The following is a 144,179-nucleotide window of genomic DNA, read 5'->3' as shown; positions in this document are numbered from 1 at the left end:
ACAATAACAAATATAAATAAACAATATTTATTCACCCAACACAAATGAACACAAAAGTTTTGTTATCCAATTTTGGGAAATTCTACTAGTTTAACCCTAATAGCTTGGAATATTGCAAGAAAGAGATTTCGTCCACACAAGTTTTAAAAATGGATATGCATGTTTGAAACATGTTAAAGATGAAAATGAGCTATAGATGCAAAGCTTTTAAAGAGAATAACAAACGCTCATTAAATTCTCAACTGAACTTGCGGTGGGATATTTACCCGAGTCAAACATGCCATTATTTTGCCCATTTGCAAAAAGCTGACATAATTATTCATAGATGATTGTAATATTATTTATCATGCGTAACGGGTTATATTTTTGTATGAAATGACTTATGGATTGCAATTCAACACTCAGTTAAAAATCCTCCGCAATCCATTTTTCCCGACGATTGTAAAACCTGAAATATAAAAACGAAAAGGTGCTTACAATCCCTAAAAATTACAGACACTGTTTGGAATTGTCTCTCTCTACATATGTGCATTGTGCATTTCCGTTTTAGATGTACACATTTTTCTTAAATCAAAACTTCGAGTTTTCGCTCTCCCTTCATCCCATAAACAAAAAAGGCAAATAGATCACAGCAAAATAAAAATTTCATAGTTGATGTACGGAAAAAGTTTAAAACAATAAAAAAATTAAATAAAGAAAATTTATTCACACACCACAAATGAACACAGAAGTTTTGTTATCCAAGTTTGGGAAATTCCACTAGTCCAAAACTAATATCTTCGAATTTTACATGAAGGAGATTTTTCCTACACATGTTTTAAAAAGGGGTATGCATGCCAGAAACAAGTTAAAAATTTAAATGACCTTTGGATCCAAAACTTTTAAAGAGAATAACAATCGCTCATTAAATTCTCAAGTGAATGTGCAGTGGGATATTTGCCTGAGGCAAACAAACCATTATTTTGGCCATATTCAAAAAGTTGAGCTAACAATCATAGATGATTGTAAAGTGATTTGTCATGTGTAATGGGCTATATCTTTTTAAGAAATGACTAATGGATTTGAAGTCAAGACTCAGTTAAAAATCGCCCACCTCCCCCGTTTCCTGACGATTGCAAAACCTTAGATATAAAAATGAAATAGTGCATACGATCCCTAAAATATACAGACACTCTTTGGAAATATCTCTCTCTACATTTGTGCATTGTGCAATTCCATTTTAGATGTACACTTTTTTCTTAAATCGGAACTTTGAGTTTTCGCACCCCCTTCATCCCGTAAACAAAAAAGGCAAAAAGGATCACAACAAAATAAAAATTTTATAGTTGATGTGTGGAAAATATTTAAAATAATAACGAATGTAAATAAAAAATATCTATTCACACACCACAAATGAACACTTTCTTATCCAAGTTGGGAAAATTCCATTAGTCCAACCATATTAAGCTTGGAATTTTACATGAAGGAGATTTTTTCTACACATGTTTTAAAAATGGATATGCATGCTTGAAACATGTTAAATATTCAAATGACCTATGGATCCAAAGCTTTTAAAGAGAATAACAAATGCTCATTAAATTCTCAAGTGAACGTGTGGTGGGATATTTACCCGAGTCTAACAAATCATTATTTTGCCCATTTTCAAAAATTTGATCTAACAATCATAGATGATTGTAAACTGATTTATCATGCGTAGCGGGCTATATTTTTGTATGAAATGACTAATGGATTGCAATTCAACACTCTGTTAAAAATCCTCTGCCACCAATTTTTCCCGACGATTGCAAAACCTGAGATATAAAAACTAAAAAGAGCTTACAATCCCTAAAAATTACAGACACTCTTTAGAATTATCTCTCCTTACAATTGTCCATTGTACTTTTCCATTTTAGATGTACACTTTTTTCTTAAATCAAAACTTTGACTTTTCGCTCTCCTTTCATCCCGAAAACAAACAAGGCAAAAAGCTTACAACAAAATGAAAATTTTATAGTTGATGTATGGAAAAATTTTAAAACAATAACAAATATAAATAAATAAATTTTATTCACCCAACAACTATGAACACAAAAGTTTTGTTATCCAATTTTTGGAAATTCCACTAGTTTAACCCTTATAGCTTGGAATTTTGCAAGAAAGAGATTTCGTCCACACATATTTTAAAAATGGATATGCATGTTTGAAACATGTTAAATATGCAAATGAGCTATGGATGCAAAGCTTTTAAAGAGAATAACAAATGCTCATGAAATTCTCAAGTGAACTTGCGGTGGGATATTACCCGAGTCAAACATGTCATTATTTTGCCCATTTGCAAAAAGCTGACATAATTAATCATAGATGATTGTAAAGTGATTTATCATCCGTAACAAGTTATATTTTGTTATGAAATGACTTATGGATTGCAATTCAACACTCAGTTGAAAATCCTCCGCAACCCATTTTTCCCGACTATTGCAAAACCTGAGATATAAAAACGAAAAGGTGATTGCAATCCCTAAAAATTACAGACACTCTTTGGAATTATCTCTCTCTACATATGTGCATTGTGCATTTCTGTGTTAGATGTACACATATTTCTTAAATCAAAACTTCGAGTTTTTCGCTCTCCCTTCATCCCGTAAACAAAAAAGGCAAATAGATCACAGCAAAATGAAAATTTCATAGTTGATGTATGGAAAAAGTATAAAACAATAAAAAAAGTAAATGAAGAAAATTTATTCACACGCCACAAATGAACACAAAAGTTTTGTTATCCAAGTTTGGGAAATTCCACTAGTCCAAAACTAATATCTTGGAATTTTACATGAAGGAGATTTTTTCTACACATGTTTTAAAAATGGATATGCATGCCAGAAACATGTTAAAGGTTCAAATGACCTATGGATCCAAAGCTTTTAAAGAGAATGACAAACGCTCATTAAATTCTCAAGTGAACGTGCATTGGGATATTTGCCCGAGTCAAACAAGCTATTATTTTGCCCATATTCAAAACGTTGAGCTAACAATCATAGATGATTGTAAAGTGATTTGTCATGCGTAACGGGCTATATTTTTGTAAGAAATCACTTGCCTCCCCCGTTTCCCAATGATTGCAAAACTAATGGATTTGAAGTCAAGACTCAGTTAAAAATCGCTTGCCTCCCCCGTTTCCCAACGATTGCAAAACCTTAGATATAAAAATGAAAAAAGTGCATACGATCCCTAAAACATACAGACACTCTTTGGAAATATCTCATTCTACATTTGTGCATTGTGCATTTCCATTTTAGATGTACACTTTTTTCTTAAATCAGAACTTTGAGTTTTCGCTCCCCCTTCATCCCGTAAACAAAAAAGGCAAAAAAGATCTCAACAAAATAAAAATTTTATAGTTGATGTGTGGAAAATATTTAAAATAATAACTAATGTAAATAAAAAATATCTATTCACACACCACAAATGAACACAAAAGTTTTGTTGACCAAGTTTATGAAATTCCATTAGTCCAACCATATTAAGCTTGGAATTTTACATGAAGGTGATTTTTTCTACACATGTTTTAAAAATGGATATGCATGCTTGAAAGATGTTAAAGATTCAAATGAACTATGGATCCAAAGATTTTAAAGAGCATAACAAACGCTCTTTAAATTCTCAAGTGAACGTGCGGTGGGATATTTACCCGAGTCTATCATGTCATTATTTTGCCCACTTTCAAAAATTTATTCTAACAATCATAGATGATTGTAAAGTGATTTATGAGGTGTAACTGGCTATATTTTTGTATGAAATGACTTATGGATTGCAATTCAACACTCAGTTAAAAATCCTCTGCCACCAATTTTTCCCGACGATTGCAAAACCTGAGATATAAAAACTAAAAAGTGCTTACAATCCCTAAAAAGTACAGGCACTCTTTGGAATTATCTCTCCCTACAATTGTGCATTGTGCTTTTCCATTTTAGATGTACACTTTTTTCTTTAATACGAACTTTGAGTTTTCGCTCCCCCTTCATCCCATAAACAAAAAATGCAGAATGGATCACAACAAAATAAAAATTTTATAGTTGATGTGTGGAAAATATTTAAAATAAGAACTAATGTAAAAAAAAAATATCTATTCACACACCACAAATGAACACAAAAGTTTTGTTATCCAAGTTTGGGAAATTCCATTAGTCCAACCCTATTAAGGTTGGAATTTTATATGAAGGAAATGTTTTCTACACATGTTTTAAAAATGGAAATGCATGCTTGAAACATGTTAAAGATTTAAATGACCTATGGATCCAAAGCTTTTAAAGAGAATAACAAACGTTCATTAAATTCTCAAGTGAACGTGCGGTGGGGATTTACCCGAGTCTAACAAGTCATTATTTTGCCCATTTTCAAAAATTTGATCTAACAATCATAGATGATTGTAAAGTGATTTATCATGCGTAACGGGCTATATTTTTGTATGAAATGACTTATGGATTGCAATTCAACACTCAATTAAAAAACCTCCGCAACCCATTTTTCCCGACGATTGCAAAACCTGAGATATAAAAACGAAAAGGTGCTTACAATCCCTAAAAATACAGACATTCTTTGGAATTATCTCTCTCTACATATGTGCATTGTGCATTTTCCTTTTAGATGTAGACATTTTTCTTAAATCAAAACTTCGAGTTTTTCGCTCTCCCTTCATCACGTAAAATAAAAAGGCAAATTGATCACAGCAAAATGAAAATTTCATAGTTGATGTACGGAAAAAGTTTAAAACAATAAAAAAAGTAAATGAAGAAAATTTATTCACACACCACAAATGAACACAAAAGTTTTGTTATCCAAGTTTGGGAAATTCCACTAGTCCAAAACTAATATCTTGGAATTTTAGATGATGGAGATTTTTTCCACACATGTTTTAAAAATGGATATGCATGCCAGAAACATGTTAAAGATTCAAATGACCTATGGATCCAAAGCTTTTAAGGAGAATAACAAACGCTCATTAAATTCTCAAGTGAACGTGCGGTGGGATATTTGCCCGAGTCAAACAAACCATTATTTTTCCCATATTCAAAACGTTGAGCTAACAATCATAGATGATTGTAAAGTGATTTGTCATGCGTAACGGGCTATATTTTTGTAAGAAATGACTTATGGATTTGAAGTCAACACTCAGTTAAAAATCACCCGACTCCCCCGTTTCCCGACGATTACAAAACCTTAGATACTAAAACGAAAAAGTGCATATCATCTCTAAAACATACAGACACTCTTTGGAAATCTCTCTCTCTACATTTGTGCATTGTGCATTTCCATTTTAAATGTACACTTTTTTCTTAAATCAAAACTTTGAGTTTTTGCTCCCCCTTCATCCCGTAAACAAAAAAGGAAAAAAAAGATCACAAAAAAATAAAAATTTTACAGTTGATGTGTGGAAAATATTTAAATTAATAACTAATGTAAATAAAAAATATCTATTCACACACCACAAAAGAACTCAAAAGTTTTGTTATCCAAGTTTGGGAAATTCCATTCGTCCAACCCTCTTAAGCTTGGAATTTTACATGAAGGAGATTTTTTCTACACATGTTTTAAAAATGGATATGCATGCTTGAAACATGTTAAAGTTTCAAATGACCTATGGATCCAAAGCTATTAAAGTGAATAACAAACACTCATTAAATTCTCAAGTGAACGTGCGGTGGGATATTTGCCCGAGTCAAACAAGCCATTATTTTGCCCATATTCAAAAAGTTGAGCTAACAATCATAGGTGATTTTAAAGTGATGTGTCATGCATAACGGGCTATATTTTTGTAAGAAATGACTTATGCATTTGAAGTCAACACTCAGTTAAAAATCGCCCGGCTCCCCCGTTTCCCGACGATTGCAAAACCTTAGATATAAAAACGAAAAAAGTGCATTCGATCCCTAAAACATACAGACACTCTTTGAAAATATCTCTCTCTACATTTGTGCATTGTGCATTTCCATTATAGATGTACACTTTTTTCTTAAATAAGAACTTTGAGTTTTCGCACCCCCTTCGTCCGGCAAACAAAAAAGGCAAAATAGATCACAACAAAATAAAAATTTTATAGTTGATGTGTGGAAAATATTTAAAATAATAACTAATGTAAATAAAAAATATCTATTCACACACCACAAATGAATACAAAATGTTTGTTATCCAAGTTTAGGAAATTCCATTAGTCCAACCCTATTAGGCTTGGAATTTTACATGAAGGAGGTTTTTTCTACACATGTTTTAAAAATGGATATGCATGCTTGAAACATGTTAAAGATTCAAATGACCTATGGATCCAAAGCTTTTAAAGAGAATAACAAATGCTCATTAAATTCTAAAGTGAACGTGCGGTGGGATATTTACCCGAGCCTAACAAGTCATTATTTTGCCCATTTTCAAAAATTTGATCTAACAATCATAGATGATTTTAAAGTGATTTATCATGCGTAATGGGCTATATTTTTGTATGAAATGACTTATGGATTGAAATTCAACACTCAGTTAAAAATCCTCTGCCACCAATTTTTCCCGACGATTGCAAAACCTGAGATATAAAAAGTAAAAAGAGCTTACAATCCCTAAAAATTACAGACACTCTTTGGAATTATCTCTCCCTAAAATTGTGCATTGTGCTTTTCCATTTTAGTTGTACACTTTTTTATTAAATCAAAACATTGACTTTTCACTCTCCCTTCATCCCGAAAACAAACAAGGCAAAAAACTTACAACAAAATGAAAATTTTATAGTTGATGTATGGATAATTTTTTAAAAAATAACAAATATAAATAAATAAAATTTATTCACCTAACAAAAATGAACACAAAAGTTATGTTATCCAATTTTGGGAAATTCCACTAGTTTAACCCTAATAGCTTGGAATTTTGCAAGAAAGAGATTTCGTCCACACATGTTGTAAAAATGGATATGCATGTTTGAAACATGTTAAAGATGCAAATGAGCTATGGATACAAAGCTTTTAAAGAGAATAACAAACTCTCATTAAATTCTCAAGTGAACTTGCGGTGGGATATTTACCCGAGTCAAACATGCCATTATTTTGCCCATTTGCAAAAAGCTGACATAATTAATCATAGAAGATTGTAATGTGATTTCTCATGCATAATGGACTTTATTTTTGTATGAAATGACTTATGGATTGCAATTCAACACTCAGTTAAAAATCCTACGCAACCCATTTTTCCCGACGATTGCAAAACCTGAGATATAAAAACAAAAAGGTGCTTACAATCCCTAAAAATTATAGACACTTCTTGGAATTATCTCTCTCTACATATGTGCATTGTGCATTTCTATTTTAGATGTACACATTTTTCTTAAATCAAAACTTCGAGTTTTTCCCCCTCTCTTCATCCCGTAAACAAAAAAGGCAAGTAGACCACAGCAAAATGAAAATTTCATAGTTGATGTTCGCAAAAATTTTAAAACAATAAAAAAAGTAAATGAAGAAAATCTATTCACACACCACAAATGAAAACAAAAGTTTTGTGATCCAAGTTTGGGAAATCCCACTAGTCCAAAACTAATATCTTGGAATTTTACATGAAGGAGATTTTTTCTACACATGTTTTAAAAATGGATACGCATGCCAGAAACATGTTAAAGATTCAAATGACCTATGGAACCAAAGCTTTTAAAGAGAATAACAAACGCTCATTAAATTCTTAAGTGAACGTGCGATGGCATATTTGCACGGGTCAAACAAGCCATTATTTTGCCCATATTCAAAAAGTTGAGCTAACAATCATAGGTGATTGTAAAGTGATTTTTCATGCGTAACGGGCTATATTTTTGTAAGAAATGACTTATGGATTTGAAGTCAACACTCAATTAAAAATCGCCCGCCTCCCCCGTTTCCCTACGATTGCAAAACCTTAGATATAAAAACGAAAAAAGTGCATACGATCCCTAAAACATACAAGCACACTTAGGAAATATCTCTCTCTACATTTGTGCATTGTGCTTTTCCATTTTAGATGTACACTTTTTTCTTAAATCAGAACTTTGAGTTTTCGCTCCCCCTTCATCCCGTAAACAAAAAAGGCAAAAAAGATCACAACAAAATAAAAATTTTATGGTTGATGTTTGGAAAATATTTAAAATAATAACTAATGTATATAAAAAAAATCTCTTCACACACCACAAATGAACACAAATTTTTTGTTATCCAAGTTTGGGAAATTCCATTAGTCCAACCCTATTAAGCTTTGAATTTTACATGAAGGAGATTTTTTCTACTCATGTTTTAAAAATAGATATGCATGCTTGAAACATGTTCAAGATTCAAATGACCTATGGATCCAAAGCTTTTAAAGAGAATAACAAACGCTCATTAAATTCTCATTTGAACGTGTGGTGGGATATTTACCCGAGCCTAACAAGTCATTATTTTGCCCATTTTCAAAAATTTGATCTAACAATCATAGATGATTGTAAAGTGATTTAAGATGCGTAACAGACTATATTTTTGTATGAAATGACTTATGGATTGCAATTCAACACTAAGTTAAAAATCCTCTGCCACCAATTTTTCTCGACGATTGAAAAACCTGAGATATAAAAACTAAAAAGAGCTTACAATCCCTAAAAATTAACGACACTCTTTGGAATTATCTCTCCCAACAATTGTGGATTGTGCTTTTCCATTTTAGATGTACACTTTTTTCTTAAATCAAAAATTAGACTTTTCGCTCTCCCTTCATCCCGAAAACAAACAAGGCAAAAAGCTTACAACAAAATGAAAATTTTATAGTTGATGTATGGAAAAAATTTAAAATAATAACAAATATAAATAAAGAAAATTTTTTCACCCAACACAAATGAACACAAAAGTTTTCTTATCCAATTTTGGGAAATTCCTCTTGTTTAACCCTAATTGCTTGGAATTTTGCAAGAAAGAGATTTCGTCCACACATGTTTTAAAAATGGATATGCATGTTTGAAACATGTTAAAGATGCAAATGAGCTTTGGATGCAAAGCTTTTATAGAGAATAACAAATGCTCATTATATTCTCAAGTGAACTTGCGGTGGGATATTTACCCGAGTCAAACATGTTATTATTTTGCCCATTTTCAAAAAGCTAACATAATTAATCATAGATGATTGTAATGTGATTTATCATGCGTAAAATGGGATATATTTTTGTATGAAAAGACTTATGGATTGCAATTCAACACTCAGTTAAAACTACCCCGCAACCCATTTTTCCCGACAATTGCAAAACTTGAGATATAAAAACGAAAAGGTGCTTACAATCCCTAAAAATTACAGACATTCTTTACAATTATCTCTCTCTACATATGTGCATTGTGCATTTCCATTTTAGATGTACACAATTTTACTAAATCAAAACTTTGAGTTTTTCGCTCTCCCTACATGCCGCAAACAAAAAAGGCAAATAGATCACAGCAAAATGAAAATTTCATAGTTGATGTACGGAAAAAGTTTAAAACAATAAAAAAATTAAATAAAGAAAATTTATTCACACACCACAAATGAACACAAAAGTTTTGTTTTCCAAGTTTGGGAAATTCCACTAGTCAAAAACTAATATCTTGGAATTTTACATGAAGGAGATTTTTTCTACACGTTTTAAAAATGGATATGCATGCCAGAAACATGTTAAAGATTCAAATGACCTATGGATTCAAAGCTTTTATAGAGAATAACAAACACTGATTAAATTCTCAAGTGAACGTGCGGTGGGATATTTCCCGAGTCAAACAAGCCATTATTTTGCCCATATTCAAAAAGTTGAGCTAATAATCATAGGTGATTGTAAACTGATGTGTCATGCGTAACGGGCTATATTTTTGTAAGAAATGACTTATGGATTTGAAGTCAACACTCAGATTAAAATCGCCCGCCTCCCCCGTTTCCCGATGATTGCAAAACCTTAGATATAAACACGAAAAAAGTGCATACGATCCCTAAAACATACACACACTCTTTTTAAATATCTCTCTCTACTTTTGTGCATTGTGCATTTCCATTTTAGATGTACATTTTTTTCTTAAATCAGAACTTTGAGTTTTCGCTCCCCCTTCATCCCGTAAAAAAAAAAAAGGCAAAAAAGATCACAACAAAATAAAATTTTTATAGTTGATGTGTGGACAATATTTAAAATAATAACTAATGTAAATAAAAAATATCGACTCACACACCACAAATGAATACAAAAGTTTTGTTATCTAAGTTTGGGAAATTCCATTAGTCCAACCCTATTAAGCTTGGAATTTTACATGAAGGAGATTTTTTCTACACATGTTTTAAAAATGGATACGCAATCTTGAAGCATGTTAAAGATTCAAATGACCTATGGATCCATAGCTTTTAATGAGAATAACAAACGCTAATTAAATTTTCAAGTGAACGTGGGGTGGGATATTTACCCGAGTCTAACAACTCATTATTTTGCCCATTTTCAAAAATTTGATCGAACAATCATAGATGATTGTAAAGTGATTTATCATGCGTAATGGGCTATATTTTTGGATGAAATGACTTATGGATTGCAATTCAACACTGAGTTAAAAATCCTCTGCCACCAATTTTTCCCGACGATTGCAAAACCTGAGAAATAAAAACTAAAAAGAGCTTACAATCCCTAAAAATTACAGACACTCTTTGGAATTATCTCTCCCTACAATTGTGCATTGTGCTTTTCCATTTTAGATGTACACTTTTTTCTTAAATAAAAAATTTGACATTTCGCTCTCCCTTCTTCCCGAAAACAAAAAAGGCAAAAAAGTTACAACAAAATAAAAATTTTATAGTTGATGTATCGAAAAAATTTAAACCAATAAAAAATATATATAAAGAAAATTTATTCACCCAACAAAAATGAACACAAAAGTTTTGTTATCCAATTTTGGGAAATTCCACTAGTTTAACCCTAATAGCTTGGAATTTTGCAAGAAAGAGATTTCGTCCACACATGTTTTAAAAATGGATATCCATGTTTGAAACATGTTAAAGACGCAAATGAGCTATGGATGCAACGCTTTTAAAGAGAACAACAAACGCTCATTAAATTCTCAAGTAAACTTGCGGTAGTATATTTACCCGTGTCAAACATGCCATTATTTTGCCCATTTGCAAAAAGCTGACATAATTAATCATAGATGATTGTAATGTGATTTATCATGCGTAATGGGATATATTTTTGTATGAAAAGACTTATGGATTGCAATTCAACACTCAGTTAAAACTGCCCCACAACCCATTTCTCCCGACAATTGCAAAACTTGAGATATAAAAACGAAAAGGTGCTTACAATCCCTAAAAATTACAGACATTCTTTACAATTATCTCTCTCTACATATGTGCATTGTGCATTTCCATTTTAGATGTACACAATTTTACTAAACCAAAACTTTGAGTTTTTCGCTCTCCCTACATGCCGCAAACAAAAAAGGCAAATAGATCACAGCAAAATGAAAATTTCATAGTTGATTACGGAAAAAGTTTAAAACAATAAAAAAAGTAAATGAAGAAAATTTATTCACACACCACAAATGAACACAAAAGTTTTGTTTTCCAAGTTTGGGAAATTCCACTAGTCAAAAACTAATATCTTGGAATTTTACATGAAGGAGATTTTTCTACACATGTTTTAAAAATGGATATGCATGCCAGAAACATGTTAAAGATTCAAATGACCTACGGATTCAAAGCTTTTATAGAGAATAACAAACACTGATTAAATTCTCAAGTGAACGTGCGGTGGGATATTTCCCGAGTCAAACAAGCCATTATTTTGCCCATATTCAAAAAGTTGAGTTAATAATCATAGGTGATTGTAAACTGATGTGTCATGCGTAACGGGCTATATTTTTGTAAGAAATGACTTATGGATTTGAAGTCAACACTCAGATTAAAATCGCCCGCCTCCCCCGTTTCCCGATGATTGCAAAACCTTAGATATAAAAACGAAAAAAGTGCATACGATCCCTAAAACATACAGACACTCTTTTGAAATATCTCTCTCTACATTTGTCCATTGTGCATTTCCATTTTATATGTACATTTTTTTCTTAAATCAGAACTTTGAGTTTTCGCTCCCCCTTCATCCCGTAAAAAAAAAAGGCAAAAAAGATCACAACAAAATAAAATTTTTATAGTTGATGTGTGGAAAATATTTAAAATAATAACTAATGTAAATAAAAAATATCTACTCACACACCACAAATGAACACAAAAGTTTTGTTGTCCAAGTTTGGGAAATTCCATTAGTCCAACCCTATTAAGCTTGGAATTTTACATGAAGGAGATTTTTTCTACACATGTTTTAAAAATGGATACGCAATCTTGAAGCATGATAAAGATTCAAATGACCTATGGATCCATAGCTTTTAATGAGAATAACAAACGCTCATTAAATTTTCAAGTGAACGTGGGGTGGGATATTTACCCGAGTCTAACAACTCATTATTTTGCCCATTTTCAAAAATTTGATCTAACAATCATAGATGATTGTAAAGTGATTTATCATGCGTAACGGGCTATATTTTTGGATGAAATGACTTATGGATTGCAATTCAACACTGAATTAAAAATCCTCTGCCACCAATTTTTCCCGACGATTGCAAAACCTGAGAAATAAAAACTAAAAAGAGCTTACAATCCCTAAAAATTACAGACACTCTTTGGAATTATCTCTCCCTACAATTGTGCATTGTGCTTTTCCATTTTAGATGTACACTTTTTTCTTAAATCAAAACTTTGACATTTCGCTCTCCCTTCTTCCCGAAAACAAAAAAGGCAAAAAAGTTACAACAAAATGAAAATTTTATAGTTGATGTATCGAAAAAATTTAAACCAATAACAAATATAAATAAAGAAAATTTATTCACCCAACATAAATGAACACAAAAGTTTTGTTATCCAATTTTGGGAAATTCCACTAGTTTAACCCTAATAGCTTGGAATTTTGCAAGAAAGAGATTTCGTCCACACATGTTTTAAAAATGGATATCCATGTTTGAAACATGTTAAAGACGCAAATGAGCTATGGATGCAACGCTTTTAAAGAGAACAACAAATGCTCATTAAATTCTCAAGTGAACTTGCGGTAGGATATTTACCCGTGTCAAACATGCCATTATTTTGCCCATTTGCAAAAAGCTGACATAATTAATAATAGATGATTATAATGGGATTTATCATGCGCAACGGGCTATATTTCTGTATGAAATGACTTATGGATTGCAATTCAACACTCAGTTAAAAATCCTCTGCAACCCATTTTTCTCGACGATTGCAACACCTGAGAGTTAAAAATGAAAAGGTGCTTACAATCCCTAAAAACTACAGACACTCTTTGGAATTATCTCTCTCTACATATGTGCATTGTGCATTTCCGTTTTAGATGTACACATTTTTCTTAAATCAAAACTTCGAGTTTTTCGCACTCCCTTCATTCTGTAAACAAAAAAGGCAAATAGATCACAGCAAAATGAAAATTTCTTAGTTGATGTAGGGAAAAAGTTTAAAACAATAAAAAAAGTAAATGAAGAAAATTTATTCACACACCACAAATGAACACAAAACTTTTTTTATCCAAGTTTGGGAAATTCCACTAGTCCAAAACTAATATCTTGGAAATTTACATGAAGGAGATTTTTACTACACATGTTTTAAAAATGGATTACATGCCAGAAACATGTTAAAGATTCAAATGACCTATGGATCCAACGCTTTTAAAGAGAATAACAAACGCTCATTAAATTCTCAAGTGAACGTGCTGTGGGATATTTGCCCAAGTCAAACAAGCCATTATTTTGCCCAAATTCAAAAAGTTGAGCTAACAATCATAGATGATTGTAAAGTGATTTGTCATGCGTAACGGGCTATATTTTTGTAAGAAATGACTTATGGATTTGAAGTCAACACTCAGTTAAAAATCGCCCGCCTCCCCCGTTTCCCGACGATTGCAAAACCTTAGATATAAAAACGAAACAAGTGCATACGATCCCTAAAACATACAGACAGTCTTTGGAAATATCTCTCTCTACATTTGTACATTGTGCATTTCCATTTTAGACGTACATTTTTTTCTTAAATCAGAACTTTGAGTTTTCGCTCCCCCTTCATCCTGTAAATAAAAAAGGCAAAAAAGATCACAACAATATAAAAATTTTATAGTTGATGTGTGGAAATTATTTAAAATAATAACTAATGCAAATAAAAAATATATATTCACACACCACAAATGAACACAAAAATTTTGTTATCCAAGTTTGGGAAATTCCATTAGTCCAACCCTATTAAGCTTGGAATTTTACATGAAGGAGATTTTTTCTACACATGTTTTAAAAATGGATATGCATGCTTGAAACATGTTAAAGATTCAAATGACCTATGGATCCAAATCTTTTAAAGAGAATAACAAACGCTCATGAAATTTTCAAGTGAACGTGCGATGGGATATTTCCCCGAGTCTAACAAGTCATTATTTTGCCCATTTTCAAAAATTTGATCTAACAATCATAGATGATTGTAAAGTGATTTATCATGCGTAACGGGCGATATTTTTTAATGAAATGACTTATGGATTTCAATTCAACACTCAGTTAAAAATCCTCTGCCACCAATTTTTCCCGACGATTGCAAAACCTGAGATATAAAAACTAAAAAGAGCTTACTATCCCTAAAAATTACAGACACTCTTTGGAATTATCTCTCCCTACAATTGTGCATTGTGCTTTTCCATTTTAGATGTACACAGTTTTCTTAAATCAAAACTTTGACTTTTCGCTCTCCCTTCATCCCGTAAAAAAAAAAGGCAAATAGATGACAACAAAATGAAAATTTCATTGTTGATGTACGGAAGAAGTTTAAAACAATAAAAAAAGTAAATGAAGAAAATTTATTCACACACCACAAATGAACACAAAAGTTTTGTTATCCAATTTTGGGAAATTCCACTAGTTTAACCCTAATAGCATGAAATTTTGCAAGAAAGAGATTTGATCCACACATGTTTTAAAAATGGATATGCATTTTTGAAACATGTTAAAGATGCAAATAAGCTATGGATGCAAAGCTTTTAAAGAGAATAACAAACGCTCATTAAATTCTCAAGTGGACTTGCGGTGGGATATTTACACGAGTCAAACATGCCATTATTTTGCCCATTTGCAAAAAGCTGACATAATTAATCATAGATGATTGTAATGTGATTTATCATGCGTAACGGGCAATATTTTTGTATGAAAAGACTTATGGATTGCAATTAATCACTCAGTTAAAAATCATCCGCAACCCATTTTTCCTGACGATTGCAAAACCTTATATATAAAAACGAAAAGGTGCTTACAATCCCTAAAAATTACAGACACCCTTTGGAATTATGTCTCTCTACATATGTGCATTGTGCATTTCCGTTTTAGCTGTACACATTTTTCTTAAATCAAAACTTCGAGGTTTTCGCTCTCCCTTCATCCCGTAAACAAAAAAGGCAAATAGATCACAACAAAATGAAAATTTCATAGTTGATGTACGGAAAAAGTTTAAAACAATAAAAAAAGTTAATGAAGAAAATTTATTCACACACCACAAATGAACACAAAAGTTTTGTTATCAAAGTTTGGGAAATTCCACTAGTCCAAATCTAATATCTTGGAATTTTACATGAAGGAGATTTTTTCTACACATGTTTTAAAAATAGATATGCGTGGCAGAAACATGTTAAAGATTCAAATGACCTATGGATCCGAAGCTTTTAAAGAGAATAACAAATGCTCATTAAATTCTAAAGTGAACGTGCGGTGGGATATTTGCCTGAGTCAAACAAGCCTTTATTTTGCCCATATTCAAAACGTTGACTTAACAATCATAGATGATTGTAAAGTGATTTGTCATGTGTAACGGGCTATATGTTTGTAAGAAAGGACTTATGGATTTGAAGTCAACACTCAGTTAAAAATCGCCCGGCTCCCCTGTTTCCCGACGATTGCAAAACCTTAGATATAAAAACGAAAAAAGTGCATTCGATCCCTAAAACATACAGACACTCTTTGGAAATATCTCTCTCTACATTTGTGCATTGTGCATGTCAATTTTAGATGTAAACTTTTTTCTTAAATAAGAACTTTGACTTTTCGCTCCCCCTTCATCCCGAAAACAAAAAAGGCAAAAAAGATCACAAAAAAATAAAAATTTTATAGTTGATGTGTGGAAAATATTTAAAATAATAACTAATGCAAATAAAAAATATATATTCACACACCACAAATGAACACAAAAGTTTTGTTATCCAAGTTTGGGTAATTCCATTAGTCCAACCCTATTAAGCTTGGAATTTTACATGAAGGAGATTTTTTCTACACATGTTTTAAAAATGGATATGCATGCTTGAAACATGTTAAAGATTCAAATGACCTATGGATCCAAATATTTTAAAGAGAATAACAAACGCTCATTAAATTTTCAAGTGAACGTGCGATGGGATATTTACCCGAGTCTAACAAGTCATTATTTTGCCCATTTTCAAAAATTTGATCTAACAATCATAGATGATTGTAAAGTGATTTATCATGCGTAACGGGCGATATTTTTTAATGAAATGACTTATGGATTTCAATTCAACACTCAGTTAAAAATCCTCTGCCACCAATTTTTCCCGACGATTGCAAAACCTGAGATATAAAAACTAAAAAGAGCTTACAATCCCTAAAAATTACAGACACTCTTTGGAATTATCTCTCCCTACAATTGTGCATTGTGCTTTTCCATTTTAGATGTACACAGTTTTCTTAAATCAAAACTTTGACTTTTCGCTCTCCCTTCATCCCGTAAAAAAAAAAGGCAAATAGATCACAACAAAATGAAAATTTCATTGTTGATGTACGGAAGAAGTTTAAAACAATAAAAAAAGTAAATGAAGAAAATTTATTCACACACCACAAATGAACACAAAAGTTTTGTTATCCAATTTTGGGAAATTCCACTAGTTTAACCCTAATAGCATGAAATTTTGCAAGAAAGAGATTTGATCCACACATGTTTTAAAAATGGATATGCATTTTTGAAACATGTTAAAGATGCAAATAAGCTATGGATGCAAAGCTTTTAAAGAGAATAACAAACGCTCATTAAATTCTCAAGTGGACTTGCGGTGGGATATTTACACGAGTCAAACATGCCATTATTTTGCCCATTTGCAAAAAGCTGACATAATTAATCATAGATGATTGTAATGTGATTTATCATGCGTAACGGGCAATATTTTTGTATGAAAAGACTTATGGATTGCAATTAATCACTCAGTTAAAAATCATCCGCAACCCATTTTTCCTGACGATTGCAAAACCTGATATATAAAAACGAAAAGGTGCTTACAATCCCTAAAAATTACAGACACTCTTTGGAATTATCTCTCTCTACATATGTGCATTGTGCATTTCCGTTTTAGCTGTACACATTTTTCTTAAATCAAAACTTCGAGGTTTTCGCTCTCCCTTCATCCCATAAACAAAAAAGGCAAATAGATCACAACAAAATGAAAATTTCATAGTTGATGTACGGAAAAAGTTTAAAACAATAAAAAAAGTTAATGAAGAAAATTTATTCACACACCACAAATGAACACAAAAGTTTTGTTATCAAAGTTTGGGAAATTCCACTAGTCCAAATCTAATATCTTGGAATTTTACATGAAGGAGATTTTTTCTACACATGTTTTAAAAATAGATATGCGTGGCAGAAACATGTTAAAGATTCAAATGACCTATGGATCCGAAGCTTTTAAAGAGAATAACAAATGCTCATTAAATTCTAAAGTGAACGTGCGGTGGGATATTTGCCTGAGTCAAACAAGCCTTTATTTTGCCCATATTCAAAACGTTGACTTAACAATCATAGATGATTGTAAAGTGATTTGTCATGTGTAACGGGCTATATTTTTGTAAGAAAGGACTTATGGATTTGAAGTCAACACTCAGTTAAAAATCGCCCGGCTCCCCTGTTTCCCGACGATTGCAAAACCTTAGATATAAAAACGAAAAAAGTGCATTCGATCCCTAAAACATACAGACACTCTTTGGAAATATCTCTCTCTACATTTGTGCATTGTGCATGTCAATTTTAGATGTAAACTTTTTTCTTAAATAAGAACTTTGACTTTTCGCTCCCCCTTCATCCCGAAAACAAAAAAGGCAAAAAAGATCACAAAAAAATAAAAATTTTATAGTTGATGTGTGGAAAATATTTAAAATAATAACTAATGTAAATAAAAAATATCTATTCACACACCACAAATAAACACAAAAGTTTTGTTATCCAAGTTTGGGAAATTCCATTAGTCCAACCCTATTAAGCTTGAAATTTTACATGAAGGAGATTTTTTCTACACATGTTTTAAAAATGGATATGCATGCTTGAAACATGTTAAAGATTCAAATTACCTATGGATCCAAAGCTTTTAAAGAGAATAACAAACGCTCATTAAATTCTCAAGTGAACGTGCGGTGGGATATTTCCCCGAGTCTAACAAGTCATTATTTTGCCCATTTTCAAAAAATTGATCTAACAATCATAGATGATTGTAAAGTGTTTTATCATGCGTAACGGGCTATATTTTTTAATGAAATGACTTATGGAATGCAATTCAACACTCAGTTAAAAATCCTTTGCCACCTATTTTTCCCGATGATTGCAAAACCTAAGATGTAGAAACTAAAAAAAGCTTACAATCCCTAAAAATTACAGACACTCTTTGGAATTATCTCTCCGTACAATTGTGCATTGTGCTTTTCCATTTTAGATGTACACTCTTTTCTTAAATCAAAACTTTGACTTTTCGCTCTCCCTTCATCCCGAAAACAAACAAGGCAAAAAGATTACAACAAAATAAAAATTTTATAGTTGATGTATGGAAAAAACTTAAAGCAATAAAAAATATAAATAAAGAAAATTTATTCACCCAACACAAATGAACACAAAAGTTTTGTTATCCAATTTTGGGAAATTCCACTAGTTTAACCCTAATAGCTTGGAATTTTGCAAGAAAGAGATTTCATCCACACATATTTTAAAAATGGATATGGATCTTTGAAACATGTTAAATATGCAAATGAGCTATGGATGCAAAGCTTTTAATGAGAATAAAAAACGCTCATTAAATTCTCAAGTGAACTTGCGGTGGGATATTTACCCGAGTCAGACATCCCATTATTTTGCCCATTTGGAAAAAAGCTGACATAATTAATCATAGATAATTGTAATGTGATTTATCATGCATAACGGGCAATATTTTTGTATGAAATGACTTATGGATTGCAATTCAACACTCAGTTAAAAATCCTCCGCAACCCATTTTTCCCGATGATTGCAAAACCTGAGATATAAAAATCAATCGGTGCTTACAATCCCTGAAAATTACAGACACACTTTGGAATTATCTCTCTCTATATATGTGCATTGTGCATTTTTGTTTTAGATGTACACATTTTTCTTAAATCAAAACTTCGAGTTTTTCGCTCTCCCTTCATCCCCTAAACAAAAAAGGCAAATAGATCACAACAAAATGAAAATTTCATAATTGATGTACGGAAAAAAGTTTAAAACAATAAAAAAAGTAAATGAAGAAAATTTATTCACACACCACAAATGAACACAAAAGTTTTGTCATCCATGTTTGGGAAATTTCACAAGTCCAAATCTAATATCTTGGAATTTTACATGAAGGAGATTTTTTCAACACATGTTTTAAAAATGGATATGCATGCCAGAAACATGTTAAAGATTCAAATGTCCAATGGATCCGAAGCTTTTAAAGAGAATAGCAAACGCTCGTTAAATTCTAAAGTGAACGTGCGGTGGGATATTTGCCTAAGTCAAACAAGCCTTTATTTTGCCCATTTTCAAAACGTTGAGCTAACAATCATAGATGATTGTAATGTGATTTGTCATGGGTAACGGTCAATATTTTTGTAAGAAATGAATTATGGATTTGAAGTCAACACTCAGTTAAAAATCGCCCGCCTCCCCCGTTAGCCGACGATTGCAACACCTTAGATATAAAAACGAAAAATGTGCATACGATCCCTAAAACATACAGACACTCTTTGGAAATATCTCTCTCTACATTTGTGCATTGTGCATTTCCATTTTAGATGTACAATTTTTTCTTAAATTAGAACTTTGAGTTTTCGTACCCCCTTCATCACGTAAACAAAAAAGATAAAAAAGATCTCAACCAAATAAAACTTTTATAGTTGATGTGTGGAAAATATTTAAAATAATAAATAATGTAAATAAAAAATATCTATTCACACAACACAAATGAACACAAAAGTTTTGTTATCCAAGTTTGGGAAATTCCACTAGTCCAACCCTATTAAGCTTGGAATTTTACACGAAAGAGATTTTTTCTACACATGTTTTAAAAATGGATATGCATGGTTGAAACATGTTAAAGATTCAAATGACCTATGGATCCGAAGCTTTTAAAGAGAATAACAAACGCTCATTAAATTCTCAAGTGAACGTGCGGTGGGATATTTGCCCGAGTCAAACAAGCCTTTATTTTGCTCATCTTCAAAACGTTGAGCTAACAATCATAGATGATTGTAAAGTGATTTATCATGCGTAAAGGGCTATATTTTTGTAGGAAATGACTTATGGATTTGTAGCCAACACTCAGTTAAAAATCCTCTGCCACCAATTTTTCCCGACGATTGCAAAACCTGAGATATAAAAACTAAAAAGAGCTTACTATCCCAAAAAATTACAAACACTCTTTGGAATTATCTCTCCCTACAATTGTGCATTGTGCTTTTCCATTTTAGATGTACACTTTTTTCTTAAATCAAAACTTTGACTTTTCGCTCTCCCTTCATCCCGAAAACAAACTAGGCAAAAAGCTTACAACAAAATGAAAATTTTATAGTTGATGCATGGAAAAATTTTAAAACAATAAAAAATATAAATAAAGAAAATTTATTCACCCAACACAAATGAACACAAATGTTTGTTATCCAATTTTGGGAAATACCACTTGTTTAACCCTAATTACTTGGAATTTTGCAAGAAAGAGATTTCATCCTAACATGTTTTAAAAATGGATATGCATGTTTGAAACATGTTAAAGATGTAAATGAGCTATGGATGCAAAGCTTTTAAAGAGAATAACAAACGCTCATTAAATTCTCAAGTGAACTTGCGGTGGGAAATTTACCCGAGTCAAACATGCCATTATTTTGCCCATTTGCAAAAAAGATGACATAATTAATCATAGATGATTGTAATGTGATTTATCATGAGTAACGGGCTATATTTTTGTATGAAATGACTTATGGATTGCAATTCAACACTCAGTTAAAAATCCTCCGCAACCCATTTTTCCCGACGATTGCAAAACCTGAGATATAAAAATGAAAAGGTGCTTACAATACCTAAAAGTTACAGACACTCTTTGGAATTATCTCTCTCTACATATGTGCATTGTGCATTTCCGATTTAGATGTACACATTTTTCTTTAATCAAAACTTCGAGTTTTTCACACTTCCTTCATCCCGTAAACAAAAAAGGCAAATAGATCACAGCAAAATGAAAATTTCATAGTTGATGTACGAAAAAAGTTTAAAACAATTAAAAAAGTAAATGAAGAAAATTTATTCACACACCACAAATGAACACAAAAGTTTTGTTATCCAAGTTTGGGAAATTCCACTAGTCCAAAACTAATATCATGGATTTTGACATGAAGGAGATTTTTTCTACACATGTTTTCAAAATGGATATGCATGCCAAAAACATGTTAAAGATTCAGATGACCTATGGATCCGAAGCTTTTAAAGAGAATATGAAACGCTCATTAAATTCTCAAGTGAACGTGCGGTGGGATATTTGCCCGAGTCAAACAAGCCATTATTTTGCCCATATTCAAAACGTTGAGCTAACAATCATAGATGATTGTAAAGTGATTTATCATGCGTAACGGGTTATATTTTTTTAAGAAATGACTTATGGATTTGCAGTCAACACTCAGTTAAAAATCCCCTGCCTCCCCCGTTTCCCGACAATTGCAAAACCTTAGATATAAAAGCGAAAGAAGTGCATAAGATCTCTAAATCATACAGACACTCTTTGGAATTATCTCTCTCTACATTTGTGCATTGTGCATTTCCATTTTAGATGTACACTTTTTTCATAAATATGAACTTTGAATTTTCGTTCCCCCTTCATCCCGTAAACAAAAAAGGCAAAAAAGATCACAAAAAAATAAAAATTTTATAGTTAATGTGTGGAAAATGTTTAAAATAATAACTAATGTAAATAAAAAATATCTATTCGCACACCACAAATGAACACAAAAGTTTTTTTATCCAAGTTTGGGAAATTCCATTAGTCCAACCCTATTAAGCGTGGAATTTTACACAAAGGATATCTTTTCTACACATGTTTTAAAAATGGATATGGATGCTTGAAACATGTTAAAGATTCAAATGACTTATGGATCCAAAGCTTTTAAAGAGAATAACAAACGCTCATTAAATTCTCAAGTGAACGTCCGGTGGGATATTTACCCGAGTCTAACAAGTCAATATTTTGCCCATTTTCAAAAATTTGATCTAACAATCATAGATGATTGTAAAGTAATTTATCATACGTAACGGGCTATGTTTTTGAATGAAATGACTTATGGATTGCAATTCAACACTCAGTTAAAAATCCTCTGCCACCAATTTTTCTCGACGATTGCAAAACCTAAGATATACAAACAAAAAAGAGCTTACAATCCCTAAAAGTTACTGACACTCTTTGGAATTATCTCTCCCTACAATTGTGCATTGTGCTTTTCCAATTTAGATGTACACTTTTTTCTTAAATCAAAACTTTGACTTTTCGATCTCCCTTCATCCCGAAAACAAACAAGGCAAAAAGCTTACGACAAAATGAAAATTTTATAGTTGATATAAGGAAAAAATTTAAAATAATAACAAATATAAATAAAGAAAATTTATTCACCCAAAAGAAATGAACACAAAAGTTTTGTTATCCAATTTTGGGAAATTCCACTAGTTTAACCCTAATAGCTTGGAATTTTTCAAGAAAGAGAATTCATCCACACATGTTTTAAAAATGGATATGCATGTTTGAAACATGTTAAAGATGCAAATGAGCTATGGATGCAAAGATTTTAAAGAGAATAACAAACGCTCATTAAATTCTCAAGTGAACTTGCGGTGGGATATTTACCCGAGTCAAACATGCCATTATTTTGCCCATTTGCAAAAAGCCGACATAACTAATCATAGATGATTTTAATGTGATTTATCATGCGTAACGGGCTATGTTTTTGTATGAAATGACTTATGGATTGCAATTCAACACTCAGTTAAAAATCCACCGCAACCCATTTTTCCAGACGATTGCAAAACCTGAGATATAAAAACGAAAAGGTGCTTACAATCCCTAAAAATTACAGACACTCTTTGGAATTATCTCTCTCTACATATGTGCATTGTGCATTTCCGTTTTAGATGTACACATTTTTCTTAAATCAAAAATTCAAGTTTTTTGCTCTCCCTTCATCCCATAAACAAAAAAGGCAAATAGATCATTGCAAAATAAAAATTTCAGAGTTGGTGTACGGAAAAAGTTTAAAACAATTAAAAAAGTAAATGAAGAAAATTTATTCGCACACCACAAATGAACACAAAAGTTTTGTTATCCAAGTTTGGGAAATTCCACTAGTCCAAAACTAATATCATGGAATTTTACTTGAAGGAAATTTTTTCTACACATGTTTTAAAAATGGATATGCATGCCAGAAACATGTTAATGATTCAAATGACCTTTGGATCCGAAGCTTTTAAAGAGAGTAACAAACGTTCATTAAATTCTCGAGTGAACGTGCGGTGGGATATTTGCACGAGTCAAACAAGTCATTATTTTGCCCATATTCAAAACGTTGAGCTAACAATCATAGATGATTGTAGATTGATTTTTCATGCGTAACGGGTTTGTAAGAAATGACTAATGGATTTGAAGTCAACACTCAGTTAAAAATCGCCCGCCTCCCCCGTTTCCCAACGATTGCAAAACCTTAGATATAAAAACGAAAAAAGTGCCTACGATCCCTAAAACATACAGACACTCTTTGGAATTATCTCTCTACATTTGTGCATTGAGCATTTCCATTTTAGATGTACACTTTTTCATAAATCAAAACTTTGAGTTTACGCTCCCCCTTCATCAAAAAAGGCAAAAAGGATCACAACAAATAAAAATTTTATAGTTGATGTGTGGAAAATATTTAAAATAATAACTAATGTAAATAAAAAATATCTATTCACACACCACAAATGAACACAAAAGTTTTTTTATCCAAGTTTGGGAAATTCCATTAGTCCAACCCTATTAAGCTTGGAATTTTACACGAAGGAGATTTTTTCTACACATGTTTTAAAAATGGATATGGATGCTTGAAACATGTTAAAGATTCAAATGACCTATGGATCCAAAGCTTTTACAGAGAATAACAAACGCTCATTAAATTCTCAAGTGAACGTGCGGTGGGATATTTACCCGAGTCTAACAAGTCATTTTTTTGCCCATTTTTAAAAATTGGATCTAACAATCATAGATGACTGTAAAGTGATTTATCATGAGTAACGGGCTATATTTTTGTATGAAATGACTTATGGATTGCAATTCAACACTCTGTTAAAAATCCTCTACCACCAATTTTTCCCGACGATTGTGAAACCTGAGATATAAAAACTAAAAAGAGCATACGATCCCTAAAAATTACAGGCACTCTTTGGAATTATCTCTCCCTACAATTGTGCATTGTGCTTTTCCATTTTAGATGTACACTTTTTTCTTAAATCAAAACATTGACTTTTCGCTCTCCCTTCATCCCAAAAACAAACAAGGCAAAAAGCTTACATCAAAATGAAAATTTTATAGTTGATGTATGGAAAAAGTTTAAAACTATAACAATTATAAATAAAGAAAATTTATTCACCCAACACAAATGAGTACAAAAATTTTGTTATCCAATTTTGGGAAATTCCACTAGTTTAACCATAATAGCTTGGAATTTTGCAAGAGAGAGATTTCATCCACACATGTTTTTAAAATGGATATGCATGTTTAAAACACGTTAAAGATGCAAATGAGCTATGGATGCAAAGCTTTTAAATAGAATAACAAACGGTCATTAAATTCTCAAGTGAACTTGCGGTGGGATATTTACCTGAGTCAAACTTGCCATTATTTTTCCCATTTGCAAAAAGCTAACATAATTAATCATAGATGATTATAATGTGATTTATCATGCATAATGGGCTATATTTTTGTATGAAATGACTTATGGACTGCAATTCAACACTCAGTTAAAAATCCTCCGCAACCCATTTTTCCCGACGATTGCAAAACCTGAGATATAAAAACGAAAAGGTGCTTACAATCCCTAAAAATTACAGAAACTCTTTGGAATTATCTCTCTCTACATATGTGCATTGTGCATTTCCGTTTTAAATGTACACATTGTTCTTAAATCAAAACTTTGAGTTTTTCGCTCTCCCTTCATCCTGTAAACAAAAAAGGCAAATAGATCACAGCAAAATGAAAATTTGATAGTTTATGTACGGGAAAATTTTAAATCAATAAAAAATTAAATGAAGAAAATTTATTCACACACCACAAATGAACACAAAAGTTTTGTTATCCATGTTTGGGAAATTCCACTAGCCCAAAACTAATATCTTGGAATTTTACATGAAGGAGATTTTTTCTACACATGTTTTAAAAATGGATATGCATGCCAGAAACTTGTTAAAGATTCAAATGACGTATGGATCCAAAGCTTTTAAAGAGAATAACAAACGCTCATTAAATTCTCAAGTGAACGTGCGGTGGGATATTTGCCCAAGTCAAACAAGCCATTATTTTACTCATATTCAAAAAGTTGAGCTAACATTCATAGATGATTGCAAAGTGATTTGTCATGCGTAACGGGCTATATTTTAGTAAGAAATGACTAATGGATTTGAAGTCAACACTCAGTTAAAAATCGCCCGCCTCCCCCGTTTCCTGACGATTGCAAAACCTTAGATATAAAAACGAAAGAAGTGCATACGATCCCTAGAACATAAAGACACTCTTTGGAAATATCTCTCTCTACATTTGTGCATTGTGCATTTCTATTTTAGATGTACACTTTTTTCTTAAATCAGAACTTTGAGATTTCGCTCCCCCTTCATCCCATAAACAAAAAAGGTAAAAAAGATCACAACAAAATAAAAAATTTATAGTTGATGTGAGGATAATATTTCAAATATTAACTAATGTAAATAAAAAATATCTATTCACACACCAAAAATGAACACAAAAGTTATGTTATCCAAGTTTGGGAATTCCATTAGTGCAACCCTATTAAGCTTGGAATTTTACATGAAGGAGATTTTTTCTACACATGTTTTAAAAATGGATATGCATGCTTGAAACATGTTAAAGATTCAAATGACCTATGGACCCAAAACTTTTAAAGAGAATAACAAACGCTCATTAAATTCGCAAGTTAACGTGCGGTGGGATATTTACCCGAGTCTAACAAGTCATTATTTTGCCCATTTTAAAAAATTTGATCTAACAATCATAGATGATTGTAAAGTGATTTGTCATGCGAAATGGGCTATATTTTCGTATGAAATGACTTATGGATTGCAATTAACCACTCAGTTAAAAATCCACTTCCACCAATTTTTCCAGACGATTGGAAAACCAGAGATATAAAAACTAAAAAGAGCTTACGATTCCTAACAATTACTGACACTCTTTGAAATTATCTCTCCCTACAATTGTGCATTGTGCTTTTCCATTTTAGATGTACACTTTTTTCTTAAATCAAAACTTTGACTTTCGCTCTCCCTTCATCCCGAAAACAAACAAGGCAAAAAGCTTACAACAAAATGAAAATATATAGTTGATGTAAGGAAAAAATTTAAAACAATAACAAATATAAATAAAGAAAATTTATTCACCCAACACAAATGAACACAAAAGTTTGTTATCCAATTTTGGGAAATTCCACTAGTTTAACCCTAATAGCTTGGAATTTTGTAACAAAGAGATTTCATCGACACATGTTTTAAAAATTGATATGCATGTCTAAAACATGTTAAAGATGCAAATGAGCTATGGATGCAAAGCTTTTAAAAAGAGTAACAAACGCTCATTAAATTCTCAAGCGAACTTGCGGTGGGATATTTACCCGAGTCAAACATGCCATTATTTTGCCCATTTACAAAAAGCTGACATAATTATTCGTAGATAATTGTAATGTGATTTATCATGCATAACGGGCTATATTTTTGTATGAAATGACTTAAGGATTGTAATTCAACACTCAGGTAAAAATCCTCCGCAACCCATTTTTCCCGACGATTGCAAAACCTGAGATATAAAAACGAAAAGGTTCTTACAATCCCTAAAAATTATAAACACTCTTTGGAATTATATCTCTCTACATATGTGGATTGTGCATTTCCGTTTTAGATGTACACATTTTTCTTAAATCAAAACTTCGAGTTTTTCGCTCTCCCTTCATCCCGTAAACAAAAAAGGCAAATAGATCACAGCAAAAAGAAAATTTCATAGTTGATGTACGGAAAAAGTTTAAAACAATAAAACAAGTAAATGAAAAAAATTTATTCACACACCACAAATGAACACAAAATTTTTGTTATCCAATTTTGGGAAATTCCACTAGTCCAAAACTAATATCTTGGAATTTTACATGAAGGAGATTTTTTTTACACATGTTTTAAAAATGGATATGCATGCCAGAAACATGTTAAAGAATAACAAACGCTCATTAGATTCTCAAGTGAACGTGCGGTGGGATATTTGCCCGAGTCAAACAAGCCATTATTTTGCCCATATTCAAAACGTTGAGCTAACAATCATAGATGATTGTAAAGTGATTTGTCTTGCGTAACGGGCTATATTTTTGTAAGAAAGGACTTATGGATTTGAAGTCAACACTCAGTTAAAAATCGCCCGCCTCCCCCATTTCCCGACGATTGCAGAACCTTAGATATAAAAACGAAAAAGTGCATATGATCCCTAAAAAAAATAGACACTCTTTGGAAATATCTCTCTCTACATTTGTGCATTGTGCATTTCTATTTTAGATGTACACTTTTTTCTTAAATCAGAACTTTGAGTTTTCGCTCCCCATTACCCCCGTAAAAAAAAAGGCAAAAAAGATCACAACAAAATAAAAATTTTATAGTTGATGTGTGGAAAATATTTAAATTAATAACTAATGTAAAAAAAATATCTATTCACACACCACAAATGAACACAAAAGTTTTGTTATCCAAGTTTGGGAAATTCCATTAGTCCAACCCTATTAAGCTTGGAATTTTACACGAAGGAGATCTTTTCTACACATGTTTTAAAAATGGATATGCATGCTTGAAACATGTTAAAGATTCAAAGGACCTATAGATCCAAAGCTTTTAAAGAGATTAACAAACGCTCATTAAATTCTCAAGTGAACGTGTGGTGGGATATTTACCCGAGTCTAAAGAGTCATTATTTTGCCCATTTTTAAAAATTTGATCTAACAATCATAAATGATTGTAAAGTGATTTATCATGCGTATTTTTGTATGAAATGACTTATGGATTGCAATTCAACACTCAGTTAAAAATCCTCTGCCACCAATTTTTCCCAATGATTGCAAAACCTGAGAAATAAAAACTAAAAAGAGCTTACGATCCCTAAAAATTACAGACACTCTTTGGAATTATCTCTCCCTAAAATTGTGCATTGTGCTTTTCCATTTAGATGTACACTTTTTTCTTAAATCAAAACTTTGACTTTTCGCTTTTTAGAGTTGATGAATGGAAAATATTTAAAAAAATAACAAATATAAATATAGAAAATTTAATCACCCAACACAAATGAACACAAAAGTTTTGTTATCCAATTTTGGGAAATTCCACTAGTTTAACCCTAATAGCTTGGAATTTTATAAGAAAGAGATTTCATCCACACATGTTTTAAAAATGGATATGGATGTTTGAAACATGCTAAAGATGCAAAGAGCTATGGATGCAAAGCTTTTAAAGCGAATAACAAACGCCCATTAAATTCTCAAGTGAACTTGCGGTGGGATATTTACCCGAGTCAAACATGCTATAACGGGCTATATTGCATGAAATGATTGCAATGTGATTTATCTTGCGTAACGGGCTATATTTTTGCATGAAATGACTTATGGATTGCAATTCAACACTCAGTTAAAAATCCTCTGCAACCCATTTTTCCCGACGATAGCAAAACCTGAGATATAAAAACGAAAAGGTGCTGACAATACCTAAAAATTATAGAAACTCTTTGGAATTATCTCTCTCTACATATATGCGTTGTGCATTTCCGTTTTAGATGTACACATTTTTCTAAAATCAAAACTTCGAGTTTTTTGCTCTCCCTTCATCCCGTAAACAAAAAAGGCAAATAGATCACATCAAAATGAAAATTTCATAGTTGATGTACGGGAAAAATTTAAAACAATAAAAAACGTTAATGAAGAAAATTTATTCACACACCTGAAATGAACACAAAAGTTTTGTTATCCAAGTTTGGGAAATTGTACTAGTCCAAAACTAATATCATGGAATTTTACATGAAGGAGATTTTTTCTACACATGTTTTAAAAATGGATGTGCATGCCAGAAACATGTTAATGATTCACATGACCCATGGATCCAAAGCTTTTAAAGAGAATAACAAACGCTCATTAAATTCTCAAGTGAACGTGCGGTGGGATATTTGCCCGAGTCAAACAAGCCATTATTTTGCCCATATTCAAAAAGGTGAGCTAACAATCATAGGTGATTTTAAAGTGATTTGTCAAGCGTAACGGGCTATTTTTTTGTAAGAAATGACTTATGGATTTGAAGTCAACACTTAGTTAAAAATCACCCACCTCCCCCGTTTCCCGACGATTGCAAAACCTCAGATATAAAAATGAAAAAGTGCATACAATCCCTAAAACATAGAAACACTCTTTGGAAATATCTCTCTCTACATTTGTGCATTGTGCATTTCCATTTTATATGTACAATTTTTTCTTAAATCAGAACTTTGAGTATTCGCTCCCCCTTCATCCCGTAAACAAAAAAGGCAAAAAAAATCACAACAAAATAAAAATTTTATAGTTGATGTGTAGAAAATCTTTAAAATAATAACTAATGTAAATGAAAAATATCTATTCACACCACAAATGAACACAAAAGTTTTGTTATCAAAGTTTGGGAAATTCCATTAGTCCAACCCTATTAAGCTTGGAATTTTACATGAAGGAGATTTTTTCTACACATGTTTTACAAATGTATATGCTTGCTTGAAACGTGTAAAAGATTCAAATGACCTATGGATCCAAAGCTTTTAATGAGAATAACAAACACTCATTAAATTCTCAAGTGAACGTGCGGTGGGATATTTACCCGAGTCTAACAAGTCATTATTTTGCCTATTTTCAAAAATTTGATCTAACAATCATAGATGATTGTAAAGTGATTTATCATGCGTAACAAACTATATTTTTGCATGAAATGACTTATGGATAGAAATTAAACACTCAGCTAAAAATCCTCTGCCACCAATTTTTCCGACGATTGCAAAACCTGAGATATAAAAACTAAAAAGAGCTTACAATCCCTAAAAATTACAGACACTCTTTGGAATTATCTCTCCCTACAATTGTGCATTGTACTTTTCCATTTTAGATGTACACTTTTTTCTTAAATCAAAACATTGACTTTTCGCTCTCCCTTCAACCCGAAAACAAACAAGGCAAAAAGCTTACAACAAAATAAAAATTTTATAGTTGATGTATGGAAAAGTTTAAAACAATAACAAATATAAATAAAGAAGATTTATTCCCCCAACACAAATGAACACAAAAGTTTTGTTTTCCAATGTTGGGAAATTCCACTAGTTTAACCCTAATAGCTTGGAATTTTGCAAGAAAGAGATTTCATCCACACATGTTTTAAAAATGGATTTGCATGTTTGAAACATGTTAAAGACGCAAATGAACTATGGATGCAAAACTTTTTAAGAGAATAACAAACGCTCATTAAATTCTCAAGTGAACTTGCGGTGAGATATTTACCCGAGTCAAACATGCCATTATTTTGCCCATTTGCAAAAAGCTGACATAATTAATCATAGATGATTGTCATGTGATTTATCTTGCATAACGGTTTATATTTTTGTATGTAATGACTTATTGATTGCAATAAAACACTCAGTTAAAATTCCTCCGCAACCCATTTTTCCCGACGATTGCCAAACCTGAGATATAAAAACACAAAGGTGCTTACAATCCCTAAAAATTAGAGAGACTCTTTGGAATTATCTCCCTCTACATATGTGCATTGAGCATTTCCGTTTTAGATGTACACATTTTTCTTAAATCAAAACTTCGAGTTTTTCGCTCTCACTTCATCCCGTAAACAAAAAAGGCAAATAGATCACAGCAAAATGAAAATTTCATAGTTGGTGTACGAAAAAAGTTTAAAACAATAAAAAAGTAACTGAAGAAAATTTATTCACACACCACAAATGAACAAAAAAGTTTTGTTATCCTAGTTTGGGAAATTCCACTAGTCCAAAACTAATATCTCGGAATTTTACATAAAGGAGATTTTTTCTACACATGTTTTAAAAATGGATATGCATGCCAGAAACATGCTAAAGATTCAAATGACATGTGGATCCAAAGCTTTTAAAGAAAATAACAAACGCTCATTAAATTTTCAAGTGAACGTGCGGTGGGATATTTGCCCGTGTCAAACAAGCCATTATTTTGCCCATATTCAAAAAGTTGAGCTAACAATCATAGGTGATTGTAAAGTGATTTGTCATGCGTAACGGGCTTTATTTTTGTATGAAATGACTTCTGTTTTTGAAGTCAACAGTCAGTTAAAAATCGCCCGCCTCCCCCGTTTCCCGACGATTGCAAAACCTTAGATATAAAAATGAAAGAGTGCATACGATCCCTAAAACATACAGACACTCTTTGGAAATATCTCTCTCTAGATTTGTGCATTGTGCATTGTGCATTTCCATTTTAGATGTAGACTTTTTCTTAAACCAGAACTTTGAGTTTTCGCTCCCCCTTCATCCCGTAAACAAAAAAGGCAAAAAAGATCACAACAAAATAAAAATTTTATAGTTGATGTGAGGAAAATATTTAAAATAATAAGTAATGTAAATAAAAAATATCTATTCACACACCACAAATGAACACAAAAGTTTTGTTATCCAAGTTTTGGAAATTCCATTAGTCCAACCCTATTAAGCTTGGAATTTTACAAGAAGGAGATTTTTTCTACACATGTTTTAAAAATGGATATGCATGCTTGAAGCTTTTTAAGATTCAAATGACCTATGGATCCAAAGCTTTTAAAGAGAATAACAAATGCTCATTAAATTCTCAAGTGAACGTGCGGTGGGATATTTACCCGAGTCTAACAAGTCATTATTTTGTATGAAATGACTTATGGATTGCAATTCAACACTCAGTCAAAAATCCTCAGCCACCAATTTTTCTCGACGATTGCAAAACCTGAGATATAAAAACTAAAACGAGCTTACAATCCCTAAAAATTACAGACACTCTTTGGAATTATCACTCCCTAAAATTGTGCATTGTGCTTTTCCATTTTAGATGTACACTTTTTTCTTAAATCAAAACTTTGACTTTTCGCTCTCCCTTCATCCCGAAAATGAACAACGCAAAAAGCTTAAAAAAAAATGAAAATTTTATAGTTGATGTATGAAAAAAATTTAAAACAATAAAAAATATAAATAAATAAAATTTATTCACCCAACACAAATGAACACAAAAGTTTGTTATCCAATTTTGGGAAATTCCACTAGTTTAACCCTAATAGCTTGGAATTTTGCAAGAAAGAGATTTCGTCCACACATGTTTTAAAAAGGGATATGCATGTTTGAAACATGTTAAAGACGCAAATGAACTATGGATGCAAAACTTTTAAAGAGAATAACAAACGCTCATTAAATTCTCAAGTGAACTTGCGGTGAGATATTTACCCGAGTCAAACATGCCATTATTTTGCCCATTTGCAAAAAGCTGACATAATTAATCATAGATGATTGTCATGTGATTTATCTTGCATAACGGTTTATATTTTTGTATGTAATGACTTATTGATTGCAATAAAACACTCAGTTAAAATTCCTCCGCAACCCATTTTTCCCGACGATTGCCAAACCTGAGATATAAAAACACAAAGGTGCTTACAATCCCTAAAAATTAGAGAGACTCTTTGGAATTATCTCCCTCTACATATGTGCATTGAGCATTTCCGTTTTAGATGTACACATTTTTCTTAAATCAAAACTTCGAGTTTTTCGCTCTCACTTCATCCCGTAAACAAAAAAGGCAAATAGATCACAGCAAAATGAAAATTTCATAGTTGGTGTACGAAAAAAGTTTAAAACAATAAAAAAGTAACTGAAGAAAATTTATTCACACACCACAAATGAACAAAAAAGTTTTGTTATCCTAGTTTGGGAAATTCCACTAGTCCAAAACTAATATCTCGGAATTTTACATAAAGGAGATTTTTTCTACACATGTTTTAAAAATGGATATGCATGCCAGAAACATGCTAAAGATTCAAATGACATGTGGATCCAAAGCTTTTAAAGAAAATAACAAACGCTCATTAAATTTTCAAGTGAACGTGCGGTGGGATATTTGCCCGTGTCAAACAAGCCATTATTTTGCCCATATTCAAAAAGTTGAGCTAACAATCATAGGTGATTGTAAAGTGATTTGTCATGCGTAACGGGCTTTATTTTTGTATGAAATGACTTCTGTTTTTGAAGTCAACAGTCAGTTAAAAATCGCCCGCCTCCCCCGTTTCCCGATGATTGCAAAACCTTAGATATAAAAATGAAAGAGTGCATACGATCCCTAAAACATACAGACACTCTTTGGAAATATCTCTCTCTAGATTTGTGCATTGTGCATTGTGCATTTCCATTTTAGATGTACACTTTTTCTTAAACCAGAACTTTGAGTTTTCGCTCCCCCTTCATCCCGTAAACAAAAAAGGCAAAAAAGATCACAACAAAATAAAAATTTTATAGTTGATGTGAGGAAAATATTTAAAATAATAAGTAATGTAAATAAAAAATATCTATTCACACACCACAAATGAACACAAAAGTTTTGTTATCCAAGTTTTGGAAATTCCATTAGTCCAACCCTATTAAGCTTGGAATTTTACAAGAAGGAGATTTTTTCTACACATGTTTTAAAAATGGATATGCATGCTTGAAGCTTTTTAAGATTCAAATGACCTATGGATCCAAAGCTTTTAAAGAGAATAACAAATGCTCATTAAATTCTCAAGTGAACGTGCGGTGGGATATTTACCCGAGTCTAACAAGTCATATTTTTGTATGAAATGACTTATGGATTGCAATTCAACACTCAGTCAAAAATCCTCAGCCACCAATTTTTCTCGACGATTGCAAAACCTGAGATATAAAAACTAAAACGAGCTTACAATCCCTAAAAATTACAGACACTCTTTGGAATTATCTCTCCCTAAAATTGTGCATTGTGCTTTTCCATTTTAGATGTACACTTTTTTCTTAAATCAAAACTTTGACTTTTCGCTCTCCCTTCATCCCGAAAACGAACAACGCAAAAAGCTTAAAAAAAAATGAAAATTTTATAGTTGATGTATGAAAAAAATTTAAAACAATAAAAAATATAAATAAATAAAATTTATTCACCCAACACAAATGAACACAAAAGTTTTGTTATCCAATTTTGGGAAATTCCACTAGTTTAACCCTAATAGCTTGGAATTTTGCAAGAAAGAGATTTCGTCCACACATGTTTTAAAAAGGGATATGCATGTTTGAAACATGTTAAAGACGCAAATGAACTATGGATGCAAAACTTTTAAAGAGAATAACAAACGCTCATTAAATTCTCAAGTGAACTTGCGGTGAGATATTTACCCGAGTCAAACATGCCATTATTTTGCCCATTTGCAAAAAGCTGACATAATTAATCATAGATGATTGTCATGTGATTTATCTTGCATAACGGTTTATATTTTTGTATGTAATGACTTATTGATTGCAATTAAACACTCAGTTAAAATTCCTCCGCAACCCATTTTTCCCGACGATTGCCAAACATGAGATATAAAAACACAAAGGTGCTTACAATCCCTAAAAATTAGAGAGACTCTTTGGAATTATCTCCCTCTACATATGTGCATTGAGCATTTCCATTTTAGATGTACACATTTTTCTTAAATCAAAACTTCGAGTTTTTCGCTCTCACTTCATCCCGTAAACAAAAAAGGCAAATAGATCACAGCAAAATGAAAATTTCATAGTTGGTGTACGAAAAAAGTTTAAAACAATAAAAAAGTAACTGAATAAAATTTATTCACACACCACAAATGAACAAAAAAGTTTTGTTATCCTAGTTTTGGAAATTCCACTAGTCCAAAACTAATATCTTGGAATTTTTCATAAAGGAGATTTTTTCTACACATGTTTTAAAAATGGATATGCATGCCAGAAACATGCTAAAGATTCAAATGACATGTGGATCCAAAGCTTTTAAAGAAAATAACAAACGATCATTAAATTTTCAAGTGAACGTGCGGTGGGATATTTGCCCGCGTCAAACAAGCCATTATTTTGCCCATATTCAAAAAGTTGAGCTAACAATCATAGGTGATTGTAAAGTGATTTGTCATGCGTAACGGGCTTTATTTTTGTATGAAATGACTTCCGTTTTTGAAGTCAACAGTCAGTTAAAAATCGCCCGCCTCCCCCGTTTCCCGACGATTGCAAAACCTTAGATATAAAAATGAAAGAGTGCATACGATCCCTAAAACATACAGACACTCTTTGGAAATATCTCTCTCTAGATTTGTGCATTTTGCATTGTGCATTTCCATTTTAGATGTACACCTTTTCTTAAACCAGAACTTTGAGTTTTCGCTCCCCCTTCATCCCGTAAACAAAAAAGGCAAAAAAGATCACAACAAAATAAAAATTTTATAGTTGATGTGAGGAAAATATTTAAAATAATAAGTAATGTAAATAAAAAATATCTATTCACACACCACAAATGAACACAAAAGTTTTGTTATCCAAGTTTTGGAAATTCCATTAGTCCAACCCTATTAAGCTTGGAATTTTACAAGAAGGAGATTTTTTCTACACATGTTTTAAAAATGGATATGCATGCTTGAAGCTTTTTAAGATTCAAATGACCTATGGATCCAAAGCTTTTAAAGAGAATAACAAATGCTCATTAAATTCTCAAGTGAACGTGCGGTGGGATATTTACCCGAGTCTAACAAGTCATTATTTTGTATGAAATGACTTATGGATTGCAATTCAACACTCAGTCAAAAATCCTCAGCCACCAATTTTTCTCGACGATTGCAAAACCTGAGATATAAAAACTAAAACGAGCTTACAATCCCTAAAAATTACAGACACTCTTTGGAATTATCTCTCCCTAAAATTGTGCATTGTGCTTTTCCATTTTAGATGTACACTTTTTTCTTAAATCAAAACTTTGACTTTTCGCTCTCCCTTCATCCCGAAAACGAACAACGCAAAAAGCTTAAAAAAAATGAAAATTTTATAGTTGATGTATGAAAAAAATTTAAAACAATAAAAAATATAAATAAATAAAATTTATTCACCCAACACAAATGAACACAAAAGTTTTGTTATCCAATTTTGGGAAATTCCACTAGTTTAACCCTAATAGCTTGGAATTTTGCAAGAAAGAGATTTCGTCCACACATGTTTTAAAAAGGGATATGCATGTTTGAAACATGTTAAAGATGCAAATGAACTATGGATGCAAAACTTTTAAAGAGAATAACAAACGCTCATTAAATTCTCAAGTGAACTTGCGGTGAGATATTTACCCGAGTCAAACATGCCATTATTTTGCCCATTTGCAAAAAGCTGACATAATTAATCATAGATGATTGTCATGTGATTTGTCTTGCATAACGGTTTATATTTTTGTATGTAATGACTTATTGATTGCAATTAAACACTCAGTTAAAATTCCTCCGCAACCCATTTTTCCCGACGATTGCCAAACCTGAGATATAAAAACACAAAGGTGCTTACAATCCCTAAAAATTAGAGAGACTCTTTGGAATTATCTCCCTCTACATATGTGCATTGAGCATTTCCGTTTTAGATGTACACATTTTTCTTAAATCAAAACTTCGAGTTTTTCGCTCTCACTTCATCCCGTAAACAAAAAAGGCAAATAGATCACAGCAAAATGAAAATTTCATAGTTGGTGTACGAAAAAAGTTTAAAACAATAAAAAAGTAACTGAATAAAATTTATTCACACACCACAAATGAACAAAAAAGTTTTGTTATCCTAGTTTGGGAAATTCCACTAGTCCAAAACTAATATCTTGGAATTTTACATAAAGGAGATTTTTTCTACACATGTTTTAAAAATGGATATGCATGCCAGAAACATGCTAAAGATTCAAATGAGCTATGGATGAAAAGATTTTAAAGAGAATAACAAACGCTCCTTAAATTCTCAAGTGAACGTGCAGTGGGATATTTACCCGAGTCAAACAAGCCATTATTTTGCCCATATTCAAAAAGTTGAGCTAACAATCATAGATGGTTGTAATGTGATTTGTCATGCGTAACGGGCTATATTTTTGTAAGAAATGACTTATGGATTTCAAGTCAACACTCAGTTAAAAATCGCCCGTCTCCCCCATTTCCCTACGATTTCAAAACCTTAGATATAAAAATGAAAGACTGCACACGATCCCTAAAACATACAGACACTCTTTGGAAATATCTCTCTCTACATTTGTGCATTGTGCATTTCCATTTTAGATGTACACTTTTTTCTTAAATCAGAACTTTGAGTTTTCGCTCCCCCTTCATCTCGTGAACAAAAAAGGCAAAAAAGATCACAACAAAATAAAAATCTTATAGTTGATGTGTGGAAAATATTTAAAATAATAACTAATGTAAATAAAAAATATCTATTCACACACCACAAATGAACACAAAAGTTTTGTTATCCAAGTTTGGGAAATTCCACTAGTCCAACCCTATTAAGCTTGGAATTTTACATGAAGGAGAATTTTTCCACACATGTTTTAAAAATGGATATGCATGCTTGAAACATTTTAAAGATTCAAATGACCTTTGGATCCAAAGCTTTTAAAGAGAATAACAAACTCTCATTAAATTCTCAAGTTAACATGTGGTGGGATATCTACCCGAGTCTAACAAGTCATTATTTTGCCCATTTTTAAAAATTTGATCTAACAATCATAGATGAATGTAAAATGATTTATCATGCGTAACGGGCTATATTTTTGTATGAAATGACTTATGGATTGCAATTCAACACTCAGTTAAAAATCCTCTGCCACCAATTTTTCCTGACGATTGTAAAACATGAGATATAAAAACTAAAAAGAGCTTACAATGCCTAAAAATTACCGAAACTCTTTGGAATTATCTCTCCCTACAATTGTGCATTGTGCTTTTCCATTTTAGATGTACACTTTTTTCATAAATCAAAACTTTGACTTTTCGCTCTCCCTTCATCCCGAAAACAAACAAGGCAAAAAGCTTACAACAAAATAAAAATTTTATAGTTAATGTATGCAAAAAATTTAAAACAATAACAAATATAAATAAAGAAAATTTATTCACCCAACACAAATGAACACAAAAGTTTTGTAATCCAATTTTGGGAAATTCCACTAGTTTAACCATAATAGCTTGGAATTTTGCAAGAAAGAGATTTCATCCACACATCTTTTAAAAATGGATATGGATGTTTGAAACATGTTAAAGATGAAAATGACCTATGGATGCAAAGCTTTTAAAGAGAATAACAAACGCTCATTAAATTCTCAAGTGAACTTGCGATGGGATATTTACACGAGTCAAACATGCCATTACTTTGTCCTTTTGCAAAAAGGTGACATAATTAATCATAGATGATTGTAATGTTATTTATCACGCGTAACGGACTATATTTTTGTATGAAATGACTTATGGATCGCAATTCAACACTCAGTTAAAAATCCTCCGCAACCCATTTTTTCCGACGATTGCAAAACCTGAGATATAAAAACGAAAAGGTGCTTACAATCCCTAAAAATTACAGACACTCTTTGGAATTATCTCTCTCTACATATGTGTGTTGTGCATTTCCGTTTTAGATGTACACATTTTCCTTAAATCAAAACATCTAGTTTTTCGCTCTCCCTTCATCCCGTAAACAAAAAAGGCAAATAGATCACAGCAAAATGAAAATTTCATAGTTGATGTACGGAAAAGTTTAAAACAATAAAAAAAGTAAATGAAGAAAATTTATTCACACACCACAAATGAACACAAAAGTTTTGTTATCCAAGTTTGGGAAATTCCACTAGTCCAAAACTAATATCTTGGAATTTTACATGAAGGAGATTTTTTCTACATATGTTTTAAAAATGGATATGCATTCCAGAAACATGTTAAAGATTAAAATGACCTATGGATCCAAAGCTTTTAAAGAGAATAACAAACGGTCATTAAATTCTCAAGTGAACGTGCGGTGGGATATTTGCCCGAGTCAAACAAGCCATTATTTTGCCCATATTCAAAAAGTTGAGCTAACAATCATAGATGGTTGTAATGTGAATTTTCATGCGTAACGGGTTATATTTTTGTAAGAAATGACTTATGGATTTGAAGTCAACACTCAGTTAAAAATCGCCCGTCTCCCCCATTTCCCTACGATTGCAAAACCTTAGATATAAAATCGAAAGACTGCATACGATCCCTAAAACAAACAGACACTCTTTGGAAATATCTCTCTCTACATTTGTGCATTGTGCATTTCCATTTTAGATGTACACTTTTTTCTTAAATCAGAACTTTGAGTTTTCGCTCCCCCTTCATCTCGTAAACAAAAAAGGCAAAAAAGATCACAACAAAATAAAAATCTTATAGTTGATATGTGGAAAATATTTAAAATAATAACTAATGTAAATAAAAAATATCTATTCACACACCACAAATGAACACAAAAGTTTTGTTATCCAAGTTTGGGAAATTCCATTAGTCCAACCCTATTAAGCTTGGATTTTTACATGAAGGAGATTTTTTCCACACATGTTTTTAAAATGGATATGCATGCTGGAAACATGTTAAAGATTCAAATGACCTTTGGATCCAAAGCTTTTAAAGAGAATAACAAACGCTAATTAAATTCTCAAGTGAACGTACGGTGGGATATTTACCCGAGTCTAACTAGTCATTATTTTGCCCATTTTCAAAAATTTGATCTAACAATCATGGATGAATGTAAAGTGATTTATCATGCGTAACGGGCCATATTTTTGTATGTAATGACTTATGGATTGCAATTCAACACTCAGTTAAAAATCCACTGCCACCAATTTTTCCCGACGATTGCGAAACCTGAGATATAAAAAATAAAAAGTGCTTACAACCCCTAAAAATTACCGACACTCTTTGGAATTATCTCTCCCTACAATTGTGCATAGTGCTTCTCAATTTTAGATGTACACTTTTTTCATAAATCAAAACTTTTACTTTTCCTTCTCCCTTCATCCCGAAAACAAACAAGGCAAAAAGCTTACAACAAAATGAAAATTTTATAGTTGATGTATGCAAAAAATTTAAAACAATAAAAAATATAAATAAAGAAAATTTATTCACCCAACACAAATGAACACAAAAGTTTTGTTATCCAATTTTGGGAAATTCCACTAGTTTAACCATAATAGCTTGGAATTTTGCAAGAAAGTGATTTCGACCACACATGTTTTAAAAATGGATATGCATGTTTGAAACATGTTAAAGATGCAAATGAGCTATGGATGCAAAGCTTTTAAAGAGAATAACAAACTCTCATTAAATTCTCAAGTGAACTTGCGATGGGATATTTACCCGAGTCAAACATGCCATTACTTTGTCCTTTTGCGAAAAGCTGTCATAATTAATCATAGATGATTGTAATTTGATTTATCATGCGTAACGGGCTATATTTTTGTATGAAATGACTTATGGATCGCAATTCAACACTTAGTTAAAAATCCTCGGCTACCCATTTTTCCCGACGATTGCAAAACCTGAGATATAAAAATGAAAAGGTGTTTACAATCCCTAAAAATTATAGACACTCTTTGGAATTATCTCTGTCTACATATGTGTGTTGTGCATTTCCGTTTTAGATGTACACATTTTTCTTAAATCAAAACTTCGAGTTTTTCGCTCTCCCTTCATCCCGTAAACAAAAAAGGCAAATAGATCACAGCAAAATGAAAATTTCATAGTTGATGTACGGAAAAAGTTTAAAACAATAAAAAACGTAAATGAAGAAAATTTATTCACACACCACAAATGAACACAAAAGTTTTCTTATCCAAGTTTGGGAAATTCCACTAGTCCAAAACTAATATCTTGGAATTTTACATGAAGGAGATTTTTTCTTCATGTGTTTTAAAAATGGATATGCATGCCAGAAACATGTTAAAGATTCAAATGACCTATGGATCCAAAGCTTTTAAAGAGAATAACAAACGCTCCTTAAGTTCTCAAGTGAACGTGCGGTGGGATATTTTCCCGAGTCAAACAAGCCGTTATTTTGCCCATATTCAAAAAGTTGAGCTAACAATCATAGATGGTTGTAATGTGATTTGTCATGCGTAATGGGCTATATTTTTGTAAGAAATGACTTATGGATTTGAAGTCAACACTCAGTTAAAAATCGCCCGTCTCCCCCATTTCCCTACGATTGCAAAACCTTAGATATAAAAACGAAAGACTGCATACGATCCCTAAAACATACAGACACTCTTTGGAAATATCTCCCTCTACATTTGTGCATTGTGCATTTCCATTTTAGATGTACACTTTTTTCTTAAATCAGAACTTTGAGTTTTCGCTCCCCCTTCATGTCGTAAACAAAAAAGGTAAAAAAGATAACGACAAAATAAAAATCTTATAGTTGATGTGTGGAAAATATTTAAAATAATAACTAATGTAGATAAAAAATATCTATTCACACACCACAAATGAACACAAAAGTTTTGTTATCCAAGTTTGGGAAATTCCTTTAGTCCAACCCTATTAAGCTTGGAATTTTACATGAAGGAGATTTTTTCCACACATGTTTTAAAAATGGATATGCATGCTGGAAACATGTTAAAGATTCAAATGACCTTTGGATCCAAAGCTTTTAAAGAGAATAACAAACGCTCAATGAATTCTCAAGTGAACGTGCGGTGGGATATTTACCCGAGTCTAACAAGTCTTTATTTTGCCCATTTTCAAAAATTTGATCTAACAATCATAGATGAATGTAAAGTGATTTATCATGCGTAACGGGCCATATTTTTGTATGAAATGACTTATGCATTGCAATTCAACACTCAGTTAAAAATCCTCTGCCACCAATTTTTCCCGACGATTGCAAAACCTGTGATATAAAAACTAAAAAGTACTTACAATCCCTAAAAATTACCGACACTCTTTGGAATTATCTCTCCCTACAATTGTGCATTGTGCTTTTCCATTTTAGATGTACATTTTTTTGATAAATCAAAACTTTGACTTTTCCCTCTCCCTTCATCCCAAAAACAAACAAGGCAAAAAGCTTACAACAAAATGAAAATTTTATAGTTGATGTATGCAAAAAATTTAAAACAATAAAAAATATAAATAAATAAAATTTATTCACCCAACACAAATGAACACAAAATTTTTGTTATCCAATTTTGGGAAATTCCACTAGTTTAACCATAATAGCTTGGAATTTTGCAAGAAAGAGATTTCATCCACACATGTTTTAAAAATGGATATGCATGTTTGAAACATGTTAAAGATGCAAATAAGCTATGGACGCAAAGCTTTTAAAGAGAATAACAAACGCTCATTAAATTCTCAAGTGAACTTGCGATGGGATATTTACCCGAGTCAAACATGCCATTACTTTGTCCTTTTGCAAAAAGCTGACATAATTAATCATAGATGATTGTAATGTGATTTATAATGCGTAACGGGATATATTTTTGTATGAAATGACTTATGGATCGCAATTCAACACTCAGTTAAAAATCCTCCGCAACCCATTTTTCCCAACGATTGCAAAACCTGAGATACAAAAACGAAAAGCTGCTTACAATCCCTAAAAATTACAGACACTCTTGGGAATTATCTCTGTCTACATATGTGTGTTGTGCATTTCCGTTTTAGATGTACACATTTTTCTTAAATCAAAACTTCGTGTTTTTCGCTCTCCCTTCATCTCGTAAACAAAAAAGGCAAATAGATCACAGCAAAATGAAAATTTCATAGTTGATGTACGGAAAAAGTTTAAAACAATAAAAAAAGTAAATGAAGAAAATTTATTCACACACCACAAATGAACACAAAAGTTTTGTTATCCAAGTTTGGGAAATTCCACTAGTCCAAAACTAATATCTTGGAATTTTACATGAAGGAGATTTTTTCAACATATGTTTTAAAAACTGATATGTATGCCAGAAACATGTTAAAGATTAAAATGACCTATCGATCCAAAACTTTTAAAGAGAATAACAAACGCTCCATAAATTCTCATGTGAACGTGCGGTGGGATATTTGCATGAGTCAAACAAGCCATTATTTTGCCCATATTCAAAAAGTTGAGCTAACAATCATAGATGGTTGTAATGTGATTTGTCATGCGTAACGGGCTATATTTTTTTAAGAAATGACTTATGGATTTGAAGTCAACACTCAGTTAAAAATCGCCCGTCTCCCCCATTTCCCTACGATTGCAAAAGCTTAGATATCAAAACGAAAGACTACATACGATCCCTAAAACATACAGACACTCTTTGGAAATATCTCTCTCTACATTTGTGCATTGTGCATTTCCATTTTAGATGTACACTTTTTTCATAAATCAAAACTTTGACTTTTCCCTCTCCCTTCATCCCGAAAACAAACAAGGCAAAAAACTTACAACAAAATGAAAATTTTATAGTTGATGTATGCAAAAAATTTAAAACAATGAAAAATATAAATAAAGAAAATTTATTCACCCAACACAAATGAACACAAAAGTTTTGTTATCCAATTTTGGGAAATTCCACTAGTTTAACCATAATAGCTTGGAATTTTGCAAGAAAGAGATTTCATCCACACATGTTTTAAAAATGGATATGCATGTTTGAAACATGTTAAAGATGCAAATGAGCTATGGATGCAAAGCTTTTAAAAAGAATAACAAACGCTCATTAAATTCTCAGGTGAACTTGCGATGGGATATTTACCCGAGTCAAACATGCCATTACTTTGTCCTTTTGCAAAAAGCTGACATAATTAATCATAGATGATTGTAATGTGATTTATAATGCGTAACGGGCTATCTTTTTGTATGAAATGACTTATGGATCGCAATTCAACACTCAGTTAAAAATCCTTCGCAACCCATTTTTCCCGACGATTGCAAAACCTGAGATATAAAAACGAAAAGCTGCTTACAATCCCTAAAAGTTACAGACACTCTTGGGAATTATCTCTGTCTACATATGTGCGTTGTGCATTTCCGTTTTAGATGTACACATTTTTCCTAAATCAAAACTTCGAGTTTTTGGCTCTCCCGTCATCCCGTAAACAAAAAAACGCAAATAGATCATAACAAAAACGAAAAGCTGCTTACAATCCCACCAATTTTTCCCGACGATTGCAAAACTTGAGATATAAAAACTAAAAAGTGCTTACAATCCCTAAAAATTACCGACACTCTTTGGAATTATCTCTCCCTACAATTGTGCATTGTGCTTTTCCAGTTTAGATGTACACTTTTTTCATAAATCAAAATTTTGACTTTTCCCTCTCCCTTCATCCCGAAAAAAAACAAGGCAAAAAGCTTACAACAAAATGAAAATTTTAAAGTTGATGTATGCAAAAAATATAAAACAATAAAAAATATAAATAAATAAATTTATTCACCCAACACAAATGTACGCAAAAGTTTTGTTATCCAATTTTGGGAAATTCCACTAGCTTAACCATAATAGCTTGGAATTTTGCAAGAAAGAGATTTCGTCCACACATGTTTTAAAAATGGATATGCATGTTTGAAAGATGTTAAAGATGCAAATGAGCAATGGATCCAAAGCTTTTAAAGAGAATAACAAACGCTCATTAAATTCTCAAGTGAACTTGGCGTGGGATATTTACCCGGGTCAAACATGCCATTATTTTGTCCATTTGAAAACATCTGACATAATTAATCATAGATGATTGTAATGTGATTTATCATGTGTAATGGGCTATATTTTTGTATGAAATGACTTAGGATTGCAATTCAACACTCAGTTAAAAATCCTCCGCAACCCATTTTCCCAACGATTTCAAAAACTAAGATATAAAAACAAAAAGGTGCTTACAATCCCTAAAAATTACAGACACTCTTTGAAATTATCTCTCTCTACATATGTGCGTTGTGCATTTCCGTTTTAGATGTACACATTTTTCTTAAATCAAAACTTCGAGTTTTTGGCTCTCCCGTCATCCCGTAAACAAAAAAACGCAAATAGATCATAACAAAATGAAAATTTCGTAGTTGATGTACGGAAAAAGTTTAAAACAATAAAAAAAGGAAATGAAGAAAATTTATTCACACACCACAAATGAACACAAAAGTTTTGTTATCCAAGTTTGGGAAATTCCACTTGTCCAAAACTAATATCTTGAAATTTTTCATGAAGGAGATTTTTTCTACACATGTTTTAAAAATGGATATGCATGCCAGAAACATGTTAAAGATTCAAATTACCTATGGATCCAAAGCTTTTATAGAGAATAACAAACGCTCCTTAAATTCTCAAGTGAACGTGCGGTGGGATAATTGCCCGAGTCAAACAAGCCATTATTTTGCCCATATTCAAAAAGTTGAGCTAACAATCACAGATGATTGTAAAGTGATTTGTCATGCATAACGGGCTATATTTTTTAAAGAAATGACTTATGGATTTGAAGTCAACACTCAGTTAAAAATCGCCCGCCTCCCCCGTTTCCCGACGATTGCAAAACCTTACATATAAAAATGAAAGAGTGCATATGATCCCTAAAACATACAGTCACTCTTTGGAAATATCTCTCACTACATTTGTGCATTGTGCATTTCCATTTTAGATGTACACTTTTTTCTTAAGTCAGAACTTTGAGTTTTCGCTCCCCCTTCATCCCGTAAACAAAAAAGGCAAAAAAGATCACAACAAAATAAAAATTTTATAGTTGATGTGTGGAAAATATTTAAAATAATAACTAATGTGCATAAAAAATATCTATTCACACACCACAAATGAACACAAAAGTTTTGTTATCTAAGTTTTGGAAATTCCATTAGTCCAACCCTATTAAGCTTGGAATTTTACATGGAGGAAATTTTTTTCACACATGTTTTAAAAATGGATATGCATGATTGAAACATGTTAAAGATTCAAATGACCTATGGATCCAAAGCTTTTAAAGCGAATAACAAACGCTCATTAAATTTTCAAGTGAACGTGCGGTGGGATATTTACCCGAGTCTAACAAGTCATTATTTTGCCCATTTTCAAAAATTTGATCTAACAATCATAGATGATTTTAAAGTGATTTATCATGCGTAACGGGCTATATTTTTGTATGAAATGACTTATGGATTGCAATTCAACACTCAGTTAAAAATCCTCTGCCACCAATTTTTTCCGACGATTGCAAAACCTGAGATTGGAAAACTAAAAAGAGTTTACAATCCCTAAAAATTACAGACACTCTTTGGAATTATCTCTACCTACAATTGTGCATTGTGCTTTTCCATTTTAGATGTACACTTTTTTCTTAAATCAAAACTTTGACTTTTCGCTCTCCCTTCATCCCGAAAACAAAAAAAGGCAAAAAGCCTACAACAAAATGAAAATTTTATAGTTGATGTACCGAAAAAATTTAAAACAACAACAAATTTAAATAAAGAAAATTTATTCACCCAACACAAATGAACAGAAAAGTTTTGTTATCCAATTTTGGGAAATTCCTCTAGTTTAACCCTAATAGCATGGAATTTTGCAAGAAAGAGATTTCGTCTGCACATGTTTTAAAAATGGATATGCATGTTTGAAACATGTTAAAGATGCAAATGAGCTATGGATGCAAAGCTTTTAAAGAGAATAACAAACGCTCATTAAATTCTCAAGTGAACTTGCGGTGGGATACTTACCTGAGTCAAACATGCCATTATATTGCCCATTTGCCAAAAGCTGACATAATTAATCAAAGATGATTGTAATGTGATTTATCATGCGTAACGGGCTATATTTATGTATGAAATGACTTATGGATTGCAATTCAACACTCAGTTAAAACTCGTCCGCAACCCATTTTTCCCGACAATTGCAAAACCTGAGATATAAAAATGAAAAGGTGCTTACAATCCATAAAAATTATAGACAATCTTTGGAATTATCTCTCTCTACATATGTGCATTGTGCATTTCCGTTTTAGATGTACACATTTTTCTTAAATCAAAACTTCGAGTTTTTCGCTCTCCCTTCATCCCGTAAACAAAAAAGGCAAATAGATCACAGCAAAATGAAAATTTCATAGTTGATGTAGGGAAAAAGTTTAAAACAATAAAAAAATTAAACGAAGAAAATTTATTCACACACCACAAATGAACACAAAAGTTTTGTTATCCAAGTTTGGGAAATTCCACTAGTCCAAAACTAATATCTTGGAATTTTACATGAAGGAGATTTTTTCTACACATGTTTTAAAAATGGATATGCATGCCAGAAACATGTTAAAGATTCAAATGACCTATGGATCCAAAGCTTTTAAAGAGAATAACAAACGCTCCTTAAATTTTCAAGTGAACGTGTGGTGGGATATTTGCCCGAGTCAAACAAGCCATTATTTTTCCCATATGCAAAAAGTTGAGCTAACAATCATAGATGATTGTAAAGTGATTTGTCATGCGTAACGGGCTATATTTTTGTAAGAAATGACTTATGGATTTGAAGTCAACACTCAGTTAAAAATCGCCCGCCTCCCCCATTTCCCGACGATTACAAAACCTGAGATATAAAAACTAAAAGGACCTTACAATCCCTAAAAATTACAGACACTCTTTGGAATTATCTCTCCCTACAATTGTGCATTGTGATTTTCCATTTTAGATGTACACGTTTTTCTTAAATCAGAACTTTGAGTTTTCGCTCCCCCTTCAACCCATAAACAAAAAAGGAAAAAAAGATCACAACAAAATAAAAATTTTATAGTTGATGTGTGGAAAATATTTAAAATAATAACTAATGTAAATAAAAAAATCTATTCACACACCACAAATGAACACAAAATTTTGTTATCCAAGTATGGGAAATTCCATTAGTCCAACCCTATTAAGCTTGGAATTTTACATGAAGGAGATTTTTTCTACACATGTTTTAAAAATGGATATGCATGCTTCAAACATGTTAAAGATTCAAATGACCTATGGATCCAATGCTTTTAAAGAGAATAACAAACGCTCATTAAATTCTCAATTGAATGCGCGGTGGGATATTTACCCGAGTCAAACAAGTCATTATTTTGCCCATTTTCAATTATTTGATCTAACAATCATAGATGATTTTAAAGTGATTTATCATGCGTAATGGGCTATATTTTTGTATGAAATGACTTATGGATTGCAATTCAACACTCAGTTAAAAATCCTCTGCCACCAATTTTTCCCGACGATTGCAAAACCTGAGATATAAAAACTAAAATGAGCTTACAATCCGTAAAAATTACAGACACTCTTTGGAATTATCTCTCCCTACAATTTTGCATTGTGCTTTTCCATTTTAGATGTATACTTTTTTCTTAAATCAAAAATTTGACTTTTCGCTCTCCCTTCCTCCCGAAAACAAACAAGGCAAAAAGTTTACAACAAAATGAAAATTTTATAGTTGATGTATGGAAAAAAGGTAAAAAAATAACAAATATAAATAAATAAAATTTATTCACCCAACACAAATGAACACAAAACTTTTGTTATCCAATTGTGGGAAATTCCACTAGTTTCACCCTAATAGCTTGGAATTTTGGAAGTGAGAGATTGCGTCCACACATGTTTTAAAAATGGATATGCATGTTTGAAACATCTTAAAAGATGCAAATGAGCTGTGGATGCAAAGCTTTTAAAGAGAATAACAAGCGCTCTTTAAATTCTCAAGCGAACTTGCGGTGGGATATTTACCCGAGTCAAACATGCCATTATTTTGCCCATTTCACAAAAGCTGATATAATTAATCATGGATGATTGTAATGTAATTTATTATGCATAACGGGCTATATTTTTGTATGAAATGACTTATGGATTGCAATTCAACACTATGTTAAAAATCCTCCGCAACCCATTTTTCCCGACGATTGCAAAACCTGAGATATAAAAACGAAAAGGTGCTTACAATCCCTAAAAATTACATACACTCTTTGGAATTATCCCTCTCTACATATGTGCATTGTGCATTTCCGTTTTAGATGTACACATTTTTCTAAAATCAAAAGTTTGAGTTTTTCGCTCTCCCTTCATCCCGTAAACAAAAAAGGCATATAGATCACAGCAAAATGAAAATTTCATAGTTGATGTATGGAAAAAGTTTAAAACAATAAAAAAAGTAAATGAAGAAAATTTATTCACACACCACAAATGAACACAAAAGTTTTGTTATCAGAGTTTGGGAAATTCCTCTAGTCCAAAACTAATATCTTGGAATTTTACATGAAGGAGATTTTTTATACACATATTTTAAAAATGGATATGCATGCCAGAAACATGTTAAAGATTGAAATGACCTATGTATCAAAAGCTTTTAAAAAGAATAACAATGCTCATTAAATTCTCAAGTGAATGTGCGGTGGGATTTTTGCCCGAGTCAAACAAGCCATTATTTGCCCATATTCAAAAAGTTGAGCTAACAATCATAGATGATTGTAAAGTTATTTGTCAAGCGTAATGGGCTATATTTTTGTTAGAAATGACTTATGGATTTGATGTCAACACTCAGTTAAAAATCGCCCACCTCCCCCGTTTCCCGACGATTGCAAAACCTTAGATATAAAAATGAAAAAGTGCATACGATCCCTAAAACATACAGACACTCTTTGAAAATATCTCTCTCTACATTTTTGCCATGTACATTTCCATTTTAGATGTACATTTTTTTCTTAAATCAGAACTTAGAGTTTTCCCTCCCCCTTCATCCCGTAAACAAATAAGGCAAAAAAGATCACAACAAAATAAATATTTTATAGTTGATGTGTGGAAAATATTTAAAATAATAAATAATTTAAATAAAAAAAAATTATTCACACACCACAAATGAACACAAAAGTTTTGTTATCCAAGTTTGGGAAATTCCATTAGTCCAACCCTATTAAGCTTGGAATTTTACAGAAGGACATTTTTTCTACACATGTTTTAAAAATGGATATGCATGCTTGAAACATGTTAAAGATTCAAATGACCTATGGATCCAAAGCTTTTAACGAGAATAACAAACGCTCATTAAATTCTCAAGTGAACGTGCGGTGGGATATTTACCCGAGTCCAACAAGTCATTTTTTTTGCCCATTTTCAAAAATTTGATCTAACAATCATAGATGATTGTAAAGTGATTTATCATGCGTAACGGGCTATATTTTTTTTTATGAAATGACTTATGGATTGCAATTCAACACTCAGTTAAAAAACCTCTGCCACCAATTTTTCCCGACTATTGCAAAACCTGAGATATAAAAACTAAAAACAGGTTACAATCCCTAAAAATTACAGACACTCTTTTGAATTATCTCTCCCTACAATTGTGCATTGTGCTTTTCCATTTTATATGTACACTTTTTTCTTAAATTAAAACTTTGACTTTTCGCTCTCCCTTCATCCGGAAAACAAACAAGGCAAAAGGTTTACAACAAAATGAAAATTTTATAGTTGATGTATGGAAAAAATTTAAAACAATAACAAATATAAATAAAGAAAATTTATTCACCCAACACAAATGAACACAAAAGTTTTGTTATCCAATTTTGGGAAATTCCACTAGTTTAACCCTAATAGCTTGGAATTTTGCAAGAAAGAGATTTCGTCCACACATATTTTAAAAATGGATATGCATGTTTGAAACATGTTAAAGATGCAAATGAGCTATGGATGAAAAGCTTTTAAAGAGAATAACAAACATTGTTTAAATTCTCAAGTGAACTTGCGGTGGGATATTTACCCGAGTCGAACATGCCATTATTTTGCCCTTTTGCAAAAAGCTGACATAATTAATCATAGTTGATTGTAATGTGATTTATCATGCATAACGGGCTATATTTTGGTATGAAATTACTTATGGATTGCAATTCAACACTCAGTTAAAAATCCTCCGCAACCCATTTTTCCCGACGATTGCAAAACCTGAGATATAAAAACGAAAATGTGCTTACAATGCCTAAAAATTACAGACACTCTTTGGCATTATCCTTCTCTACATATGTGCATTCTGCATTTCCGTTTTAGATGTACACATTTTTATTAAATCAAAACTTCGAGTTTTTCTCTCTCCCTTCATCCCGTAAACAAAAAAGGCAAATAGATCACAGCAAAATGAAATTTTCATAGTTGATGTACGGAAAAATTTTAAAACAATAAAAAAAGTAAATGAAGAAAATTTATTCACACACCGCAAATGAACACAAAAGTTTTGTTATCCAAGTTTGGGAAATTCCACTAGTCCAAAACTAATATCTTGGAATTTTACATGAAGGAGATTTTTTCTACACATGTTTTAAAAATGGATATGCATACCAGAAACATATTAAAGATTTAAATAACCTATGGATTCAAAGCTTTTAAAGAGAATAACAAACGCTCATTAAATTCTCAAGTGAACGTGCGGTGGAATATTTTCCCGAGTCGAACAAGCCATTATTTTGCCCATATTCAAAAAGTTGAGCTAATAATCATAGATGATTGTAAAGTGATTTGTCAAGCGTAACGGGCTATATTTTTGTAAGAAATGACTTATGGATTTGAAGTCAACACTCAGTTAAAAATCGCCCGCCTCCCCCGTTTCCTGACGATTGCAAAACCATAGATATAAAAACAAAAAAGTGCATACGATCCCTAAAACATACAGACACTCTTTGGAAATATCTCTCTCTACATTTGTGCATTGTGCATTTACATTTTAGATTACACTTTTTTCTTAAATCAGAACTTTGAGTTTTCGCTCCCCCTTCATCCCGTAAACAAATAAGGCAAAAAAGATCACAACAAAATAAAAATTTTATAGTTGATGTGTGGAAAATATTTAAAATAATAACTAATGTAAATAAAAAATATCTATTCACACACCACAAATGAACACAAAAGTTTTGTTATCCAAGTTTGGGAAATTCCATTAGTCCAACCCAATTAAGCTTGGAATTTTACATGAAGGAGATTTTTTCTACAAATGTTTTAAAAATGGATATGCATGCTTGAAACATGTTAAAGATTCAAATGACCTATGGATCCAAATCTTTTAAAGAGAATAACAAACGTTCATTAAATTTTCAAGTGAACGTGCGGTGGGATATTTAACCGAGTCTAACAAGTCATTATTTTGCCCATTTTCAGAAAATTTGATCTAACAATCATAGATGATTGAAAAGTAATTTATCATGCGTTACGGGCTCTATATTTGTATGAAATGACTTGTGGATTGCAATTCAACACTCAGTTAAAAATCCTCTGCCACCAATGTTTCCTGACTAATGCAAAACCTGAGATATAAAAACTAAAAAGAGCTTACAATCCCTAAAAATTACAAACACTCTTTGGAATTATCTCTCCCTACAATTGTGCATTGTGCTTTTCCATTTTAGATTTACACTTTTTTCTTAAATCAAAACTTTGACTTTTCGCTCTCCCTTCATCCCGAAAACAAACAAGGCAAAAGTTTTACAACAAAATGAAAATTTTATAGTTTATGTATGGAAAAAGTTTAAAATAATAACAAATATAAATAAAGAAAATTTATTCACCCAACACAAATGAACACAAAAGTTGTGTTATCCAATTTTGGGAAATTCCACTAGTTTAACCCTAATAGCTTGGAATTTTCAAAGGAAGAGATTTCGTCCACACATGTTTTAAAAATGGATATGCATGTTTGAAACATGCTAAAGATGCAAGTGAGCTATGGATGCAAAGCTTTTAAAGAGAATAAGAAACACTCTTTAAATTCTCAAGTGAACTTGCGGTCGGATATTTACCCGAGTCAAACTTGCCATTATTTTGCCCTTTTGCAAAAAGCTGACATAATTAATCATATATGATTGTAATGTGATTTATCATGCATAACGGGCTATATTTTGGTATGAAATTACTTATGGATTGCAATTCAACACTCAATTAAAAATCCTCCACAACCCATTTTTCCCGACGATTGCAAAACCTGAGATATAAAAACGAAAATGTGCTTACAATGCCTAAAAATCACAGACACTCTTTGGCATTATCCTTCTCTACATATGTGCATTCTGCATTTCCGTTTTAGATGTACACATTTTTATTAAATCAAAACTTCGAGTTTTTCTCTCTCCCTTCATCCCATAAATAAAAAAGGCAAATAGATCACAGCAAAATGAAATTTTTATAGTTGATGTACGGAAAAAATTTAAAACAATAAAAAAAGTAAATGAAGAAAATTTATTCACACACCACAAATGAACACAAAAGTTTTGTTATCCAAGTTTGGGAAATTCCACTAGTCCAAAACTAATATCTTGGAATTTTACATGAAGGAAATTTTTTCTACACATGTTTTAAAAATGGATATGCATGCCAGAAACATATTAAAGATTGAAATAACCTATGGATTCAAAGTTTTTAAAGAGAATAACAAACGCTCATTAAATTCTCAAGTGAACGTGCGGTGGGATATTTGCCCGAGTCAAATAAGCCATTATTTTGCCCATATTCAAAAAGTTGAGCTAATAATCAAAGATAATTGTAAAGTGATTTGTCAAGCGTAACGGGCTATATTTTTGGAAGAAATGACTTATGGATTTGAAGTCAACACTCAGTTAAAAATCGCCCGCCTCCCCCGTTTCCCGACGATTGGAAAACCTTAGATATAAAAATGAAAAAGTGTATACGATCCCTAAAACATACAGACACTCTTTGGAAATATCTCTCTCTACATTTGTGCATTGTGCATTTACATTTTAGATGTACACTTTTTTCTTAAATCAGAACTTTGAGTTTTCACTCCCCCTTCATCCCGTAAACAGATAAGGCAAAAAAGATCACAACAAAATAAAAATTTTATAGTTGATGTATGGAAAATATTTAAAATAATAACTAATGTAAATAAAAAATATCTATTCACACACCACAAATGAACACAAAAGTTTTGTTATCCAACTTTTGGGAAATTCCATTAGTCCAACCCAATTAATCTTGGAATTTTACATGAAGGAGATTTTTTCTACAAATGTTTTAAAAATGGATATGCATGCTTGAAACATGTTAAAGATTCAAATGACCTATGGATCCAAAGCTTTTAAAGAGAATAACAAACGTTCATTAAATTCTCAAGTGAATGTGCGGTGGGATATTTACCCGAGTCTAACAAGTCATTATTTTGCCCATTTTCAGAAATTTGATCTAACAATCATAGATGATTGAAAAATGATTTATGATGCGTTACGGGCTATATTTTTGTATGAAATGACTTGTGGATTGCAATTCAACACTCAGTTAAAAATCCTCTGCCACCAATGTTTCCCGACGAATGCAAAACCTGAGATATAAAAACTAAAAAGAGCTTACAATCCCTAAAAATTACAAACACTCTTTGGAATTATCTCTCCCTACAATTGTGCATTGTGTTTTTCCATTTTAGATTTACACTTTTTTCTTAAATCAAAACATTGACTTTTCGCTCTCCCTTCATCCCGAAAACAAACAAGGCAAATGATTTACAACAAAATGAAAATTTTATAGGTGATGTATGGAAAAATTTTAAAATACTAACAAATATAAATAAAGAAAATTTATTCACCCAACACAAATGAACACAAAAGTTTTGTTATCCAATTTTGGGAAATTCCACTAGTTTAACCCTAATAGCTTGGAATTTTGCAAGAAAGAGATTTCGTCCACACATGTTTTAAAAATGGATATGCACGTTTGAAACATGTTAAAGATTCAAATGAGCTATGGATGCAAAGCTTTTAAAGAGAATAACAAACACTCTTTAAATTCTCAAGTGAACTTGCGGTGGGATATTTACCCGAGTCAAACATGCCATTATTTTGCCCTTTTGCAAAAACCTGACATAATTAATCATATATTATTGTAATGTGATTTATCATGCATAAAGGGCTATATTTTGGTATGAAATTACTTATGGATTGCAATTCAACACTCAGTTAAAAATCCTCTGCAACCCATTTTTCCTGATGATTGCAAAACTTGAGATATAAAAACGAAAATGTGCTTACAATGCCTAAAAATTATAGACACTCTTAGGCATTATCCTTCTCTACATATGTGCATTGTGCATTTCCGTTTTAGATGTACACATTTTTATTAAATCAAAACTTCGAGTTTTTCTCTCTCCCTTCATCCCGTAAACAAAAAGGGCAAATAGATCACAACAAAATGAAATTTTCATAGTTGATGTACGGAAAAAGTTTAAAACAATAAAAAAATTAAATGAAGAAAATTTATTCACACACCACAAATATACACAAAATTTTTGTTATCCAAGTTTGGGAAATTCCACTAGTCCAAAACTAATATCTTGGAATTTTACATCAAGGAGATTTTTTCTACACATGTTTTAAAAATGGATATGCATGCCAGAAACATATTAAAGATTGAAATAACCTATGGATCCAAAGCTTTTAAAGAGAATAACAAACGCTCATTAAATTCTCAAGTGAACGTGCGGTGGGATATTTGCCCGAGTCAAACAAGCCATTATTTTGCCCATATTCAAAAAGTTGAGCTAAGAATCATAGATGATTGTAAAGTGATTTGTCAAGCGTAACGGATTATATTTTTGTAAGAAATGACTTATGGATTTGAAGTCAACACTCAGTTAAAAATCGCCCACCTCCCCCGTTTCCCGACGATTGGAAAACCTTAGATATAAAACCGAAAAAGTGCATACGATCCCTAAAACATACAGACACTCTTTGGAAATATCTCTCTCTGCATTGTTGCTTTGTGCATTTCCATTTTAGATGTACACTTTTTTCTTAAAACAGAACTTTGAGTTTTCGGTCCCCCTTCATATTGTAAACAAAAAAGGCAAAAAAGATCACAACAAAATAAAAATTTTATAGTTGATGTGTGGAAAATATTTAAAATAATAAATAATTTAAATAAAAAATATCTATTCACACACCACAAATGAACACAAAAGTTTTGTTACCCAATTTTGGGAAATTCCATTAGTCCAACCCAATTAAGCTTGGAATTTTACATGAAGGAGATTTTTTCTACACATGTTTTAAAAATGAATATGCATGCTTGAAACATGTCAAAGATTCAAATGACCTATGGATCCAAATCTTTTAAAGAGAATAACAAACGCTCATTAAATTCTCAAGTGAACGTGCGGTGGGATATTTACCCGAGTCTAACAAGTCAGTATTTTGCCCATTTTAAAAAATTTGATCTAACAATCATAGATGATTGTAAAGTGATTTATCATGCGTAACGGGCTATATTTTTGTATGAAAGGACTTATGGATTACAATTCAACACTCAGTTAAAAATCCTCTGCCACCAATTTTTCCCGACGATTGCAAAACCTGAGATATAAAAACTAAAAAGAGCTTACAATCCCTAAAAATTACAGACACTCTTTGGAATTATCTCTCCCTACAACTGTGCATTTTGCTTTTCCATTTTAGATGTACACTTTTTTCTTAAATCAATACTTTGACTTTTCGCTCTCCCTTCATCCCGAAAACAAACAAGGCAAAAAGCTTACAACAAAATGAAAATTTTGTAGGTGATGTATGGAAAAAATTTAAAACAATAACAAATATAAATAAAGAAAATTTATTCACCCAACACAAATGAACACAAAAGTTTTGTAATCCAATTTTGGGAAATTCCACTTGTTTACCCCTAATAGCTTGGAATTTTGCAAGAGCGAGATTTCGTCCACACATGTTTTAAAAATGGATATGCATGTTTGAAACATGTTAAAGATGCAAATGAGCTATGGATGCAAAGCTTTTAAAGAGAATAATAAACGCTCTTTAATTTCTCAAGTGAACTTGCGGTGGGATATTTACCCGAGTCAAACATGCCATTATTTTGCCCATTTGCAAAATGCTGACATAATTAATCATAGATGATTGTAATGTGATTTATCATGCGTAACGGGCTATATTTTCGTATGAAATGACTTATGGATTGCAATTCAACACTTAGTTAAAAATCCTCTGCAACCCATTTTTCTCGTCGATTGCAAAACCTGAGATATAAAAATGAAAAGGTGCTTACAATCCCTAAAAATTACAGACACACTTTGGAATTATCCCTCTCTAGATATGTGCATTGTGCATTTCCGTTTTAGATGTACACATTTTTCTTAAATCAGAACTTTGAGTTTTCGCTCCCCCTTCCTCCCGTAAACAAATAAGGCAAAAAAGATCACAACAAAATAAAAATTTTATAGTTGATGTATGGAAAATATTTAAAATAATAACTATTGTAAATAAAAAATATCTATTCACTCACCAGAAATGAACACAAAAGTTTTGTTATCCATGTTTGGGAAATTCCATTAGTCCAACCCTATTAAGCTTGGAATTTTACATGAAGGAGATTTTTTGTACACATGTTTTAAAAATGGATATGCATGCTTGAAACATGTTCAAGATTCACATGATCTATGGATCCAAAGCTTTTTAAGTGAATAACAAACGCTCATTAAATTCTCAAGTGAACGTGCGGTGGGATATTTACCCAAGTCTAACAAGTCATTATTCCATTTTCAAAAATTTGATCAAACAATCATAGATGATTGTAAAGTGATTTATCATGCGTAACGGGCTACATTTTTGTAAGAAATGAATTATGGATTGCAATTCAACACTCAGTTAAAAATCCTCTGCCACCAATTTTTCCCAACGATTGTAAAACCTGAGATATAAAAACTTAAAAGAGCTTATAATCCCTAAAAATTACAGACATTCTTTGGAGTTATCTCTCCCTACAATTGTGGATTGTGGCTTTCCATTTTAGATGTACACTTTTTTCTTAAATCAAAACTTTGTCATTTCGCTCTCCCTTCCTCCCGAAAACATACAAGGCAAAAAGCTTACAACAAAATGAAAATTTTATAGTTGATGAATGGAAAAAATTTAAAACAATAACAAATATAAATAAAGAAAATTTATTCACCCAACACAAATGAACACAAAAGTTTTGTTATCCATGTTTGGGAAATTCCATTAGTCCAACCCTATTAAGCTTGGAATTTTAAATGAAGGGGATTTTTTCTACACATGTTTTAAAAATGGATATGCATGCTTGAAACATGTTAAAGATTCAAATGACCTATGGATCCAATGTTTTTAAAGAGAATAACAAACGCTCATTAAATTCTACAGTGAACGTTCGGTGGGATATTTACCCAAGTCTAACAAGTCATTATTTTGCCCATTTTCAAAAATTTGATCTAACAATCATAGATGATTGTAAAGTGATTTATCATGGGCTATATTTTTGTATGAAATGACTTATGGTTTGAAATTCAACACTCAGTTTAAAATCCTCTGCCACCAATTTTTCCTGACGATTGCAAAACCTGAGATATAAAATGTAAAAAGAGCTTAGAATCCCTAAAAATTACAGACACTCTTTGGAATTATCTCTCCCTACAATTTTGCATTGTGTTTTTCCATTTTAGATGTACACATTTTTCTTAAATCAAAACTTCGAGTTTTTTGCTCTCCCTTCAGTCCGTAATCAAAAAAGGCAAATAGATCACAGCAAAATAAAAATTTCATAGTTGATGTACGGAAAAATTTTAAAACAATAAAAAAAGTAAATGAAGAAAATTTATTCACACATCACAAATGAACACAAAAGTTTTGTTATCCAAGTTTGGGAAATTCCACTAGTCCAAAACAAATATCTTGGAATTTTGCATGAAGGAGATTTTTTCTACACATGTTTTAAAAATGGATATGCATGCCAGAAACATGTTAAAGATTCAAATGACCTATGGTTCCAAAGCTTTTAAAGAGAATAACAAACGCTCATTAAATTCTCAAGTGAATGTGTGGTGGGATATTCTCCCGAGTCAAACAAGCCATAATTTTGCCCATATTCAAAAAGTTGAGCTACCAATCATAGATGATTGTAAAGTGATTTGTCATGCGTAACGGGCTATATTTTTGTAAGAAATGACTTATGGATTTGAAGTCAACACTCAGTTAAAAATCGTCCGCCTCCCCCGTTTCCCGACGATTGCAAAACCTTAGATATAAAAACGAAAAAGTGCATACGATCCATAAAACATACAGACATTCTTTGGAAATATCTCTCTCTACATTTGTGGATTGTGCATTTCTATTTTTGATGTACACTTTTTTCATAAATCAGAACTTTGAGATTTTGCTCCCCCTTCATCCCGTAAACAAAAAAGGAAAAAAAGATCACAACAAAATAAAATTTTTATAGTTGATGTGTGTAAAATGTTTAAAATAATAACTAATGTAAATAAGAAATATCTATTCACACACCACAAATGAACACAAAAGTTTTGTTATCCAAGTTTGGGAAATTCCATTAGTCCAACCCTATTAAGCTTGGAAGTTTACATGAAGGAGATTTTTTCTACACATGTTTTAAAAATGGATATGCATGCTTGAAACATGTGAAAGATTCAAATGACCTATGGATCCAAAGCTTTTAAAGAGAATAACCAACGCTCATTAAATTCTCAAGTGACCTATGGATCCATAAAACATGTGAAAGATTCAAATGACCTAACAAGTCATTATTTTGCCCATTTTCAAAAATTTGATCTAACAATCATAGATGATTGTATAGTGATTTATCATGCGCAAGGGGCTATATTTTTTGTATGAAATGACTTAAGGATTGCAATTCAACACTCAGTTAAAAATCCTCTGCCACCAATTTTTCCCGACGATTGCAAAACCTGAGATATAAAAACTAAAAAGAGCTTAAAATCCCTAAAATTTACAGACACTCTTTGGAATTATCTCTCCCTACAATTGTGTACTGTGCTTTTCCATTTTAGATGTACACTTTTTTCTTAAATCAAAACTTTGACTTTTCGCTCTCCCTTCCTCCCGAAAACAAACAAGGCAAAAAATTACAACAAAATGAAAATTTAATAGTAGATGTATGGAAAAAATATAAAAAAAAATATAAATAAAGAAAATTTATTTACCCAACACAAATGTACACAAAAGTTTTGTTATCCAATTTTTGGAAATTCCACTAATTTAACCCTAATAGCTTGGAATTTTGCAAGAGCGAGATTTCGTCCACACATGTTTTAAAAATGGATATGCATGTTTGAAATATGTTAAATATGAAAATGAGCTAGGGATGCAAAGCTTTTAAAGAGAATAACAAACGCTCTTTAAATTCTCAAGTGAACTTGCGGTGGGATATTTAGCCGAGTCAAACATGCCATTATTTTGCCCATTTGCAAAAAGCTGACATAATTAATCATAGATGATTGTAATGTGATTTATCATGTGTAACGGGATATATTTTTGTATGAAATGACTTATGGATTGCAATTCAACACTCAGTTAAAAATCGTCCGCAACCCATTTTTCCCGACGATTGCGAAACCTGAGATATAAAAAGGAAAAGGTGCTTACAATCCCTAAAAATTACAGACACTCTTTGGAATTATCCCTCTCTACATATGTGCATTGTGCATTTCCATTTTAGATGTACACATTTTTCTTAAATCAAAAGTATGAGTTTTTCGCTCTCCCTTCATCCCGTAAACAAAAAAGGCAAATAGATCACAGCAAAATGAAAATTTCATTGTTGATGTGCGGAAAAAGTTTAAAACAATAAAAAATATAAATGAAGAAAATTATTCACACACCACAAATGAACACAAAAGTTTTTTTATCCAAGTTTGGGAAATTCCACTTGTCCAAAACTAATATCTTGGAAATTTACTTGAAAGAGATTTTTTCTACACATGTTTTAAAAATGGATATGCATGCCAGAAACATGTTAAAGATTGAAATGACCTATGGATCCAAAGCTTTTAAAGAGAATAACAAACGCTCATTAAATTCTCAAGTGAACGTGCGGTGGGATATTTGCCCGAGTCAAACAAGCCATTATTTTGTCCATATTCAAAAAGTTGAGCTAACAATCATAGATGATTGTAAAGTAATTTGTCAAGCATAACGGTCTATATTTTTGTAAGAAATGACTTATGGATTTGAAGTCAACACTCAGTTAAAAATCGCCCGCCTCCCCCGTTTCCCGACGATTGCAAAACCTTAGATATAAAAACGAAAAAGTGAATACGATCCCTAAAACATACAGACACTCTTTGGAAATATCTCTCTCTACATTTTTGCATTGTGCATTTCCATTTAAGAAGTACTCTTTTTTCTTAAATGTGAACTTTGAGTTTTCGCTCCCCCTTTATCCCGTAAACAAAAAAAGCAAACAAGATCACAACAAAATAAAAAATTTACAGTTGATGTGTGGAAATATTTAAAATACTAATTATTTTAAATTAAAAATATCTATTCACACACCACAAATGAACACAAAATTTTTGTTATCCAAGTTTGAGAAATTCCATTAGTCCAACCCTATTAAGCTTGGAATTTTACAAGAAGGAGATTTTTTCTACACATGTTTTAAAAATGGATATGCATGTTGGAAACATGTTAAAGATTCAAATGACCTATGCATCCAAAGCTTTTAAAGAGAATAACAAACGCTCATTAAATTCTCAAGTGAACGTGCGGTGGGATATTTACCCGAGCCCAACAAGTCATTATTTTGCCCATTTTCAAAAATTTGATCTAACAATCATAGATGATTGTAAAGTGATTTATCATGAAGAACGGGCTATATTTTTGTATGAAATGACTTATGTTTACAATTCAACACTCAGTTAAAAATCCTCTGCCACCAAAATTTCCAGACGATTGCAAAACCTGAGATATAAAAACTAAAAAAGAGCTTACAATCCCTTAAAATTACAGACACTCCTTGGAATTATCTCTCCCTACTATTGTGCATTGTGCTTTTCCATTTTAGATGTACACTTTTTTCTTAAATCAAAACTTTGACTTTTCGCTCTCCCTTCATCCCAAAAACAAATAAGGCAAAAAGCTTACAACAAAATGAAAATTTTATAGTTGATGTATGGAAAAAATTTAAAACAATAACAAATATAAATAAAGAAAATTTATTCACCCAACACAAATGAACACAAAAGTTTTGTTATGGAATTTTGGGAAATTCCACTAGTTTAACCATAATAGCTTGGAATTTTGCAAGAAAGAGATTTCATCCACACATGTTTTAAAAATGGATATGCATGTTTGAAACATGTTAAAGATGCAAAAGAGCTATGGATGCAAAGCTTTTAAAGAGAATAACAAACACTCTTTAAATTCTCAAGTGAACTTGCGGCGGGATATTTACCCGAGTCAAACATGCCATTATTTTGCCCATTTGCAAAAAGCTGACATAATTAATCATAGATGATTGTAATGTGATTTATCATGCGTAACGGGCTATATTTTTGTATGAAATGACTTATGGATTGCAATTTAACACTCAGTTAAAAATCCTCCGCAACCCATTTTTCCCAACGATTGCAAAACCTGAGATATAAAAACGAAAAGGTGCTTAAAATCCCTAAAAATTACAGACACTCGTTGGAATTATCCCTCTCTACATATGTGCATTGTGGATTTCCATTTTAGATGTACACATTTTTCTTAAATCAAAACTTCGAGTTTTTCGATCTCCCTTCATCCCGTAAACAAAAAAGGCAAATAGATCACAGCAAAATGAAATTTCATAGTTGATGTACGGAAAAACTTTAAAACAATAAAAAAGTAAATGAAGAAAATTTATTCACACACCACAAATGAACACAAAAGTTTTGTTATCCTTGTTTGGGAAATTCCACTAGTCCAAAACTAATATCTTGGAATTTTACGTGAAGGAGATTTTTTCTACACATATTTTAAAAATGGATATGCATGCCAGAAATATGTTAAAGATTGAAATGACCTATGGATCCAAAGCTTTTAAAGAGAATAACAAACGCTCATTAAATTCTCAAGTGAATGTGTGGTGGGATATTCTCCCGAGTCAAACAAGCCCTAATTTTGCCCATATTCAAAAAGTTGAGCTAACAATCATAGATGATTGTAAAGTGATTTGTCATGTGTAACGGGCTATATTTTTGTAAGAAAAGACAGATGGATTTGAAGTCAACACTCAGTTAAAAATCGCCCGCCTCCCCCATTTCCCGACGATTGCAAAACCTTAGATATTAAAACGAAAAAAGTGCAAACGATCCCTAAAACATACAGACACTCTTTGGAAATATCTCTCCCTACATTTGTGCATTGTGCATTTCCATTTTAGATGTACACTTTTTTCATAAATCGGAACTTTGAGATTTCGCTCCCCCTTCATCCCGTAAACAAAAAAAGCAAAAAAGATCACAACAAAATAAAAATTTTATAGTTGATGTGTGGAAAATATTTAAAATAATAACAAATGTAAATAAAAAATATCTATTCACACACAACAAATGAACACAAAATTTTTGTTATCCAAGTTTGGGAAATTCCATTAGTCCAACCTAATTAAGCTTGGAATTTTACATGAAGGAGATTTTTTCTACACATGTTTTAAAAATGGATATGCATGCTTGAAAAATGTTGAAGATGCAAATGAGCTATGGATCCAAAGCTTTTAAAGAGAATAACAAACGCTCATTAAATTCTCAGCTGAACTTGCGGTGGGATATTTACCCAAGTTAAACATGCCATTATTTTGCCCATTTGCAAAAAGCTGACATATTTAATCATAGATAATTGTAGTGAGATTTATCACGTGTAACGGGATATATTTTTGTATGAAATGACTTATGGATGGCAATTTAACACTCCGTTAAAAATCCTTCGCAACCCATTTTTCCTGACGATTGCAAAACCTGAGATACAAAAACGAAAAGGTGCTTACAATCCCTAAAAATTACAGACACTCTTTGGAATTATCTCTCTCTACATATGTGCATTGTGCATTTCCGTTTTAGATGTACACATTTTTCTTAAATCAAAACTTCGACTTTTTCGCTCTCCCTTCATCCCGTAAACAAAAGAGGCAAATAGATCACAGCAAAACGAAAATATCATAGTTGATGTAGGGAAAAAGTTTAAAACAATAAAAAAATTAAATAAAGAAAATTTATTCACCCAACACAAATGAACACAAAAGTTTTGTTATCCAATTTTGGGAAATTCCACTAGTTTAACCCTAATAGCTTGGAATTTTGCAAGAAAGAGATTTCGTCCACACATGTTTTAAAAATGGATATGCATGTTTGAAACATGTTAAAGAAGCAAATGAGCTATGGATGCAAAGCTTTTAAATTGAATAACAAATGCTCATTAAATTCTCAAGTGAACTTGCGGTGGGATATTTACCCGAGTCAAACATGCCATTATTTTGCCCATTTGCAAAAAGCTGACATAATTAATCATAGATGATTGTAATGTGATTTATCATGCGTAACGGGCTATATTTTTGTATGGAAGGACTTATGGATTGCAATTCAACACTCAGTTAAAAATCCTCCGCCACCCATTTTTCCCGACGATTGCAAAACCTGAGAAATAAAAGCGAAAAAGGTGCTTACAATCCCTAAAAATTATAGACACCCTTTGGAATTATCTCTCTCTACATATGTGCATTGTGCATTTCCGTTTTAGATGTACACATTTTTCTTAAATCAAAACTTTGAGTTTTTCGCTCTCCCTTCATCTCGTAAACAAAAAAGGCAAATAGATCACAACAAAATGAAAATTTCATAGTTGATGCACGGAAAAAGTTTAAAACAATAAAAAAAGTCAATGAAGAAAATTTATTCACACCCCACAAATGAGCACAAAAGTTTTGTTATCCAAGTTTGGGAAATTCCACTAGTCCAAAACTAATATCTTGGAATTTTACATGAAGGAGATTTTTTCTACACATGTTTTAAAAATGGATATGCAATCCAGAAACTTGTTAAAGATTCAAATGACCTATGGATCATAAACTTTTAAAGAGAATAAAAAACACTCATTAAATTCTCAAGTGAACGTGCGGTGGGATATTTGCCCGAGTCAAACAAGCCATTATTTTGCTCTAATTCAAAAATTTGAGCTAACAATCATAGATGATTGTAAAGTGATTTTTCATGCATAACGGGCTATATTTTTGTAAGAAATGACTTATGGATTTGAAGTCAACGCTCAGTTAAAAATCGCACGCCTCACCTGTTTCCCGACGATTGCAAAACCTTAGATATAAAAATGAAAGAGTGCATACGATCCCTAAAACATACAGACACTCTTTGGAAATATCTCTCTCTACATTTGTGCATTGTGCAATTCCATTTTAGATGTACACTTTTTTCTAAAATCAGAACTTTGAGGTTTCGCTCCCCCTTGATCCTGTAAACAAAAAAGGAAAAAAAGATCATAACAAAATAAAAATTTTATAGTTGATGTGTGGAAAATATTTAAAATAATAATTATGTAAATAAAAAATATCTATTCACACACCACAAATGAACACAAAAGTTTTGTTATCCAAGTTTGGGAAATTCCATTAGTCCAACCCTATTAAGCTTGGAATTTTACATGAAGGAGATTTTTTCTAAACATGCTTTAAAAATGGATATGCGTGCTTGAAACATGTTAAAGATTCAAATGACCTATGGATCCAAAGCTTTTAAAGAGAATAACAAACGCTCATTAAATTCTCAAGTGAACGTGTGGTGGGATATTTACCCGAGTCTAACAAGTCATTATTTTGCCCATTTTCAAAAATTTGATCTAACAATCAGAGATGATTGGAAAGTGATTTATCATGCATAACAGGGTATATTTCTGCATAAAATGACTTATGGATTGCAATTCAACACTCAGTTAAAAATCCTCTGCCACCAATTTTTCCCGACGATTGCAAAACCTGAGATATAAAAACTAAAAAGAGCATGCAATCCCAAAAAATTACAGACATTCTTTGGAAATATCTCTCCCTACAATTGCGTATTGTGCTTTTCCATTTTAGATGTACACTTTTTTCTTAAATCAAAACTTTGACTTTTCGTACTCCCTTCGTCCCGAAAGTAAACAAGGCAAAAAGCTTATAACAAAATGAAAATTTTATAGTTGATGTATGGAAAAAATTTAAAACAATAACAAATATAAATAAAGAAAATTTATTCACCAACACAAATGAACACAAAAGTTTTTTTGTCCAATTTTGGGAAATTCCACTAGTTTAACCCTAATAGCTTGGAATTTTGCAAGAAAGAGATTTCGTCCACACATGTTTTAAAAATGGATATGCATGTTTGAAACATGTTAATGATGCAAATGAGCTATGGATTCAAAGCTTTTAAAGAGAATAACAAACGCTCATTAAATTCTCAAGTGAACTTGCAGATGGATATTTACCTGAGTCAAACATGCCATTATTTTGCCCATTTGCAAAAAGCTGACATAATTAATCATAGATGATTGTAATGTGATTTATCATGCGTAACGGGCTATATTTTTGTATGAAATGCTTTATGGATTGCAATTCAACACTCAGTTAAAAATCCTCCGCTACCCATTTTTTCGGACGATTGCAAAATATGAGACATAAAAACGAAAAGGTGCTTACAATCCTAAAAATTACAGACACTCTTTCGAATTATCTCTCTCTACGTATGTGCATTGTGCATTTCCGTTTTAGATGTACACAATTTTCTTAAATCAAAACTTCGAGTTTTTCGCTTTCCCTTCATCCCGTAAACAAAAAAGGCAAATAGAAAATTTCATAGTTGTTGTACGGAAGAAGTTTAAAACAATAAAAAAAGTAAATGCAGAAAATTTATTCACACACCAGAAATGAACACAAAAGTTTTGTTATCCGAGTTTGGGAAATTCCACTTGTCTTAAACTGATATCTTGGAATTTTACATGAAGGAGATTTTTCCTACACATGTTTTAAAAATGGATATGCATGCTAGAAACATGTTAAAGATTCAAATGACCTATGGATCCAAAGCTTTTAAAGACAATAACAAACGCTCATATAATTCTCAAGTGATCGTGCGGTGGGATATTTGCCCGAGTCAAACAAGCCAATATTTTTCCCATATTCAAAAAGTTGAGCTAAAAATCATAGATGATTGTAAAGTGATTTGTCATGCGTAACGGGCTATATTTTTGTGAGAAACGACTTATGGATTTGAAGTCAACACTCAGTTAAAAATCGCCCGCCTCCCCCGTTTCCCGACAATTGCAAAACGTTTGATATAAAAGCCAAAAAGTGCATACGATCCCTAAAACATACAGACACTCTTTGGAAATATCTCTCTCTACATTTGTGCATTGTGCATTTCCATTTTAGATGTACACTTTTTTGTTAAATCAGAACTTTTAGTTTTCGCTCCACCTTCATCCCGTAAACAAAAAAGGCAAAAAAGATCACAACAAAATAAAAATTTTATAGTTGATGTGTGAAAAATATTTAAAATAATAACTAATGTAAATAAAAAATATCTATTCACACACCACAAATGAACACACAATTTTTGTTATCCAAGTTTGCGAAATTTCATTAGTCCAACTCTATTAAGCTTGGAATTTTACATGAACGAGATTTTTTCTACACATGTTTTAAAAATTGATATGCATGCTTCAAACATGTTAAAGATTCAAATGGCCTATGGATCTAAAGCTTTTAAAGAGAATAACAAACGCTCATTAAATTCTCAAGTGAACGTGCGGTGGGATATTTACCCGAGTCTAACAAGTCATTATTTTGCCCATTTTAAAAAATTTGATCTAACAATCATAGATGATTGTAAAGTGATTTATCATGCGTAACGGGCTATATTTTTGTATGAAATGTCTTATGGATTTCAATTCAAGACTCAGTTAAAAATCTTCTACCACCAATTATTCCCGACAATTGTAAAACCTGAGATATAAAAACTGAAAAGATCTTACAATTCCTAAAAATTACAGACACTCTTTGGAATTATCTCTCCCTTCAATTGTGCATTGTGATTTTCCATTTTAGATGTACACTCTTTTCTTAAATCAAAACATTGACTTTTCGCTCTCCCTTCATCCCGAAAACAAACAAGGCAAAAAGCTTACAACAAAATGAAAATTTTATAGTTGATGTATGAAAAAAATTTAAAACAATAACAAATATAAATCAAAAAAATTTATTCACCCAACACAAATGAACGCAAAAGTTTTTTCATCCAATTTTGGGAAATTCCACTAGTAACCCATATAGCTTGGAATTTTCCAAGAAAGAGATTTCATCCACACATGTTTTAAAAATGGATATGCATGTTTGAAACATGTTAAAGATGCCAATGAGCTATGGATGCAAAGCTTCTAAAGAGAATAACAAACGCTCAATAAATTCTCAGGTGAACTTATGGTGGGATATTTACCTGAGTCAAACATGCCATTATTTTGCCCCTTTGCAAAAAGCTGACATAATTAATCAGATATGATTGTAATGTGATTTATCATGCATAACGGGGTATATTTTTGTATTAAATTACTGATGGATTGCAATTCAACACTCAGTTAAAAATCCTCCGCAACCCATTTTTCACAACGATTGCAAAACTTGAGATATAAAAACGAAAAGGTGCTTACAATCCCTAAAAATTACAGACACTCTTTGGAATTATCTCTCTCTACATATGTGCATTGTGCATTTCCGTTTTGGATGTACACATTTTTCTTAAATCAAAACTTTGAGTTTTTCGCTCTCCCTTCATCCCGTAAACAAAAAAGGCAAATAGATCACAGCAAAATGAAAATTTCATAGTTGATGTACGGAAAAAGTTTAAAACAATAAAAAAAGTGAATGAAGAAAATTTATTCACACACCACAAATGAACACAAAAGTTTTGTTATCCATGTTTGGGAAACTCCACTAGTCCAAAACTAATATCTTGGAATTTTACATAAAGGAGATTTTTTCTACACATGTTTAAAAAATGCATATGCATGCCAGAAGCATGTTAAAGATTCAAATGACCTATGGATCCAAAGCTTTTAAAGAGAATAACAAACGCTCATTAAATTCTCAAGTGAACGTGCGGTGGGATATTTGCCCAAGTCAAACAAGCCATTATTTTGCCCATATTCAAAAAGTTGAGCTACCTATCATAGATGATTTTAAAGTGATTTGTCATGCATAACGGGTTATATTTTTGTAAGAAATGACTTATGGATTTGAAGTCAACACTCTGTTAAAAATCGCCCACCTCCCCCGTTTCCTGACTATTGCAAAACCTTAGATATAAAAAAAAAAAGTGCATACGATCCCTAAAACATACAGACACTCTTTGAAATTATCTCTCTCTACATTTGTGCATTGTGTATTTCCATTTTAGATGTACACTTTTTTCTTAAATCAGAACTTTGAGTTTTCGCTCCCCCTTCATCCCGTAAACAAAAAAGGCAAAAAAGATCACAACAAAATAAAAATTTTTATAGTTGATGTGTGGAAAATATTTAAAATAATAACTAATGTAAATAAAAACATATCTATTCACACACCACAAATGAACACAAAGTTTTGTTAACCAAGTTTGGGAAATTCCATTAGCCAACCCTATTAAGCTTGGAATTTTACATGAAGGAGATTTTTTCTACACATGTTTTAAAAATGGATATGCATGCATGAAACATGTTAAAGATTCAAATGACCTATGGATCCAAAGCTTTTAAAGAAAATAACCAACGCTCATTAAATTCTCAAGTGAACGTGCGGTGGGACATTTACCTGAGTCTAACAAGTCATTATTTTGCCCATTTTAAAAAATTTGATCTAACAATCATATATGATTGCAAAGTGATTTATCATGCGTAATGGGCTGTATTTTTGTATGAAATGACTTAAGGATTTGAAGTCAACACTCAGTTAAAAATCGCCCGCCTCCCGCGTTTCCCGACGATTGCAAAACCTTAGATATAAAAACGAAAAAGTGCATACGATCCCTAAAACATACAGACACTCTTTGGAAATATCTCTCTCTACATTTGTGCATTGTGCATTTCCATTTTAGATGTACACTTTTTTCTTAAATCAGAACTTTGAGTTTTCACTCTCCCTTCATCCCGTAAACAAAAAAGGCAAAAAAGATCACAACAAAATAAAAATTTTATAGTTGATGTGTGGAAAATATTTAAAATAATAACTAATGTAAATAAAAAATATCTATTCACACATCACAAATGAACACAAAAGTTTTGTTATCCGTGTTTGGGAATTTCCATTAGTCCAACCCTATTAAGCTTGGAATTTTACATGAAGAAGATTTTTTATACACATGTTTTAAAAATGGATATGCATGCTTGAAACATGTTAAAGATTCAAATGACCTATGGATCCAAAGCTTTTAAAGATAATAACCAACGCTCATTAAATTCTCAAGTGAACGTGCGGTGGGATATTAACTCGAGTCTAACAAGTCATTATTTTGCCCATTTTCAAAAATTTGATCTAACAATCATAGATGATTTTAAAGTGATTTATCATGAGTAACGGCAATATTTTTGTATGAAATGACTTATGCATTGCAATTCAACTCTCAGTTATAAATCCTCTGCCACCAATTTTTCCCGACGATTGCAAAACCTGAGATATAAAAACTAAAAAGAGCTTACAACCCCTAAAAATTACAGACACTCTTTGGAATTATCTCTCCCTAAAATTGTGCATTGTGCTTTTCTATTTTAGATGTACACTCTTTTCTTAAATCAAAACTTTGACTTTTCGCTCTCCCTTCATCCCGAAAACAAAAAAGGCAAAAAGCTTACAACAAAATGAAAATTTTACAGTTGATGTATGGAAAAAATTTAAAACATTAAATAATATAAATAAAGAAAATTTATTCACCCAACACAAATGAACACAAAAGTTTTGTTATCCAATTTTGGGAAATTCCACTAGTTTAACCCTAATAGCATGGAATTTTGCAAGAAAGAGATTTCATCCACACATGTTTTAAAAATGGATATGCATTTTTGAAAAATGTTAAAGATGCAAATGAGCTAAGGATGCAAAGCTTTTAAAGAGAATAACAAACGCTCATTAAATTCTCAAGTGAACTTGCGATGGGATATTTACCCGTGTCAAACATGCCATTATTTTCCCCATTTGCTAAAAGCTGACATAATTAATCATAGATTAATTGTAATATGATTTATCATGCGTAACGGGCTATATTTTTGTATGAAATGACTTATGGATTGCAATTCAACACTTAGTTAAAAATCCTCTGCCACCAATTTTTCCCGACGATTGCAAAACCTGAGATATAAAAACGAAAAGGTGCTTACAATCCCTAAAAATTACAGACACTCTTTGGAATTATCTCTCTCTACATATGTTCATTGTGCTTTTCTATTTTAGATGTACATTTTTTTCTTAAATAAAAACTTTGACTTTTCGCTCTCCCTTCATCCCGAAAACAAACAAGGCAAACAGCTCACAACAGAATGAAAATTTCATAGTTGATGTACGGAAAAAGTTTAAAACAATAAAAAAAGTAAATGAAGAAAATTTATTCACACACCACAAATGAACACAAAAGTTTTGTTATCCATGTTTTGGAAATTCCACTAGTCCAAAACTAATATCTTGCAATTTTGCGAGCAGGAGATTTTTTCCACACATGTTTTAAAAATGGATATGCATGTTTGAAACATGTTAAAGATTCAAAGGACCTGTGGATCCAAAGCTTTTAAAGAGAATAACAAACGCTCATTAAATTCTCAAGTGAACGTGCGGTGGGATATTTGTCCGAGTCAAACAAGCCATTATTTTGCCCATATTCAAAAAGTTGAGCTAACATTCATAGATGACTGTAAAGTGATTTGTCATGTGTAACGGGCTATATTTTTGTAAGAAATGACTTATGGATTTGAAGTCAACACTCAGTTAAAAATCGCCCACCTCCCCCGTTTCCCTACGATTGCGAAACCTTAGATATAAAAACGAAAAAGTGCATACAATCCCTAAATCATACAGACACTCTTTGGAAATATCTTTCTCTAAATTTGTGCATTGTGCATTTCTATTTTAGAGGTACACTTTTTTCTTACATCAGAACTTTGAGTTTTCGCTCCCCCTTCATCCCGTAAACAAAAAAGACAAAAAAGATCACAACAAAATAAAAATTTTATAGTTGATGTGTGGAAAATATTTAAAATAATAACTAATATAAATAAAAAATATTCACACATCACAAATGAACACAAAAGTTTTGTTATCCAAGTTTGGGAAATTCCATTAGTCCAACCCTATTAAGCTTGGAATTTTACATGAAGGAGATTTTTTCTACACATTTTTTAAAAATGGATATGCATGCTTGAAACATATTAAAGATTCAAATGACCTATGGATCCAAAGCTTTTAAAGAGAATAACCAACGCTCATTAAATTCGCAAGTGAACGTGCGGTGCGATATTTACCCGAGTCTAACAAGTCATTATTTTGCCTTTTTCAAAAATTTGATCTAACAATCATAGATGATTTTAAAGTGATTTATCATGCGTAACGGGCTATATTTTTGTATGAAATGACTTATGGATTGCACTTCAACACTCAGTTAAAAATCCTCTGCCATCAATTTTTCCTGACGATTGCAAAACCTGAGATATAAAAACTAAAAAGAGCATACAATCCCAAAAAATTACAGACATTTTTTGGAATTATCTCTCCCTACAATTGTGCATTGTGCTTTTCCATTTTAGATGTACACTTTTTTCTTAAATCAAAACTTTGACTTTTCGTACTCCCTTCCTCCCGAAAGTATACAAGGCAAAAAACTTATAACAAAATGAAAATTTTATAGTTGATGTATGGAAAAAATTTAAAACAATAACAAATATAAAGAAAGAAAATTTATTCACCCAATACAAATGAACACAAAAGTTTTGTTATCCAATTTTTGGAAATTTCACTAGTTTAACCCTAATAGCATGGAATTTTGCCAGAAAGAGATTTCATCCACACATGTTTTAAAAATGGATATGCATTCTCGAAAAATGTTAAAGATGCAAATGAGCTATGGATGCAAAGCTTTTAAAGAGAATAACAAACGCTCATTAAATTCTCAAGTGAACTTGCGATGGGATATTTACCCTAGTCAAAATGCCATTATTTCCCCATTTGCTAAAAGCTGACATAATTAATCATAGATAATTGTAATGTGATTTATCATGCGTAACGGGCTATATTTTTGTTTGAAATGACTTATGGATTGCAAAGCAATACTTAGTTAAAAATCCTCTGCCACCAATTTTTCCCGACAATTGCAAAACCTGAGATATAAAAACGAAAAGGTGCTTACAATCCCTAAAAATTACAGACACTCTTTGGAATTATCTCTCTCTACATATGTTCATTGTGCTTTTCCGTTTTAGATGTACATTTTTTTCTTAAATTAAAACTTTGACTTTTCGCTCTCCCTTCATCCCAAAAACAGACAAGGCAAAAAGCTCACTACAAAATGAAAATTTCATAGTTGATGTACAGAAAAAGTTTAAAACAATAAAAAAATTAAATGAAGAAAATTTATTCACACACCACAAATGAACACAAAAGTTTTGCTATCCAAGTTTGGGAAATTCCACTATTCCAAAAAAAATATCTTGCAATTTTGCAAGCAGGAGATTTTTTCCACACATGTTTTAAAAATGGATATGCATGTTTGAAACTTGTTAAAGATTCAAATGACCTGTGGATCCAAAGCTTTTAAAGAGAATAACAAACGCTCATTAAATTCTCAAGTGAACCTCCGGTGGGATATTTGCCCGAGTCAAACAAGCCATTATTTTTCCCATATTCAAAAAGTTGAGCTAGCAATCATAGATGATTGTAAAGTGATTTGTCATGCGTAACGGGCTATATTTTTGTAAGAAATGACTTATGGATTTGAAGTCAACACTCAGCTAAAAATCGCCCACCTCCCCCGTTTCCCTACGATTGCAAAACCTTAGATACAAAAACGAAAAAGTGCATACGATCCCTAAAACATACATACACTTTTTGGAAATATCTCTCTCTACATTTGTGCATTTCCATTTTAGATGTACACTTTTTTGTTACATCAGAACTTTGAGTTTTTGCTCCCCCTTCATCCCGTACAAAAAAGGCAAAAAAACATCACAACAAAATAAAAATTTTATAGTTGATGTGTGGAAAATATTTAAAATAATAACTAATGTCAATAAAAAATATCTATTCACACATCACAAATGAACACAAAAGTTTTGTTATCCAAGTTTGGGAAATTCCATTAGTCCAACCCTATAAAGCTTGGAATTTTACAAGAAGGAGATTTTTTCTACACATGTTTTAAAAATGGATATGCATGCTTGAAACAGGTTAAAGATTCAAATGAACTATGGATCCAAAGCTTTTAAAGAGAATAACCAACGCTCATTAAATTCTCAAGTGAACGTGCGGTGGGATATTTACCCGAGTCTAACAAGTCATTATTTTGCCCATTTTCAAAAATTTGATCTAACAATCATAGATGATTTTAAAGTGATTTATCATGCGTAACGGGCTATATTTTTGTATGAAATGACTTATGGATTGCAATTCAACACTCAGTTAAAAATCCTCTGCCACCAATTTTTCCCGACCATTGCAAAACCTGAGATATAAAAACTAAAAAGAGCTTACAACCCCTAAAAATTACAGACACTCTTTGGAATTATCTCTCCCTACAATTGTGCGTTGTGCTTTTCCATTTTAGATGTACACTTTTTTCTTAAATCAAAACTATGACTTTTCGCTCTCCCTTCATCCCGAAAACAAAAAGGGGCAAAAAGTTTACAACAAAATGAAAATTTTATAATTGATGTATGGAAAAAATTTGAAACTATAACAAATATAAAAAAATAAAATTTATTCACCCAACACAAATGAACACAAAAGTTTTGTTATCCAATTTTTGGAAATTCCACTAGTTTAACCCTAATAGCATGGAATTTTGCAAGAAAGAGATTTCATCCACACATGTTTTAAAAATGGATATGCCTGTTTGAAACATGTTAAAGATGCAAATGAGCTATGGATGCAAAGCTTTTAAAGAGAATAACAAACGCTCATTAAATTCTCAAGTGAACTTGCCGTGGGATATTTACCCGAGTCAAACATGCCATTATTTTGCCCATTTGCAAAAAGCTGACATAATTAATCATAGATGATTGTAATGTGATTGATCATGCATAACGGGCTATATTTTTGTATGAAATGACTTATGGGTTGCAATTCAACACTCAGTTAAAAATCCTCTGCCACCAATTTTTTCCGATGATTGCAAAACCCGAGATATAAAAACTAAAAAGAGCTTACAATCCCTAAAAATTACAGACACTCTTTGGAATTATCTCTCCCTACAATTGTGCATTGTGCTTTTCCATTTTAGATGTACACTTTTTTGTTTAAATCAAAACTTTGACTTTTCGCTCTCCCTTCATCCTGAAAACAAACAAGGCAAAAAGCTTACAACTAAATCAAAATTTTATAGTTGATGTATGGAAAAAATTTAAAACAATAAAAAATATAAATAAAAAAAATTTATTCACCCAACACAAATGAACACAAAAGTTTATTTATCCAATTTTTAGAAATTCCACTAGTTTAACCCTAATAGATTGGAATTTTGCAAGAAAGAGATTTCATCCACACATGTTTTAAAAATGGATATGCATGTTTGAAACGTGTTAAAGATGCAAATGATCTATGGATGCAAAGCTTTTAAAGAGAATAACATACGCTCATTAAATTTTCTAGTGAACTTGCGGTGGGATATTTACCAGAGTCAAAAATACCATTATTTTGCCCATTTGCAAAAAGTTGACATAATTAATCATAAATGATTGTAAAGTGATTTGTCATGCGTAACGGGCTATATTTTTGTAAGAAATGACTTATGGATTTGAAGTCAACACTCAGTTAAAAATCGCCCGCCTCCCCCGTTTCCCGACGATTGCAAAACCTTAGATATAAAAACGAAGAAGTGCATACAATCCCTAAAACATACAGACACTCCTTTGAAATATCTCTCTCTACATTTGTTCATTGTGCATTTCCATTTTAGATGTACACATTTTTTTTAAATCAGAACTTGGATTTTTCGCTCCCCCTTCATCCCGTAAACAAAATAGGCAAAAAAGGTCACAACAACATTAAAATTTTATCGTTGATGTGTGGAAAATATTTAAAATAATAACTAATGTAAATAAAAATTATCTATTCACACACCACAAATGAACACAAAAGTTTTGTTATCCAAGTTTGGGAAATTCCATTAGTCCAACCCTATTAAGCTTGGAATTTTACATGGAGGAGATTTTTTCTACACATGTTTTAAAAATGGATATGCATGCTTGAAACATGTTAAAGATTTAAATGACCTATGGATCCAAAGCTTTTAAAGAGAATAACCAATGCTCATTAAATTCTCAAGTGAACGTGCGGTGGGATATTTACCCGAGTCTAACAAGTCATTATTTTGCCCATTTTCAAAAATTTGATCTAACAATCATAAATGATTGTAAAGTGATTTATCATGCGTAACGGGCTATATTTTTGTATGTAATGACTTATGGATTGCAATTCAACACTCAGTTAAAAATCCTCTGCCACAAATTTTTTCCGATGATTGCAAAACCTGAGATATAAAAACTGAAAAGGGCATACAATCCCTAAAAATTATAGACACTCTTTGGAATTATCTCTCCCTACAATTGTGCATTATGCTTTTCCATTTTAGATGTACACTCTTTTCTTAAATCAAAACTATGACTTTTCTCTCTCCCTTCATCCTGAAAACAAAAAAGGCAAAAAGCTTACAACAAAATGAAAATTTTATAATTGATGTATGGAAAAAATTTAAAACAATAACAAATATAAATAAATAAAATTTATTCATCCAACGCAAATGAACACAAAAGTTTTGTTATCCAATTTTTGGAAATTCCACTAGTTTAACCCTAATAGCATGGAATTTTGCATGAAAGAGATTTCATCCACACATGTTTTAAAAATGGATATGCATGTTTGAAACATGTTAAAGATGCAAATGAGCCATGGATGCAAAGCTTTTAAAGAGAATAACAAACGCTCATTATATTCTCTAGTGAACTAACGGTGGGATATTTACCCGAGTCAAACATGCCCATTTGCAAAAAGCAGACATAATTAATCATAGATGATTGTAATGTGATTGATCATGCATAACGGTCTATATTTTTTTATGAAATGACTTATGGATTGCAATTCAACACTCAGTTAAAAATCCTCTGCCACCAATTTTTTCTGATGATTGCAAAACCAGAGATATAAAATCTAAAAAGAGCTTACAATCCCTAAAAATTACAGACACTCTTTGGAATTATCTCTCCCTACAATTGTGCATTGTGATTTTCCATTTTAGATGTACACTTTTTTTTTAAATCAAAACTTTGACTTTTCGCTCTCCCTTCTTCCTCAAAACAAACAAGGCAAAAAGCTTACACCAAAATGAAAATTTTAAAGTTGATGTATGGAAAAAATTTAAAACAATAAAAAATATAAATAAAGAAAATTTATTCACCCAACACAAATGAACACAAAAGTTTTGTTATCCAATTTTTAGAAATTCCACTAGTTTAACCCTAATAGCTTGGAATTTTGCAAGAAAGAGATTTCATCCACACATGTTTTAAAAATGGATATGCATGTTTGAAACAAGTTAAAGATGCAAATGATCTATGGGTGCAAAGCATTTAAAGAGAATAACAAACACTCATTAAATTCTCAAGTGAACTTGCGGGGGGATATTTACCCGAGTCAAACATGCCATTATTTTGCCCATTTCCAAAAATTTGACATAATTAATCAAAGATGATTGTAAAGTGATTTGCCACGCGTAACGGGCTATATTTTTGTAAGAAATGACTTATGGATTTGAAGTCAACACTCAGTTAAAAACCGCCCGCCTCCCCCGTTTCCCGACGATTGCAAAACCTTAGATATAAAAATGAAAAAGTGCATACGATCCCTAAAACATATAGACACTCCTTGGAAATATCTCTCTCTACATTTGCGCATGGTGCATTTTCATTTTAGATGTACATATTTTTTTTTAAATCTGAACTAGGATTTTTCTTTCCCCCTTCATCCCGTAAACAAAAAAGGCAAAAAAGGTCACAACAAAATTAAAATTTTATCGTTGATGTGTGGAAAATATTTAAAATAATAACTAATGTAAATAAGAAATATCTATTCACACACCACAAATGAACACAAAAGTTTTGTTATCCAAGTTTGGGAAATTCCATTCGTCGAACCCTATTAAGCTTGGAATTTTACTTGGAGGAGATTTTTTCTACACATGTTTTAAAAATGGATATGCATGCTTGAAACATGTTAAAGATTTAAATGACCTATGGATCCAAATCTTTTAAAGAGAATAACCAATGCTCTTTAAATTCTCAAGTGAATGTGCAGTGGGATATTTACCCGAGTCTAACAAGTCATTATTTTGCCCATTTTCAAAAATTTGATCTAACAATCATAGATGATTGTAAAGTGATTTATCATGCGTAACGGGCTATATTTTTGTATGAAATGACTTATGGATTGCAATTCAACGCTCAGTTAAAAATCATTTGCCACCAATTTTTCCCGATTATTGCGAAACCTGAGATATAAAAACTTAAAAGAGCTTACAATCCCTAAAAATTAAAGACACTCTTTGGAATTATCACTCCCTACAATTTTGCATTTTGCTTTTCCATTTTAGATGTACACTCTTTTCTTATATCAAAACTTTGACTTTTCGCTCTCCCTTCATCCCGAAAACAAACAAGGAAAAAAGCTTACAACAAAATGAAAATTTTAAAGTTGATGTATGGAAATTTTTTTAAAAAATAACTAATATAAATAAAGAAAATTTTTCACCCAACACAAATGAACACAAAAGTTTTGTTTTCATATTTTGGGAAATTCCACTAGTTTAACCCTAATAGCTTGGAATTTTGCAAGAAAGAGATTTCATCCACACATGTTTTAAAAATGGATATAAATGTTTGAAACATGTTAAAGATGCAAATGAGCTATGGATGCAAAGCTTTTAAAGAGAATAACAAACGCACATTAAATTCTCAAGTGAACTTGCGGTGGGATATTTACCCGAGTCAAACATGCCATTATTTTGCCCATTTGCTAAAAGCTGACATAATTAATCATAGATGAATGTACTGTGATTTATCAAGCGTAACGGGCTATATTTTTGAATGAAATGACTTATGGATTGCAATTCAACACTCAGATAGAAATCCTCCGCCACCAATTTTTCCCGACGATTGCAAAACCTGAGATATAAAAACTAAAAAGAGCTTACAATCCGTAAAAATTATAGACACTCTTTGGAATTATCTCTCCCTACAATTGTGCATTGTGCTTTTCCATTTTAGATGTACACTCTTTTCTTATATCAAAACTTTGACTTTTCGCTCTCCGTTCATCCCGAAAACAAACAAGGAAAAAAGCTTACAACAAAATGAAAATTTTAAAGTTGATGTATGTAAAATTTTTTAAAAAATAACTAATATAAATAAAGAAAATTTATTCACCCAACACAAATGAACACAAAAGTTTTGTTTTCATATTTTGGGAAATTCCACTAGTTTAACCCTAATAGCTTGGAATTTTGCAAGAAAGAGATTTCATCCACACATGTTTTAAAAATGGATATAAATGTTTGAAACATGTTAAAGATGCAAATGAGCTATGGATGCAAAGCTTTTAAAGAGAATAACAAACGCACATTAAATTCTCAGGTGAACTTGCGGTGGGATATTTACCCGAGTCAAACATGCCATTATTTTCCCATTTGCAAAAAGCTGACATAATTAATCATAGATCATTGTAAAGTGATTTATCATGCGTAACGGGCTATATTTTTGTATGAAATGACTTATGGATTGCAATTCACCACTTAGTTAAAAATCCTGTGCCACCAATTTTTCCCGACGATTGCAAAACCTGAGATATAAAATCTAAAAAGAGCTTACAATCCCTAAAAATAACAGACACTCTTTGGAATTTTCTCTCCCTATAATTGCGCGTTGTGCTTTTCCAGTTTAGATGTACACTCTTTTCTTCAATCAAAACTTTGACTTTTCGCTCTCCCTTCATCCCGAAAACAAACAAGGCAAAAAGCTTACAAAAAATGAAAATTTTATAGTTGATGGATGGAAAAAATTTAAAACAATAACAAATAGAAATAAAGAAAATTTATTCACCCAACACAAATGAACACAAAAGTTTTGTTATCAAATTTTGTGAAATTCCACTAGTTTAACCCTAATAGCTTGGAATTTTGCAAGAAAGAGATTTCATCCATAGATGTTTTAAAAATGGATATGCATGTTTGAAACATGTTAAAGATTCAAATGAGCTATGGATGCAAAGCTTTTAAAGAGAATAAGAAACGCTCATTAAATTCTCAAGTGAACTTGCGGTGGGATATTTACCCGAGTCAAACATGCCATTATTTTGCCCATTTGCTAAAAGCTGACATAATTAATCATAGATGAATGTACTGTGATTTATCAAGCGTAACGGGCTATATTTTTGAATGAAATGACTTATGGATTGCAATTCAACACTCAGATAAAAATCCTCCGCCACCAATTTTTCCCGACGATTGCAAAACCTGAGATATAAAAACTAAAAAGAGCTTACAATCCGTAAAAATTATAGACACTCTTTGGAATTATCTCTCCCTACAATTGTGCATTGTGCTTTTCCATTTTAGATGTACACTCTTTTCTTATATCAAAACTTTGACTTTTCGCTCTCCGTTCATCCCGAAAACAAACAAGGAAAAAAGCTTACAACAAAATGAAAATTTTAAAGTTGATGTATGTAAAATTTTTTAAAAAATAACTAATATAAATAAAGAAAATTTATTCACCCAACACAAATGAACACAAAAGTTTTGTTTTCATATTTTGGGAAATTCCACTAGTTTAACCCTAATAGCTTGGAATTTTGCAAGAAAGAGATTTCATCCACACATGTTTTAAAAATGGATATAAATGTTTGAAACATGTTAAAGATGCAAATGAGCTATGGATGCAAAGCTTTTAAAGAGAATAACAAACGCACATTAAATTCTCAGGTGAACTTGCGGTGGGATATTTACCCGAGTCAAACATGCCATTATTTTCCCATTTGCAAAAAGCTGACATAATTAATCATAGATCATTGTAAAGTGATTTATCATGCGTAACGGGCTATATTTTTGTATGAAATGACTTATGGATTGCAATTCACCACTTAGTTAAAAATCCTGTGCCACCAATTTTTCCCGACGATTGCAAAACCTGAGATATAAAATCTAAAAAGAGCTTACAATCCCTAAAAATAACAGACACTCTTTGGAATTTTCTCTCCCTATAATTGCGCGTTGTGCTTTTCCAGTTTAGATGTACACTCTTTTCTTCAATCAAAACTTTGACTTTTCGCTCTCCCTTCATCCCGAAAACAAACAAGGCAAAAAGCTTACAAAAAATGAAAATTTTATAGTTGATGGATGGAAAAAATTTAAAACAATAACAAATAGAAATAAAGAAAATTTATTCACCCAACACAAATGAACACAAAAGTTTTGTTATCAAATTTTGTGAAATTCCACTAGTTTAACCCTAATAGCTTGGAATTTTGCAAGAAAGAGATTTCATCCATAGATGTTTTAAAAATGGATATGCATGTTTGAAACATGTTAAAGATTCAAATGAGCTATGGATGCAAAGCTTTTAAAGAGAATAAGAAACGCTCATTAAATTCTCAAGTGAACTTGCGGTGGGATATTTACCCGAGTCAAACATGCCATTATTTTGCCCATTTGCTAAAAGCTGACATAATTAATCATAGATGAATGTACTGTGATTTATCAAGCGTAACGGGCTATATTTTTGAATGAAATGACTTATGGATTGCAATTCAACACTCAGATAAAAATCCTCCGCCACCAATTTTTCCCGACGATTGCAAAACCTGAGATATAAAAACTAAAAAGAGCTTACAATCCGTAAAAATTATAGACACTCTTTGGAATTATCTCTCCCTACAATTGTGCATTGTGCTTTTCCATTTTAGATGTACACTCTTTTCTTATATCAAAACTTTGACTTTTCGCTCTCCGTTCATCCCGAAAACAAACAAGGAAAAAAGCTTACAACAAAATGAAAATTTTAAAGTTGATGTATGTAAAATTTTTTAAAAAATAACTAATATAAATAAAGAAAATTTATTCACCCAACACAAATGAACACAAAAGTTTTGTTTTCATATTTTGGGAAATTCCACTAGTTTAACCCTAATAGCTTGGAATTTTGCAAGAAAGAGATTTCATCCACACATGTTTTAAAAATGGATATAAATGTTTGAAACATGTTAAAGATGCAAATGAGCTATGGATGCAAAGCTTTTAAAGAGAATAACAAACGCACATTAAATTCTCAGGTGAACTTGCGGTGGGATATTTACCCGAGTCAAACATGCCATTATTTTCCCATTTGCAAAAAGCTGACATAATTAATCATAGATCATTGTAAAGTGATTTATCATGCGTAACGGGCTATATTTTTGTATGAAATGACTTATGGATTGCAATTCACCACTCAGTTAAAAATCCTGTGCCACCAATTTTTCCCGACGATTGCAAAACCTGAGATATAAAATCTAAAAAGAGCTTACAATCCCTAAAAATAACAGACACTCTTTGGAATTTTCTCTCCCTATAATTGCGCGTTGTGCTTTTCCAGTTTAGATGTACACTCTTTTCTTCAATCAAAACTTTGACTTTTCGCTCTCCCTTCATCCCGAAAACAAACAAGGCAAAAAGCTTACAAAAAATGAAAATTTTATAGTTGATGGATGGAAAAAATTTAAAACAATAACAAATAGAAATAAAGAAAATTTATTCACCCAACACAAATGAACACAAAAGTTTTGTTATCAAATTTTGTGAAATTCCACTAGTTTAACCCTAATAGCTTGGAATTTTGCAAGAAAGAGATTTCATCCATAGATGTTTTAAAAATGGATATGCATGTTTGAAACATGTTAAAGATTCAAATGAGCTATGGATGCAAAGCTTTTAAAGAGAATAAGAAACGCTCATTAAATTCTCAAGTGAACTTGCGGTGGGATATTTACCCGAGTCAAACATGCCATTATTTTGCCCATTTGCTAAAAGCTGACATAATTAATCATAGATGAATGTACTGTGATTTATCAAGCGTAACGGGCTATATTTTTGAATGAAATGACTTATGGATTGCAATTCAACACTCAGATAAAAATCCTCTGCCACCAATTTTTCCCAACGATTGCAAAACTTGAGATATAAAAACTAAAAAGAGCTTAAAATCCCTAAAAATTACAGACACCCTTGGAATTATCTCTCCCTACAATTGTGCATTGTGATTTTCCATTTTAGATGTACACTTTTTTTTTAAATCAAAACTTTTACTTTTCGCTCTCCCTTCATCCTCAAAACAAACAAGGCAAAAAGCTTACAACAAAATGAAAATTTTATAGTTGATGTATAGAAAAAATTTAAAACAATAAAAAATATAAATAAAGAAAATTTATTCACCCAACACAAATGAACACAAAAGTTTTGTTATCCAATTTTTAGAAATTCCATTAGTTTAACCCTAATAGCTTGGAATTTTGCAAGAAAGAGATTTCATCCACACATGTTTTAAAAATGGATATAAATGTTTGAAACATGTTAAAGATGCAAATGAGCTATGGATGCAAAGCTTTTAAAGAGAATAACAAACGCACATTAAATTCTCAGGTGAACTTGCGGTGGGATATTTACCCGAGTCAAACATGCCATTATTTTCCCATTTGCAAAAAGCTGACATAATTAATCATAGATCATTGTAAAGTGATTTATCATGCGTAACAGGCTATATTTTTGTATGAAATGACTTATGGATTGCAATTCACCACTCAGTTAAAAATCCTCTGCCACCAATTTTTCCCGACGATTGCAAAACCTGAGATATAAAATCTAAAAAGAGCTTACAATCCCTAAAAATAACAGACACTCTTTGGAATTTTATCTCCCTATAATTGCGCGTTGTGCTTTTCCAGTTTAGATGTACACTCTTTTCTTCAATCAAAACTTTGACTTTTCGCTCTCCCTTCATCTCGAAAACAAACAAGGCAAAAAGCTTACATGAAAATGAAAATTTTATAGTTGATGGATGGAAAAAATTTTAAACAATAACAAATAGAAATAAAGAAAATTTATTCACCCAACACAAATGAACACAAAAGTTTTGTGATCAAATTTTGTGAAATTCCACTAGTTTAACCCTAATAGCTTGGAATTTTGCAAGAAAGAGATTTCATCCACAGATGTTTTAAAAATGGATATGCATGTTTGAAACATGTTAAAGATTCAAATGAGCTATGGATGCAAAGCTTTTAAAGAGAATAACAAACGCTCATTAAATTCTCAAGTGAACTTGCGGTGGGATATTTACCCGAGTCAAACATGCCATTATTTTGCCCATTTGCAAAAAGCTGACATAATTAATCATAGATGATTGTAATGTGATTGATCATGCATAACGGTCTATATTTTTGTATGAAATGACTTATGGATTGCAATTCAACACTCAGTTAAAAATCCTCTGCCACCAATTTTTTCCGATGATTGCAAAACCTGAGATATAAAATCTAAAAAGAGCTTAAAATCCCTAAAAATTACAGACACCCTTGGAATTATCTCTCCCTACAATTGTGCATTGTGATTTTCCATTTTAGATGTACACTTTTTTTTTAAATCAAAACTTTTACTTTTCGCTCTCCCTTCATCCTCAAAACAAACAAGGCAAAAAGCTTACAACAAAATGAAAATTTTATAGTTGATGTATGGAAAAAATTTAAAACAATAAAAAATATAAATAAAGAAAATTTATTCACCCAACACAAATGAACACAAAAGTTTTGTTATCCAATTTTTAGAAATTCCATTAGTTTAACCCTAATAGCTTGGAATTTTGCAAGAAAGAGATTTCATCCACACATGTTTTAAAAATGGATATGCATGTTTGAAATAAGTTAAAGATGCAAATGATCTATGGGTGCAAAGCTTTTAAAGAGAATAACAAACACTCATTAAATTCTCAAGTGAACTTGCGGTGGGATATTTACCCGAGTCAAACATGCCATTATTTTGCCCATTTCCAAAAATTTGACATAATTAATCAAAGATGATTGTAAAGTGATTTGCCACGCGTAACGGGCTATATTTTTGTAAGAAATGACTTATGGATTTGAAGTCAACACTCAGTTAAAAACCGCCCGCCTCCCCCGTTTCCCGACGATTGCAAAACCTTAGATATAAAAATGAAAAAGTGCATACGATCCCTAAAACATATAGACACTCCTTGGAAATATCTCTCTCTACATTTGCGCATTGTGCATTTTCATTTTAGATGTACATATTTTTTTTTAAATCTGAACTAGGATTTTTCTTTCCCCCTTCATCCCGTAAACAAAAAAGGCAAAAAAGGTCACAACAAAATTAAAATTTTATCGTTGATGTGTGGAAAATATTTAAAATAATAACTAATGTAAATAAAAAATATCTATTCACACACCACAAATGAACACAAAAGTTTTGTTATCCAAGTTTGGGAAATTCCATTCGTCCAACCCTATTAAGCTTGGAATTTTACTTGGAAGAGATTTTTTCTACACATGTTTTAAAAATGGATATGCATGCTTGAAACATGTTAAAGATTTAAATGACCTATGGATCCAAATCTTTTAAAGAGAATAACCAATGCTCTTTAAATTCTCAAGTGAATGTGCGGTGGGATATTTACCCGAGTCTAACAAGTCATTATTTTGCCCATTTTCAAAAATTTGATCTAACAATCATAGATGATTGTAAAGTGATTTATCATGCGTAACGGGCTATATTTTTGTATGAAATGACTTATGGATTGCAATTCAACGCTCAGTTAAAAATCCTTTGCCACCAATTTTTCCCGATTATTGCAAAACCTGAGATATAAAAACTTAAAAGAGCTTACAATCCCTAAAAATTAAAGACACTCTCTGGAATTATCACTCCCTACAATTGTGCATTGTGCTTTTCCATTTTAGATGTACACTCTTTTCTTATATCAAAACTTTGAGTTTTCGCTCTCCCTTCATCCCGAAAACAAACAAGGAAAAAAGCTTACAACAAAATGAAAATTTTAAAGTTGATGTATGGAAATTTTTTAAAAAAATAACTAATATAAATAAAGAAAATTTTTCACCCAACACAAATGAACACAAAAGTTTTGTTTTCATATTTTGGGAAATTCCACTAGTTTAACCCTAATAGCTTGGAATTTTGCAAGAAAGAGATTTCATCCACACATGTTTTAAAAATGGATATAAATGTTTGAAACATGTTAAAGATGCAAATGAGCTATGGATGCAAAGCTTTTAAAGAGAATAACAAACGCACATTAAATTCTCAAGTGAACTTGCGGTGGGATATTTACCCGAGTCAAACATGCCATTATTTTCCCATTTGCAAAAAGCTGACATAATTAATCATAGATCATTGTAAAGTGATTTATCATGCGTAACGGGCTATATTTTTGTATGAAATGACTTATGGATTGCAATTCACCACTCAGTTAAAAATCCTGTGCCACCAATTTTTCCCGACGATTGCAAAACCTGAGATATAAAATCTAAAAAGAGCTTACAATCCCTAAAAATAACAGACACTCTTTGGAATTTTCTCTCCCTATAATTGCGTGTTGTGCTTTTCCAGTTTAGATGTACACTCTTTTCTTCAATCAAAACTTTGACTTTTCGCTCTCCCTTCATCCCGAAAACAAACAAGGCAAAAAGCTTACAAAAAATGAAAATTTTATAGTTGATGGATGGAAAAAATTTAAAACAATAACAAATAGAAATAAAGAAAATTTATTCACCCAACACAAATGAACACAAAAGTTTTGTTATCAAATTTTGTGAAATTCCACTAGTTTAACCCTAATAGCTTGGAATTTTGCAAGAAAGAGATTTCATCCATAGATGTTTTAAAAATGGATATGCATGTTTGAAACATGTTAAAGATTCAAATGAGCTATGGATGCAAAGCTTTTAAAGAGAATAAGAAACGCTCATTAAATTCTCAAGTGAACTTGCGGTGGGATATTTACCCGAGTCAAACATGCCATTATTTTGCCCATTTGCTAAAAGCTGACATAATTAATCATAGATGAATGTACTGTGATTTATCAAGCGTAACGGGCTATATTTTTGAATGAAATGACTTATGGATTGCAATTCAACACTCAGATAAAAATCCTCTGCCACCAATTTTTCCCAACGATTGCAAAACCTGAGATATAAAAACTAAAAAGAGCTTACAATCCGTAAAACTTATAGACACTCTTTGGAATTATCTCTCCCTACAATTGTGCATTGTGCTTTTCCATTTTAGATGTACACTCTTTCCTTATATCAAAACTTTGACTTTTCGCTCTCCCTTCATCCCGAAAACAAACAAGGAAAAAAGCTTACAACAAAATGAAAATTTTAAAGTTGATGTATGGAAATTTTTTTAAAAAATAACTAATATAAATAAAGAAAATTTATTCACCCAACACAAATGAACACAAAAGTTTTGTTTTCATATTTTGGGAAATTCCACTAGTTTAACCCTAATAGCTTGGAATTTTGCAAGAATGAGATTTCATCCACACATGTTTTAAAAATGGATATAAATGTTTGAAACATGTTAAAGATGCAAATGAGCTATGGATGCAAAGCTTTTAAAGAGAATAACAAACGCACATTAAATTCTCAGGTGAACTTGCGGTGGGATATTTACCCGAGTCAAACATGCCATTATTTTCCCATTTGCAAAAAGCTGACATAATTAATCATAGATCATTGTAAAGTGATTTATCATGCGTAACAGGCTATATTTTTGTATGAAATGACTTATGGATTGCAATTCACCACTCAGTTAAAAATCCTCTGCCACCAATTTTTCCCGACGATTGCAAAACCTGAGATATAAAATCTAAAAAGAGCTTACAATCCCTAAAAATAACAGACACTCTTTGGAATTTTCTCTCCCTATAATTGCGCGTTGTGCTTTTCCAGTTTAGATGTACACTCTTTTCTTCAATCAAAACTTTGACTTTTCGCTCTCCCTTCATCTCGAAAACAAACAAGGCAAAAAGCTTACATGAAAATGAAAATTTTATAGTTGATGGATGGAAAAAATTTTAAACAATAACAAATAGAAATAAAGAAAATTTATTCACCCAACACAAATGAACACAAAAGTTTTGTTATCAAGTTTTGTGAAATTCCACTAGTTTAACCCTAATAGCTTGGAATTTTGCAAGAAAGAGATTTCATCCACAGATGTTTTAAAAATGGATATGCATGTTTGAAACATGTTAAAGATTCAAATGAGCTATGGATGCAAAGCTTTTAAAGAGAATAACAAACGCTCATTAAATTCTCAAGTGAACTTGCGGTGGGATATTTACCCGAGTCAAACATGCCATTATTTTGCCCATTTGCAAAAAGCTGACATAATTAATCATAGATGATTGTAATGTGATTGATCATGCATAACGGTCTATATTTTTGTATGAAATGACTTATCGATTGCAATTCAACACTCAGTTAAAAATCCTCTGCCACCAATTTTTCCCGACGATTGCAAAACCTGAGATATAAAAACTAAAAAGAGCTTACAATCTGTAAAAATTATAGACACTCTTTGGAATTATCTCTCCCTACAATTGTGCATTGTGATTTTCCATTTTAGATGCATACTTTTTTCTTGAATCAAAACTTTTACTTTTCGCTCTCCCTTCATCCTGAAAACAAACAAGGCAAAAAGCTTGCAACAAAATGAAAATTTTATAGTTGATGTACGGAAAAAATTTAAAACGATAACAAATATAAATAAAGAAAATTTATTCACCCAACACAAATGAACACAAAAGTTTTGTTATCCAATTTTTAGAAATTCCACTAGTTTAACCCTAATAGCTTGGAATTTTGCAAGAAAGAGATTTCATCCACACATGTTTTGAAAATGGATATGCATGTTTGAAACACGTTAAAGATGCAAATGATCTATGGATGCAAAGCTTTTAAAGAGAATAATAAACGCTCATTAAATTCTCAAGTGAACTTACGCTGAGATATTTACCCGAGTCAAACATGCCATTATTTTCCCCTTTTCCAAAAATTTGACATAATTAATCAAAGATGATTGTAAAGTGATTTGCCATGCGTAACAGGCTATATTTTTGTATGAAATGACTTATGGATTGCAATTCAACACTTATTTAAAAATCCTCTGCCACCAATTTTTCACGACGATTGGAAAACCTAAGATATAAAAACGAAAAGGTGCTTACAATCCCTAAAAATTACACACACTCTTTGGAATTATATCTCTCTACATATGTGCATTGTGCTTTTCCGTTTAAGATGTACACTTTTTTCTTAAATAAAAACTTTGACTTTTCGCTCTTCCATCATCCCGAAAACAAACAAGACAAAAAGCCCACAGCAAAATGAAAATTTCATAGTTGATGTACGGGAAAAGTTTAAAACAATAAAAAAAGTAAATGAAGAAAATTTATTCACACACCACAAATGAACACAAAAGTTTTGTTATCCAAGTTTGGGAAATTCCACTAGTCCAAAACTAATATCTTGCAATTTTGCAAGCTGGAGATTTTTTCCACACATGTTTTAAAAATTGATATGCATGTTTGAAACATGTTAAAGATTCAAATGACCTGTGGATCCAAAGCTTTTAAAGAGAATAACAAACGCTCATTAAATTATCAAGTGAACGTGCGGAGGTATATTTGCCCAAGTCAAACAAGCCATTATTTTGCCCATATTCAAAAAATTGAGCTAACAATCATATATGATTGTAAAGTGATTTGTCATGCGTAACGGGCTATATTTTTGTAAGAAATGACTTATGGATTTGAAGTCAACACCCAGTTAAAAATCGCCGGCCTCCCCCGTTTCCCATCGATTGAAAAACCTTAGACATAAAAACGAAAAAAGTGCATACGATCCCTAAAACATACTGACACTCTTTGGAAATATCTCTCTCTTCATTTGTGCTTTGCGCATTTCCATTTTAGATGTACACTTTTTTCTTAAATCAGAACTTTGAGTTTTCACTCCACCTTCATCCCGTAAACAAAAAAGGCAAAAAAGATCACAACAAAATAAAAATATTATAGTTGATGTGTGGAAAATATTTAAAATAATAACTAATGTAAATAAAAAATATCTATTCACACACTACAAATGAACACAAAAGTTTTGTTATCCAAGTAAGGGAAATTCCATTAGTCCAACCCTATTAAGCTTGGAATTTTACATGAAGGAGATTTTTTCTACACATGTTTTAAAAATAGATATGCATGCTTAAAACATGTTAAAGATTCAAATGACCTATGGATCCAAAGCTTTTAAAGAGAATAACCAACGCTCATTAAATTCTCAAGTGAACATCCGGTGGGATATTTACCCGAGTCTGACAAGTCATTATTTTGCCCATTTTCCAAAATTTGATCTAACAATCATAGATGATTGTAAACTGATTTATCATGCGTAACGGGCTATATTTTTGTATGAAATGACTTATGGATTGCAATTCAACACTCAGATAAAAATCCTCTGCCACCAATTTTTTCCGATGATTGCAAAGCCTGAGATATAAAAACTCAAAAGAGCTTACAATCCCTAAAAATTAGAGACACTCTTTGGAATTATCTCTCCCTACAATTGTGCATTGTGCTTTTCCATTTTTGATGTACACTCTTTTCTTAAATCAAAACTTTGACTTTTTGCTCTCCCTTCATCCCGAAATCAAACAAGGCAAAAAGCTTACAAGAAATTGAAAATTTTATAGTTGATGTATGGAAAAAATTTAAAACAATAAAAAATATAAATAAAGAAAATTTGTTCACCCAACACAAATGAACACAAAAGTTTTGTTCTCCAATTTTGGGAAATTCCACTAGTTTAACCCTAATAGCTTGGAATTTTGCAAGAAAGAGATTTCATCCACACATGTTTTAAAAATGGATATGCATGTTTGAAACACGTTAAAGATGAAAATGAGCTATGGATGCAAATCTTTTAAATAGAATAACAATCGCTCATTAAAATCTCAAGTGAACTTGCGGTGGGATATTTACTCGAGTCAAACATGCCATTATTTTTCCCATTTGCAAAAAGCTGACATAATTAATAATAGATGATTGTAAAGTGATTTATCATGCGTAACGGGCTATATTTTTGTATGAAATGACTTATGGATTGCAATTAAAAACTTACTTAAAAATCCTCTGCCACCAATTTTTCCCCACGATTGCAAAACCTGAGATATAAAAATGAAAAGGTGCTTACAATCCCTAAAAATTAAACACACTCTTTGGAATTATCTCTCTCTACATATGTGCATTGTGCTTTTCCATTTTAGATGTACACTTTTTTCTGAAATCAAAACTTTGACTTTTCGCTCTCTCTTCATGCCGAAAACAAACAAGGCAAAAAGTTCACAACAAAATGAAAATTTCATAGTTGATGTACGGAAAAAGTTTAAAACAATAAAAAAAGTAAATGAAGAAAATTTATTCACACACCACAAATGAACACAAAAGTTTTGTTATCCAAGTTTGGGAAATTCCACTAGTCCAAAACTAATATCTTGCAATTTTGCAAGCAGGAGATTTTTTCCACACATGTTTTAAAAATGGATATGCATGTTTCAAACATGATAAAGATTGAAATGACCTGTGGATCCAAAGCTTTTAAAGAGAATAACAAATGCTCACTAAATTCTCAAGTGAACGTGCGGTGGGATATTTGCCCGAGTCAAACAAGCCATTATTTTGCCCATATTCAAAAAGTTGAGCTAACAATCATAGATGATTGTAAAGTGATTTGTCATGCGTAACGGGCTATTTTTTGTAAGAAATGACTTATGGATATGAAGTCAACACTCAGTTAAAAATCGCCCGCCTCCCCCATTTCCCGACGATTGCAAAACCTTAGATATAAAAACGAAAAAGTGCATACGATCCCTAAAACATACAGACACTCTTTGGAAATATCTCTCTCCACATTTGTGCATTGTGCATTTCCGTTTTAGATGTACACATTTTTCTTTAATCAAAACTTCGAGTTTTTCGCTCTCCCTTCATCCCGTAAACAAAAAAGGGAAATAAATCATAGCAAAATGAAAATTTCATAGTTGACGTACGAAAAAAGTTTAACACCATAAAAAAAGTAAATGAAGAAAATTTATTCACACACCACAAATGAACACAAAAGTTTTGTTATCCAAATTTGGGAAATTCCACTAGTCCAAAACTAATATCTTGGAAGTTTACATGAAGGAGATTTTTTCTACACATGTTTTAAAAATGGATATGCATGCCAGAAACATGTTAAAGATTCAAATGACCTATGGATCCAAAGCTTTTAAAGAGAATAACAAACGCTCATTCAATTCTCAAGTGAACATGCGGTGGGATATTTGCCCGAGTCAAACAAGCCATTATTTTGCCCATATTCAAAAAGATGAGCTAAAAATCATAGATGATCGTAAAGTGATTTGTCATGTCGAATGAGCTATATTTTTGTAAAAAATGACTTATGGTTTTGAAGTCAGCACTCATTTAAAAGTCGCCCGCCTCCCCCATTTCCCGACGATTGTAAAACCATAGATATATAATCGAAAAAGAGCATACGATCCCTAAAACATACAGACACTCTTTGGAAATATCTCTCTCTACATTTTTGCATTGTGCATTTCCATTTTAGATGTACACTTTTTCCTTAAATCAGAACTTTGAGTTTTCGCTCCCCCTTCATCCTGTAAACAAAAATGGCAAAAAAGATCACAACAAAATAAAATTTTTATAGTTGATGTGTGAAAAATATTTAAAATAATAACTAATGTAAATATAAAATATCTATTCACACACCAGAAATGAACACAAAAGTTTTGTTATCCAAGTTTGGGAAATTCCATTAGTCCAACCCTTTTAAGCTTGGAATTTTGCAAGAAAGAGATTTCGTCCACACATGTTTTAAAAATGGATATGCATGTTTGAAACATGTTAAAGACGCAAATGGGCTACGACTACAAAGCTTTCAAAGAGAATAACAAACGCTCATTAAATTCTCAAGTGAACTTGCGGTGGGATATTTACCCGAGTCAAACATGCCATTATTTTGCCCATTTTCAAAAAGCTAACATAATTAATCGTAGATGATTGTAATGTGATTGATCATGCGGTGGGATATTTACCCGAGTCTAACAAGTCATTATTTTGCCCATTTTCAAAAAATTTGATCTAACAATCATAGATGATTGTAAAGTGATTTATCAAGCGTAACGGGCTATATTTTTGTATGAAAGAACTTATGGATTGCAATTCAACACTCAGTTAAAAATCCTCCGCAACCCATTTTTTCCGACGATTGCAAAACCTGAGACGTAAAAACGAAAAGGTGCTTACAATCACTAAAAATTACAGACACTCTTTGGAATTATCTATTTGTACATATGTGCATTGTGCATTTCCATTTTAGATGTACACATTTTTCTTAAATCAAAACTTCGAGCTTTTCGCTCTCCCTTCATCCCGTAAACAAAAAAGGCAAATAGATCACAGCAAAAAGAAAATTTCATAGTTGATGTACAGAAAAAGTTTAAAACATTAAAAAAAGTAAATGAAGAAAATTTATTCACACACCACAAATGAACGCAAAAGTTTTGTTATCCAAGTTTGGGAAATTCCACTAGTCCAAAACTAATATCTTGGAATTTTACGTGAAGGAGATTTTTTCTACAAATGTTTTAAAAATGGATATGCATGGCAGAAACATGTTAAAGATTCAAATGACCTATGGATCCAAAGCTTTTAAAGAGAATAACAAATGCTCATTAAATTCTCAAGTGAACGTGTGGTGGGATATTTGCCCGAGATAAACAAGCCATTATTTTGCCCATATTCAAAAAGTTGAGCTAACAATCGTAGATGATTGTAAAGTGGTTTGTCATGTGTAACGGGCTATATTTTTGTAAGAAATGGCTTATGGATTTGAAGTCAACACTCAGTTCAAAATCGCTCTCCTCCCCCTTTTCCCGATGAATGAAAAACCTTAGATATAAAAACGAAAGAGTGCATACGATCCCTAAAACATACAGACACTCTTTGGAAATATCTCTCTCTACATTTGTGCATTGTGCATTTCCATTTTAGATGTACACTTTTTTCTTAAACCAGAACTTTGAGTTTTCGCTCCCCCTTCATCCCGTAAACAAAAAAAGGCAAAAAAGATCACAACAAAATCAAAATTTTATTGTTGATGTGTGGAAAATATTTAAAATAATAACTAATGTAAATAAAAAATATCTATTCACACACCAGAAATGAACACAAAAGTTTTGTTATCCTTGTTTGGGAAATTCCATTAGTCCAACCCTATTAAGCTTGGAATTTTACATGAAGGAGATTTTTTCTACACATGTTTTAAAAATGGATATGCATGCTTGAAACATGTTAAAGATTCAAATGACCTATGGATCCAAAGCTTTTAAAGAGAATAACAAACGCTCATTAAATTCTCAAGTGAACGTGCGGTTGGATATTTACCCGAGTCTAACAAGTCGTTATTTTGTCCATTTTAAAAAATTTGATCTAACAATCATAGATGATTGTAAAGTGATTTATCATGCGTACCGGGCTATATTTTTTTATGAAATAACTTATGGATTGCAATTCAACATGCAATTAAAAATCCTTTGCCACCAATTTTTCCCGACAATTGCAAAACCTGAGATATAAAAACTAAAAAGAGCTTATAATCCCTAAAAATTACAGACACTCTTTGGAATTATCTCTCCATACAATTTTTCATTGTGCTTTTCCATTTTAGATGTACACTCTTTTCTTAAATCAAAACTTTGACTTTTTCGCACTCCCTTCATCCCGAAAACAAACAAGGCAAAAAGCTTGCAACCAAATAAAAATTTTATAGTTTATGTATGGAAAAAATTTAAAACAAAAACAAAGATAAATAAAGAAAATTTATTCACCCAACACAAATGAACACAAAAGTTTTGTTATCCAATTTTGGGAAATTCCACTAGTTTAAACCGAATAGCTTGGAATTTTGCAGGAAAGAGATTTCGTCCACACATGTTTTAAAAATGGATATGCATGTTTGAAACATGTTAAAGACGCAAATGAGCTATGGATGCAAAGCTTTTAAAGAGAATAACAATCGCTCATTAAATTCTCAAGTGAAATTGCGGTGGGTTATTTACCCTAGTCAAACATGCCATTATTTTGCCCTTTTGCAAAAAGCTGACATAATTAAACATAGATGATTGTAATGTGATTTATCATGCGTAACGGGCTATATTTTTGATTGAAATGACTTATGGATTGCAATTCAACACTCAGTTAAAAATCCTCCGCAACCCATTTTTCCCGACGATTGCAAAACCTGAGATATAAAAACGAAAAGGTGCTTACAATCCCTAAAAAATACAGACACTCTTTGGAATTATATCTCTCCACATATGTGCATTGTGCATTTCCGTTTTAGATGTACACATTTTTCTTAAATTAAAACTTCGAGTTTTTCTCTCTCCCTTCATCCCGTAAACAAAAAAGGCAAATAGATCACAGAAAAATGAAAATTTCATAGTTGATGTACAGAAAAAGTTTAAAACAATAAAAAAAGTAAATGAAGAAAATTTATTCACACACCACAAATGAACACAAAAGTTTTGTTATCCAAGTTTGGGAAATTCCACTAGTCCAAAACTAGTGGAATTTTACATGAAGGAGATTTTTTCTACATATATTTTAAAAATGGATATGCATGCCAGAAATATGTTAAAGATTCAAATGACTTATGGATCCAAAGCTTTTAAAGAGAATAACAAGCGCTCATTAAATTCTCAAGTGAACGTGCGGTGGGATATTTGCCCGAGTCAAACAAGCCTTTATTTTGCCCACATTCAAAAGGTTGAGCTAACAATCATAGATGATTGTAAAGTGATTTGTCATGTGTAATGGGCTATATTTTTGTAAGAAATGACTTATGGATTTGAAGTCAACACTCAGTTAAAACTCGCCCGCCTCCCCGGTATCCCGACGATTGCAAAACCTTAGATATAAAATCGAAAAACGTGCATAGGATCCCTAAAACATGCAGACACTCTTTGGAAATATCTCTCTCTACATTTTTGCATTGTGCATTTCCATTTTAGATGTACACTTTTTTCTTAAATCAGACTTTGAGTTTTCGCTCCCCCTTCATCCCGTAAACAAAAAAGGCAAAAAAGATCACAACAAAATAAAAATTTTATAGTTGATGTGTGGAAAATATTTAAAATAATAACTAATTTAAATAAAAATATCTATTCACACACCACAAATGAACACAAAAGTTTTGTTATCCAAGTTTGGGAAATTCCATTAGTCCAACCCTATTAAGCTTGGAATTTTACATGAAGGAGAATTTTTCTACACATGTTTTAAAAATGGATATGCATGCTTGAAACATGTTAAAGATTCAAATGACCTATGGATCCAATGCTTTTAAAGAGAATAACAAACGCTCATTAAATTCTCAAGTGAACGTGCGGTGGGATATTTACCCGAGTCTAACAAGTCAATATTTTGCCCATTTTTAAAAAATTGATCTAACAATCATAGATGATTGTAAAGTGATTTATCATGCGTAACGGGCTATATTTTTGTATGAAATGACTTATGGATTGATATGCAACACTCAGTTAAAAATCTTCTGCTACCAATTTTTTCAGACGATTGCAAAACCTGAGATATAAAAACCAAAAAGAGCTTACGATCCCTAAAAATTACACACACTTTTTGGAATTATCTCTCTCTACAATTGTGCATTGTACTTTTCCATTTTAGATGTATACTTTTTTCTTAAATCAAAACTTTGACTTTTCCCTCTCCCTTAATCCCGAAAACAAACAAGCCAAAAAGCATACAACAAAATCAAAATTTTATAGTTGATGTATGGAAAAAATTTAAAACAGTAACAAATATAAATAAAGAAAATTTATTCACCCAATAAAAATGAACACAAAAGTTTTGTTATCCAATTTTGGGAAATTCCACTAGTTTAACCCTAATAGCCTGGAATTTTGAACGAAAGAGATTTTCTCCACACATGTTTTAAAAATGGATATGCATGTTTGAAACATTTTAAAGATGCAAGTGAGCTATGGATCCAAAGCTTTTAAAGAGAATAACAAATGCTCATTAAATTCTCAAGTGAACTTGCGGTGGGATATTTACCCGAGTCAAACATGCCATTATTTTGCCCATTTGCAAAATGGTTACATAATTAATCAGAGATGATTGTAATGTGATTTATCATGCATAACGGGCTATATTTTTGTGTGAAATGACTTATGGATTGCAATTCAACACTCAGTTAAAAATCCTCCGCAACCCATTTTTCTCGATGATTGCAAAACCTGAGATATAATAGCGAAAAGGTGCTTACAATCCCTAAAAATTACAGGTACTCTTTGGAATTATTTCTCTCAACATATATGCATTGCGCATTTCTGTTTTAAATGTACACATTTTTCTTAAATCAAAACTTCGAGTTTTTCGCTCTCCCTTCATCCCGTAAACAAAAAAGGCAAATAGATCACAGCAAAATGAAAATTTCATAGTTGATGTATGGAAAAAGTTTAAAACAATAAAAAAAGTAAATTCAGAAAATTTATTCACACACCATAAATGAACACAAAATTTTTGTTACCCAAGTTTGGGAAATTCCACTAGTCCAAAACTAATATCTTGGAATTTTACATGAAGGAGATTTTTTCTACACATGTTTTAAAAATGATATGCATGCCAGAACATGTTAAAGATTCAAATGACCTATGGATCAGAAGCTTTTAAAGAGAATAACAAAAGCTCATTAAATTCTCAAGTGAACGTACGGTGGGATATTTGCCCGAGTCAAACAAGCCATTATTTTGCCCAAATTCAAAACGTTGAGCTAACAATCATAGATGATTGTAAAGTGATTTTTCATGTGTAACGGGCTATATTTTTGTAAGAAATGACTTATGGATTTGAAGTCAACACTCAGTTAAAAATCGCCCGCCTCCCCTTTTTCCCGACGATTGCAAAACCTCAGATATAAAAACGAAAAAGTGCATACGATCCCTAAAACATACTGACACTCTTTGGAAATATCTCTCTCTACATTTGTGCATTGTGCATTTCCATTTTAGATGTACACTTTTTTCTTAAATCATAACTTTGAGTTTTCTCTCCCCCTTCATCCCGTAAACAAAAAAGGCAAAAAAGATCACAACAAAATAAAAAATTTATAGTTGATGTGTGGAAAATCTTTAAAATAATAACTAATGTAAATAAAAAATATCTATTCACACACTACAAATGAACACAAAAGTTATGTTATCCAAGTTTGGGAAATTCCTTTACTCCAACCCTATTAAGCTTGGAATTTTACATGAAGGAGATTTTTTCTACACTTGTTTTAAAAATGGATACACATGCTTGAAACATGTTAAAGATTCAAATGACCTATGGATTCAAAGCTTTTAAAGAGAATAACAAACGCTCATTAAATTCTCAAGTGAACGTGCGGTGGGAAATTTACCGGAGTCTAACAAGTTTGTATTTTGCCCATTTCCAAAAATTTGATCTAACAATCATAGATGATTGTAAAATGATTTATCATGCGTAACGAGCTATATTTTTGTTTGAAATGACTTATGGATTGCATTTCAACACTCAGTTAAACATCCTCTGCCACCGATTTTTCCATACGATTGCAAAACCTGAGATGTAAAAACTAAAAAGAGCTTACAATCCCTAGAAATTACCGCCACTCTTCGGAATTATCTCTCCCTACAATTTTCCATTGTGCTTTTCCATTTTAGATGTGCACTTTTTTCTTAAATCAGTACTTTTACATTTCGCTCTCCCTTCATCCCGAAAACAAAAAAGGCAAAAAGCTTACAACAAAATGAAAATTTTATAGTTGATGTAAGGAAAAAATTTAAAACAATAAAAAATATAAATCAAGAAAATTTATTCACCCAACACAAATGAACACAAAAGTTTTGTTATCCAATTTTGGGAAATTCCACTAGTTTAACCCTAATAGCTTGGAATTTTGCAAGAAAGAGATTTCGTCCACACATGTTTTAAAAATGGATATGCATGTTTGAAACATGTTAAAGATGCAAATGAGCTATGGATGCAAAGCTTTTAAAGAGAATAACAAACGCTCATTAAATTCTCAAGTGAACTTGCGGTGGGATATTTACCCGAGTCAAACATGCCATTATTTTGCCCATTTGCAAAAAGCTGACATAATTAATCATAGATGATTGTAATGTGATTTATCATGCGTAACGGGCTATATTTTTGTATGAAATGACTTATGGATTACAATTCAACACTCAGTTAAAAATCCTCCGCAACCCATTTTTACCGACGATTACAAAACCTGAGATATAAAAACGAAAAGGTGCTTACAATCCCTAAAAATTATAGACACTCTTTGGAATTATCTCTCTCTACATATGTGCATTGTGCATTTCCGTTTTAGATGTACACATTTTTCTTAAATCAAAACTTCGCGTTTTTCGCTCTCCCTTCATCCCGTAAATAAAAAAGGCAAATAGATCACAGCAAAATGAAAATTTCATAGTTGATGTACAGAAAAAGTTTTAAAAAATAAAAAAAGTAAATGAAGAAAATTTATTCACACACCACAAATGAACACAAAAGTTTTGTTATCCAAGTTTGGGAAATTCCACTAGTCCAAAACTACTATCTTGGAATTTTACATGAAGGGGATTTTTTCTACACATGTTTTAAAAATGAATATGCATGCCAGAAACAAGTTAAAGATCCAAATGACCTATAGATCCAAAGCTTTTAAAGAGAATAACAAACACTCATTAAATTCTCAGGTGAACGTGCGGTGGGATATTTGCCCGAGTCAAACAAGCCATTATTTTGCCCAAATTCATAAAGTTGAGCTAACAATCACAGAAGATTGTAAATTGACTTGTCATGTGTAAAGGGCTATATTTTTGTAAGAAATGACTTATGGATTTGAAGTCAACACTCAGTTAAAAATCGCCCGCCTCCCCCGTTTCCCGGCAATTGCAAAACCTTAGATATAAAAAAAAAAAGTGCATACGATACCTAAAACATACAGACACTCTTTGGAAATATCTCTCTCTACATTTGTGCATTGTGCGTTTCCATTTTAGATATACACTTTTTACTTAAATCAGAACTTTGAGTTTTCGCTCCCCCTTCGTCCCATAAAAAAAAAGGCAAAAATGATCACAAAAAAATAAAATTTTTATAGTTGATGTGTGGAAAATATTTAAAATAGTAAATAATGTAAATAAAAAATATCTATTCAGACACCACAAATGAACACAAAAGTTTTGTTATCCATGTTTGGGAAATTCCGTTAGTCCAACCCTATTAAGCTTGGAATTTTACATGAAGGAGATTTTTTCTACCCATGTTTTAAAAATGGATATGCATGCTTGAAACATGTTAAAAATTCAAATGACCTATGGATCCAAAGCTTTTAAAGAAAATAACAAACGCTCCTTAAATTCTCAAGTGAACGTGCGCTAGGATATTTACCCGAGTCTAACAAGTCATTATTTTTCCCATTTCCAAAAATTTGATCTTACAATCATAGGTGATTGTAAAATGATTTATCATGCGTAACAAGCTATATTTTTGTATGAAATGTTTTATGGATTGCAATTCAACACTCAGTTAAGAATCCTCTGCCACAGATTTTTCCCGACGATTGCAAAACCTAAGATATAAAAACTAAAAAGAGCATACAATCCCTAAAAATTACAGACACACTTTGGAATTATCACTCCCTACAATTGTGCATTGTGCTTTTCCATTTTAGATGTACACTTTTTTCTTAAATCAAAACTTTGACTTTTTGCTCTCCCTTCATCCCGAAAACAAACAAGGCAAAAAGCTTACAACAAAATGAAAATTTTATAGTTGATGTATGGAAAAACATTAAAACAATAAAAAATATAAATAAAGGAAATTTATTCACCCAACACAAATGAACACAAAAGTTTTGTTATCCAATTTTGGGAAATTCCACTAGTTTAACCCTAATAGCTTGAAATTTTGCAAGAAAGAGATTTCGTCCACACATGTTTTAAAAATGGATATGCATGTTTGAAACATGTTAAAGATTCAAATGAGCTATGAATGCAAAGCTTTTAAAGAGAATAACAAACGCTCATTAAATTCTCAAGTGAACTTGTGGTGGGATATTTACCCGAGTCAAACATGCCATTATTTTGCCATTTGCAAAAAGCTGACATAATGAATCATAGATAATTTTAAAGTGATTTGTCATGCATAATGGGCTATATTTTTGTAAGAAATGACTTATGGATAGCATTTCAACACTCAGTTTAAAATCCTCCGCCTCCTCCGTTTCCCGACGATTGCAAAACCTTAGATATAAAAACGAAAGGGTGCATAGGATCCCTAAAACATACAGACACTCTTTGGAAATATCTCTCTCTACATTTGTGCATTGTGCATTTCCATTTTACTTTTTTCTTAAATCAGAATTTTGAGTTTTCGCTCCCCCTTCATCCCGTAAACAAAAAAGGCAAAAAAGATCACAACAAAATAAAAATTTTATAGTTGATGTGTGGAAAATATTTAAAATAATAAATAATATAAATAAAAAATATCTATTCACACACCACAAATGAACACAAAAGTTTTGTTATCCAAGTTTGGGAAATTCCATTAGTCCAACCCTGTTAAGCTCGGAATTTTACATGAAGGAAATTTTTTCTACATATGTTTTAAAAATGGATATTCATGCTTGAAACATGTTAAAGATTCAAATTACCTGTGGATCATAAGCTTTTAAAGAGAATAACAAACGCTCATTAAATTCACAAATGAACGTGCGATGGGATATTTACCCGAGTCTAACAAGTCATTATTTTGCCCATTTTCAAAAATTTTATCTAACAATCATAGATGATTGTAAAGTGTTTTATCATGAGTAATGGGCTATATTTTTGTATCAAATGACTTATGGATTGCAATTCAACACTCAGTTAAAAATCCTCTGCCACCAATTTTTCCCGACGATTGTAAAACCTGAGATATAAAAACTAAAAAGAGTTTACAATCCCTTAAAATTATAGACACTCTTTGGAATTATCTCTCCCTACAATTGTGCATTGTGCTTTTCCATTTTATATGTACACTTTTTTATTAAATCTAAACTTTCACTTTTCGCTCTGCCTTCATCTCGAAAAAAATCAAGGCAAAAAGCTTACAACAAAATAAAAATTTTATAGTTGATGTATGGGAAAATTTTATAACAATAAAAAATATAAATAATGAAAATTTATTCACCCAACACAAATGAACACAAAAGTTTTTTTATCCAATTTTGGAAATTCCACTAGTTCAACACTAATAGCTTGGAATGTTGCAAGAAAGAGATTTCATCCACACTAGTTTTAAAAATGGATATGCATGTTTGAAACATGTTAAAGATGCAAATGTGCTATGTATTCAAAGCTTTTAAACAGAATAACAAACGCTCATTAAATTCTCAAGTGAACTTGCGGTGGGATATTTACCCGAGTCAAACATGCCATTATTTTGCCCATTTGCAAAAAGCTGACATAATTAATCATAGATAATTGTAATGTGATTTATCATGCGTAACGGGCTATATTTTTGTATGAAATGACTTATGGATTGCAATTCAACACTCAGTTAAAAATCCTCCGCAACCCATTTTTTTCGACGATTGCAAAACCTGAGATATAAAAACGAAAAGGTACTTAAAATCCCTAAAAATTATAGGCAGTCTTTGGAATTATCTCTCTCTACTAATGTGCATTGTGCATTTCCATTTTAGATATACACATTTTTCTTAAATCAAAACTTCGAGTTTTTCGCTCTCCCTTCATCCCGTAAACAAAAAAGGCAAATAGATCACAGCAAAATGAAAATTTTATAGTTGATGTACGGAAAAAGTTTAAAGCAATAAAAAAAGTAAATGAAGAAAATTTATTCAACACCACAAATGACCACAAAAGTTTTGTTATCCATGTTTGGGAAATTCCACTCGTCCAAGACTAATATCTTGGAATTTTACATGAAGGGGATTTTTTCTACCCATGTTTTAAAAATGGATATGCATGCCAGAAAAATTTTAAAGATTCAAATGACCTACGGATCCAAAGCTTTTAAAGAGAATAACAAACGGTCATTAAATTCTCAAGTGAACGTGCAGTGGGATATTTGCCCGAGTCAAAGAAGCCATTATTTTGCCCATATTCAAAAAGTTGGCAAACAAACATAGATGATTGTAAAGTGATTTGTCATGCGTAACGAGCTATATTTTTGTTAGAAATGACTTATGTATTTGAAGTCAACACTCACTTAAAAATAGCCCACCTCCCCCGTTTCCCGACGGTTGAAAAACCTTAGATATAAACAAGAAAAAGTGCATACGATCCCTAAAACATACAGAAACTCTTTGGAAATATCTCTCTCCACATTTGTGCATTGTGCATTTTCATTTTAGATGTACATTTTTTTCTTAAATAAAAACTTTGAGTTTTCGTACCCCCTTCACCCGTAAACAAAAAAGGCAGAAAAGATCACAACAAAAGAAAATTTTTATAGTAGATGTGTGGAAAATATTTAAAATAATAACTAATGTAAATAAAAAATATCTATTCACACACCACATATGAATACAAAAGTTTTGTTATCCAAGTTTGGGAGATTCCATTAGTCCAACCCTATTAAGCTTGGAATTTTACATGAAGGAAATTTTTTCTACACATGTTTTAAAAATGGAAATGCATGCTTGAAACATGTTAAATATTCAAATGACCTATGGATCCAAAGCTTTTAAGGAGATTAACAAACGCTCATTAAATTCTCAAGTGAACGCGGTGGGATATTTACCCGAGTCTAATAAGTCATTATTTTTCCCATTTTCAAAAATTTGATCTAACAATCATAGATGATTGTAAAGTGATTTATCATGCGTAACGGGCTATATTTTTTTATGAAATGACTTATGGATTGCAAGTCAACACTCAGTTAAAAATCCTCTGCCACCATTTTTCCCGACAATTGCAAAACCTGAGATATAAAAACTAAAAATAGCTTACAATCCCTAAAAATTACAGACACTCTTTGGAATTATCTCTCCCTACAATTGTGCATTGTGTTTTTCCATTTTAGATGTACACTTTTTTTTTAAATCAAAACTTTGACTCTTCGCTCTCCCTTCATCCCGAAAACAAACAAGGCAAAAAAGCTTACAACAAAATGAAAATTTTATAGTTGATGTATGGAAAAAATTAAAACAATAACAAATATAAATAAATAAAATTTATTCACCCAACACAAATGAACACAAAAGTTTTGTTATCCAATTTTTGGAAATTCCTCTAGTTTAACCCTAATAGCTTGGAATTTTGCAAGAAATAAATTTCATCCACACATGTTTTAAAAAGGGATATGCATGTTTGAAACATGTTAAAGATGCAAATGAGCTATGGATGCCAAGCTTTTAAAGAGAATAACAAACGCCCATTAAATTCGCAAGTGAACTTGCGGTGGGATATTTACCTGAGTCAAACATGCCATTATTTTGCCCATTTGCAAAACGCTGACATAATTAATCATAGATGATTGTAATGTGATTTATCATGCATAACGGGCTATATTTTTGTATGAAATGACTTATGGATTGCAATTCAACACTCAGTTAAAAATCCTCCGCAACCCATTTTTCCCGACGATTGCAAAACCTGAGATATAAAAACGAAAAGGTGCTTACAATCCCTAAAAATTACAGGCACTCTTTGGATTTATCTCTCTCTACATATGTGCAAATTGCATTTCCGTTTTAGATGTACACATATTTCTTAAATCAAAACTTCAAGTTTTTCGCACTCCCTTCATCCCGTAAACAAAAAAGGCAAATAGATCACAACAAAATGAAATTTCATAGTTGATGTACGGAAATGGTTTAAAACAATAAAAAAAGTAAATGAAGAAAATTTATTCACACACCACAAATGAACACAATAGTTTTGTTATCCAAGTTTGGGAAATTCCACTAGTCCAAAACTAATATCTAGGAATTTTACATGAAGGAGATTTTTTCTACACCTGTTTTAAAAATGGATATGCATGCCAGAAACATGTTAAAGATTCAAATGACCTATGGATCCAAAGCTTTTAAAGAGAATAACAAACGCTCATTAAATTCTCAACTGAATGTGCGGTGGGATATTAGCCCGAGGCAAACAAGCCATTATTTTGCCCATATTAAAAAAGTTGAGCTAACAATCATAGATCATTGTAAAATCATTTGTCATACGTAACGGGCCATATTTTTGTAAGAAATGACTAATGGATTGCAATTCAACACTCAGTTAAAAATCCTCTGCCACCAATTTTTCCCGACGATTGCAAAACCTAAGATATAAAAACTAAAAAGAGCTTAAAATCCCTATAAATTACAGACACTCTTTGGATTTATCTATCCCTACAATTGTGCATTGTACTTTTACATTTTAGATGAACACTTTTTTCTTAAATGAAAACATTGACTTTTCGCTCTCCCTTCATCCCGAAAACAAACAAGGCAAAAAGCTTACAACAAAATGAAAATTTTATAGTTGATGTATGGAAAAAATTTAAAATAACAACAAATATAATTAAGAAAATTTATTCACCCAACACAAATGAACACAAAAGTTTTGTTATCCAATTTTTGGAAATTCCACTAGTTTAACCCTAATAGCTTGGAATTTTGCAAGAAAGAGATTTCATCCACACATGTTTTAAAAATGGATATGCATGTTTGAAACATGTTAAAGATGCAAATGAGCTATGGATGCAAAGCTTTTAAAGAGAATAACAAACGCTCATTAAATTCTCAAGTGAACTTGCGGTGGGATATTTACCCGAGTCAAACATGCCATTATTTTGCCCATTTGCAAAAAGTTGACATAATTAATCTTAGATGATTGTAATGTGATTTATCATGCGTAACGGGCTGTATTTTTGTATGAAATGACATATGGATTGCAATTCAACACTCAGTTAAAAATCCTCCGCAACCCATTTTTCCCGGCGATTGTAAAACCTGCGATATAAAAACGAAAAGGTGCTTACAATCCCTAACAATTACAGGCAGTCTTTGTAATTGTCTCTCTCCACATATGTGCATTGTGCATTTCCGTTTTAGATGTACACATTTTTCTTAAAACAAAACTTCGAATTTTTCGCTCCCCCTTCTTCCCGTAAACAAAAAAGGCAAATAGATCACAGCAAAATGAAAATTTCATAGTAGATGTACGGAAAAAGTTTAAAACAATAAAAAAAGTAAATGAAGAAAATTTATTCACACACCACAAATGAACACAAAAGTTTTGTTATCCATGTTTGGGAAATTCCACTAGTCCAAAACTAATATCTTGGAATTTTACATGAACGAGATGTTTTCTACACGTTTTAAAATTGGAAATACATGCAGAAACATGTTAAAGATTTAAATAACGTATGGATCCAAAGCTTTTAAAGAGAATAACAAACGCTCATTAAATTCTCAAGTGGACTTGCCGTGGGATATTTGCCCGAGTCAAACAAGCCATTATTTTGCCCATATTCAAAAAGTTGAGCTAACAATCATAGATGATTTGTAAAGTGATTTGTCATGCGTACCGGGCTATATTTTTTTAAGAAATGACTTATGGATTTGAACTCAACACTCAGTTAAAAATCGCTCACCTCCCCCGTTTCCCGACGATTGCAAAACCATAGATATAAAAACGAAAAAGTGCATACGATCCCTAAAACATACAGACACTCTTTGGAAATATCTCTCTCTACATTTGTGAATTGTGCATTTCCATTTTAGACGTACATTTTTTTCTTAAATCAGAATTTTGAGTTTTCGCTCCCCCTTCATCCCATAAACAAAAAAGACAAAAAAGTTCACAACAAAATAAAAATTTTATAGTTGATGTGTGGAAAATATTTAAAATAATAAATAATGTAAATAAAAAATATCTATTCACACACCACAAATGAACACAAAAGTTTTGTTATCCAAGTTTGGGAAATTCCATTTGTCCAACCCTATTAAGTTTGGAATTTTACATGAAGGAGATTTTTTCTACACATGTTTTAAAAATGGATATGCATGCTTGAAACATGTTAAAGATTCAAATGACTTATGGATCCAAAGCTTTTAACGAGAATAACAAACGCTCATTAAATTCTCAAGTGAACCTGCGGTGGGATATTTACCCGAGTCTAACAAGTCATTATTTTGCCCATTTTCAAAAAAATTGATCTAATAATCATAGATGATTGTAAAGTGATTTATCATGCGTAACGGGCTATATTTATGTATGAAATGACTTATGGATTGCAATTCAACACTCAGTTAAAAATCCTCTGCCACCAATTTTTCCCGACGATGGCAAAACTTGAAATATAATAACTAAAAAGAGCTTAAAATCCCTAAAAATAAAAGACACTCTTTGGAATTATCTCTCCCTACAATTGTGCATTGTGCTTTTCCATTTTAGATGTACACTTTTTTCTTAAATCAAAACTTTGACTTTTCGCTCTCTCTTCATCCCGAAAACAATCAAGGCAAAAAGCTTGCAACAAAATGAAAATTTTATAGTTGATGTATTGAAAAGATTTAAATAAATAACAAATATAAATAAAGAAAATTTATTCACCCAACACAAATGAACACAAAAGTTTTGTTATCCAAATTTGGGAAATTCCACTAGTTTAACCCTAATAGCTTGGAATTTTGTAAGAAAGAGATTTCATCCACATATGTTTTAAAAATGGATATGCATGTTTGAAACATGTTAAAGATTCAAATGACCTATGGATCCAAAGCTTTTAAAGAGAATAACAAACGCTCACTAAATTCTCAAGTGGACGTGCGGTGGGATATTTGCCCGAGGCAAACAAGCCATTATTTTGCCCATATTCAAAAAGTTGAGCTAACAATCAAAGATTATTTTTGAAGTGATTTTCCATGCGTTACGGGCTATATTTTTTTAAGAAATGACTTATGGATTTGAAGTCAACACTCAGTTAAAAATCGCCCACCTCCCCTGTTTCCCGACAATTGCAAAACCTAACATATAAAAACGAAAAAGTGCATACGATCCCTAAAACATACAGACAGTCTGTGGAAATATCTCTCACTACATTTGTGCATTATGCATTTCCATTTTAGATGTACACTTTTTTCTTAAATCCGAACTTTGAGTTTTCGCTCCCCCTTCATCCCGTAAACAAAAAAGGCAAAAAAGATCACTACAAAATAAAAAATTCATAGTTGATGTGTGGAAAATATTTAAAATAATAAATAATGTAAATAAAAAAATCTATTCACACACCACAAATGAACACAAATATTTTGTTATCCAAGTTTGGGAAATTCCATTAGTCCAACCCTTTTAAGCTTGGAATTTTATTTGAAGGAGATTTTTTCTACAGATGTTTTAAAAATGGATATGCATGCTTGAAACATGTTAAAGATTCAAATGATCTACGGATCCAAAGCTTTTAAAGAGAATAACAAACGCTCATTAAATTATCAAGTGAACGTGCGGTGGGATATTTACCCGAGTCTAACAAGTCATTATTTTGCCCATTTTCAAAAATTTGATCTAACAATCATAGAGGATTGTAAAGTGATTTATCATGCGTAACGGGCTATTTTTTTGTTTGAAATATCTTATGGATTGCAATTCAACACTCAGTTAAAAGTCCTCTGCCACCAATTTTTCCTAACGATTGCAAAATCTGAGATATAATAACTAAAAAGAGCTTACAATCCCTAAAAATTACTGACACTCTTTGGAATTATCTCTCCCTACATTTGTGCATTGTGCTTTTCCATTTTAGACGTACACTTTTTTTCTAAAATCAAAACTTTGATTTTTCGCTCTCCCTTCATCCCGAAAACAAACAAGGCAAAAAGCTTACAACAATATGAAAATTTTATAGTTGTTGTATGGAAAAAATTTAAAACAATAAAAAATATAAATAAAGAAAATTTAATCACCCAACACAAATGAACACAAAATTTTTGTTACCCAATTTTGGGAAATTCCACAAGTTTAACCCTAATAGCTTGGAAGTTTGCAAGAAAGAGATTTCATCCACACTTGTTTTAAAAATGGATATGCATGTTTGAAACATGTTAAAGATACAAATGAGCTATGGATGCAAAGCTTTTAAAGAGAATAACAAACGCTCATTAAATTCTCAAGTGAACGTCCGGTGGGATATTTACCTGAGTCTAACAAGTCATTAATTTGACCATTTTCAAAAATTTGATCGAACAATCATAGATGATTGTAAAGTGATTTATCATGCGTAACGGGCTATATTTTTTTATGAAATGACTTATGGATTGCAATTCAACACTCAATTAAAATCCTCTGCCACCAATTTTTCCTGACGATTGGAAAACATGAGATATAATAACTAAAAAGAGCTTACAATCCCTAAAAATTACAGACACTCTTTGGAATTATCTCTCCCTATAATTGTGCATTGTGCTTTTCCGTTTTAGATGTACACTTTTTTCTTAAATAAAAACTTCGAGTTTTTCTCTCTCCCTTCTTCCCGTATACAAAAAAGGCAAATAGATCACAGCAAAATGAAAATTTCATAGTTGATGTACGGAAAAAGTTTAAAACAATAAAAAAAAATTAAATGAAGAAAATTTATTCACACACCTCAAATGAACACAAAAGTTTTGTTATCCAAGTTTGGGAAATTGCACTAGTCAAAAACTAATATCTTGGAATTTTACATGAAGGAGATTTTTTCTACACATGTTTTAAAAATGGATTTGCATGCCAGAAACATGTTAATGATTCAAATGACCTATGGATCCAAATATTTTAAAGAGAATAACAAACGCTCATTAAATTCTCAAGTGAACTTGCGGTGGGATATTTGCCCGAGTCAAACAAGCCATTATTTTGCCCATATTCAAAACGTTGAGCTAACAATCATAGATGATTTGTAAAGTGATTTGTCATGCGTAACGGGCTATATTTTTGTAAAAAAATACTTATGGATTTGAACTCACCACTCAGTTAAAAATCGCCCGCCTCCCCCGTTTCCCGACGATTGCAAAACCTTAGATATAAAAACAAAAAAGTGCATACGATCCCTAAAACATACAGACACTCTTTGGAAATATCTCTCTCTATATTTGTGCATTGTGCATTTCCATTTTAGATGTACACTTTTTTCTTAAATCAGAACTTTGAGTTTTCGCTCCCCCTTCATCCCGTAAACAAAAAAGGCAGAAAAGATCACAACAAAATAAATATTTTATAGTTGATGTGTGGAAAATATTTAAAATAATAACTAATGTAAATAAAAAATATCTAATCTCACACCACAAATGAACACAATTGTTTTGTTATCCAAGTTTGGGTAATTCCATTAGTCCAACCCTATTAAGCTTGGAAATTTACATGAAGGAGATTTTTTCTAGACATGTTTTAAAAATGGATATGCATGCTTGAAACATGTTAAAGATTCAAATGACCTACGGATCCAAAGCTTTTAAAGAGAATACCAAACGCTCATTAAATTCTCAAGTGAACGTGTGGTGGGATAATTACCCGAGTCTAACAAGACATTATTTTGCCCATTTTCAAAAATTTGATCTAACAATTGTAGATCATTGTAAAGTGATTTATCATGCGTAACGGGCTATATTTTTGTACGAAATGACTTATGGATTGCAATTCAACACACAGTTAAAAATCGTCTGCCACCAATTTTTCCCGACGATTGCAAAACCTGAGATATAAAAACTAAAAAGAGCTTACAATCCCTAAAAATTACAGATACTCTTTGGAATTATCTCTCCCTACAATTGTGCATTGTGCTTTCCCATTTTAGATGTACATTTTTTTCTTAAATCAAAACTTTGACTTTTCGCTCTCCCTTCATCCCGAAAACAAACAAGGCAAATTTTATAGTTGATGTATGGAAAAAATTTAAAACAATAATAAATATAAATAAAGAAAATTTATGCACCCAACACAAATGAACACAAAAGTTTTTTTATCCAATTTTGGGAAATTCCACTAGTTTAACCCTAATAGCTTGGAATTTTGTAAGAAAGAGATTTCATCCACACATGTTTTAAAAATGGATATGCATGTTTGAAACTTGTTAAAGATGCAAATGAGCTATGAATGCAAAGATTTTAAAGAGAACAATCATAGATGATTGCAAAGTGATCTATCATGCGTAATGGGTTATATTTTTGTATGAAATGACTTATGGATTGCAATTCAACACTCAGTTAAAAATCCTCTGCAACCCATTTTTCCCGGCGATTGCAAAACCTGAGATATAAAAACGAAAAGGTGCTTACAATCCCTAAAAATTACAGGCACTCTTTGGAATTATCTTTCTCTACATATGTGCATTGTGCATTTCCGTTTTAGATGTACACATTTTTCTTAAATCATAACTTCGAGTTTTTCGCTCTCCCTTCATCCCGTAAACAAAAAAGGCAAATAGATCACAGCAAAATAAAAATTTCATAGTTGATGTATGGAAAAAGTTCAAAAAAAAAAAAAAGCAAAATAAAAAAAATTTATTCACACACCACAAATTACAACAAAAGTTTTGTTATCCAAGTTTGGGAAATTCCACTAGTCCAAAACTTATATCTTGGAATTTTACATGAAGGAGATTTTTTCTACACATGTTTTAAAAATGGATATGCATGCCAGAAACATGTTAAAGATTCTAATGACTTATAGATCCAAAGCTTTTAAAGAGAATAAAAAACGCTCATTAAATTCTCAAGTGAACGTGCGGTGGAATATTTTCCTGAGTCAAACAAACCATTATTTTGCCCATATTCAAAAAGTTGAGCTAACAATCATAGAAGATTGTAAAGTTATTTGTCATGTGTAACGGGCTATATTTTTGTAAAAAAGACTTATGGATTTGAAGTCAACACTCAGTTAAAAATTGCCCGCCTCCGCCGTTTCCCGACGATTGCAAAACCTTAGATATAAAAACGAAAAAGTGCATACGATCCCTAAAACACACAGACACTCTTTTGAAATATCTCTCTCTACATTTGTGCATTGGGCATTTCCATTTTAGATGTACAATTTTTTCTTAAATCAGAACTTTGAGTTTTCGCTCCCCCTTCATCCCGTAAACAAAAAAGCCAAAAAAGATCACAACAAAATAAAAATTTTATAGTTGATGTGTGGAAAATATTTAAAATAATAACTAATGTAAATAAAAAATATCTATTCACACACCACAAATGACCTCAAAAGTTTTGTTATCCAAGTTTGGGAAATTCCATTAGTCCAACCCTATTAAGCTTAGAATTTTACATGAAGGCGATTTTTTCTACACATGTTTTAAAAACGGATATGCATGCTTGAAACATGTTCAAGATTCAAATGACCTATGGATCCAAAGCTTTTAAAGAGAATAACAAACGCTCATTAAATTCTCAAGTGAACGTGCGGTGGGATATTTACCCGAGTCTAACAAGTCATTATTTTGCCCATTTTCAAAAAATTTGATCTAACAATCATAGATGATTGTAAAGTGATTTATCTTGCGTAACGAGATATATTTTTGTATGAAATGACTTATGGATTACAATTCAACACTCAGTTAAAAATCCTCTACCACCAATTTTTCCCGACGATTGCAAAACTTGTGATATAAAAACTAAAAAGAACTTACAATACCTAAGAATTACAGACACACTTTGTAATTTTCTCTCCCTATAATTGTGCATTGTGCTTTTCCATTTTAGATGTACACTTTTTTCTTAAATAAAAACTTTGACTTTTTGCTCTCCCTTCATCCCGAAAACAAACAAGGCAAATAGCTTAACACAAAATGAAAATTTTATAGTTGATGTATGGAAAAAATTTAAAACAATAACAAATATCAATAAAGAAAATTTATTCACCCAACACAAATGAACACAAAAGTTTTGTTATCCAATTTTGGGAAATTCCACTAGTTTAACCCAAATAGCTTGGAATTTTGCAAGAAAGAGATTTCATCCACACATGTTTTAAAAATGGATATGCATGTTTGAAAATTGTTAAAGATGCAAATAAGCTATGGATGCAAAGATTTTAAAGAGAATAACAAACGCTCATTAAATTCTCAAGTGAACTTGCGGTGGGATATTTACCCGTGTCAAACATGCCAATATTTTGCCCATTTGCAAAAAAGCTGACATAATAATCATAGACGATTGTAATGTGATTTATCATGCGTAACGGGCTATATTTTTGTATGAAATAACTTATGGATTCCAATTCAACACTCAGTTAAAAATCCTCCGCAACCCATTTTTCCAGACGATTGCAAAACCCGATGTATAAAAACGAAAAAGTGCTTACAATCCCTAAAAATTACAGACACTCTTTGGAATTATCTCTCTCTACATATGTGCATTGTGCATTTCCGTTTTAGATGTACACATTTTTCTTCAATCAAAACTTCGAGTTTTTCGCTCTCCCTTCATCCTGTAAACAAAAAAGGAAAATAGATCACAACAAAATGAAAATTTCGTAGGTGATGTACGGAAAAAGTTTAAAACAATAAAAAAAGTAAATGAAGAAAATTTATTCACACACCACAAATGAACACAAAATTTTGTTATCAGAGTTTGGGAAATTCCACTAGTTCAAAACTAATATCTTTGAATTTAAGATGAAGGAGATTTTTTCTACACATGTTTAAAAATGGATATGCAAACCAGAAACATGTTAAAGATTCAAATGACCTATGAATCCAAAGCTTTTAAAGAGAATAACAAACGCTCATTAAATTCTCAAGTGAACGTGCGGTGGGATATTTGCCCGAGTCAAACAAGCCATTATTTTGCCCATATTCAAAAAGTTGAGCTAACAATCATAGATGATTGTAAACTGATTTGTCATGCGTAACGGGCTATATTTTTGTAAGAAATGACTTCTGGATTTGAAGTGAACACTCAGTTAAAAATCGTACGCCTCCCCCATTTCCCGACGATTGCAAAACCTTAGATATGAAAACTAAAAAGTGCACACGATCCCAAAAACATACAGACACTCTTTGGAAATATCTCTGTCTACATTTGTGCATTGTGCATTTCCATTTTAGATGAACACTTTTTTCTTAAATCAGAACTTTGAGTTTTCACTCCCCCTTCATCCCGTAAACAAAAAAGGAGAAAAAAATCACAACAAAATAAAAATTTTATAGTTGATGTGTGGAAAATATTTAAAATAATAACTAATGTAAATAAAAAATATCTATTCACACACCAAAAATGAACACAAAAGTTTTGTTATCCAAGTTTGGGAAAACCCCCCATTAAGCTCGGAATTTTACATGAAGGAGATTTTTTCTACACATGTTTTAAAAATGGATATGCATGCTTGAAACATGTTAAAGATTAAAATGACCTATGGATCCAAGACTTTTAAAGAGAATAACAAACGCTCATTAAATTCTGAAGTGAACATGCGGTGGGATATTTACCCGAGTCTAACAAGTCATTATTTTGCCCATTTTCAAAAAATTTGATCTAACAATCATAGATGATTGTAAAGTGATTTATCATACGTAACAGGCTATAGTTTTTTTATGAAATGACTTATGGATTGCAATTCAACACTCAGTTAAATATCCTCAGCCACCAATTTTTCCCGATGATTGCAAAACCTGAGATATAAAAACTAAAAAGAGCTTACAATCCCTAAAAATTATAGACACTCTTTGGAATTATCTCTCCCTACAATTGTTCATTGTGCGTTTCCATTTTAGATGTAGACACTTTTTTCTTAAATCAAAACTTGGACTTTTTCGCTCTCCCTTCATCCTGAAAACAAACAAGACAAAAAGCTTACAACAAAATGAAAATTTTATAGTTGACGTATGGAAAAAATTTAAAACAATAACAAATGAAAACAAAGAAAATTTATTCACCCAACACAAATGAACACAAAAGTTTTATTATCCAATTTTGGGAAATTCCACTAGTTTAACCCAAATTGCTTGGAATTTTGCAAGAAACAGATTTCATCCATACATGTTTTCAAAATGGATATGCATGTTTGAAACATGTTAAAGATGCAAATGAGCTCTGGATGAAAAACTTTTAAAGAGAATAACAAACGCTCATTAAATTCTAAAGTGAACTTGCGGTGGGATATTTACCCGAGTCAAACATGCCATTATTTTGCCCATTTACAAAAAGCTGGCATAATAATCATAGATGATTGTAATGTGATTTATCATGCGTAACGGGCTATATTTTTGTATGAAATGACTATTGGATTGCAATTCAACACTCAGTTAAAAATCCTCCGCAACCCATTTTTTCTGACGATTGCAAAACCTGAGATATAAAAAATGAAAAAGTGCTTACAATCCCTAAAAATTACAGACACTCTTTGGAATTATCTCTCTCTACATATGTGCATTGTGCATTTCCGTTTTAGATGTACACATTTTTCTTAAATCAAACATTTTAAAACACTCTTTTAGATGTAAAACATTTTTCTTAGATGTTTTAGAAATGGATATGCATGCTTGAAACATGTTAAAGATGCAAATGAGCTATGGATGCAAAGCTTTTAAAGAGAATAACAAACGTTCATTAAATTCACAACTGAACTTGCGGTGGGATATTTACCCGTCTCAAACATGCCATTATTTTGCCCATTTGCAAAAAGGTGACACAATAATCATAGATGATTGTAATATGATTTATCATGCGTAACGGACTATATTTTTGTATAAAATGACTTATGGATTCCAATTCAACACTCAGTTAAAAATCCTCTGCAACCCATTTTTCCCGACGATTCCAAAACCTGAGATATAAAAACGAAAAAGTGCTTACAATCCCTAACAAATTACACACACTCTTAGGAATTATCTCTCTCTACATATGTGCATTGTGCATTTCTCTTTTAGATGTATACATTTTTGTTAAGTCAAAACTTCGAGTTTTTCCCTCTCCCTTCATCCCGTAAACAAAAAAGGCAAATAGATCAGAGCAAAATAAAAATATCATAGTTGATGTACGAAAAAAGTTTAAACATTAAAAAAAGTAAATTAAGAAAATTAATTCACACACCACAAATGAACACAAAAGTTTTGTTATCCAAGTTTCGGAAATTCCACTAGTCCAAGAGAATGACAAACGCTCATTAAATTCTCAAGTGAACGTGCGGTGGGATATTTGCCCGAATCAAACATGCCATTATTTTGCCCATATTCAAAAAGTTGAGCTAACAATCAAAGATGATTGTAAAGTGATTTGTCATGCGTAACGGGCTATATTTTTGTAAGAAATGACTTCTGGAATTGAAGTCAACACTCAGTTAAAAATCACCCGCCTCCCCCGTTTCCCGACGATTGCAAAACGTTAAATATAAAAACGAAAAAGTGCATACGATCTCTAAAACATACAGACACTCTTTGGAAATATCTCTCTCTACATTTTTGAAATGTGCATTTCCATTTTAGATCTACACTTTTTTCTTAAATCAGAACTTTGTGTTTTCGCTCCCCCTTCATCACGTAAACAAAAAAGGCAAAAAAGATCACAACAAAATAAAAATTTTATAGTTGATGTGTCAAAAATATTTAAAATAATAACTAATGTAAAAAAATATATCTATTCACACACCACAAATGAACACAAAAATTTTGTTGTCCAAGTTTGGGAAATTTCATTAGTCCAACCCTATTAAGCTTGGAATTTTACATGAAGGAGATTTTTTCTACATTTTTTTTAAAAATGGATATGCATGCTTGAAACATGTTAAAGATTCAAATGACCTATGGATCCAAAGCTTTTAAAGAGAATAAAAAACGCTCATTAAATTCTCAAATGAACGTGCGGTGGAATATTTACCCGAGTCTAACAAGTCTTTATTTTGCCAATTTTCAAAAAATTTGATCTAACAATCATAGATGATTGTAAAGTGATTTAAAAATCGTAACGGGCTATATTTTTGTTTGAAATGACTTATGGATTGCAATTCAACACTCAGTTAAAAATCCTCTGCAACCAGTTTTTCCGGACGATTGCAAAACGAGAGATATAAAAACTAAAAAGAGCTTACAATCCCTTAAAATTACAGACACTGTTTGGAATTACCTCTCCCTAAAATTGTGCATTGTGCTTTTCCATTTTAGATGTACACTTTTTTCGTAACTCAAAACTTTGACTTTTCGCTCTCCCTTCATCCCGAACACAAACAAGGCAAAAAGCTTACAGAAAAATTAAAATTTTATAGTTGATGTATGGAAAAAATTTAAAACAATAACAAATATAAATAGAGAAAATTTTTTCACCCAACACAAATGATCAGAAAAGTTTTGTTTTCCAATTTTGGGAAATTCCACTAGTTTATCCCAGTTTGCTTAGAATTTTGCAAGAAAGAGATTTCTTCCACACATGTTTTAAAAATGGATATGCACGATTGAACCATGTTAAAGATGCAAATGAGCTATAGATTCAATGCTTTTAAAGAGAATAACAAACGCTCATTAAATGCTCAAGTGAACTTGCAGTGGGATATTTACCCGAGCCAAACATGCCATTATTTTGCCCATTTGCAAAAAGCTGACATAAATAATCCTAGATGATTGTAATGTGATTTTTCATGTGTAACGGGCTATATTTTTGTATGCAATGACTTATGGATCGCAATTCAACACTTAGTTAAAAATCCTCCACAACCCATTTTTCCCGACGATTGCAAAACCTGAGATATAAAAACAGAAAGGTGCTTACAATCCCTACAAATTACAGACACTCTTTGGAATTATCTCTCTCTATATGTGTGCATTGTGCATTTCCGTTTTAGATGTACACATTTTTCTTAAATCATAACTTCGAGTTTTTCGCTCTCCCTTCATCCCGTAAACAAAAAAGGCAAATAGATCACAGCAAAATGACAATTTCATAGTTGATGTACGGAAAAAGTTTAAAACAATAAAAAAAGTAAATGAAGAAAAATTTATTCACACACCACAAATGAACACAAAATTTTTGTCATCCAAGTTTGGGAATTTCCACTAGTCCAAAATTAATATCTTGGAATTTTACATGAAGGGGATTTTTTCTACACATGTTTTAAAAGTGGATATGCATGCCAGAAACATGTTAAAGATTCAAAAGACCTATGGATCCAAAGCTTTTAAAGAGAATAACAAACGCTCATTAAATTCTCAAGTGAACGTGCGGTGGGACATTTGCCCGAGTCTAACAAGTCATTATTTTGCCCATATTCAAAAAGTTGAGTTAACAATCATAGGTGACTGTAAAGTGATTTGTCATGTGTAATGGGCTATATTTTTGTAAGAAATGACTTATGCATTTGGATTCAACTCTCAGTTAAAAATCGCCCGCCTCCCCCGTTTCCCGACGATTGCAAAACCTTAGATATAAAAACGAAAAAGTGCATACGATCCCTAAAACATACAGACACTCTTTGGAAATATCTCTCTCTACATTTGTGCATTACGGATTTCCATTTTAGATGTACACTTTTCTCTTAAATTAGAACTTTGAGTTTTCGCTCCCCCTTCATCCCGTAAACAAAAAAGGCAAAAAGGATCACAACAAAATAAAAATTTTATAGTTGATGTGTGGAAAATATTTAAAATAATAACTAATGTAAATAAAAAATATCTATTCACACACCACAAATGAACACAAAATTTTTGTTATCCAAGTTTGGGAAATTCCATTAGTCCAACCTTATTAAGCTTGGAATTTTACATGAAGGAGATTTTTTCTACACATGTTTTAAAAATGGATATGCATGCTTGAAACATGTTAAAGATTCAAATGACCTATGGATCCAAAGCTTTTAAAGAGAATAGTAAACACTCATTAAATTCTTAAGTGAACGTGCGGTGGGATATTTACCCAAGTCTAACAAGTCATTATTTTGCCCATTTTCAAAATTCGATCTAGCAATCATAGATGATTGTAAAGTGATTTATCATGCGTAAAGTGCAATATTTTTGTACGAAATGACTTATGGATTGCAATTCAACCCTAAGTTAAAAATCCTCTACCACCAATTTTTCCCGACTATTGCAAAACCTGAGATATAAAAACTAAGAAGAGCTTACAATCCCTAAAAATTACAGACACTCTTTGGAATTATCTCTCCCTACAATTGTGCGTTGTGCTTTTCCATTTTAGATGTACTCTTTTTTCTTAAATCAAAACTTTGACTTTTCGCTCCTTTCATCCCGAAAACAAACAAGGCAAAAAGCTTACAACAAAATGAAAATTTTATAGTTGATGTTTGGAAAAAATTTAAAACAATAAAAAATATAAATAAAAAAAATTTATTCACCCAACACAAATGAACACAAAAGTTTTGTTATCCAATTTAGGGAAATTCCGCTAGTTTAACCCTAATAGCTTGGAATTTTGCAAGAAAGAGATTTCGTCCACACATGTTCTAAAAATGGATATGCATGTTTGAAACATGTTAAAGATGTAAATAAGCTATGGATGCAAAGCTTTTAAAGAGAATAACAAAAGCTCATTCAATTCTCAAGTGAACTTGCGGTGGGATATTTACCCGAGTCAAACATGCCATTATTTTGCCCATTTGCAAAAATTTGAGATAATTAGTCATAGATGATTGTAATGTGATTTATCATGCGTGACGGGCTGTATTTTTTATGAAATGACTTATGGATTGCAATTCAACACTCAGTTAAAAATCCTCCGCAACTAATTATTCCCGACGATTGCAAAACCTAAGATATAAAAATGAAAAGGTGCTTACAATCCCTTAAAATTACAGACACTCTTTGGAATTATCTCTCTCTACATATGTGCTTTTTGCATTTCCGTTTTAGATGTACACATTTTTCCTAAATCAAAACTTCGAGTTTTTCACTCTCCCTTCATCCCGTAAAAAAAAAAGGCAAATAGATCACAGCAAAATGAAAATTTCATAGTTGATGTATGGAAAAAGTTTAAAACAATAAAAAAAGTAAAAGAAGAAAATTTATTCACACACCACAAATGAACCCAAAAGTTTTGTTATCCAAGTTTGGGAAATTCCACTAGTCCAAAAGTAATATCTTGGAATTTTACATGAAGGAGATTTTTTCTACACATGTTTTAAAAATGGATATGCATGCCAGAAACATGTTAAAGATTCAAATGACCTATGGATCCAAATATTTTAAAGAGAATAACAAACGCTCATTAAATTCTGAAGTGAACGTGCGGTGGGATATTTGCCCGACTCAAAGAAGCCATTATTTTGCCCATATTCAAAAAGTTGAGCTAATAATCATAGGTGATTGTAAAGTGATTTGTCATGCGTAACGGGCTATATTTTTGTAAGAAATGACTTATGGATTTGAAGTCAACACTCAGTTAAAAATCGCCCGCCTCCCCTGTTTCCCGACGATTGCAAAACCTTAGATATAAAAATGAAAGAGTGCATTCGATCCCTAAAACATACAGACACTCCTTGGCAATATCTCTCTCTACATTTGTCCATTGTGCATTTCCATTTTAGATGTACACTTTTTTCTTAAATCAGAACTTTGAGTTTTCGCTCCCCGTTCTACCCGGAAACAAAAAAGGCAAAAAAGATCACAACAAAAGAAAAATTTTATAGTTGATGTGTGGTAAATATTTAAAATAATAACCAATGTAAATAAAAAATATCTATTCACACACCACAAATGAACACAAAAGTTTTGTTATCCAAGTTTGGGAAATTCCATTAGTCCAACCCTATTAAGCTTGGAATTTCACATGAAGGAGATTTTTTCTACACATGTTTTAATAATGGATATGCATGCTTGAAACATGTTAAAGATTCAAATGACCTATGGATCCAAATCTTTTAAATAGAATAAGAAACGCTCATTAAATTCTCAAGTGAAAGTGCGGTGGGATATTTACCCGAGTCTAACAAGTCATTATTTTGCCCATTTTCAAAAATTTGATCTAACAATCATAGATGATTGTAAAGTGATTTATCATGCGTAACATGCTAAATTTTTGTATGAAATGACTTATGGATTGCAATTCAACCCTCAGTTAAAAATCCTCTACCACCAATTTTTCCCGACGATTGCAAAACCTGAGAAATAAAAACTAAAAAGAGCTTACAATCCCTAAAAATTACAGACACTCTTTGGAATTATCTCCCCCTACAAATGTGCATTGTGGTTTTCCATTTTAGATGTACACTTTTTTCTTAAATCAAAACTTTGACTTTTCGCTCTCCCTTCATCCCGAAAACAAACAAGGCAAAAAGCTTACAACAAAATGAAAATTTAATAGTTGATGGATGGAAAAAATTTAAAACAATAACGAATATAAATAAAGAAAATTTATTCACCTAACACAAATGAACACAAAAGTTTTGTTATCCAATTTTGGGAAATTCCACTAGTTTAACCCTAATAGCTTGGAATTTTGCAAGAAAGAGATTTCGTCGACACATGTTTTAAAAATGGATATGGATGTTTGAAACATGTTAAAGATGCAAATGAGCTATGGATGCAAAGGTTTTAAAGAGAATAACAAACGCTCATTAAATTCTAAAGTAAACTTACGGTGGGATATTTACCCGAGTCAAACATGCCATTAGTTTGCCCATTTTCAAAAAGGTGACATAATTAATCATAGATGATTTTAATGTGATTTATCATGCATAACGGCTTTATTTTTGTATGAAATGACTTATGGCTTGCAATTCAACACTCAGTTAAAATTCCTCCGCAACCCATTTTTCCCGACGATTGCAAAACCTGAGATATAAAAACGAAAAGGTGCTTACAATCCCTAAAAATTACAGACACTCTTTGCAATTATCTCACTCTACATATGTGCATTGTGCATTTCCGTTTTAGATGTACACATTTTTCTTAAATCAAAACTTTGAGTTTTTCACTCTCCCTCCATCCCGTAAACAAAAAAGGCAAATAGATCACAGCAAAATGAAAATTTCATAGTTGATGTACGGAAAAAGTTTAAAACAATAAAAAAAGTAAATGAAGAAAATTTATTCACACACCACAAATGAACACAAAAGTTTTGTTATCCAAGTTTGGGAAATTCCACTACTCCAAAACTAATATCTTGGAATTTTACATGAAGGGGAGTTTTTCTACACATGTTTTAAAAATGGATATGCATGCCAGAAACATGTTAAAGATTCAAATGACCTATGGATCCAAAGCTTTTAAAGAGAATAAGAAACGCTCATTAAATTTTCAAGTGAACGTGCGGTGGGATATTTGCCCGAGTCAAACATGCCATTATTTTGCCCATATTCAAAAAGTTGAGCTAACAATCATAGATGATTGTAAAGTGATTTGTCATGCGTAACGGGCTATATTTTTGTAAGAAATGACTTATGAATTTGAAGTCAACACTCAGTTAAAAATTGCCCCCCGTTTCTCTCTACATTTGTGCATTGTGCATTTCCATTTTAGATGTACACTTTTTTCTTAAATCAGAACTTTGAGTTTTGGCTCCCCCTTCATCCCGTAAACAAAAAAGGCAAAAAAGGTCACAACAAAATAAAAACTTTATAGTTGATGTGTGGAAAATATTTAAAATAATCACAAATGTAAATAAAAAATATCTATTCACACACTACAAATGAACACAAAAGTTTTGTTATCCAAGTTTGGGAAATTCCATTAGTGCAACCCTATGAAGCTTGGAATTTTACATGAAGGAGATTTTTTCTACACATCTTTTAAAAATGGATATGCATGCTTGAAACATGTTAAAGATTCAAATGACCTATGGATCCAAAAATTTTAAAGAGAATAAAAAACGCTTATTAAATTCGCAAGTGAAGGTACGGTGGGATATTTACCCGAGTCTAACAAGTCGTTATTTTGCCCATTATCAAAAATTTGATCTAACAATCATAGATGATTTCAAAATGATTTATCATGCGTAACGAGCTATATTTTTGTATGAAATGACTTATGGATTGCAATTCAACACTCAGTTAAAAATCTTCTGCCACCAATTTTTCCCGACGATTGCAAAACCTAAGATATCAAAACTAAAAAGAGCTTACAATCCTTAAAAATTACAGGAACTCTTTGGAATTATCTCTACCTAAAATTGTGCATTGTGCTTTTCCATTTTAGATGTACACTTTTTTCTTAAATCAAAACTTTGACTTTTCGCTCTCCCTTCATCTCGAAAACTAACAAGGCAAAAAGCTTACAACAAAATGAAAATTTTATAGTTGATGTATGGAAAAAATTCAAAATAATAACAAATATAAATAAAGAAAATTTATTCACCCAACACAAATGAACACAAAAGTTTTGTTATCAAATTTTGGGAAATCCCACTAGTTTAACCCTAATAGGTTGGAATTTTGCAAGAAACAGATTTCGTCCACACATGTTTTAAAAATGGATATGCATGTTTGAAACATGTTAAAGATGCAAATTAGCTATGGATGCAAAACTTTTAAAGAGAATAACAAACGCTCATTAAATTCTCAAGTGAACGTGCGGTGGGATATTTACCCGAGTCAAACATACCATTATTTTGCCCATTTGCAAAAAGCTGACATAATTAATCATAGATGATTGTAATGTGATTTATCATGCGTAACGGGCTATATTTTTGTATGAAATGACATATGGATTGCAATTCAACACTCAGTTAAAAATCCTCCACAACCCATTTTTCCCGACGATTGCAAAACCTGAGATATAAAAACGAAAAAGTGCTTACAATCCCTAAAAATTACATAGAATCTTTGGAATTATCTCTCTCTACATATGTGCATTGTGCATTTCCATTTTAGATGTACACATTTTTCTTAAATCAAAACTTCGAGTTTTTCGCTCTCCCTTCATCCCGTTAACAAAAAAGGCAAATGGATCACAGCAAAATGAAAATTTCATAGTTGATGTATAGAAAAAGTTTAAAACAATAAAAAAAGTAAATGAAGAAAATTTATTCACACACCACAAATGAACACAAAAGTTTTGTTATCCAAGTTTGGGAAATTCCACAAGTCCAAAACTTATATCTTGGAATTTTACATAAAGGGGATGGTTTCTACACATGTTTTAAAAATAGATATGCATGCCAAAAACATGTTAAAGATTCAAATGACCTATGGATCCAAAACTTTTAAAGAGAATAACAAACGCTCATTAAATTCTCAAGCGAACGTGCGGTGGGATAGTTTCCCGAGTCAAACAAGCCATTATTTTGCCCATATTCAAAAAGTTGAGCTAACAATCATAGAAGATTGTAAAGTGATTTGTCATGCGTAACGGGCTATATTTTTGGAAGAAATGACTTATGGATTTGAAGTCAACACTCAGTTAAAAATTGCCCGCCTCCCCCGTTTCCTGACGATTGCAAAACCTTAGATATAAAAACGAAAAAGTGCATACGATCCCTAAAACATACAGACACTCTTTGGAAATATCTCTCTCTACATTTGTGCATTGTGCATTTCCATTTGAGATGTACACTTTTTTCTTAAATGAGAACTTTGAGTTTTCGCTTCCCTTTCATCCTGTAAACAAGAAAGGCAAAAAGGATCACAACAAAATAAAAATTTTATAGTTGATGTGTGGAAAATATTTAAAATAATAACTAATGTAAATAAAAAATATCTATTCACACACCACAAATGAACACAAAAGTTTTGTTATCCAAGTTTGGGAAATTCATTAGTCCAACCCTATTAACCTTGCAATTTTACATTAAGGAGATTTTTTCTACACATGTTTTAAAAATGGATATGCATGCTTGAAACATGTTAAAGATTCAAATGAGCTATGGATCCAAAGCTTTTAAAGAGAATAACAAACGCTCATTAAATTCTCAAGTGAACTTGCGGTGGGATATTTACCTGAGTCAAACATGCCATTATTTTGCCCATTTGCAAAAAGCTGACATAATTAATCATACATGATTGTAATGTGATTTATCATGCGTGACGGGCTATATTTTTGTATGAAATGACTTAAGGATTGCAATTCAACACTCAGTTAAAAATCCTCCGCAACCCATTTTTCCCGACGATTGTAAAACCTGAGATATAAAAATGAAAAGGTGCTTACAATCCTTAAAAATTACAGACACTCTTTGGAAATATGTCTCCCTACATTTGTGCACATTGCATTTCCATTTTAGATGTACGCTTTTTTCTTAAATCAGAACTTTGAGTTTTCGCTCCCTCTTCATCCCATAAACAAAAAAGGCAAAAAAGATCAAAACAAAATAAAAATTTTATAATTGATGTGTGGAAAATATTTAAAATAATAACTAATGTAAATAAAAAATATCTATTCACACACCACAATTGAACACAAAAGTTTTGTTATCCAAGTTTGGGAAATTCCATTAGTCCAACCCTATTATGCTTGGAATTTTACATGAAGGAGATTTTTTCTACACTTGTATTACTAATGGATATGCATGCTTGAAACATGTTAAAGAGTAAAATGACCTATGGATCCAAAGCTTTGAAAGAGAATAACAAACGCTCATTAAATTCTCAAGTGAACGTGCATGGTAAATTTACCCGAGTCTAACAAGTCATTATTTTGCCAATTTTCAAAAATTTGATCTAACAATAATAGTTGTAAAGTGATTTATCATGCGTAACGGGCTATATTTTTGTATGAAACAACTGATGGATTGCAATTCAACACTCAGTTAAAAATCCTTTGCCACCAATTTTTCCCGACGATTGCAAAATCTGAGATATAAAAACTAAAAAGAGCTTACAATCCCTAAAAATTACAGAAACTCTTTGGAATTATCTCTCCCTAAAATTGTGCATTGTTCTTTTCCATTTTATATGTACACATTTTTATTAAATCAAAACTTGGACTTTTCGCTCTCCCTTCATCCCGAAAACAAACAAGGCAAAAAGCTTACAACAAAATGAAAATTTTATAGTTGATGTATGGAAATTTTTTTAAAAAATAACAAATATAAATAAAGAAAATTTATTCACCCAACACAAATGAACACAAAAGTTTTGTTATACAATTTTATGAAATTCCACTAGTTTAACCCTAATAGCTTGGAATTTTGCAAGAAAGAGATTTCGTCCACACATGTTTTAAAAATGGATATGCAAGTTTGAAACATGTTAAAGATTCAAATGAGCTTTGGATGCAAAGCTTTTAATGAGAATAACAAACGCTCATTAAATTCTCAAGTGAACTTGCGGAGGGATATTTACCCGAGTCAAAGATGCCATTATTTTGCCCATTTGCAAAAAGCTGACATAATTAATTATAGATGATTGTAATGTGATTTATCATGCGTAACGGGCTATATTTTTGTATGAAATGACTTATGGATTGCAATTCAGCACTCAGTTAAAAATCCTCTGCGACCCATTTTTCCCAACGATTACAAAACCTGAGATATAAAAACGAAAAGGTGTTTACAATCCCTAAAAATTACAGACACCCTTTGGAATTATCTCTCTCAACATATGTGCATTGTGCATTTGTGTTTTATATGTACACATTTTTCTTAAATCAAAACTTCGAGTATTTCGTTCTCCCTTCATCCCGTAAACAAAAAAGGCAAATAGATCACATCAAAATGAAAACTTCATAGTTGATGTACGGAAAATATTTAAGACAATAAAAAAAGTAAATGAAGAAAATTTATTCACACACCACAAATGATCTCAAAAGTTTTGTTATCCAAGTTTGGGAAATTCCACTAGTCCAAAACAAATATCTTGGACTTTAACATGAAGGGAATTTTTTCTACACATGTTTTAAAAATGGATATGCATGGAAGAAACATGTTACAGATTCAACTAACCTATTGATCCAAAGCTTTTAAAGAGAATAACAAACGCTCATTAAATTCTCAAGTGAACATGCGGTGGGATATTTGCCCGAGTCAAACAAGCCATTATTTTGCCATATTCAAAAAGTTCAGCTAACAATCATAGGTGATTGTAAAGTTATTTGTCATGCGTAACGGGCAATATTTTGAAAGAAATGACTTATGGATTTGAAGTCAACACTCAGTTAAAAATCGCCCGCCTCCCCCGTTTCCCGATGATTGCAAAACCTTAGATATAAGAAAGAAGTGCATACGATCCCTAAAACATACAGACACCCTTTCGAAATATCTCTCTCTACATTTGTGCATTGTGCATTTCCATTTTAGATGTACACTTTTTTCTTAATTCAGAACTTTGAGTTTTCGCTCCCCCTTCATCCCGTAAACAAAAAAGGCAAAAAGGATCACAACAAAATAAAAATTTTATAGTTGATGTGTCGAAAATATTTAAAATAATAACTAATGTAAATAAAAAATATCTATTCACACACCACAAATGAACACAAAAGTTTTGTTATCCAAGTTTGGGAAATTCCATTAGACCAACCCTATTAAGCTTGGATTTTTACACGAAGGAGATTTTTTCTACACATGTTTTAAAAATGGATATGCATGGCAGAACCATGTTAAAGATTCAAATGACCTATGGATCCAAAGCTTTTAAATAGAATAACAAACGCTCATTAAATTCTCAAGTGAACGTGCGGTAGGATATTTACCCGAGTCTAACATGTCATTATTTTGCCCATTTTCAAAAATTTGATCTAACAATCATAGATGATTTTGAAGTGATTTATCATGCGTAACGGGCTATATTTTTGTATGAAATGACTTATGGATTGCAATTCAACCCTCAGTTAAAAATCCTCTGCCACCAATTTTTCCCGACGATTGTAAAACCTGAGATATGAAAACTAAAAAGAGTTTACAATCTCTAAAAATTACAGACACTCTTTGGAATTATCTCTCCCTACAATTGTGCATTGTGCTTTTCCATTTTAGATGTACACTTTTTTCTTAAATCAAAACTTTGACTTTTCGCTCTCCCTTCATCCCGAAAACAAACAAGGCAAAAACCTTACAACAAAATGAAAATTTTATTGTTGATGTATGGAAAAAATTTAAAACAATAACAAATATAAATAAAGAAAATTTATTCACCCAACAAAAATGAACACAAACGTTTTGTTATCCAATTTTGGGAAATTCCACTAGTTTAACCCTAATAGCTTGGAATTTTGCAAGAAAGAGATTTCATCCGCACATGTTTTAAAAATGGATACGCTTGTTTGAAAAATGTAAAAGATGCAAATGAGCTATGGATGCAAAGCTTTTAAAGAGAATAACAAACGCTCATTAAATTCTCAAGTGAACTTGCGTTGGGATATTTAGCGGAGTCAAACATGCCATTATTTTGCCCATTTGCAAAAAGCTGATATAATTAATCATATGTGATTGGAATGTGATTTATCATGCGTAACGGGCTATATTTTTGTATGAAATGACTTATAGATTGCAATTCAACACAGTTAAAAATCCTCCACAACCCATTTTTCCCGACGATTGCAAAACCTGAGATATAAAAACGAAAAGGTGCTTACAATCCCCAAAAATTACAAACACTCTTTGGAATTATCTCTCTCTACATATGTGCATTGTACATTTCCGTTTTAGATGTACACATTTTTCTTAAATAAAAACTTAGAGCTTTTCGCTCTCCCTTCATCCCGGAAACAAAAAAGGCAAATAGATCAAAGCAAAATGAAAATTTCATAGTTGATGTACGGAAAAAGTTTAAAACAATAAAAAAAGTAAATGAAGAAAATTTATTCACACACCACAAATGAACACAATAGTTTTGTTATCCAAGTTTGGGAAATTCCACTAGTCCAAAACTAATATCTAGGAATTTTACATGCAGGAGATTTTTTCTACGCATGTTTTAAAAATAGATATGCATGCCAGAAACATGTTAAAGATTCAAATGACCTATGGATCCAAAGCTTTTAAAGAGAATAACAAATGCACATTAAATTCTCAAGTGAACGTGCGGTGGGATATTTGCCCGAGTCAAACAAGCCATTATTTTGCCCATATTCAAAAGGTTGAGCTAACATTCATAGGTGATTGTAAAGTGATTTGTCATGCGTAACAGACTATATTTTTGTAAGAAATGACTTATGGATTTGAAGTCAACACTCAGTTAAAAATCGCTCGCCTCCCCCGTTTCTCGACGATTGCAAAACCTTAGATATAAAAACGAAAGAGTGCATACGATCCCTACCACATGCAGACACTCTTTGGAAATATCTCTCTCTACATTTGTGCATTGTGCATTTCCATTTTAGATGTACACTTTTTTCTTAATTCAGAACTTTGAGTTTTCGCTCCCCCTTCATCCCGTAAACAAAAAAGGCAAAAAGGATCACAACAAAATAAAAAATTTATAGTTGATGTGTCGAAAATATTTAAAATAATAACAAATGTAAATAAAAAATATCAATTCACACACCACAAATGAACACAAAAGTTTTGTTATCCAAGTTTGGGATATTCCATTAGTCCAACCCAATTAAGCTTGGATTTTTACATGAAGGGGATTTTTTCTACACATGTTTTCAAAATGGATATGCATGGCAGAACCATGTTAAAGATTCAAATGACCTATGGATCCAAAGCTTTTAAAGAGAATAACGAACGCTCATTAAATTCTCAAGTGAACGTGCGGTGGGATATTTACCTGAGTCTAACATGTCATTATTTTGCCCATTTTCAAAAATTTGATCTAACAATCATAGATGATTTTAAAGTGATTTATCATGCGTAACGGGCTATTTTTTTGTATGAAATGACTTATGGATTGCAATTCAACACTCAGTTAAAAATCCTCTGCCACCAATTTTTCCCGACGATTGGAAAACCTGAGAAATAAAAACTAAAAAGAGCTTACAATCCCTAAAAATTACAGACACTCTTTGGAATTATCTCTCCCTACAATTGTGCATTGTGCTTTTCCATTTTAGATGTACACTTTTTTCTTAAATCAAAACTTTGACTTTTCGCTCTCCCTTCATCCCGAAAACAAACAAGGCAAAATGCTTACAACAAAATGAAAATTTTATAGTTGATGTATCGAAAAAATTTAAAACATTAACAAATATAAATAAAGAAAATTTATTCACCCAACACAAATGAACACAAACGTTTTGTTATCCAATTTTGGGAAATTCCACTAGTTTAACCCTAATAGCTTGGAATTTTGCAAGAAAGAGATTTCGTCCACACATGTTTTAAAAATGGATACGCATGTTTTAAACATGTAAAAGATGCAAATGAGCTATGGATGCAAAGCTTTTAAAGAGAATTACTAACGCTCATTAAATTTTCAAGTGAACTTGCGGTCGAATATTTACCGGAGTCAAACATGCCATTATTTTGCCCATTTGCAAAAAGCTGACATAATTAATCATAGGAGATTGGAATGTGATTTATCATCGGTAACGGGCTATATTTTTGGATGAAATGACTTATGGATTGCAATTCAACACTCAGTTAAAAATCCTCCACAACCCATTTTTCCCGACGATTGCAAAACCTAACACATAAAAATGAAAAGGTGCTTACAATCCCCAAAAATTACAGACACTCTTTGGAATTATCTTTCTCTACATATGTGCATTGTGCATTTCCGATTTAGATGTACACATTTTTATTAAATCAAAACTTTGAGTTTTTCGCTCTCGCTTCATCCCGTAAACAAGAAAGGCAAATAGATTACAGCCAAATGAAAATTTCATAGTTGATGTATGGAAAAAGTTTAAGACAATAAAAAAAGTAAATGAAGAAAATTTATTCACACACCACAAATGAACACAAAAGTTTTGTTATCCAAGTTTGGGAAATTCCACTAGTCCAAAACTAATATCTTGGAATTTTACATGAAGGAGATTTTTTCTACACATGTTTTTAAAATGGATATGCATGCCAGAAACATGTTAAAGATTCAAATGCCTATGGATCCAAAGCTTTTAAAGAGAATAACAAACGCTCATTAAATTCTCAAGTGAACGTGCGGTGGGATATTTGACCGAGTCAAACAAACCATAATTTTGCCCATATTCAAAAAGTTGAGCTAACAATCATAGATGATTGTAAAGTGATTTGTCATGCGTAATGGACTATATTTTTGTAAGAAATGACTTATGGATTAGAAGTCAACACTCAGTTAAAAATCGCTCGCCTCCCCCGTTTCCCGACGATTGCAAAACCTTAGATATCAAAACGAAAGAGTGCATACGATCCCTAAAACATGCAGACACTCTTTGGAAATATCTCTCTCTACATTTGTGCATTGTGCATTTCCATTTTAGATGTACACTTTTTTCTTAATTCAGAACTTTGAGTTTTCGCTCCCCCTTCATCCCGTAAACAAAAAAGGCAAAAAAGATCACAACAAAATAAAAATTTTATAGTTGATGTGTGGAAAATATTTAAAATAATAACTAATGTAAATAAAAAATATCTATTCACACACCACAAATGAACACAAAAGTTTTGTTATCCAAGTTTGGGAAATTCCATTAGTCCAACCCTATTAAGCTTGGAATTTTACATGAAGGGGAGTTTTTCTACACATGTTTTAAAAATGGATATGTATGCTAGAAACATGTTAAAGATTTAAATGACCTACGGATCCAAAGCTTTTAAAAAGTATAACAAACGCTCATTAAATTCTCAAGTGAATGTGCGGTGGAATATTTGCCCGAGTCAAACTAGCCATTATTTTGCCCATATTCAACAAGTTGAGCTAACAATCATAGGTGATTGTAAAGTGATTTGTCATGCGTAACGGGTTATATTTTTGTAAGAAATGACTTATGGATTTGAAGTCAACACTCAGTTAAAAATCGCTCGCCTCCCCCGTTTCGCGACGATTGCAAAACCTTAGATATAAAAACGAAAGAGTGCATACGATCCCTAAAACATGCAGACACTCTTTGAAAATATCTCTCTCTACATTTGTGCATTGTGCATTTCCATTTTAGATGTACACTTTTTTCTTAAATCAGAACTTTGAGTTTTTCCTCCCCCTTCATCCCGCAAACAAAAAAGGCAAAAAAGATCACAACAAAATAAAAATATTATAGTTGATGTGTGGAAAATATTTAAAATAATAACTAATTTAAATAAAAAATATCTATTCACACACCACAAATGAACACAAAAGTTTTGTTATCCAAGTTTGTGAAATTCCATTAGTCCAACCCTATTAAGCTTGGAATTTTACTTGAAGGAGATTTTTTCTACACACGTTTTAAAAATGGATATGCATGCTTGAAACATGTTCAACATTCAAATGACCTATGGATCGAAATCTTTTAAATAGAATAACAAACGCTCATTAAATACACAAGTGAAGGTGTGGTGGGATATTTACCCGAGTCTAACAAGTCATTATTTTGCCCATTTTCAAAAATTTGATCTAACAATCATAGATGATTCTAAAGTGATTTATCATGCGTAACGGGCTATATTTTTGTATGAAATGACTTATGGATTGCAATTCAACACTCAGTTAAAAATCCTCTGCCACCAATTTTTCCCGACGTTTGCAAAACCTGAGATATAAAAATTAAAAAGAGCTTACAATCCCTAAAAATTACAGACACTCTTTGGAATTATCTCTCCCTACAATTGTGCATTGTACTTTTCCATTTTAGATGTACACTTTTTTCTTAAATCAAAACATTGACTTTTCGCTCTCCCTTCATCCCGAAAACAAAAAAGGCAAAAATCTTACAACAAAATGAAAATTTTAAAGTTGATGTATGGAAAAAATTTTAAAAAATAAAAAATATAAATAAAGAAAATTTATTCACCCAACACATATGAACACAAAAGTTTTGTTATCCAATTTTTGGAAATTCCAGTAGTTTAACCCTAATAGCTTGGAATTTTGCAAGAAAGAGATTTCGTCCACGCATGTTTTAAAAATGGATATGCATGTTTGAAAGACGTTAAAGATGCAAATGAGCTATGGATGCAAAGCTTTTAAAGAGAATAATAAACGTTCATTAAATTCTCAAGTGAACTTGGGGTGGGATATTTATCCGAGTCAAACATGCCATTATTTTGCCCATTTGCAAAAAGCTGACACAATTAATCAGAGGTGATTGTAATGTGATTTATCGTGCGTAACGGGCTTCATTTTTGTATGAAATGACTTATGGATTTCAATTCAACACTCAGTTAAAAATCCTCCGCAACCCATTTTTCCCGACGATTGCAAAACTTGAGATATAAAAACGAAAAGGTGCTTACAATCCCTAAAAATTACAGACACTCTTTGGAATTATCTCTCTCTACATATGTGCATTGTGCATTTCCGTTTTAGATGTACACATTTTTCTTAAATCAAAACTTCGAGTTTTTCGTTCTCCCTTCATGCCGTAAACAAAAAAGGCAAATAGATCACAGCAAAATGAAAATTTCATAGTTGATGTACGGAAAAAGTTTACAACTATAAAAAAATTAAATGAAGAAAATTTATTCACACACCACAAATGAACACAAAAGTTTTGTTATCAAAGTTTGGGAAATTCCACTAGTCCAAAACTAATATATTGTAATTTTACATGAAGGGGATTTTTTTACACATGTTTTAAAAATGGATATGCATGCCCGAAACATGTTAAAGATTCAAATGGCCTATGGATCCAAAGCTTTTAAAGAGAATAGTAAACGCTCATTAAAACCTCAAGTGAACGTGCGGTGGGATATTTGCCCGAGTCAAACAAGCCATTATTTTTCCCATATTCAAAAATTTGAGCTAACAATCAAAGATGATTGTAAAGTGATTTGTCATGCGTAACGGGCTATATTTTTATAAGAAATGACTTATGGATTTGAAGTCAACACTCAGTTAAAAATTGCCTGCCTCCCCCGTTTCCCGACGATTGAACAACCGTAGATATAAAAATTAAAAAGTGCATACTATCCCTAAAAACATACAAACACTCTTTGGAAATATCTCTCTCCACATTTGTGTATTGTGCATTTCAATTTTAGATGTACACTTTTTTCTTAAATCAGAACTTTGAGTTTTCGCTCCCCCTTCATCCCGTAAACAAAAAAAGGCAAAAAGGATCACAACAAAATAAAAATTTTATAGATGATGTGTGGAAAATATTTAAAATAATAACTAATGTAAAAAAAAATCTATTTACACACCACAAATGAACACAAAATTTTTGTTATCCAAGTTTGGGAAATTTCATTAGTCCAACCCTATTAAGCTTGGAATTTTACATGAAGGAGATGTTTTATACACATATGTTAAAAATGGATATGCATGCTTAAAACATGTTAAAGATTCAAATGACCTATGGATCCAAAGTTTTTAAAGAGAATAACAAACGCTCATTAAATTCTCAAGTGAACGTGGGGTGGGATATTTACCCGAGTCTTACTAGTCATTATTTTGCCCATTTGCAAAAATTTGATCTAGCAATCATAGATGATTGTAAAGTGATTTATCATGCGTGATGGGCTATATTTTCTATGAAATTACTTATGGATTGCAATTCAACACTCAGTTAAAAATCCTCTGCCACCAATTTTTCCCGACGATTGGAAAACCTGAGATATAAAAACTAAAAAGAGCTTACAATCCCTAAAAATTACAGACACTCTTTGGAATTATCTCTCCCTACAATTGTGCACTGTGATTTTCCATTTTAGATGTACACTTTTTTTTTAAATCAAAACTTTGACTTTTCGCTCTCCCTTCATCCCGAAAACAAACAAGGCAAAAAGCCTACAACAAAATTAAAATTTTATAGTTGATGTATGGAAAAAATTTAAAACAACAACAAATATAAATAAAGAAAATTTATTCACCCAACACAAATGAACACAAAAGTTTTGTTGTCCAATTTTGGGAAATTCCACTAGTTTAACCCTAATAGCTTGGAATTTTGCAAGAAAGAGATTTCGTCCACACATGTTTCAAAAATGGATATGCATGTTTGAAACATGTTAAAGATGCAAATGAGCTATGGAGGCAAAACTTTTAAAGAGAATAACAAACGCTCATTAAATTCTCAAGTGAACTTGCGGTGGGATATTTACCCGAGTCAAACATGCCATTATTTTGCCCATTTGCAAAAAGCTAACATAATTAATCATAGATGATTGTAATGTGATTTATCATGCGTAACGGGCTATATTTTTGTATGAAATGACTTATGGATTGCAATTCAACACTCAGTTAGAAATACTCCACAACCCATTTTTCCCGACGATTGCAAAACCTGAGATATAAAAACGAAAAGGTGCTTACAATCCCTAAAAATTACAGACACTCTTTGGAATTATCTCTCTCTACATATGTGCATTGTGCAATTCCGTTTTAGATGTACACATTTTTCTTCAATCAAAACTTCGAGTTTTTCGCTCTCCCTTCTTCCCGTAAACAAAAAAGACAAATAGATCACAGCAAAATCAAAATTTCATAGTTGATGTACGGAAAAAGTTTAAAACAAAAAAAAAATTAAATGAAGAAAATTTATTCACACACCACAAATGAACACAAAAGTTTTGTTATCCAAGTTTGGGAAATTCCACTACTCCAAAACTAATATCTTGGAATTTTATTTGAAGGGGATTTCTTCTACACATGTTTTAAAAATGGATATGCATGCCAGAAACATGTTAAAGATTCAAATGGCCTATGGATCCAAAGCTTTTAAAGAGAATAGCAAACGCTCATTAAAACCTCAAGTGAACGTGCGGTGGGATATTTGCCCGAGTCAAACAAGCCATTATTTTGCCCATATTCAAAAATTTGAGCTAACAATCAAAGATGATTGTAAAGTGATTTGTCATGCGTAACGGGCTATATTTTTATAAGAAATGACTTATGGATTTGAAGTCAACACTCAGTTAAAAATTGCCTGCCTCCCTCGTTTCCCGACGATTGAACAACCGTAGATATAAAAATTAAAAAGTGCATACTATCCCTAAAACCATACAGACACTCTTTGGAAATATCTCTCTCTACATTTGTGCATTGTGCATTTCCATTTTAGATGTACACTTTTTTCATAAATCAGAACTTTGAGTTTTCACTCCCCCTTCATCCCGTAAACAAAAAAAGGCAAAAAGGATCCCAATAAAATAAAAATTTTATAGTTGATGTGTGGAAAATATTTAAAATAATAACTAATGTAAATAAAAAATATCTATTCACACACCACAAATGAACACAAAAGTTTTGTTATCCAAGTTTGGGAAATTCCATTACTCCAACCCAATTCAGCTTGGAATTTTGCAAGAAAGAGATTTCGTCCACACATGTTTTAAAAATGGATATGCATGTTTGAAACATGTTAAAGATGCAAATGAGCTATGGATTCAAAGCTTTTAAAGAGAATAACTAACGCTCATTAAATTCTCAAGTGAACTTGCGGTTGGATATTTACCCGAGTCAAACATGCCATTATTTTGCCCATTTTCAAAAAGCTGACATAAATAATCATAGATGATTGTAATTTGAGTTATCATGCGTAACGGGATATATTTTTGTAAGAAATGACTTATGGATTGCAATTCAACACTTAGTTAAAAATCCTCCGCAACCCATTTTTCCCGACGATTGCAAAACCTGACATATAAAAACGAAAAGGTGCTTACAATCCCTAAAAATTACAGACACCCTTCGGAATTATCTCTGTCTACATATGTGCAATGTGCATTTCCGTTTTAGATGTACACATTTTTCTTAAATCAAAACTTCAAGTTTTTCTCTCTCCCTTCATCCCGTAAATAAAAAAGGCAAATAGATCACAGCAAAATGAAAATTTCATAGTTGATGTACGGAAAGAGTTTCAAAAAAAATAAAAGTAAATAAAGAAAATTTATTCACACACCACAAATGAACACAAAAGTTTTGTTATCCAAGTTTTGGAAATTCCACTAGTCCAAAACTAATATCATGGAATTTTACATGAAGGGGATTTTTTCTGCACTTGTTTTAAAAATGGATATGCATGTCAGAAACATGTTAAAGATTCAAATGACCTATGGATCTAAAGCTTTTAAAGAGAATAAAAAAACTCATTAAATTCTCAAGTGAACGTGCGGTAGGATATTTGCCCGAGTCAAACAAGCCATTATTTTGCCCATATTCAAAAAGTTGAGCTAACAATCATAGATGATTGAAAAGTGATTTGTCATGTGTAACGGTCTATATTTTTTTAAGAAATGACTTATGGATTTGAAGTCAACACTCAGTTAAAAATCGCCTGCCTCCCCCGTTTCCCGATGATTGCAAAACCTTAGATATAAAAACGAAAGACTGCATACAATCCCTAAAACATACAGACACTCTTTGGAAATATATTTCTCTACATTTGTGCATTGTTCATTTCCATTTTAGATGTACACATTTTTCTTAAATCAAAACATCGAGTTTTTCGCTCTCCCATCATCCCGTTAGAAAAAAAGGCAAATAGATCACAGCAAAATGAAAGCTCATTGTTGATGTACGGAAAAATTTTAAAACAATAAAAAAATTAAATGAAGAAAATTTATTCACACACCAAAAATGAACACAAAAGTTTTGTTATCCAAGTTTGGGAAATTCCACTTGTCCAAAACTAATATCTTGGAATTTTACTTGAAAGGGATTTTTTCTACACATGTTTTAAAAATGGATATGCATGCCAGAAACATGTTAAAGATTCAAATGACCTATGGATCCAAAGCATTTAAAGAGAATAAGAAACGCTCATTAAATTCTCAAGTGAACGTGCAGTGGGATATTTGCCCGAGTCAAACAAGCCATTATTTTTCCCATATTCAAAAAGTTGAGCTAACAATCATAGATGATCATAAAGTGATTTGTCATGCGTAACGGGCTATATTTTTTGTAAGAAATGACTTATGGATTTGAAGTCAACACTCAGTTAAAAATCGCCCACCTCTCCTGTTTCCCGACGATTGCAAAACCTTAGATATAAACAACAAAAAGTGCATACGATCCCTAAAACATAAAGACACTCTTTGGAAATATCTCTCTCTACATTTATGCATTGTGCATTTCCATTTTAGATGTACACTTTTTTCTTAAATCAGAACATTGAGTTTTCGCTCCCCCTTCATCCCGTAAACAAAAAAGACAAAAAGGATCCCAATAAAATAAAAATTTTATAGTTGATGTGTGGAAAATATTTAAAATAATAACTAATGTAAATAAAAAAATATCTATTCACACACCACAAATGAACAGAAAAGTTTTGTTATCCAAGTTTGGGAAATTCCATTACTCCAACCCTATTAAGCTTGGAATTTTCCATGAAGAAGATTTTTTCTACACAGGTTTTAAAAATGGATATGCATGCTCGAAACATGTTAAAGATTCAAAAGACCTACGGATCCAAACCTTTTAAAGAGAATAACAAACGCTCATTAAATTCTCAAGTGAACGTGCGGAGGGATATTTACCCGAGTCTAACAAGTCATTATTTTGCCCATTTTCATAAATTTGATCTAGCATTCATAGATGATTGGAAAGTGATTTATCATGCGTAACGGCCTATATTTTTTTATGAAATGACTTATGGATTGCAATTCAACAGTCAGTTAAAAATCCTCTGCCACCAATTTTTCCCGACGATTACAAAACCTGAGATATAAAAACTATAAAGAGCTTACAATCCCTAAAAATTACAGACACTCTTTGGAATTATCTCTCCCTACAATTGTGCTCTGTGCTTTTCCATTTTAGATATACACTTTTTTCTTAAATCAAAACTTTGACTTTTTGCTCTCCCTTCATATCGAAAACAAACAAGGCAAAAAGCCTACAACAAAATGAAAATTTTATAGTTGACGTATGGAAAAAATAAAAAAAAAAACAAATATAAATAAATAAAATTTATTCACCCAACAAAAATGAACAACAAAAGTTTTTTTATCCAATTTTGTGAAATTCCACTAGTTTAACCCTAATAGCTTGGAATTTTGCAAGAAAGAGATTTCGTCCACACATGTTTTAAAAATGGATATGCATGTTTGAAACATGTTAAAGAAGCAAATGAGGTATGGATGCAAAGCATTTATTGAGAATAACAAACGCTCATTAAATCCTCAAGTGAACTTGCAGTGGGATATTTAACCCATTTGCAAAAAATTGACATAATTAATCATAGATGATTGTAATGTGATTTATCATACATAACGGGCTATATTTTTGTATGAAATGACTTATGGATTGCAATTCAACACTCAGTTTTTTTTTTCCTCCGCAAGCCATTTTTCCCGACGATTGCAAAACCTGAGATATAAAAACGAAACGGTGCTTACAATCCCTAAAAATTATAGACACTATTTGGAATTATCTCTCTCTACATATGTGCATTGTGCATTTCCATTTTAGATGTACACATTTTTCTTCAATGAAAACTTCGAGTTTTTCGCTCTCCCTTCATCCCATAAACAAAAAAGGCAAATAGATCATAGCAAAATGAAAATTTCATAGTTGATGTACGGAAAAAGTTTACAACTATTAAAAAAATTAAATGAAGAAAATTTATTCACACACCACAAATGAACACAAAAGTTTTGTTATCCAAGTTTGGGAAATTCCACTAGTCCAAAACTAATATGTTGGAATTTTACATGAAGGGGATTTTTTTTACACATGTTTTAAAAATGGATATGCATGCCAGAAGCATGTTAAAGATTCAAATGACCTATAGATCCAAACCTTTTAAAGAGAATAACAACCGCTCATTAAAGCCTCAAGTGAACGTGCGGTGGGATATTTGCCCGAGTCAAACAAGCCATTATTTTGCCCATATTCAAAAAGTTGAGCTAACAATCATAGATGATTGTAAAGTGATTTCTCATGCAAAACGGGCTATATTTTTATAAGAAATGACTGATGGTTTTGATGTGAACAATCAGTTAAAAATCGCCTGCCTCCCCCGTTTCCCGACAATTACAAAACCTTAGATATAAAAACGAAAAAGTGCATACGATCCCTAAAAACATATAGACACTCTTTGGAAATATCTCTCTCTACATTTGTGCATTGTGCATTTCCATTTTAGATGTACACTTTTTTCTTAAATCAGAACTTTGAGTTTTCGCTCCCCCTTCATCCCGTAAACAAAAAAGGAAAAAAGGATCACAACAAAATAAAAATTTTACAGTTGATGTGTGGAAAATATTTAAAATAATAACTACTGTAAATAAAAAATATCTATTCACACACCACAAATGAACACAAAACTTTTGTTATCCAAGATTGGGAAATTCCATTAGTCCAACCCTATTAAGCTTGGAACTTTACATGAAGGAGATTTTTTCTACACATGTTTTAAAAATGGATATGGATGCTTAAAACATGTTAAAGATTCAAATGACCTGTGGATCCAAAGCTTTTAAAGAGAATAACAAACGGTAATTAAATTCTCAAGTGAACATGCAGTGGGATATTTGCCCGAGTCAAACAAGCCATTATTTTGCCCATATTCAAAAAGTTTAGCTAACAATCATAGATGATTGTAAAGTGATTTGTCATGCGTAACGGGCTATATTTTTGAAAGAAATGACTTATGGATTTGAGGTCAACACTCAGTTAAAAGTCGCCCGCCTCCCCCATTTCCCGATGATTGCAAAACCTTAGATATAAAAAAGAAAAAGTGCATACGATCCCTAAAACATACAGACACTCTTTGGAAATATCTCTCTCTACATTTGTGCATTGTGCATTTCCATTTTAGATGTACACTTTTTTCTTAAATCAGAACTTTGAGTTTTCGCTCCCCCTTCATCCCGTAAACAAAAAAGGCAAAAAGGATCCCAATAAAATTAAAATTTTATAGTTGATGTGCGGAAAATATTTAAAAAAATAACTAATGTAAATAAAAAATATCCATTCACACACCACAAATGAACACAAAAGTTTTGTTATCCAACCTTGGGAAATTCTATTACTCCAACCCTATTAAGCTTGGAATTTTACATGAAGGAGATTTTTTCTACACATGTTTTAAAAATGGATATGCATGCTTGAAAAATGTTAAAGATTCAAATGACCTATGGATCCAAAGCTTTTAAAGAGAATAACAAACGCTCATTAAATTCTCAAGTGAACGTGCAGTGGGATATTTACCCGAGTCTAACAAGTCATCATTTTGCCCTTTTTCAAAAATTTGATCTAGCAATCATAGATGATTGTAAAGTGATTTATCATGCGTAACGGGCTATATTTTTGTATGAAATGACTTATGCATTGCAATTCAACACTCACTTAAAAATCCTCTACTACCAATTTTTCCCGACGATTGCAAAACCTGAGATATAAAAACTAAAAAGAGCTTACAATCCCTAAAAATTACAGACACTCTTTGGAATTATCTCTCCCTACAATTGCGCATTGTGCTTTTCCATTTAAGATGTACACTTTTTTCTTAAATCAAAACTTTGAGTTTGCGCTTTCCCTTCATCCCGAAAACAAACAAGGCAAAAAGCCTACAATAAAATGAAAATTTTATAGTTGATGTATGGAAAAAATTTAAAACAACAACAAATATAAATAAAGAAAATTTATTCATCCAATACAAATGAACACAAAAGTTTTGTTATCCAATTTTGGGAAATTCCACTAGTTTAACCCTAATAGCTTGGAATTTTTCAAGAAAGAGATTTCGTCCACACATGTTTCAAAAATGGATATGCATGTTTGACACATGTTAAAGATGAAAATGAGCTATGGATGCAAATCTTTTAAAGAGAATAACAAACGTTCATTAAATTCTCAAGTGAACTTGCGGTGGGATATTTACCCGAGTCAAACATGCCATTATTTTGCCCATTTGCAAAAAGCTGACTTAATTAATCATAGATGATTGTCATGTGATTTATCATGCGTAACGGGCTATAGTTTTATATGAAATGACCTATGGATTGCAATTCAACACTCAGTTAAAAATCCCCCGCCACCCATTTTTCCCGACGATTGCAAAACCTGAGATATAAAAACGAAAAGATGATTACAATCCCTAAAAATTGCAGACACTCTTTGGAATTATCTCTCTCTACATATGTGCATTGTGCATTTCCGTTTTAGATGTACACATTTTTCTTAAATCAAAACTACGAGTTTTTCGCTCTCCCTTCATCCCGTAAACAAAAAAGGCAAAAAGATCACAGCAAAATGAAAATTTCATAGTTGATGTACGGAAAATGTTTAAAACAATAAAAAAATTAAATGAAGAAAATTTATTCACACACCACAAATGAACAAAAAATTTTTGCTATCCAAGTTTTGGAAATTCCACTAGTCCAAAACTAATATCTTGGAATTTTACATCAAGGGGATTTTTTCTACACAGGTTTTAAAAATGGATATGCATGATTGAAACATGTTATAGATTCAAATGACCTATAGATCCAAAGCTTTTAAATAGAATAACAAACACTCATTAAATTCTCAAGTGAACGTGCGGTGGGATATTTACCCGAGTCTAACAAGTCATTATTTTGCCCATTTTCAAAAATTTCATCTAGCAATCATAGATGATTGTAAAGTGATTTATCATGCATAACGGCCTATATTTTTGAATGAAATGACTTATGGATTGCAATTCAACACTAAGTTAAAAATCCACTGCCACCAATTTTTCCCGACGATTACAAAACCTGAGATATAAAAACTAAAAAGAGCTTACAATCCCTAAAAATTACAGACACTCTTTGGAATTATCTCTCCCTACAATTGTGCATTGTGCTTTTCCATTTTAGATATACACTTTTTTCTTAAATTGAAACTTTGACTTTTCGCTCTCCCTTCATATCGAAAACAAAAAAGGCAAAAAGCCTACAACAAAATGAAAATTTTATAGTTGATGTATGGAAAAAATTAAAAAAAAACAAATATAAACAAAGAAAATTTATTCACCCAACAAAAAAAGAACACAAAATTTTTGTTATCCAATTTTGTGAAATTCCACTAGTTTAACCCTAATAGCTTGGAATTTTGCAAGAAAGAGATTTCGTCCACACATGTTTTAAAAATGGATATGCATGTTTGAAACATGTTAAAGATGCAAATGAGCTATGGATGCAAAGCATTTAATGAGAATAACTAACGCTCATTAAATTCTCAAGTGAACTTGCAGAGGGATATTTAACCCGGGTCAAACCTGCCAATATTTTGCCCATTTGCAAAAAATTGACATAATTAATCATAGATGATTGTAATGTGATTTATCATGCGTAACTGACTATATTTTTATATGAAATGACTTATGGATTGCAATTCAACACTCAGTTTTGTTTTCCTCCGCAACCCATTTTTCCCGACGATTGCAAAACCTGAGATATAAAAACGAAAAGGTGCTTACAATCCCTAAAAATTATAGACACTATTTGTAATTATCACTCTCTACATATGTGCATTGTG

This window comes from Aristolochia californica, unplaced genomic scaffold (assembly GCF_029961685.1).
Source record: "Aristolochia californica isolate CCGP_79_NKW_82.1479 unplaced genomic scaffold, dmAriCali1.0.hap1 SCAF_7, whole genome shotgun sequence".
In the NCBI taxonomy this organism is placed as follows: Eukaryota; Viridiplantae; Streptophyta; class Magnoliopsida; order Piperales; family Aristolochiaceae; genus Aristolochia; species Aristolochia californica.
Note: the sequence above shows the minus strand (reverse complement) of the source record.